General features: G+C 36.9%; 6 protein-coding genes across 12 annotated transcripts; 3 read left to right on the forward strand and 3 right to left on the reverse strand.

The window, feature by feature from the left end:
• Window positions 1–41,579: 41,579 nt before the first annotated feature.
• Window positions 41,580–63,197, reverse strand: LOC109062884 (mothers against decapentaplegic homolog 2). Of its 3 annotated transcripts, XM_042732175.1 has the most exons (12): window positions 63,034–63,196; window positions 62,712–62,790; window positions 59,914–60,337; window positions 46,851–46,940; window positions 45,420–45,613; window positions 45,163–45,297; window positions 44,986–45,060; window positions 43,134–43,187; window positions 42,756–42,968; window positions 42,394–42,531; window positions 42,155–42,299; window positions 41,580–41,920 (listed from the first exon to the last, which is right to left on the reverse strand). In XM_042732175.1, exons 3-12 carry the CDS (start codon window positions 60,135–60,137, stop codon window positions 41,797–41,799), a joined length of 1,392 nt encoding a protein of 463 aa, XP_042588109.1. In that variant the 5' UTR covers window positions 60,138–60,337; window positions 62,712–62,790; window positions 63,034–63,196; the 3' UTR covers window positions 41,580–41,796. The 3 variants fall into 3 exon arrangements, with proteins under 3 accessions (XP_042588109.1, XP_042588110.1, XP_018935560.2); XM_042732176.1 differs by lacking the exon at window positions 46,851–46,940 and having other exon boundaries at window positions 63,034–63,197; XM_019080015.2 differs by lacking the exon at window positions 62,712–62,790 and having other exon boundaries at window positions 63,034–63,195.
• A 2,313-nt stretch (window positions 63,198–65,510) lies between these two features.
• si:dkey-88l16.3 (low-density lipoprotein receptor-related protein 2) lies at window positions 65,511–102,166 on the forward strand. 5 transcript variants are annotated; one of them, XM_042732177.1, is made up of 55 exons: window positions 65,511–65,652; window positions 66,485–66,604; window positions 66,722–66,952; window positions 67,480–67,593; window positions 67,859–67,978; window positions 68,656–68,781; window positions 68,863–69,066; window positions 69,160–69,328; window positions 69,405–69,573; window positions 69,651–69,879; window positions 69,961–70,080; window positions 70,169–70,387; window positions 71,533–71,853; window positions 71,926–72,144; window positions 72,218–72,385; window positions 72,695–72,958; window positions 73,033–73,248; window positions 74,792–75,001; window positions 75,108–75,371; window positions 77,076–77,291; window positions 77,687–77,899; window positions 77,984–78,247; window positions 78,322–78,537; window positions 79,951–80,163; window positions 80,258–80,521; window positions 80,617–80,832; window positions 81,912–82,067; window positions 83,159–83,425; window positions 83,794–84,009; window positions 84,319–84,471; window positions 84,570–84,836; window positions 85,410–85,625; window positions 85,713–85,865; window positions 85,953–86,216; window positions 86,291–86,506; window positions 87,143–87,310; window positions 87,398–87,601; window positions 87,749–87,916; window positions 88,000–88,215; window positions 90,350–90,579; window positions 91,230–91,359; window positions 91,445–91,638; window positions 91,794–91,980; window positions 92,366–92,581; window positions 92,988–93,171; window positions 93,248–93,449; window positions 93,558–93,722; window positions 93,823–94,029; window positions 95,085–95,633; window positions 96,681–96,807; window positions 97,139–97,246; window positions 98,510–98,743; window positions 100,913–101,189; window positions 101,291–101,405; window positions 102,085–102,166. In XM_042732177.1, the coding sequence occupies exons 1-55, from the start codon at window positions 65,601–65,603 to the stop codon at window positions 102,124–102,126; spliced, it is 10,968 nt and encodes a 3,655-aa protein (XP_042588111.1). In that variant the 5' UTR covers window positions 65,511–65,600; the 3' UTR covers window positions 102,127–102,166. The 5 variants fall into 5 exon arrangements, with proteins under 5 accessions (XP_042588111.1, XP_042588112.1, XP_042588113.1 ...); XM_042732178.1 differs by lacking the exons at window positions 74,792–75,001; window positions 75,108–75,371; window positions 77,076–77,291; XM_042732179.1 differs by lacking the exons at window positions 72,695–72,958; window positions 73,033–73,248; window positions 74,792–75,001.
• Window positions 102,167–107,662: 5,496 nt separating this feature from the next.
• On the forward strand, window positions 107,663–110,835 carry LOC109063392 (meprin A subunit beta-like). Its single transcript, XM_042732189.1, has 4 exons — window positions 107,663–107,800; window positions 108,878–109,155; window positions 110,105–110,176; window positions 110,271–110,835. Exons 1-3 carry the CDS (start codon window positions 107,798–107,800, stop codon window positions 110,151–110,153), a joined length of 330 nt encoding a protein of 109 aa, XP_042588123.1. The 5' UTR covers window positions 107,663–107,797; the 3' UTR covers window positions 110,154–110,176; window positions 110,271–110,835.
• A 281-nt stretch (window positions 110,836–111,116) lies between these two features.
• LOC109063102 (claudin-23) lies at window positions 111,117–113,126 on the reverse strand. Its single transcript, XM_042732188.1, has one exon. It carries the CDS (start codon window positions 113,059–113,061, stop codon window positions 112,252–112,254), a length of 810 nt encoding a protein of 269 aa, XP_042588122.1. The 5' UTR covers window positions 113,062–113,126; the 3' UTR covers window positions 111,117–112,251.
• Window positions 113,127–113,742: 616 nt separating this feature from the next.
• cldn23.2 (claudin 23.2) lies at window positions 113,743–116,228 on the reverse strand. The gene has a single exon (XM_019080293.2). The coding sequence runs from the start codon at window positions 116,074–116,076 to the stop codon at window positions 115,351–115,353; it is 726 nt and encodes a 241-aa protein (XP_018935838.1). The 5' UTR covers window positions 116,077–116,228; the 3' UTR covers window positions 113,743–115,350.
• An 8,753-nt stretch (window positions 116,229–124,981) lies between these two features.
• On the forward strand, window positions 124,982–129,233 carry parm1 (prostate androgen-regulated mucin-like protein 1). The gene is made up of 4 exons (XM_042732187.1): window positions 124,982–125,168; window positions 125,664–126,305; window positions 127,486–127,564; window positions 128,180–129,233. Exons 1-4 carry the CDS (start codon window positions 125,132–125,134, stop codon window positions 128,259–128,261), a joined length of 840 nt encoding a protein of 279 aa, XP_042588121.1. The 5' UTR covers window positions 124,982–125,131; the 3' UTR covers window positions 128,262–129,233.
• Window positions 129,234–144,179: the final 14,946 nt, after the last annotated feature.

The following is a 144,179-nucleotide window of genomic DNA, read 5'->3' on the forward strand; positions in this document are numbered from 1 at the left end:
CTCTGGGTATGTACTCAGTTCAGGACATGTTTAACATATCGCCCCGCTCCAGGCTGAGCTAAGCCCTCTGTAATGCTCAGCTCAACCACTATTGAAAGTCCAGCTTCCCAAAGCTCCGTCCAAATTCCAGCAGCAACTCCCAAACAGTAAAGTTTGCCTATCCACTCCCTCTAGTGCCAGCCTCGTTAGAGGAACTCCATGGAGCCCAGTGCTTCACTAAACTTGATCTACACAGTGTCTACAATCTGATTCTAATTCGAAGAGGAGACTAATGGAAGACTGCCTTTGTGACACTATACACTACGAGTACCTGGTTATGCTGTATGGCCTTTCAAACTCACCTTCCATCTTCCAGAACTTCATGAACAAAGTCTTCCATGACATGCTCAACCAGTTTGTAATCATTTACATCGATTGACATTCCCATTTACTTGCCCAATCTCAAAGAGCATCAACAGCATGTCTCCCAAGTACTCCAACGTCTTTGCCAGCATCACCTATACCTCAAACTATAGGAATGTGAATTCCATCAAACCACCATTCAATTCCTGGGCTACATCATAACACCAGAGGAAGTGCAAATGGACCAGAACAAGGTGGAAGCTATGAGGAATTGGTCGCAAACCACCATGGTCAAAGAGCTACAGAGATTCCTGGGGTTTGTGAACTTCTATCAGCGCTTCATAGCCCATTACAGTCAACTGTCAGCTCCAGTTACCTCTCTCCTCCATCATAACCCAAAGACCCTCTCCTGGATGCCTGAAGCCACACAGGCATTTCAGCAGCTAAAATCCTCTTTCTGCACCTCTCCTACCCTGACTCATCCTGATCCTAACCGTCGTTTCGTGGTGGAAGCCACTCTAGGAGTGGGTACTGTATTATCTCAATGGAAGGGTGAACCCCCAATACTCCATCCATTTGCGTACTTCTCCAGAAATATGTCTCCAGCGGAGCAATATTATGACATCGGGAACCGTGAGTTACACCGTTCCAGTTCATGCTCGGATTTCAACAGCCTCTTTTCCCCTGGACTGGTGAGCCTTCCGAAGTCCCTGCGGTTGACTACTGGTTCCGTGAGAGGGTATGGGACTCGGCACATATCCTTCTCCAGTGGGCAGTGTGAAGACATGATGACTATGCTGATGCCTGTCGCACCACAACACCAGCATACCAACCAGGTGACCGAGTCTGGTTCTCCACTCAGGGTATACATCTTATGATTATGTTATGTCGGTCCTTTCCCTATCACGAGGCAAATCAATGAGGTCACATACGAACTCCAACTCCCAGATACCTACAGCATCTTGCCGACCTTCCTTGTGTCCTTATTAAAGCCTCACATAAATCCACTTCTCCCTCCTTCCACAGAACATGAGATACCTCCTCATCCCGAGGTCGACCCCAACTACACCATCTACAGAGTCAAAGAGATCCTAGACCCCCGACGGCGTGGGTGGCTGGCTCCAGTATTTCATGGATTGGGAGGGGTACGGTCTCAAGGAAAGGTCATGGGTGGACCGAGATTATGTTCTGGATCCGTAACTCCTCTCCAACTTCCATCAATCGCACCCAGATCGTCCTGCTCCTAGGGAGCGCCATTGTCTTCAACGTTGGTCACAGTCCAGGAGACGCCCATGGGGGAGGGTTACTGTCACAGATTCACCAGCCACACCAGACACCTACACCCGTTCACAATCACCAGATTATTGATTACAAACACCTGATTCCACTTACCTTGGCACTATATCAGTCTACTCACCTCAGTCCCTCGTCGGCTGGTCTCAAGGTTGCATACCTTTCCTCACGCTTCTACTCACCTCTCTGGATCTCCGTGACTCTGTGTCTTCTGCCATCTTGCTGGAACTCCCTAAAAGTATTAAGATAAGAACTGTTACTCTTCATTATGATGAGCCAAATTTACGTTTCAGTTTGAACTTATCGTTTGAAGTCCTCCTTCATTTTGTATAAATAAAAGAAGCTCTGAATCGTTCTTCCTCTGTATGCCTCTCAATCCAGCCATGACAGTAAGTCAATTAGTTTATTAAGTAAGTTATTTTTTTTTTCCTGTTTGATTTAATGTTTAATTACACAATAAACACAATACACACCACTGTAGGTGTAACTCACATCTGTGAAACATAAGACCTGTTAATACTCTTGCAATAGTTATTCCAGGCATGGAGTGTCTGTGTCAATACCGTCTGGATCATATCTTTATCATAAAAATGGGGCAAACAACAGGGTCGATGGGATGTGTTTCTATCTCTCATAGCCTTGCAACATAAAACTTCCCAGCCACTAGAAAATAGCTTCTCATCCAGATAGAGAGGGACTGCTCACTCAATAAAAACATAATACCAACAATGCTTCACTCTCAGTCTCACTTACACCCAATGCCCACACGCATTAGCTCGTAAAAGTTACTTATAGCCTCTTTTAATTCGGCCCAGAAAAGACGCCCCTGCCAATTCAGTTAACTAACAAAATAAAGCAACAGTTCAGAGATTAAATGGACAGAGGAGCCACAATAAAGCAAAAAGAGTTCAAGGATTACGATATATGATATTAAAACATGCTTATCATGTATTAATAAAAGAAAACAAATGGGGAAAAGTCACAATATTTTATATAAGAATATATATATGAAAAAATAATAAAAGAACTTACTTCTTTTAGTTTTTTTATGGTATTTGTGAATTATTAAATCAAGATGCATTTACTTCGAAAGCAAGATCTTTGTCTTTGTCAAAAGTCTTTTTTTCTAAGAAATGTGTTAAAATTGTGTTAGATTTGCTTAAAACGAGAACAATATCTGCCAATGGGGCAAGAAAAATTACCTTGTTTTGCCTTTTAATTAAGATTATTTTTTCTTGTTCTAAGCAAAAACTAACAACATTTTTATTACATTTTTCAGAAAACAAGACTTGACATCTTAAGAAATTTTGTTTCGCAGACTTAACTCTCTCTCTCTCTCTGTGTTTTTTTTTTTTTTTTTTGCCGTGAAGACATTATGTGCACTTAATAGGACCTCGACAATCACTTTTATGAGGTATTTATTTGGAATATTTGTTTGTTTGTTGTCATTCTCTTGTGCGTTTGAAGGTTTGTGTGTGTGTGTGTGTGTGTGTGTGTGTGTGTGTGTGTGTGTGTGTGTGTGTGTGTGTGTGTGTGTGTGTGTGTGTGTATTAATGCTCCATTATGTCTGTGGTGTGGGTGAATAGAGCTCGCTGCCTGTGTTCAGAACTTTGTTTCTCAGCACATTGAATCTGTCTGCGACTCCACAGGGGGCTCATCACCTTCAGTCAGTGTGTGTGTGTGTGTGTGTTTGTGTGATTTTTCTGAGATGATATTGGTAATGCTTCAGGGTTTTAATATACGTCCCTGCTAGTCTTACCAACATATGGAACACATTTTCAGACATTTGTCAAGGTTTTAAATGATTGTCTTTGCATTTCCGCAACACAAATTATGATTTCATAGTTAATGGTGTGTATATTGAAAATAAATTGTTAATGATGTCCGTTAAATGTTGAAGTTAATTCCACAGGTTAATACAGCTCATTCAGTTGTTGTTATTGATTGACAGCCCTGCTGATTGAAATTCCACAAATGTTAATTTAAATGCGACAGATTATTGGGATTATTGTTTTTCTGTGCACTGATTTTATATATGATGTTTTTTTTTTTTTTTTGTTTTTTTTTTTTTTTTGGTCCAGATCCATTTATTTATAACTATCTGTATATTTGTAAGTTATCCTAAAATGCATAAAAATTTAGTTTACTTAGATCAATGACTGTGTCTAAGTCAGTATGTTTCTTAAGATCTCTCTAAGAAATATACCTGCAACACTGCAGTGCTGTAAAAAGTTTTTAATATTTTAAAGTGGGGTTATTTAAAAAAAATGAAAAAAAAAATGTTATAAATAGATTGGATTATCAGTTAAATACTATAAATCACAAATCACTGGTATGACCACTCTTTGACTTTGCCTTTTTGACCGAGCTACACTTGAACAGTTTTTAGGTAGCTGTCATGTATTTCTTCCATCGTCTTTGAGATGTTGCCAAATTTCTTATGGATTTAGTCTGTCTCAGTTTTTTGTCTCTTCATATAATCCCAGACAGACTCGATGATGGTGAGATCAGATCTCTTTGAAGATACTGTCTGTTGTTGGACTCATGCATATAAAAATCTCACTGGAATCACAAACTCTTCATTGACACAGAGTAAATTTCTAAGCTAAGTGAGAAGGTGTTTGTGGCATCATGCCACCATCATAAGTCTGGTTTCAAAAAACACTAAAGGTGTGTTCCCATTTACCATTCTTTGTCAAATTTTCATGGGCGAAATCCAGTAATTTCAATAAAAATCCACACAATCAAAAATGTTGTGTGAATCACACAGATTTTGAAGTAGGTTTAAATAGTAATGTGGATTTGACACAGTGACCACCAGAAAACTTTGTTTAAAAGTGACTTCTGTGTGAAGGCCCCAATGTACTTGAACTTGAATGAACTGGTAAGATGTAATTTCAATCAAAATCAGGCCAAAACAAAGTTTGTTTAGAATTCATTTGGCAGTCTGACAAGTTGTCTGACTTTTCCAGAAAAGTTTGCTCCGGCTGGTAAACAGCTTTGAACTGCCATTGGTGCATGGTGATGGAATATGTAAATTGATAAGTCTAAATAGTTTGATGCTACTTAGTGCAAAACAAAGTGGCAGATATTTGCACCTCAGTGTTGTAGTACACTATAAAACAGTAGGCAATAATAACATTGAGTGTAAATGATCACATTTATTAAAATTATTAAATGGATGTTGCCCTATACCTACTCCTAACTCTTCCCAAAAAACACTTTGTCATAAAACATCCGTGAGGCACTTAATTTATACTTATATACATATAAAGCTCTTTCAAATCTGATATGTTATAAGAAAAGAGAGAAGAATGATTTTGGCAAAAGGCGGATTTCGAACTCGGACAATCGCGTAAAAAATTGCTGAAACGTGCATTACTCTGTATGCAATCATTGCTGTTCATTGACTGGCATCTTCTGTAATAATGTCTAGCCCAACCAGCCATTTGTGGGCAGAGTTAATGTAAATACACTTTGCCAACAAGATGGACTTGCACATAGTGTAAATAGATTCTCTGTATAAATAAATGTGATGTGACTTGACTGGAGTTTATAACTGCAAACATATCAACGTCGCTATGATCAGATGCTTCCTTAACTGCTTTTTTCTCAGAAGTGTGTTCATTTTGTTGGAGAAATTTTACACTCTTAGCACATGGACGGCATGTTTGTTCGCTAGCAGTAAACCATTGCAAAAGTATTTCAAACATACTTTTACCCCTAAGCAAATAACTAAAAAGAACATTGCTGAGTATATCAGGTCCTAAAGCTGTGCTTTATAGATCATGACGTTAAAGGACATTTAATTTGCCCCATTCCTAACTACAATAAAATCTAAAATAAGTGTTTATGTATAATTTCGGGTAAAAATAAAGCAGTAATTATTCAACGTACATCCACTTTTTTGTGAAATCTCTATCACATGTGCTTCGGGCTCTTTCTGTCAGGCCAGGCTATGAAACCACTATTGATTTATGTTGATGTGACACCACTGTGGCCCAACAAAAAGTTTTGCACCTTTGAGCGATAGCTTACTGCCAACCACCTGCAGTCCCTTCCCGACGTAGGTCTTTCCTGTCTTCGCCGCTTGTTAAGATGCATGGAGAGAGAGGTCCTGTCAAAACGCTGCCACAGTATTTCTTTTCCAGTAAGAAGAGTGAATTCATTTTTTTCCCCTTTCGCCTCTGCTCTTGTACACAGGCCAAGTAATGCTGGTCACTCCATCAAACATTCAGTGCAGGTAGGTTGATTGTTCCCTGGTAGATACAGTGGGTGTATAACTTGCAGCTCTTTTTGTCATGTTAACTGCAGTCGATCAATGACTGGAGGTCAGGGGCTCCTGATGTAGGTGCAAGCTTAAGAGCGAAAGAGGCAGAGAGAGAAAAAAGTGTCCGAGATCCATTTTTTTTCATCTCATAACACACACGGGTCAGTTATTTTTCTCCGTTTAGCACTCACAGCTCTAAGTGGATATTGATCAGGTACCTTAATGCAAACCTGTCAAATTAATTTTGTTGGTAGAAAGCTATGACTGCTCTAAAATTGCCTCAGCAATCGCTGTTAGCCGCTAGCCTATGAATTTTAATCATTATCTGAATGGGAAGCTGGCATTGAAATCTCTCGCTCCCTCTCTCTCTCCCATTCTACAAAAGCAATCTAGTCAGAAAGTGAAAAGAAAGAATGCTTAAAGCTGCATTTACATAGTCTGAGCCTAGACTATCTGATCCGTAGCCGTGCCGGTCATTTGTTCTGTAAAAGTAGTAATTATGAACTTTATGGATTTGGTTTTATTCATTGTAGTTTTATTTTGCAACAAGAGTTTCAGTTGATTGATGCATGATTTCAATTGTAAAAGACATTTTCTTTCAGTTTGACCCCATCACATCTTCAAGGGCATAGAAACCCATGAAAACCATGAAAAATGAAAGACACTACAACAATTGTTTTGAAAATATGGATGGACATGAAAAGGTAATTAGTAGTGTAAGATCATATTTGGGGTCACTAATTAAAACCAACCTGCTGCGGATGTGAATGATATCTCACATTGTGCTTGTATCTAAGCATTTATTTCACCTGACAGGCAAATTTACATTAAAAGTGGGACCTAAGCCATGTTTAGTGACCAGGGTAGGGTTGCACCAGCTTTTTATAAGTTTTTACTTAAATTGGAGCATAAGATCCACACTAGAGGCTTAGTAACTAGTACCAACTAACTCTGTACTTATTTGGTTGCACCATTTGTTCTTATAGATGAATGTAGCTAATAGGTTGTGAACGCTTCGTTAAAGTAATACATATGCCATTTATACATATTGATCTATTAGCAGGCTTCAAATACATGAGCAGAAGTTGTGTTGAAATGCAGTGAATTTTTGTTTATTCTTGATTGAACTTATAATGGTAAATATATGTTTCCATTGAAATATGACAATACTTAATCATTAATAATATAATAGGTATTTTTATATGTAAATAACATTTGAAATTGTATTTTAAATTAATAAGGATTGCACTGTTTAGATCGGGTTAAAGTTATTTGCTCACAAGATATTCTCTCTTTTTGAAATGTCAATATTATCACAGGCCTATATATTTAAAGGATTGAAGCCTAAAACAAGGACTTAATCATACAGATCAATCTGGTGTTTAATTCCAACTATTAGTCCTAGTTGGAGGCTTCCATAAATGTTTAACTAAGTTTAATGCTACAATGCAAAAATGTTAGTAGTGCATATGTTTTAACAACTAAGAAGAACTTAAAGGCTGATGTTGCGCTGTCGTTTAGCATCTGTCTGCCTAGTGTTTGCTTGTGTTCTGTACTGTTGGCGCAAGTCAGATCCCATCTGCATCTTTCATCTGTTTGAACGTGTTCAATCGGTGACTGAGCTCGTCAGTGAGAGCGATGACTCTGATTGGCTGTTCAGCTTCGCAAACTAGTGCACACCAGGAAAAACTAACGTGATGAAAGCAAGCGAAGAAGTTGAGTGAGATTGGTGTGAAATGGTAAGAAGGCAGTTAATTTTTATGGTTTGTATATCCACAGTTCTAGCTCTTCCTTATTCTTTCCTTTTTGAATATAGACTACTGACATCTGCTGGCGTGGAGAGCTTTTCCTCTCGTGCAGATGCAGAATGTATGTGCTAGTTAGTCGTCAGGTGAAGACACAGTCCACTTTCTTTGCCACTAATTCTTTGATGGTGGTTTGGCGTGTCTGGGCAAGGATATAGCAACACCATTTTTCGTAAATTGCCTGGCAACCATACATTACACCCTAACCACATAGCGACCACTCAGTACACCCTAGCAACAAAATTCTTGGTGGTTGTTGTTGTTGTTTAAGTCTATCCATTGCGTTACCTATGCATGCATCTTGCTGTTACACCCAAAGATTGTTCTCACTCAAGACACATTACTTATTCATCCTCCGTTCAGTTCCGTTTCCCTCTCATTCCAAACACATTTTCTATTTATTCAAAAGCCATTTTCTCCTCGATTCGGGATCTGAAGGATTGGATCGGGTTAATGTGAGCAGGTCTGGTCCATTCATCTCTGCCTCACCTGAGGGCCTGTTGTATCTGTGTTAATGCACTGAGCGCTATCTCACTCCAACCTTGACTCCCATCCAAGAACAAAGAGCCAGAATGAACTTCAGAAAACAGGAGAGAAAACTGACAAAGCTACTACAACTTTTGACAAAAAACTGAGGATTCAGAACTACAGAAACAAAGTCTCTCTGGATGCTATACTGATAAATCTTTTGTACATAAATAAAATCTATTTTGTTTTTAGAAGTCTATATTCAAAGTGTTTCAGGTTTGTTGAAATGTTGAAATGTTTTGTACTAAAACCATACTATTAATTGTTTGAGAATTTGTATTTTGTGGGGGTTTTACATTGAATATATTGTTGTGTCTTATATTGTAAAGCCTAAAATTAACATAATAAGAATAAACTTTTTACAACATTACAGTATTTACTCATATTTTCAACTAGATTTTATTTTTATATTTTCATTTTAATGTAAATAATTTGATGTGCTCTTATTTTATATTTTTATATATCTATTTGGCTTGAATTTTTTCAGTTTTAATTTGAGTCATTTCAGTTTTCAGTTTTAATTTGAGTCATACTTCAACTAAAACACCACCGTTTGAACTAAAAATTTTTTTTTTTTTTTTTTTTAGTTGTTTCAGTGTTTTGTGGGTTTGAATTTTTGAAATTTTGAATTTTTGCATTATGGGTTTCAAAGAGCAAGTCTTTGAAAAGGATACCATTATCATCTCTGTATAATCAACAAATCATGAATTTGTGAAAACATTAATGCACATGCTTATTACGTGTTCAGTTTATGGGCATTTGCATAGTATTTGTTTACATAGTGACATTGCCAACTACTGGACTGGCATGAATTATACAGCATGTTACATTGTTTTTGTGGATCTGTGTGGAAGAGGATAATTTTGACAACAATGCCACCAGTACATTAAACTTTTCAAAAATGGAAAAGGAAAGGTCTCCTGTAGCGAATCCATGTGTATTTGTCAGAAAAATATACTTGTTTAAAATGTTATAAATACTTTTTTCTCACTTCTGCTGAATGTCATGTGTGCAAGCCGTTCCGAGCGGATGACATAGGATGTATGCGTTGTGCACGCGCCTGTGAGATATGCTAGTCTCACAGTTTTCTTACTTTACCAAAGGAAAGGAAGTATCCTGTTGGCTTATATCGAAATCCTCCTGCATTTTTCTTTACAAATCCTCGTTTTGTGCTTCTAATTCGTGACTGGTGTTTTGTTTTGTTCTTTCTCCTCTGCGCTTCTATGTTCGTCACTAATAACCGGCGCTTACGTCCTGCGTCATCCACCGGAACGACTTCTGCCTACGACAGTCCGCAGAAGTGAGAAAAAGTATTTATAAAATTTTAAATATGGATATTTTTCTTACAAAAATGCATGGATTCACTACAGGAGACCGTTATTCATCCCCGGAGCCATGTGAGGCACATTTTATTATGGATGGATGCGCTTTATTTGACTACTTTTGGACTGTTGAACAAAAACACCCACCTACTACCATTTTAAGGCTTGGAAAAGCAAGGAAAAATGTTCAATATAACTCCGATTGGATTTGTCTGATAGAATAAAGTCATACACACCTATAAGGGTGTGTGTAACATGGTCTAATTTAAATTTTTGGGTGAACTAACCCTTTAATTGACATAATTGACATATTTCAACCACTGGAATCCAACGGGACTGTCAGCTAATTCCTGGAAGATGATTTTGGTGGTGGATTGTGACCAGGACATATAAAGCATGAAAATCCATTGCTTGTGTGAACAACAATTGTTGTAAAACGACTGCTATACCATTCTTTACTTTTTTCACCTTCTAACAGAGTTTTATACGTATTTCTCCTTTCTTTGGGGACTAAACAAACCAGCAAGTAACATTTGTGCCTCAATGCAATTTTCCCGTGGCTGGCCTATCACCCATCCACATCCCTTCCCACAGAGTCCATTACAGCAGCGGCTGAACGGATGCTCACGGCAAACAGGTTCCTCGAGGTAGAATGTAGATTGAAGCAGACATCAATAAATAATTACGAGTCTTGAGACTTTTAAATAGGAATCTATGCAGTGTGAAGCGGCGTTTAATCGAGTAACTTCTGACACTGTATCCATCATTGGAAAAGCAGCAGACATCAGCAGAAAACGAACAAGCCTGCTTCTGAGATTTGCCTTCATTTGCTTTGTCTCTGGAAAGGGGGCACTTGGTGATATTTAAATTCATCAATTGACTAGAATTTGCACTGGTCTCTGGGTGCATTGCAGAGCTAAGAGTGAAAATCAAACCGAGACTATAATCATAGCAAAGTAATAAAGAGAAGATGCAAAAAAAACAACAACATAAAATTGGTACCTTCTACTCTAATTTAATGAGTCTAGCTATACCGAGAAGTTTGGCTGCCCTATTTGCATTTAGCTGTAATCATATCAGCACTGATATGTATTATTTGCAGAAGTGTACCCAAAATGCAAATTCATGGATTTGATTTTCTTCGCTCCGTGTTATGAGTGCATATCAATGAAATGAAAAGGATTTCATATGCTGTTGCATCATCAAGAGTCAACAACCAAAGCTCACACTCCCTATTATCAGGACAGATATGATTATGTTGTACAATAAAATGCTTTCTCCATTAGAAAATAAGCAATAATTTACATTTTAAAATGCCTGCTGAAAGAGTGTAAATTATACTGGTGTAGTTAGATTCGGCTGTCACTCGCAGGGCCAAATTTGCTAACTTACTACCTTTGATTACTCATTTTGCATCACTAAGGAACCAAACTCGAGAGACTTGATACCCGTTCGGTCATTTAACAAAATATACATCAATTCTCATGCTGCAGCCTGATTTAAATGGAATTTTTTGATGTGCTTGTGCCTGGCTTTATTGATTTTTACATTTCTCTGAACTGCAAGTTGGCGAGTAGGTTTATGGAGACAGTGTAAAAATGTCCCCTGAATAGAGAAGCTCAGCTCCTGCTGGTTATGAATAAACTATCTTTATAAGATGTCATTTGGCCGGTAATAGACAGTAAATAAACCCCAATGGCTAGTTGAAGTTAAATCAAACTTGGTGGGGATTTTCCAGAGATTTACAAATGACCTCAGGGATTTGACTGCAACAAATGCGGCTACACACTGAGGTGCATGAGAACGTATGGATGAAGGACTACAGTTCACTTTCATTCATTATAAATAATGTCCTCTGCATTTTTGCAGTTCTGCAGTTTCATTGTGGGTTTTTTTTTTTTTTTTCAGCATGGTGAGAGTATAATCGAGTCATTAAATGATAAACCACTGGACGTTTGGTGTAACGTTTGTGGGATGCTGAATATTAACAACCAGATGGTCATTGTCAAGTGATTAAGTAAAGATGGCTGTTAAACTGAAATAAAGTAATGAAAGAATCAGATATATTTAAAATGGATCAGGACATTCCATCATAAGGCATGGAAATATCTTGGGAAATGGTTAAAAATGTTTGAGAAATGTAAAAAAAAAAAAAAAAAAAATATATTTAATCAATTGTGTCAGTTGTATTTGGAATAATTTGAATTTGATTAAATTTGATTAAGATTAAGGGTTTTACATGCTTAAACTATTTCAAAAGAAATAAAATATTTATTAAATTATTTTTTACAATAAATATTTAAAACAATGAAATGAATCTGTAAAGTTAGCCATACAAATTATACTTTAAATATTTATATTACAAAAATCCAGAAGCACCAATTAGTAAGGTTTTTTTATGTTTTTTAAAGAATGTTTTATGCTCATCAAGGCAGCATTTATTTGATCGGAAATACAACAGTAAAACAATAATGTTGTGAAATATTATTACAATTTAAAACAATGGTTTTCTGTTTTAATATATTTTAAAATGCAATTTATTTCTGTGATGCAAAGCTGAATTTTCAGCATCATTACTCCATTCTTCACTGTCACATGATCCTTCATAAATCATTCTAAAATGCTGATTCATTATCAATGTTATAAAAAGTTGTGCTGCCTTAATATATTTTGAAACCTATAGATTAATAAAATTACAAATCTAGATAGATAAAATTACCATAAATAAATAAATAAATAAATAAATAAAGAATAATAATAATAAAACTAAATAAATAAAAAACATCAATAATTCAGATCATCCAGGGCCCCACCCACCAATCAAAGAGTATCCCCAATTATAAAAAAAAAAAAAAAAAAAAAAAAAGTAATTTAGTTTGAGATGTAATTTAAAGATATTCTTTGTCTGAATATTTTTTGAATGTTTAAAATATTTCCAAAAATAAATGGAAAAGGCACCCAGTTTCATAGACTGACATGAATATTGAAAGTCCTGTCAATGTAGAAGCTCATTACCATATGCTATGCTTTTGCTTAATACTCACCTTAAACCGAGATCATGCATCAATGGCAATTAGATTATTATGCTGTATTTGACTGATATAATAAGTCTAAAATAATTATAACTCACTGAGATTGCTTATAGATTGGCCCAGTATGCACCTCCCTGGCTTCAGCTGCCCAAAAGCGAGGTGCTCTAGAAATCATTTTAGACTGAATCAAAAGTATTGGCAGCTTTCACATTACAGCTCTTCAAATGCATTGTTGTTGGAGCGGGTGGGGGTTTGCTTTGCGTCTACAAACCAATCAATCTAGGTGAGAATCACATTGGCCTTCTAAGCAAAAGCGCTTGGAGAGATTTCTAGGCCATGGTGTCACCAATCCGATTTCCACCAGTGACCTCTGATCTGCGGTGTCATGGGCCCAGCTGACACACAGGAGTCAAAAGGAATCAATAGCCACTGCTGGGGTCACTTCACCTTGTATAAAAAAAGACATTATATATTTATTTGTATTAAAGCTTGACACATTCAACTTCCACTCGGAATGTACTCCTGTGCTAATGAAATGTCAATCTAAAGGAAAATATGAAGAGGGGGTGAAAGGAGTTGTTTTTGGATGAAAAAAGGGAAGAGGAGGGGGTTAAACGTAAAAGTTTGCATTCAGGAATGAATGCATAATCAATATGAGTTTATAGCAATATTTATAAATGATAGAAATGTCATACAAAAGGGAAAACTAAAATAATCTGATAACACATTTGATTGCAATGCAGATTATAAATACAACAATCTTTTCATTTTAATAGATTTTTAAATAAACCAAGCATATATTTACAAAATCATGAACTAGCTCACCATTTTTATGTGACTTTTGCAACACTTTCAGCCAGTGATTCTTCTGGGTGGTTGCCAGGGTGTTGCTATGCAGTTAGTAATGTATTCTGAGTGTTTGTTAGCACATTGCAATGTTTTGAATAGATTCTAGGGAGTTTCTATGTGGTTGCTAGGGTGTTCTGAATGTTTGTTCGCACATTGCTACGCTTTGAGTAGTTTCTGGCATTGCTATGTGGTTGCCAGGTGTTCAAAATTGTTGAAGGTGTCCTGGGTGGGTGCTAAAGTCTTTGGTATTGTTGCTTGGTGTCTGGTTGGTTGTCAGGGTGTTGCTAAGGAAGAGTGTTTTTTAGCAAATTTCTATGTATCATTAGGGTGTTCTGGGAGATTTCTAGGATGTTGCTGTGTGGTTGCTAATTTGTTGTAGGTTGTTTCTAGGGTGTTGACATGTAGTTGTTATGTGTTTGTGGTTGTTGCTTGTGCATTGTTGTTAAAGGTGTTTTGGGTGGTTGCTAAAGTTCTTGGTATTGTTGCTTGGTGTTTATAAAGGTGTTTTGGGTGGTTGTCAGGGTGTTGCTATGCAGTTTCTAAGGTTTTCTGAGTGTTTGTTAGGGCATTTTCTACGTTCTGGGTAGTTTCTATGTTGTTGCTATGTGGTTTCTACGGTGTTGCTATGTGGTTCCCAGGTGTTCAGAGTTGTTGAAGGTTTTCTGGGTGGTTGCTAAAGTTTTTGGTATTGTTGCTTGGTGTCTGCAAAGGTGTTCTGGGTGGTTGTCAGGGTGTTTTTAAAGAATTCTGAGTGTTTTAGCACATTTTTATGTATCATTAGTGTGTTTTGTGTGGTTGCTAGGGTGTTTTAGGTTGTTTCTAGAGCATTGATATGCAGTTGCTATGTGTTTGTGGTTGTTGTTTGTGCACGGTTGTTGAAGGTGTTCTAGGTTGTTATTAAGTGGTTGCTGTAGCTTTTGGTATTGTTGCTTAGATGTTGCCAAAATGTTCTGGCTGGTAGAGATGGTGTTTAGGACTGTTGCTAGGGTGTTGTTATGCAGTTGCTAGGGTGTACAGGTTGTACAGTTGTTAAAGTGTTCTATGTGGTTGCCAGGGCATTATTTTGCTATTCTAAATGGTTGTTAGCACATACATAGTGATCATCTTACTGGTTGCTAAGGTGGATGGAGGTTGTAGCTTGGGTGTTGCTGAGTTGTTCTGTGTGGTTGCCAGGGTACTGCTCTGCAGTTGCTAAGGAATTTAGTGTGTGTCTGTTAGCACATTGCTATGTGTTGCTAGCGTGTTCTGTGAGGTTTCTAATATGTTGCTATGTGGTCACTAGGGTGTTGCTATGTGCTTTCCAGGCATTTAGAGTTGTTGTTTGTGCAGGGTTGTTGAAGGTGTTCTTGGTGGTTGCTAAAATTTTATGGTATTGTTGCTTGGTGTTTAGAAAGGTGTTCTGGGCAGTTGCCAGGGTGTTGCTATGCAGTTACTAAGGTGTTCTGAGTGTTTGTTAGAGCACTGCTATGTTCTGAGTAGTTTGTAAGGTGTTACTATGTGGTAACTAAGGTGTTCTGATTATTTGTTCATGCATTGCTACTTTCTGAGTTGTTTCTAGGGTGTTGATATGCGGTTATTTGGGTTTGCTATGTGGTTGCCAGGGTACTGCTCTGCAGTTGCTAAGGAATTTAGTGTGTGTCTGTTAGCACATTGCTATGTGTTGCTAGCATGTTCTGTGAGGTTTCTAATATGTTCCTATGTGGTCGCTAGGGTGTTGCTATTTGCTTTCCAGGTGTTCAGAGTTGTTGTTTGTGCAGGGTTGTTGAAGGTATTCTTAGTGGTTGCTAAAGTTTTATGCATGTTGTGTGAGGTTTTTTACAAAGGTGTTCTGGGCAGTTGCCAGGGTGTTGCTAGGCAGTTACTAAGGTGTCCTGAGTGTTTTTTAATGCACTGATACATTCTGAATAGTTTCTAGAGTGTTACTATGCGGTTACTAAGGTGTTCTGATTGATTGTTTGTTCATGCATTGCTACTTTCTGAGTTGTTTCTAGGGTGTTGCTATGTGGTTGCCAGGTGTTCAGAGTTGTTGCTTGTTCGGGGTTGTTATAGGTGTTCTTGGTGGTTGCTAAATATTTATGGTATTGTTGTTTGCAAAGGTGTTTCTGGGCAGTTGCCAGGGTGTTGCTAGGCAGTTACTAAGGTGTCCTGAGTGTTTTTTTTTGATGTGATGATTTATTATTAGTTTTTTGTGTGTTGTTATTATGTTGTTACTAAGGTGTTCTGATTGTTTGTTCGCATTGCTACATTCTGAGTTGTTTCTAGGGTGTTGCTATGCGGTTGTCATGCATTGCTACTTTCTGAGTTGTTTCTAGGGTGTTGCTGTTTGTTTGGGGTTTTTTTAGGTTTTTTTGTTGTTTGGTGTTTTTTTATGGTATTGTTGCTTGGTGTTTGCAAAAGTGTTTTTTTTTTTTTATCATAATGTACTATGTGCAAGTAATACTGATGTCTGATACTGCCTACAGCATATGGCGCTCTTATGTAAAGCCAGTCGGTTGATGACAGTGGATGTGTACAGCTCATATATCCATGATGGCTGACTGATAAATCCGCTGCATTCATTAAAGTGGAACATATTTGTCTCATCATTTCTGTTATTACACACATTTGCATCCACCTTAATTAAATCCACACTAATGTATGCGCACTCGCTTCACAGGCCCATAAACGAGTCTGTCCTAAAGCACGTTTCTGGCGTTCTGTGGCTGCTTTATGGTATCTCAGTGGTCTCTAGGGAGCTCGGACCCCGCAGTGTGTTGTTTGTGCTGTCAGGGGCCGTTGTTTTGGTAAATGGGGAGTTAAACAGATATATCCAAGCGTAAAATCTGAAAGTGTCCCTGGTGGGAGCCCGAGGGCTGGTGTTTGAAATCAACTACATATCAATTGAGCGGCGTAGAGCAGATCGTATGATAAATTCTATTCCTCAGACGCCTATAAATTACTTTTTCTCTCACTACATCTCCTTCCTTTTCCCGCACCGGCTCAAATCCCTCGTTTTCCTCGTATCTCTCTGCAAACTACACCTTTAATAGCGTCCCCCGGGGCTACAAGTACAATTGTGTGAGATGTTCAGATGGATATTTTCATAGCTTGAGTGACAATATTAACAGAACATGTGTGTGTGTGTGTGTGTGTGTGTGTGTGTGTGTGTGTGTGTGTGTGTGTGTGTGTGTGTGTGCTGTCTATTCTCCAATGGATATTTCCCCCAAATTCTTGGCCTCTCATCCCAGTTCAGTCGTGGTGTGTTATCTAGCAGTTCATTATCTCAGTGTTTTCTGTAAGTAAGTAAGCTTAGATTGAATTACTAGGGGCTCTATTGTCTATTTGGAATTCTCCTTCCATGTCGCCCTGCTAATGAATGGGCAATTTGCTGCGTCTTTGTGAAGGCTGCTTGTGTGTATCAGTCACTTAATTACTCTCAGACTGTTGGCGGAGATTTTATTGGCGATACAGGGCAGTAAAGGCTCAGAGACGAGCAAACAGGGGTCGGAGAACACAAGGGCTAATTCTCAACGGACAGCGAAGCTAGTGGAGCGCACAGCAATGCTGAAGACAGCTAGTCTTCATACAAAGTTTTAGTTTGGGAGTGCGAAATAAGGCCTGATTCAAGAAACCCGAATGTGAATCTCTTCTATGTGATGTTAAAGCAGTTCAATGTCGGTTTTTAATCAATGGATGAATCAGATGAATTAGGAGGCGGTCTGAGTGTTTTGATTGAATTGAATGTGTGCATTAGCATGGATAAGCAAGCATTTGTGTAAGTTTCATATTTTGCTGGGTATAAGGTTCAAGCTTGTTGATTAGAATATATATATTATATTATTATTTATTGTCATTACGAAAAAAAAAATATTATTATTATGTTGGATTAACCTCAACACTTAGAAAAATTGCCCTTTTCAAAAATGTTACAAAATTGCAAAATTTTATAGTAAATTACAAAAAAGGCAAGTACTACACTGAATTATTATTATTATTATTATTATTTTTATTATTTTTATTATTATTTAAGTATTTAGATTGAACTTTATTTTTTTGATTGTTATTTACGTATGAAGACTGAACTAGCATTTTTTGTAAAACACTCTTATCTCATTCTTTAAACCTCGTACTGTATTGATTTATTAAAAATATTTTCTTACAAAATAATCCACCTACATTTGCTGTTACTATAGTAAACGTTTGATTTTCTGAGGCCTAACCAAGTATTATGTTTCACATTAGCTGAGAACATTGACTAGCTATTTGACCCATTAACTGATAATTACTATAAAATCAACCTACGGTAACATGCTTTAATTACTATTGTACTCATTTTCATGTATTGTTTTGTTACACCATCTAAAGTGACAATGTCAGAAAGTGTGCTGCTAACGAGACTGAAAGTGCAGCAAAGCAAAGACACCAATGAGACGAATGCTAATTCAAGCAAGCCATGGTTCACAAGCCTGTCCTCTTCCCCAGAGCAGAGACAATGCCACTCCACAGTCTCTCCCCATTTAGTACTCAGAGCGCAGCCTGATGGGGCTCAGCGGGACGGCCTGCAGACGGGGGGTGGAGAGAAAGAGAGAGAGAGAGCCGCGGGCCACACACTGCTTAACCCCCTCAGAGCTGCCCTGTGCTTCCAGCGGCTGAACCTGAATGAGGAGCAGGACATGGGCCTGCTTCCTCCTCTGTGCTCCCACAGCCAGGGGATTCGGAAATCTGGCAGGTTAACTGGAAAATCTCCATATGATCCAAATGTGATTCAAGACCCCCATCCAGATAGTCCTCAACAGCCCCCGCAATCATCTCCACAGGGGGTTCAGTGGCCACTAAATGAGAGCGAGATTCTTATTAAATTGTTGTTTTTTACATGCTTAAAAAATTATTTAAGGACGAATCGCACAAAAACATTCTGGATTACATTGAAAAAATAATTGTAACATTACTTTCTTGACTGATGCAGCTTGGTGTTTTCATTATGAGTTTTCAAGCCATTCTTATTGTGCTAGATTTTTATTATAATTTTTTCATAAATTAAAAGTAGTACAATAAAATACCCAAATGCACAAACATACTATATTTTAATTAAAACCATAGCAATATTATTATTGTATTTTGTTTAGTTATTTCTTTATTGAATTGCAGTAAAGAGTTCTTTTCATAGGTAAGGAGAACTGGAACAAAGGTTAAATATAAAAAAGAGGCTTTTGTGTATAAAATAAAATAAAATAAAATAATTACATTTTATATTAGGGTGAAATGAGAATATTATTGCATTTGTCCTTCTCTGTTACAAAAAGTACCATGATTACTACAATTCCTGCCAAAATACCAAAGTTGATACAGTTAATGTTACTACAGTTAAACTTGATATTAACCATGTTATCATCAAAACAAGACATTAAAATTATAGAAAGATCCTGATCCTGAATGCTTCTTGAAAAATCCCATATTAATGTATTTTTATTTCACAGTTACAATAATTGCAGTGACTGTAGTTTTTGCTGGTACTCTGGTAATTTTAAATTTAAATTTAAATTAATTTTTTTTTGTAAAAACAAGTCCAAATCAGTAAACTGCTAGATAAGCTTTGTTAACAATATATTTGAGCTACTATTTCTGACCTCTTCAAGCAAATAAAACACTGAGTTGGTGTTTCACAGCTTGAGCAGCTGAGCCGTGGTGAGTCAGCTAAAGTTGCTAAGTAGCAATTAGTGAGCGTTAAATACCGGTTTAGCGATCATCGGTTTCCACTGCGCGGAGATTAGCGCTGACAGCTAGCAGTACAGAAGACTGATGATGCATTGTCAAGACAAAGAGCAGCGTAATGACATCAGCTACAGAGAAACATTGTCTTTATAAGCTGAAAAGGTACTTGTTTTAACTGAATATATAAGGCTGTGTGAGAGAGCGGGGTGACTGAAAGCTGCATATAAGAAAAGTTATAGGTCTAAGTATAGAGCCCTGCAACTGACATAAGGAGAAACATTGATTTTGTGGCCACAAGGTAAGAATTTGTTCCCAGGACTTATTAGTGCAACATGGCTACAACTGAACTAAAACAAGGTGCAACGGTTTGCCGCTAAATAGTTAAACAGTTGGAAAATAAACCTTGACATGTTCATATCATTTTTTTGTCTTTGATGATTGCCGCTAAATAGTTAATGGAGGTGATGATAGTTAAAAATTAAATAAAACTGTCAACAGGAAGTTAGTGTCCCAACTCACCCCTTTCTATCTCCATAACGCTCAGGTATAGACCTACTCACCTCAACCCATGTGACAAACTGGAAATGACAAAATTTCAAAATAAAAGACAACAGACGTTTCCTATATTTACATGAAGTCATAGGAAAAATTTATGCATTATATACAAACCATGAAGCATTTTTCTCACATTGATGGGAAAAAGTGTGAGGTAAAATGCACAAGATGCTTAAGTTTTGCCAGTGGCTGAATAATGAAAATAAATAATAATAACCAACAATATCATAGCATATAGTTTTATGAGCCAATCAAATCCAGCAGAGAAGCTCAAGTGCCAACTTACATTATTTACACATAAATAATTATAATTAAAAAAAGAGAGCTTAAACCTAATTTATATTTGTTGTTAGAACTGGGAGTTAATAGTATACTTTAACATTTTGAATTTATTATGAATTATTATGTATTATTTATTCAAAACAGAAACTATGAAGCATGGTATTATACTTGCATAGGGTCAAAGTTAATTTTGCATGCTTAAAATTTTAATATGTGCTAGTGGCTGAGCATTAAAACTGAATAATATTATTATTAATAATATAGCAGCATAGTTTTATGTTTTTATCTAATCCAAAATAGAAACTCAAGTGCCAGCCTACATTATTTAACTATAAATATAATGAATTAAATATAATTAAAATATAATGAAATGATAATAAAAACAGATCAAATGTTATTTATAGTGTTGTGAGAATTTTAATATTTATCATTTATTATTAATTGCTATACATTATTTATTCAAACCAGAAGCCATGAAGTCATGGGATCATATTTGTTTTAATTGCATGTTTATAGTTTCATGTGACCTTTTACAGTTTTTGTTCATAAAAAATAAATATAGATATAATATAATAATGCCACCATATTATAATGTAATAATGACAATAATATAAGCTGTGCCAGTGACTAAATATTTAAAATGAATAATATTAACCAACAATATCATAGCATATGGTTTTTATGATCCAACCACAGTTGATGGAGAAACTCAAGTCTCAGCCTACACTGCATTCAGACTGATTATTATATTTAAATCAGAAAATCAGCAAGTTGACTATTAGTCCACATACAGTAGGGAGTACACTAACATCCTTTTATTAAAAACCATGAGCGTCTCTGTTATTATTGCTAGACTCTCCCGATTTAAACTAATTTCGATAAAGGAATAATATATTTTTTCACCTGCCCTAAAAAAATCATTATTGCAGGCTCATAATAAATGTCCCCAATTGAACGTCTCTCGTCATTTCTGTCCAGGTTGGAGTCATGTTTAAAATGGAGTGATCTGGGGGTAAATTGTAAGTTGGCAGGACTCATCATTTGTAAAAGCAAGGCTCTTAAGGGACGTATGTGATGTTCGTGTGCCGCCTGGATTCCTACAAAGCAGAGCGTGGCCCTTAAACCCAGCCTGAGACTCCAGCAAATTGTCTAAGCCAAGCTGCCAATTAACCTGCTGTCCTTCACCGCTGGAGAGGCGCTGCTGGGTTAATTGCTTTATGCTGAAACATCGGGACGTGAGCGCAGCACCCAAGTCAGGGGACTCCAGTTAGACGAACCACAGATTCAGGACTTGTGTTTGTGTGTCTTAATTGTAACAAACATGCTTGCATAAATTGAATGAATGACAAACTTGGACATAATGAGACTGATAGCGAATGTACTAAAATAAAATAAATTAAAATATAGGAAAAATAATAAAGAGTTTAAACTTGTATAATAAATTGCAACTTTGCGACTCAAAATTGCGACTTTGTCTCACAATTGAAACTTTATTTCTTGAAATTGCAATCTTTTGTCATAATTTTTTTTTTTTTTTTAAAACTATATCTCACAATGTAACTGTATTTCTCATAACTATTATTTTATTTTTTAATTGCAACTGTATTTCTTACAATTCCTGCTTTTTTTAATCTCACAATAATGTTTACATTTCTCTTAGAGATTTAATTTCTCGTAAATGCGGCTATATCTTAACAACTTTGTATAATTATGACTTAATATCTCACAATGCAAATGCATAACGAGCAATGTGACTATTTCTCATAAATGTAGTCTTGTTTCTCATAAATGCGACTATATCTCATTGTAGCTACTTCTCGCAGTTGCAGCTTTGTCGTACTTAATTATGACTCTAACTAAAACAAATAAAACTATCAATGCTATTTTTATTCATTACTGTGCTGTTATTTCTTACGTCAGACTTTACTCTCACAACATCAGCTACAACTTTAACTCACAATGACCTTCAAAAATGTAAAGAAAATTATGTATGAATAAACCCCTCCATAAAAACAACCAGAATATAGATATGAATAAAAGTTTAGAAATTAAAGTTGTGTCATAATTTACTCACCTTGAATGAGTTTCTTTCTTCTGTTGAACATAAAAGAATGTTATTTATTTTATTATTTATTTTGAAGACTGTTGGTAACCAAACAATTGTTGGTAGCCATTGACTTCTACAGTATGGGAAAAAATACAGTGTTAATACAACATGTTAAAGGATAAATACCTCATAAAAATTGAATAAATATTGCATATGTCATAAAATCCCCTTAAAAATCTAAATAATAATCAGTATAATTAAAGAACTTTACTTTTTACTTTTGACCACTAAAGTACCAAGTTTGACCCAAAAATTAAGAGACTAAAGAAAAGTAAAAAAAAATGGAATTGCAGTGGAGGTCCATAATGTTACTCCTCAAACACAGACGTGTTCGTGTCACTTCCACTCAGACTGAGCATGTAATCGTGAGTACACAGGCGTATGTAAAGCAATCCAGCGCAGCAGAACGGGTGACCGTGAACATCGCCCGTGTGTGTCAGGGTCACAAACAGAGTAATTAATTTCCATGCATCTCATTGCCAGAATTGCTTACTGATCCAGGGAGCAAGATCAGAGATGTCAGTGGGTAAATTGAGTCAGAGGCCCTGGCCTTACATCAGACACTCGCCCAATTTCCACCGCGCTCTCCCTGACAGTGTGAGGGGACGGGGTCCCACGCCGTGATGGACAGGGGGAATTGGTCCAATAAATTGCACCCTGTAAAAGCTGTGTCTTCTTCATTAAAACACAGTGAATCTCCATTGCTATTCATTAACATGCTGCCGGACTAGACAAGATGTTTAATCTAGCGACGGCCCGGGACGCCGAGAGCGCCCTCTGAAAAAGAGATTCTTATTTATTAACAGGAGGTGACAGGTACTGAATAAGTTGTTGTTGTTCCCATTTTGGCCCACGCTGCTCTTCTCCGGCACAAAATTGCAGGGTTTGCTTATGAAGGCCTCTAATTTGGGAGAAGGTGTCTGTGTAAAGCAGAGCTGACAGCGCTGTGTTGGGTCAAGTTAGCTGTCCCTAAACATTAGCACTTACACAACTTTAAAATACAAACCATTTTGTCCAAAGATGGACTGGAAATCTACCTACACTGTAAAAAGTGCATAAGTGCAGTTGAAGCTATTGATTTTAGCCATATGAAAAATACTGTGTGGTACAACGGGAAACACGTTTTTATAGTGTTGGCAAAAAATAGTGAATTCATTGAATGAAAATAAAGTGATTTGTAAAAATAAAGATTTAGACACAACTATTTGTCAACAGAAAAAAATATATAGTGCTTATTTATAAAGAAAAAAAAATTATAAAGAAAAGTCAAAATTTTCATACATTTTCTTAACTGGCAGATACTAGATATTTTGCAAAAATAACACCTTTGTCTTAAGGATTAGCACATTTTTACACCGTATTATAATTTTGCACAAAATATATAATAAAAAATAAATAGAAAAGAAAAATGCTGTTATACATAAGAATGAATTGCAAATATTAACAATCTTAATATATTTATTAGTACAAGTATGTGACTTCTAAGTACATGTGCTAATTATTTATTTTCAATAATACAGTGGGCAAAATATTTATGGATTGGCCCTGTTTCTCCTAAAAAATAATGTATAGGATATTAGTGGACACCAGTCATCACTGAACCATTGATGAAGAGGACAGGACTAATAATGTACATTCATAATATTTCTCTGACACATGAGAGAGGATTTGTGCTCACACTGCATCTTATGTCAAATTTACAGTCTAATCTAATACAAAACTATAAAGAGACTCAAATCAGATCAGTCATTTATCATATGGTTCATAGAATTTTGCTCGCTATTAAAAGGAACAGATAAAATGTAGCAAATATTACATGTACATCTTATTAAATACCAGGCACCTCAGTTTATCAGTGATATGAATATCCCCAGAGGATATAACGCTTGTAATGCAGCATGAAGAATGAAATCAACACGCTCTCCTGCTTAACACAGTGACAAGCTGGAAATGTCACAAGTAGAAAAGAGAGACATGATATGAAATGCGGAAAAAAAGGTTTGAAAGAAAAAACACATATCAAGAGCAATTTGTGAAGCATTAATGCCGTTGTGTGTGGTCTGGGGCTAGTCAGAGAAATCGACTTGATTCCCTGGGCCTGGACTCCATCCATTTTCTGCCTCCAATCAATATTTATGAATCCCTGAGGATTTAGCAGAATGAAGCACATAAACAATCAGTGTGTGCGCGGCTGAAGAAGCCCTAACCACTGCATTCAGAGCGAGAGGCCTGCATTAGGGCCAGCACAAGCACAATGCATTGTGGGAGGGAAGAGGTCAGTCCACACAGAGCACAGCGATACGAGATGAAGGCCTGGAGTTTGGAGGCACTCTTACTGTGAGGAAACATGTGCATATATAGATGGAAATTCATATTTTTGTAACTGAAGAAGTTAATGACGCAGGGAAAGGTCTTGGAAGATCTTTGGGGGATTTGTATTACTCTGGCTGATTTTATTCGCTCCGTAGCGCGTTTGTAATGCTCTTTAAAAATAATGGAACACTTAGACTATATTGAAAATACTCTGCATTGAGATGAAATGCTGTTTTTATTAGTTTTGGGGCCTCTTATTGAATTGTAATAATTGAGCACATGCATTATTTGATCTTTTTCTTGTCTTTCACTTCTGACACAAGATTTATTTCATTTGAATATTTGTAAAACTTTAATAAAAAATTAAATAAAAATCAAATTCAGTAAAAACATTTTATTCAAATAAAATACGATAATAATATAAAAGTAAGTTTATTGCATTTGATTTATTAAATGTAAAATTAGTATATTAAATTTTAATTCGTTTTAATAAAATTATTTTATTAATAGAAATATAATAAATCATATAAATGTAAAATATTTTAGGATCTTTAGGATATTTTCTTTGTATTTCACTTGTATTTTCAAGTATAATTGCATTTGATTTATGTTTCTTTGCCAGTTATATGTATTTTATTTTTGTTTTTTATTTTTATTTCATTTGATTTATGTTTTTTTTCTTTGAGAGTTTAATTATGTTTATATATGTTTATTAATATATAAAATAATTGTAAAATATAGGAACACAGTTCGCCACCAGTGTATTACAGTTTTTGTTAATGTTTTGAATTTATTTGAATATTTTTTCATTTTCATTTTAATTAAAGTTTAAACTTTAAAAAGAAAAATGTTTTGTCTATTTTAATTCTTTTTTTATGTTTTTTTATTGTATTTTTTTTTTATATTTTTTTATTTATTTTATTTGTTTTTTTTTTAGTTTTTTCATTTTTTAATGTTTGAATATGTGAAAATGAGAAATGATGCCTTAGCATTACCTAAAATACAAACAAAACAAACAATAAATAAATTCCAAGTTGTAAAATTATTGTACATTTTAATGTTTTACTTGCCATTTCTTCGCAAGTAACTAAATAGTTACATTGTTAGGCCTTGATCCCTCCATCAGAGCACCTCCGGTGTGACAGATCCCCCACAATTAATTGATTAATTAACAATTAATTGTGTTTTTATCTCCAAAACTGATATTTGTCTGGCTGTGGCTCCTTTTTGTTTTAGAGTGCACCTATCAGTTGTGCAGGTGCAAACATGGCGTGTAATTAACATGTCATAATCAAAATGACTGAGTTTGACCACATTGTAATCACTGCATGGAGATTAGCCTGTAGCCAGAGGCCATCCATGCGGCCTGTTTTAATATCATTTGCATAATGAAAGCCCAGCGCCAGTAATAGCTTTGCTTTCTCTTATTATCATAATTTCACCCTGGGCAGAGAAGACTGCCACCACGTCTCCTCATTACCTCGGACAAACTAAGAGACAAAGTCGTACCATCACACAGAACAAGTCACCTTCAGGTACGGGCCAAATGACATTACATTTACACATGTACAAGAACCTGGAAATCTGACATAAAAGGCCTTTATGAGCAAATGACACACAGTCATATATGAATGTAAAAGTTTGAAATGAATGCTTAGTAACTGTCATTAATGTCATGACTTATTGTTTTGCGAATAGGTCAGTAAGTGGCCCCATAATGAACATTTGACGTTGAAGCCATTCTAAAAAATGTCTGAATGTTTATTGTATTTATTATAATATTGAAATAGTTCAGTGCACCCTAATGTTCATAGCTTGTTACAACAATAAGAAGAAATATTTTACATGAAGATCATCAAATGTGTGAACATCTTTTTATTGGTAAATTAAAGAACATAAAACATGATTTTAACAATATTTTAATTTAAACCATGTCATTTTTTAAAGTAAAATGAATACCTTTTGAAGCTATTAAACATTAAAATGTATACTATATATATAAGGTTCATATACTATATATATATATATAGAGAGAGAGAGATAGAGAGAGAGAGAGAGAGAGAGAGAGAGAGAGAGAGAGATTAGTTTCTTATATAAAATGTATTATATATTTAATATTTTCACAATATTTGATATTCAGATTTCTCCTTCTGAATGTCACTGCATTATTACAAAATATCAAACCAATTGTTATTCATTTTGAAGACAGACTTTTGACAAAAAGGAAGTTTGTTAGGCATTGTGAATGTTTATATATATATATATATATATATATATATATATATATATATATATATATATATAAAATGTATTTTTTAAGATAATTATATTGCTAAAAAAAAACACTGTCCCATTGTCAAATGTTAGTGGATTCTGTTTCAAAAAATTGGTGTAAAATTGCTAAAAAATAAATATACTGTTTAAAACAAATATAAAAAGCATTGGGAAACTTTCTGGTTGACAAATGTTAGTGGATTGTGTTCATACACTAAAAAAAAAAAAAAAAAATAAATAAATAGATAGATAGATAGATAGATAGATAGATAGATAGATAGATAGATAGATAGATGATAGATAGATAGATAGATAGATAAATAAATAAATAAAGTATTTACTTTGCAACAATTTCAATTTAGAAACTGCTAGTAAATTGCACAAATAATTGCACCAAAAAAATGGCAAGTAACGCATCAAATTAGACATGAAATGCTGAACCGAAATAGTATTTTCTTGATTTATTTTTTTGTTATTTTTACTAATCATTATTGTAGTGTAGAACTAGTGCAGACTTCATAATAATTTTTCCTAAAATATTTATATTTATATTATATTTTATATTAATATTTTTATTTGTTGATTTTTATATATATATATATATATATATATATATATATATATATATATATATATATACTGTATATATAGCATTGTTAACACGAAGATTTAACAATGCTACTTTTGATTATTTTACATTTTTCCCCCTTTTCCACATCCGACCCCTGAATTTAAAAAAATAATAATATTACTTTTTATTTTAATTTTAATTTTAATTAAAACTAACAGCATTTTCTTGTAAAACATACTCCAAAAACCTTTGAAATGTCATTTTTACAGTGTAGTAAATGTGAACTATCTGCTGAAAAAAACTGAATTCAACAACACCTTCAGACAAGATGGTTAAATCATTTCAAAATTAATTTAAAGAGAACTGAAGGAATATGCAAGGAATAATGTCATAGCTCTAGTTTTACCTTCAGTCTACATGCTTTTAGAAATTCCTCTGATGCAGATCGAGACGAGACGTTTATGTGTTACTGGAAAATCAGCAGACAGGGATAATTGCACAGCACACAATCCTCAGCTATATTAAAACACTCAACACCGGCTGTTATATCGCTATATTTCTCTATCTAATCTTTGTTTCATACACACAGAGCGTCTTGTTGGGGGTGGGGGGGGGGGTTATATGATAAAGGAAAACTGAAAAAAAAAAATCATTCAGAGTGAAAATGTTCCTATACCATTTTTTTAAAGACATTAAAATGTTATTTAAAAGCAACCGAAAGATCTATCTAACACACTAGTGCATCTATTAATATAGAGAATTAAAAACAAATACTCAAAATCTTGTTTAAATAATTTAAACCACAAGCAAGACACTTAAAATGAGAGCTGGAGGTGAAATGTGAAGCTTGATAAGCTGCTTCACTTACTGACTGTCCCTGGTGTCTGAAGCTGAATGCACAGAAAGCTGCTGGGACCCTGATCTGACGCTGACGCCTGTCATACTGCAAACTCAGATTTATGGACAGGAAGACAATGATCTGCAATCAGTCCAAGCATTTCACTGATACTAAAAAGTCAAGTTAGAGCATAATAACCTGAGGAAACCCAGTCTATGAGAGTTTCTCTGTCACACTTCTTTTTTTATTACATATCTTTTCCATTTAAATCACTAAAATGTTTTCCAGAAAAACTCTCTGGAACTTTTGACTTGGAGCTTCTTTGACACATTTGCCACTTGAAAATGGACCCTACTAAATAGGGTAATATGTCACCTTTTTATATCAGTCCCCCAAAAAAGGGTGACACAAAGAGCAAAAATCATACAGCGTTTTGAAGTTCCAATTTAAAATCAAAGACAGAGACTAAGTGTGTGGAAGAAAACGTGCAAAGAAAGACTGAGCGAACAGAAAAGCACAAAGATGAAAAAGAAGAGATAGGTGATTGTTAAAACTAATCCAGTATTAAATAGACTGTATTCATGAAGTCTAATCTAACACCTGAGGCTGCTGGGAGTATCTGATTTAACAACAGAAGAAAGACTGCCTTACAATAGTGAGTGTGGTCTTTTAATTAAAATCTAATATAAGATGCTATTCTTTTCATTGAACCTAAAGTTATTGTTTTGTTTAAGAAAAAACAATATTAAGGTCTAAAGATCTCTTTATTATCTCATATATTAATTTCTCCATTGTAGACAGATCACCAGAAATCAAATTAATGTGGCATTACGTCTCTGGATCACATTGATTCCCAACTAAAATGAACTATCAGCAAACGTGGCCCTATAAAAGCAGGATCGTGTTTTGCGCCGACGGGACGCGGAGGATACCTCGCGCTGATGTAATTCATCGTAACCGGACTGCTCCCTCATCTATGAAGTCATAAAGCCCTGATCCAGGCAGTAGAGTGGAGGGCCGGGCAGAGTGGGATAGGGTGGGCATCCAAAGCCAACAGTATTGACAAAGGCATGCATTTGCTAAAATGATGATGAATATTTCATGTGGACAAGGGTTTCAGAGCTCCTCGAGCGGATGTAAATAAGTCAAGAGCATATGATATTTACCCCGGGATGAAACATTGATGAGAGCTCTGGCTATTTAAGAGGGCTAAACATGACATGGTGTTTACACTAGGGTCAGACAGTAGGGTCAGCCAAAGGCATATGCTTCCAGCTTTAAAGAGACGGATAACGTTACAGGGCAAAAAGGCACACATTGCCTCAGAAGTATAGTGAGAGCCGTCAGGCTAATATACCTCTTTAGAGACTTCATGTGTCACAGTGTGTTATAGCATTGTATGCAGTTGTTTCTTGTCCTTTATTTAAAGAGATAGTTCACACAAAAAAATATGATTTCTGTGATCGATTAATCAGCTTCATCGCTCCAAACCTGTTTGACTTTTGCTTTCTTCTTTGGAACTCTAAAGAAAATATTTTCAAGATGCATTCTTCTTTAGACTGTTTTTGTCCAATGTTTTGTCCAATTTCTCCAGTGTTCTGTTGGGCCCTGTTGACTTTCATGATAAGGACAAAGAAAAATACAATGGAAGTCAATGGCTACCGGCAATTGTTTGGTTACCAACATTCTTCAAAATCTCTTTGTTTGTGTTCAACAGAAGAAAGAAACTCTTACAGATTTAGAACAACTTGAAGGTGAGAAAATGACCTTTTTTTTTTTTTTTAATGAACTATGCCTTTAAAGTCAAGAAGAGGAATGCACATGCATGCATCATGGGAATGTCGTGAACGCGAAACGAAGTCAACACGAAAGAGAAGAAAACGTTGAAAAAAGTTGTTATTTTTGTTTTCTTTGAGCACAAAAAAGTATTCTCGTAGCTTCATTAAATTACGGTGGAAGCATTGATGTCACATCCCTGACTATTTTAACAATTTCCTTACTATCTTTCTAGGCCTTGAACATGCTAGTTGTGTTGCTGTCTGTGCGGGGTCTATACATGAGGGTGAGTAGTTAATGACAGAATTTTCATTTTTGGCTGAACTATCCCTTTAAGTGAAAAAATGGCATTCCTTACCAAGAAGAATTGAGATTTGAGGTAACAAACATAAGCACAACTATATTTTTACATTTCCATAAGACAAGTCACCTCCACAATGTTGTCGGTGGTTGCCAGGTTTTCTGAGTGGTTGTTTACTGTGTTGCTACTGTAAAATATTCTTGGTGAATCCTTACTGGCCCGAGTCAAAAGAGCGTCTGGTCCCTAGATATGACTCATAATTATGCTTATGCAGTCATAATTAGAGCTTTATGTTTATGTTTTTCATAATATTCACAAAGCTCATTCATTAATGGCAGTTTAATCACTGCCTCTTCCCTCTTAGACACTAATGCATTGCTATCAGTAGATTTAATGATGTTATATGAGAAGTTCAGTTCATTCTGTTCTCAGTCAATAGACTGACGCACTGGTTCTCAACCCTATTCCTGGAGCCCTGCACATTTTGAAGGTTTTCTTTGTCTGACACAACCATTTCAGGTCTTTGAGTCTCTACTAATGAACTGATGACCTGAATAAAGTGTGTTTAGTTAAACCACAATGTTAGAGAAGGACAAAATGGATATTTTTGCTAATATTTTTCTTCAAATTCTCTATACACGAAACAATCCTTTTGTTGTGGAAAAAAACTCTTGCCATGGTATGATTTGACATTCTTTCTGATGATTTGACATTCTTTTGACATCATTCATATGCTCTTAACGTAGCAAGGCACTTATCGTTGCATGTTTATAGCTAAACACTTTTGTTGTGGCATGTTCCTTCCGAAATATTCTTACTCTGGCATAGCATGTCATGGCAAAACATAACATGCCACCTTCTTGCTGTGTCTCCCAATGAACTGACCTTGGACAATGGATTGACGTGCTGCTCATGTGGGGAAGTCGTGGCCTAGTGGTTAGAGAGTTTGACTCCTAACCCTAAGGCTGTGGGTTAATTGTGTGAAAATTCTTACTGTGGCCATGCTTTCTTTTTGTGGCAAGACTCTTGCAGCTGCATGGCATTCTTGGCACTGGTAAACAGTCTTACTGTGGCGTGATGTTCCTACCATGTCAAAATATCCTTGCCATGTCATGACACGCTCACCGTGCCTTGACTTTCTTGCCATGGCAAGCACTCGTTGCGTGAAATTTTTGTCATGGCAGTGTTTTTTTCATAGTGCTCTTACTGTGGCCATCGATGGATGATGTACTTGCAGTAAACCCTGATGTTCCTGCCATGGCATGACGCTCTCAACATGGTTTGACCTTTTTTTGTCATGACATGCCGCTTGTGTGCTCTTTCCTTGCCAAGACTCCCTTTTCGATGGACGACATACTTGTAGTTGCATGACATTCTTGTCTTAGAAAAATGCTCTTATAGTGGCATGATGTTCCTGCCATGTTGTGATGCTTGTATCATGTTGTGATGTTGGTGTTTTTGCATTTTCAAAAAATTTCTACTTATGGCCATTTTTTCCCTGTGGCAAGACTCTCATATCGGTGGATGACATACTTGTAGTTGCATAACATTCTTATTACTGGCAAACGCTTGCTGTAGCATGATGTTCTGTGCCATGGCAAAATGTTCTTTCTATATCATGGAGCTCTTGTCACTCGTGTCATGGTGTGAAATTCTTGTTGTGGCATAGTGTCTTTGCCCTTGCTCTTGTTGTGGCCATGCACTCTTTCTGTGGCAAGACTCTTGTCAAATCATGACTTACTTATAGTTGCATGAAATTGTTTTCTCAGGGAAATGCTCTTGCTGTTACATGATGTTCCTGCCATGGCAAAATGCTCTTACCATGCCATGATGCATTTGTCATGGCTTGACCTTCATGCCGTGACGTGATGCTCTTCTCGTGGTGTAATATTCCTGCTGTGGTGTAGTGTAGGGGTAGCTCCAACCTTAATCAAACACACCTGAACTAGCTAATCAAGGTGTTCAGAAATAATTGAAAATAACAGGCAGATGTGTTGGAGTAGGTTTGGACCTAATGTCTGCAGGCAGTTAACCAGCCAGTAGTAGGGTTGACTAGAGTAGGTTTGGACCTAATGTCTGTGCAAAAAGCTCCTTCCATGGCAGTAGGTTTGGACCTAATGTGTGAATGGAGTTAACAATCCGGTAGTAGGGTTGACTACTTCTGTGAAAAAATACACTTCCAAATTTACAGAATGACACAGTACACAATGCCAGTGGGAGGGAATCTCTGACAGACAGAGGTATTGTAAGAGTGATCAACTGTTTCCTCAAAAAGCGATAATGTTCTTGCAAGATACATTCAGTTGTTAGACTACATCTGTCCTGTTGTTTAACTGCAATCCCTCAGCCCATGTTTATTCAGGATACTTAAGTCAGAGAGAGCTTCTTAATGTAATGTGAATGGAGAAGCGTAAATACTTTGGCAGTGGTCAGCACTGCTGCATTATGTATTTTGCGGGAACTAAACAGAGGCGCTGCGGTCAGGCCACAGAATAGCCCGAGCACTTCACTCTGATCTGATGCATTATCTATTCACCACAGTGAGACTCCCTGTTTGTGTGCATTAGGTCTTCAGTAGCCACAGTTATATGATATTACATGAAGAGGGTGCCGTAGAGCGTATGGATCTCTCGCACACACACACAGAATTCTGTCTTGACTTGCCTCACTACCGCTCCACTCCAACAACTAGAAGTCAAACTAAAGACAAACAAAAGAAAAAGAAAGGACTCATGCGTAAAAACGATAGAGCGGATACGTCAGACTTGATCAACAGATGACTGATCATACTGAGTGCCGCCCATCCTTCACAAGCCCATTGTTTGATGACAGAACGGTGAGCTGCCCCTGTGCATCCATTTCCCACAAGCCCCTTTCACTCCCCTTTCCCACCCTCCTCCTTTCCTCCCCCGGGGCAGGAGCATCAATAACACACACGCCCGGCCGGTCGAGGGTAGAGAGTAGGGCCGCCGTGAACCCCCGAGGCCTCTACTACATGCCCCGAACATTACAGCCCGGCCATCCGTCATCACCCCGACCCCGCCTGGGGTCAACACCACCCTCTGACCAGCAATAGGATGGGACTGTCTAGTGGTCTAGCTACTGGTTCATATCACTCATATATCATGAGATATGTGAGATTTGTTGTACTCAGTATGTCCATATGATGCATGTCAGATATGGCGCAAATGACAGCTGAGCTATGAATAGCAAAAATTTATCAGTATGACAGAGCCAGGGAGGCAAAAAAGCCATTTGAATGGAAGCTAAATGCAAAGGAACGTTAATGCGCCCCTCATGCCATAGTTCTTCATTATGATCTGGGTGTCAATGTCAGGCTTGACGAGCTCGCTGAGTGCTGCACTGCTAATTGAACGTAATGACCTTTGGTTGCTTGCCAAAGGCTGCCAACTCCTGGTGGAAAAAAAACAGGTCCTTACCTCAGTTCAGAGGACGGACTTTAGAGGATGTACAATCTGGGATCGAGCCACATCATAAGCTAGTTTAGACTTGATAAAGAAAGTTATTTGCATGGGAAGTTGCAGAATCTCCTGCAGTTTCAGTAACATGGTGATACGTAGACATTGAAATCTTCCTCTACAAGGGAATCCAGGGTAATCAATACGTTTCTAGTTTGTTTGTTTGTTTACGGTGTCCCAAAATTACCCAACCAGTCCTCTGCCAATTTAGGTCAAGATCACTTTCACTGATGTCCAGTTTAACAAAATGAGACTGCTCACTTATTTTGCAAATGCAATTGTATATTTGTGCACTAAAGAACACCATTTTTTCCAAGGCTGACAGCATGCAAACATATATAGACACCTATAGAGTCCACTGTGTCAAGAATGTTTGCAATTAACAAGAACATGTTGTCTTAAATGAAAGTGTTTTAGGCTTTAATGAACTTGAACAAAAGCCCTTGATAGTGATTCTATTAGCATGCATTACTGCTGTCTTCTCTAAGAAAATTAACTTAGCCACAGTCGGTACATATATTGTCAAGAGTATCTTCTTTATTATGAATAAAAGACAGAGAATGAAATTGATCAGCAGAAAACAGAAGAGTACACTCAAGACAAAAGTACAAGGGCCAGCGCTGTCACTCAGCACGTGGCTATTGTTCAAATCGGATAATAAGCTATCCGTACAAAAGTGGTATTTCCAAAGACGCGGTAGAGCGGGCGTCCGGCTGACAGCAGCCCCTGCCTCTAACTGCTCCAAGTGTAATGGGAGGCTCCTTCAACACCTGAGACCATCGCACATTTTCAAGGCTTCCATTCCTGCCACCAAACCTCTCCACACACTCGCTTTTCTTTCATCTTTGACAAAGCCCTCCCTTTGCCTCCTTTTCGCTATTTGGTGAGGAGACATCTCCTCCACAAACCGACAGAGAGAGGAGCACACAGAATTAAACAAACAAACACAAAGCTCAGTGAAGCAATGCTTAATAGAGTCGCACATGGCTCCCTTTTCATCTTCTCAATAGCTGTTCAGGAAGGATCAACACTCGAGAGCAAGTCCTCTCCCGCTTCCTCTCTCAGGGGCCTTGTATCAGTCGCCACTTCACAAGGGAACTTTCTTTCTTGTTCTGACACACTTTTTAATTAGATTGTCCACTGCACGATCATTTCCACCAGCCCTAGCAAGGTTAGGTGCCTGAGCTACGCTCTACATGAAGGTTCTACATAAAAATGCATGCTATAAATAACACTATTAAACAATTTATGTTTTTTTCTATAAATAAAAAGGACAAAAAATGAGACATCATTGACCCTTAAATTTCATTCTTCTTCATTCTTCAATTTTTCATACATGTCAATTTTTTTAGATGACTGACTGTGTTTACTGCAGAAAACTTCTCAATGTCCATGTTGCTCATTAACTAAACGGCACTTTGACAAAACTGACCTTGAAATATTCAAAGGAAATCAATTTGAAGTCAATGCTGGAGCAAAAACAAGCCTAAAGATTCAGTCAAGCTGACTTTTTGCCTGAGTCACGCATGGATTTTGGAGGGAGGAGGCGCCTCTGTATATTTAAGGATTAGCAACTCCCCCTTCCCTTAACTGAGCTCCTTAGTTATTAATTTTAAAGTTAAATACCCAAAGAAAAGCACTTTTAAGCAGCTCTCATTAATACGCCTCTCCTCCATATAGCCCAGCTAGGTGAGAATCGTCGCTGTGGCTAATTATTACCTTCATATGCAAATGCCGTTAGTCATGCTTAAAGTGTACTTTTTCTTATTTAATTAATTAAAACAATCATCTATGAACTTTAAATTAGTCTGGTGTAAAATAATCTCTTTTTATCGTTTAATAATTAGCAGGCAGTAAAGCGGCTGTATTAATTGCATTTAGGCTTCCACCCCAGGAGACGCACGGAGAGGAACGGATCTATGCTTCCTGAAATAGCGAATTCCCATGAACTGAGCTGCTAGGAAGGAAAAGAGAGTGAGAAAGAGGATGAGAGAGAGGAAAGAATGAGAATAAACTCTTTTCTGCGTTCTTTCTTTAAATTACCCCAGGGAATCAGAGACAACCCTTAATTAGCCTAGCACCGTGGTAAAATTGATTGAAATGCAGCACATCAATTATTAAGCGTAACAGTTTTTTATAACTCTCCCCTGCTTCTCTTTGGGTGGGAGTGGGGTACGGTAAATCGCTTGGGTGTTACCTCCGAAAACAGACTGCAAATGAGAGGACGTTTGTTCAGATCTTCATGACCTCTCAGTATCTCTTACATGCAGTGCCGTGCATCGAAGCGAAGTATCACTGATACGCATGGCTCTTGTCTCCTTTGTTCTGCTGCGATGTTTACATAGTAGGTTAGGAAACTATGACGCATACTTTTTAACTCAGCCTTTTAATGCACAGAAATAAATGAGGGGTTCAGCAAGGCTATATATTAGGCCCTTTTCAAAACTACTCTATCTTCTTCTTAGTGCTTGCAAAGTGAACAGAGTGTAATTGCAATCATCTATATCACCTTTGAAAAAAGGTTTTCATGTCAAAATCATCCTCGTCCAAGACTCCAGTTGCTCACATGCAGCTTGACCCCTAAGGTCAAACCGTCACTGTCAGTTAAATAACCTCCCTCCTATCTGGAGTGTCACATCGTTCAGGTCAAAACAAGGTCATGTAATTTGCAATCTCTTTGTAACATTAACATGGGTTTATTTGTCTCCACTCAAAGCCACCCAAACAGCAAGTACTTGGGTAATAAGCAGCTGGCACTTCAAATGACTTCTGTGATTACCAAAACAGAGCTGTTAGTTAAAGCCATCTCACTGGCAAATAAAAGTGTTCATTACTGAAACAGTATTAATCGGTTAAAACAGCAATAATCTGTATAATTGCTTTAATTACCCTGCCAATAAAGAGCAACACAAATTCGCAGCTCATTTTTTGGCTGTTGGCCCACCAAGTGATTTTCTTTATAACTGCTGCCTGCTGTTGGTAACAATGTGCATAACAGTGTTCAGTGCACAAGAGGTACAGGGTAGGTGCTTTCCAGCAATAATGCTAAAAGTATGTCGTTTTAGATTTATTTTCATGTTCCAACAACCATCCGCCACTAAATATGACCTCTCGAAAAGAATGAAACAAAGAATTGCCAGCTGGACAATCACTGAAATTTTATTTCAGGACTTCCACAAGATGTTGCCATGAAATAGCACCTTATCTACTTTTAAGTAAAGTTGGTCATGACAGAATTCTCATTTCTGGGCAAACCTCATTAACTACTCCTGCCTTCTAAGGTCTCTTGGGGGTCATGGGCTGGGAGACTACATGACCCCTCTGATGTCCTGTATATCCTGGTCATTGTAAGTGCTTACCATGGTTGGAAAAACTCATTTGAGCCTAATTAATTTTTTGCAGGGCTCTTGTGCTCCAGTTACCGCTGCAGACCTTTGCCAAAGTAGCAGGAAAAAGACTTCAGAAGACATCCAACACTTCACACTGGACAAGTCAGAGGGCAGTGCACAAAAGAATCCGTAGAGGCCATTGTAAAGGAGTCAGGGTCAAGTATAGGTTAGGATGATGTTTTAATTAGTTGGCCATAACTTATACATGATTGCTCTTTCCCTATGGCCAAAATTCCACAATGGGGCTACTCTTGAATGATCCGCGAAGAATAACACAAGATGGTGGAGGCATTGTGAAAGTCGGTAAGGGTATTATATGTAAAAAAAAAAAAAATCTCACAGTTAACCAATCATGTGAATGAAGAGACCCAAGACGGCAAGCTCAGAATGGAAAACAGTATCATACTTACATTATGGATAGTCGGACATAACAGTTTGACCCCAAATACTTACCGGGACCAACGGACCACAGTAGTATCGAGAACAGCGTCCTCTGATCGTATGCCCATTCAAGATGCAAACCCAATAGGCCTATTTAGAATACATTTCCAGTAAGTCAGTTTGTAAGTAAATATACGTTTTTGGGAAATGTTTTCTGGCGCACATTAACGAGCCACTTGGGTTTACACTGTGAAATGCTGCCAAACCAGATGCAACTTCGAGACTAAATGCCACATAAATTATAAACTATTACAGTGTAACTTGGAGAAACCACTTAGTGCCTATCCCGACCACAGAGAGGAGTTTTAACGGGAGAGGAATGATTAACGAACGCTACAATACATGCCTCCAAGCTTTTAGCAACCGATCTGTGTGGTCTTGCCTAACATCAGGACCCCTACGGACCTAACCAACGGTGAGACCTCGATTCAGAGTGATGTGGCATAAACACTTCTTCTTCTGATAATAGTGACATCTACTAACAAACAAACTAGTGAATGGCACATACATTAGTTTTTATAAGTCGTCTCTGGTGCACAGTCACCAAACGTTAAAGGACTCAAGGGCTTTGTTATAATGAAAATGAAACGATTATAACAATATTTACATTAATTAAGCCTCATAAAGTGACAAAATGAAATCTTAAACATCTTAAGACTTAAATGAACTATGCTATTAGGCAGGCATTTGATGGGCAGCTGAACTGATCTCAGAAATGATCGTATGTTACTGAAGCTCTTGCTCCCCCTGGTGGTCAAAGCAAGGAAACACAGACGCATAGTTATTTCTTTTAATAAAACTGCTGCACTTGAGGTTTATCCACCTAGTTCTGTCTAAGCCAGTTACAGAAGATCAGACCTTTTGGCCCTTTCTTATCAATGGTATTCTAGTGCTATTTTTCAATTACAATTACAATTATTTTTCAATTATTTCAATTACAGAACAAGTATCGTATTTTAATTTCCATTCTACATTAGTTCAGACTTCAGGTGTTATTTTAATAAAATCATGTAGATCATTGGTCTCAAACTCAATTCTTGGAGGGCCACAGCTCTGCACAGTTAAGGCCTAAATCACACCTGCTTGGAAGTCCTAATCCCAGCTAAACACCTCTGGTGTGACTTTAAATACAGACCTTGAGCCAAAAACTCATCACCAAACACCTATGACACTTCCAAAACTGTTGCAACAGAGATGGAAATACAATTTAAACACATGAATTGTCTCAATCTTTGTTGCCAGTTTTGGAAGAGCCTTTTTCTGTTCAAAAGAAGGGGGTGCTCCAATACCTTTGTCTATACAGTGCATGTAGAAGTCATTGGTGTTTGGTGATTTTTGGCTCAAACTCTGCATTTCAAGTCACACCAGAGGTGTTCCGCTGGGATAAGGACTTGGCTTTCAGCAGATCACAGCAGTTCTTCCTCTGGCTGAATCAATAATTTCTTTTTGAACCTTGCCTTGTCCAAACTGTTTCTATACAGCCTCTGGCTGAATCAATAATTTCTTTTTGAACTATGCTTAAACATTAAGATTTGTACTCACTGAAATTACTGAAGTAGTCAAACCTGTTCATTAGAAGGGGGTTTCCCAATACCTTTGTCCTTACTAGTGTATAAACAGTATATCTTGGAGCATTATGTTTGATTCAGTTTGGAATGGTACAGTATCTGGTCTTAATGCAAACAATAAACTCCTGCCACACTAATGAGAGCTAACAAATTGTTGCAGGGTACTCAGTGACACTTCTGCTTATTGACCTTTTGTGGCAAATTCCTCCAGGAATGCATGTAACTAGACACATTAAGTTCATATTTGTGTCCAAGACATAATATTGTAGACACAAGAGGATCTCTTTTGCATTCAAAACGGCATTCTCACTCAAGTGTAGGATATACAAATTATTTGCTGCATAACTTACACCACAGCCAGCAAGTTCATCTCTAATAAAGCTCTGAAATGTTAGTGTACAGTGGGGAAAGTATTTGACCCCTTGCTGATTTTGTAAGTTTGCCCACTTACAAAGAACGGAAGGGTATGTCATTTTTATGGTAGGTTTATTTTAACATATAGAGACAGAATACCAAAGAATAAATCCAGGCCAAAAAATAAAGGAAATGTTAAAAATTTTTTTTCTTTTATTTTATTAAATATTAATATTTATTATTATTAAATATTTTCCCCACTGTACTTATTTACCCAGTACTGTTGGCAAAGAGCTTGAGATAACACACAAGTGGCATCAACTAAAAAATTTTGATGGCAGTAGTGCACCAAGAAAATACTCCAGACAGGTGTTAACATGAGAATTAAAACTTTTTATTAGTGTATTTATGAAGTCTGCATATGCAACACGCCTGAAAAGCTTATCGCTTGAAGTTCACGTCCTACCAATACATCTCTCTAATGGTAAAACAAGCTCACCAACTGTTAAATGCTTTGCAAAATAGGAGAAAAAAATATAACAGAAAAAAAAAAAAAAAAAAAAAAAAAAAAAAAGCAAAATAAAATTATATATACACATTTATATGCATATATGTCTGGTCCACTTTCAGTTCTATTTGGTTTTCGTTCCACACCCAGTCAAAAATGGCAAACAGATTGTTCCCAGTGTCTTAATGGCCGCTCATCGGCTTTAAAAACGGGCCACCACATCTTCGTCAGCTTTTTACTAGATGCACTTAAAGTACAATCGCAAGAGTAGTAAAGATCAGTGAAGGAAAGTATGGAGACAGAGGTGGGAAGATGGGAATGGATATTTGCAACGCCTGGTCACTGCCACAACAAGTAAAGAATAACAGACAGCTATATCACAGTCATTAGAAAAAGTTGTACAACGAGCACGCACACTAAAGTTGCACAGTTCTCCCTGTAAAAGCAACCTGTTTAGTCTTTTTTTTATTCCCCAATTGCAAACAAATAGAACACCGCCATGGTTTCGGTAGCCATACTTCGAGGGGCGGGGTTGTACAGTATTGTGTTGTGAACATGGGAGGAAAGCAACTTAAAGAAAAATAAAGTCAGATGGGGTTCGAGATCAGGGCGAAACATTAACCGGGACAACAGCTTGAATTAGAAAGCGGAGAAAGAGGAGAAAAGATATCTGCGCTTATAAAAATGTCATGCTAAATAACGTTTTCGTATGATAGGACATTTCATTATGAAGCCATGTTCCTTTAAAAAGAGGGCATGATCTAAAAAAATATTCAATTCTAATAAAAAGGAAGAGAGCTTTAAAGATCTTAAATATATTTATATATAAAAATACATGAAAATACAAAAAGTAGCTAAAAGAAAGATAAAGGGGGGAAAAAAAAAATCTCATAATTGTGTGAAGGATAACCTAGTTTATAAACACTTAAAGCTTAAATACTTGGATTTGTTTTTTATTCTTTTGTCGTTTTTATTTTAAAGATCAGGACTGCGCAAGACGCTTTAATAACCTTCGTAAGTCCCTAAAAGAAGCCACTTTCTGAAGAAACCAGACTCCAAAACCACTCCACAGCTAACTAGTGAATATTTCACCCAGTGAATAAAAAGTTAATTCTGAGGGCCGGCGTAAAGTTCGAATTGAACGTGGGCTCTTTTTTGTTTTTTTGCGTTAAACATTCTATACGTTTGAAGAAAAGAAGCATGACTTACAGCAGCATACCTCAAATCAAAGGCAACATTTTTATATAGTGGTTTGGGGAATGAAATCGTAAAAAAAAAAAGTAAAACAAAAAAAAAAAAATGTATCTTTTGGCATTACTGAAGAAAATCAAAACCCATGATTAAGTCTTACCGTGTCAATCTGCACAATAATAACAACATGTATAAAAACAAAGAACGTGACTTTTTGCCAGAAAAAGTAACCTCCTTGAACGACGGGATTGGGATCGGCATCCAGGAAAATTAATGGTTAAAAGAGTATCAGAGTATTTACTTCATCAGGGGGGAAAAGCCTTGCCGCTACAAGTGTGTGAAGTTATTTACTGCCTTCTTGAACTTCCACACAACATACACACCTTCCCTCCTTCTTCGAAAACCATAAAAATAAAATAATAAAAAATATATATTTATTTTTATTTTTATTATTAATGTATTTTTTATTGGTTTTTTATGGAAGAAAAGAGGGGATTATTGGTGGTTGATGATGATGAGACAGCAAGTGCTGCGTTCAGGTCCGAACGGAGAGAACATCAGTGTCGGGAGGACAGAGATAGAGAAAGGCTCACGATTACTATGAAAGAGAAAGAGGGGCGGGGTTCGAGTAAGTCTGTTGTTCTTGGAGTTGTCGGTTGATGTGATTGTAGAATCAGTCGTTTTGGGGGCAGAGGACAGAGAGCTTGGTCACTGCGATTAGGACATACTGGAACAGCGTACGGAGGGCGAGCCCATCTGGGTCAGGACCTTGTCCAGCCACTGCAGGGGGCCGTTCAGGTGAAGCTCGATCCAGCAGGGGGTGCTCGTCACCGTCTGACGTCTACACAACAGACAACAGTCACAGGATGTATCATATATCAACTAGATTTGCAAGTAAATAATTGAATGAATTGAGAAATAATGAATCAAACATTTCACTACAAGTGTAAGCTTTTTACACATTTTTACTATTACGTAAAAAGGTAAAAACCGTATGCATTAAATATTTACAGCTACATTATATCAGGTTTTTACCATTTATTGTTTACTAAAAAGGCCATTTGATTGTCCGTACCTGTACTCGGCTCCCCAGCCTTTGACGAAACTCATGCGTATGGTGCACATCCTGGTCAGCTGATACACAGCCTCAAAGCCCTGGTTCACCGACTGAGCCAGCAGTGCCGCAAACTCCTGGTTATTGAAGATCTTCAGGTTACAGCCTAAGACAGAGAGTATTGTTACGTCATAATGGTTTACATAAAAAAATTAAACTGGATGGTGCAGGGGACAATAAAAAGTGAGCGATTCTCTTACCTGGAGGGATTTTACAGACTGTGGCAGGGTGCCAGCCATACCTCTGATTACAGTTAGGGCTCTGAACAAAGATGGCGCTATCGCTAAGACATTCTGCAAACACTTCCCCACCAATATAATACAGCCTGACCCCTCGTCCTAATCAAAAAACATCAACACAAAAATTTATTTTGGACCCTATTGACTTTCATTGTACAGACAAAGACATTCATCAAAATATCTTCTGCTGAAGAAAGCAAGTCATACACAGGTTTGGAATGACAAGATCAAATCAAATATGCCAATTGTCACTTTTGGGTGAACTGTTCACTAAAATTCAATTGAAACACTTGATAGCAGAGCAGCTGAAGGTGTCCTGATACCTATGTGTCTCCGGGTCATCTCCACGGTGGCGTTGCGGTTGACGTTGGACAGCAGGCCCAGGCAGAAGCGCTCGGAGTTGGAGGGGTCTGTGAAGCCGTCCACGGTGAGGGAAGGCTGAGAGGCGTGGAATGTTTCTCCGACCCGCTGGTTGAGTTCATAGTAAGCTATGGAGCACCAAAACGCGGGCTCTGAGTAAGTCACTGGCTGAAGGTCTGAAAGAAAGATGAAAAAGACCAGATGTCAGAACAACTTGACAAGCTCAGATGTACTGTGCATAGCCAATGTCTGACTATGGTAGTAAATCTCCTCATTTATTAAGACTGTAAGGACTTTGAAGATGTGTTAAGAATGAGTTTAAGCAGTTAACAAGGTCTTACCCATGCCATGATTGACGGGCGAGAGTATGCTTGGTGACAGCTCCGCAGGAGAACCTGACAAAAAAAGAAGAAAAAAAAAAAGGTTCTTACACAAGCCTTCTTGCACAACACAACAACACACAAGAAGAATTTTTTTTGGTGCTTGCCCATGTAAAACTTTACATTCTATGACATGGATCAGTTCCATCCATCCTTTTTTGCCTGTTTTATCCTCTTTCACTCAAAATAGGCATGTGATTTGAAAAATTATTCCTGTCCGTAGCATAAGTGAAGTTTAATGGTAAAGGCTCCGAACAGAATCTTAAATTCTAAGTAAGAATGGCAGCAAAAAGCAGTAAAATGGAAATTCTTGGTAGAAACAAAATTTTGGACACAACAGGCTGAAAAACAAAAAGTCGCAGCGTAATAATTAGCGACAGATCTTCTCTTCTGTAATGAGACAAAAATTTAAAAACAACAACGCAGGGCGTGGACTTGGTACTATCCATCAGTTTTTGATTGGATAAGGCAGATCGGAATGCAAACTTGCTATTATGACATCATCAGAGAGAAATCTGTCACTTCACTGGAAGATGATGTTACAGTACTTTATTAAATGAAAAAAAAAGCAAGATGAATTAATAAATCAATCACACTCGTTTAGAAAACTGGGAATTTTGATTTAATGCCGACTTGATTTCTTCAGTTATTTCAAAGTCTAAATTTAAAATGTTACACAAAATCATAGCTTGAAGCCTAAAAAATTATTTTAATAATTATCAATCCAGTCAGAAGAGATCAAACAAATTTGATATTTTAAGCGGATTTTAGAACATGTTTTCATTTGTCATGCAACCAACCATGAAGCGCATGAGTTAGTTGTGATCGGAAGGACATGAAAGTCTGAAAGTCCTCAGTCGTTAATCTTTCCCCTCTAACCAACTTAAGTACAAAGACCTGCAGAGGGCGCCAACGGCCTGGTGATGTTTAACTTTACAGCGTGATTAAACGATGTTTAAATCCATTAAATTTTCATATTTGGCCACAGGCAGAAACTTTTATTATGAAATTGCGATGTAAAATACATGGCATATTTAGACACAGGTTTATGTATTCTCCTGTGTTGACAAAGGCTTATAAATGATTTACATAAAAAATCCAGTGAGATAATGCACACTGTTTTTCCAGATTAATTCACATTCACAGCATATACAGAAGAAGAGTTTAGCCTTTCACACATGCAGTCTGCTTTATAATTCGCTTTTCTATGTAAATATGTGTTAGATGGACATCTTTGACCATTGCTCCTCACAGCTTTTTGTCACGCTTCTCCATTCATCAGGGCTGCGACGCTGCAATTGGATATTATTATGCGCGTCTCGTGTTTTTTTAAGAGCAAAACATTCTGATTGGCTATTGATGTTAGTTTGGTTGAGAGTGAAAGCCTTGCTCCTCTCATACCATTGGTAGGCGAACTCATGGACTTGAAAGTGATATCAACAAGATTAAAAAAAAAAAAAAAAAAAAAAAAAGTAAGATTTTTTTTCAAAACATTCTGATTGGCTATTGATGTTAGTTTGGTTGAGAGTGAAAGCAAACTTTAAGCCCTGATGCATGTGGTGTTGCTGAGGCAGGAGCCGGCGATGAACAAAGGTCTTACGGGTTTGGGACGACATGATGGTGAGTCATTACAGAATTTATATTTTTGGGTGAACTATCCCTTTAAGTATTCAATCAGAAGATAATTTGGGGAAAGTCTGACTGGAGCTCAGAAAGCAAACTACTGCAGTAAAAGCAGATTGTACTTTACTGTCTAAAGTGCAAACACACGTGGCTATCATTCCCATGTAGTGATGTCACTGTGGGAATGTACCTGTGTCCATACTTTGATTCATCTGCTGGTCGCTGGCCTCCCCATCCTCACTAATGTATCCCGGTGGAGGAGTTTCTGAACACACAGAAATCACAAACAACTTGTTATCACTCTTTAACTACACAATAACACATACAGTCTTTGGCCTTAAATTTCTGGACCAGTGTGTGTTCCTACCTGGTATATAATTGTTAGGAGGCTCGATCCCTGTAGGGAAGTTGGTGTTTTCAGGTATGGAGTTGGTGTAGTCGTCCAGAGGAGGCAGCTCAGTCAGGATCTCCGTGTGTCTTGGCACGAGAACAGGAGGAAGAACTACAGGAGCCAATGTTCAGATGATTGAATGAACGCTCAATAGGAAGAGCAAAGCTGTTTCCGTTCAAATAATACATACTGCCAAAATCTTTTTTTGGCAATGCAGCTGCCAATTTCCATACCTGGCGTCTCCACCCGCTGGTAGTGGTAGGGGTTGACGCAGACTTCATCCTTCTTGAGGTTGAAGGCGTACTCGCAGGTCTCGATGGCGCGCAGCTCGTGGTGGCTGTGCAGGTCGGGCCATCGCCACAGGCGGCAGTAGATGACATGAGGCAGACCTTTGCGGTGAGACACCTGCAGACGCCCGTCCAGAGATCTGACCCGAGCGTCCACAGAGAGAGGGCGAGAGAAATGGAAGAGAGGAGTGTGCCAAATGAACAGAGAAAGACATGCATGGATGGAGGGAAGAGGGGAGATGGTGAGATTAGACAGCACGTCATAACAACAACAGAGATGTAAAATTCATCTATTACTATTAAAACATCTGAAAGCTACGATAACAAAATACTAATATTTTAAATCACTGGTTCTCAACTAATGGTTGGTGACTCCAAAAATGAGTGCTATACATCATGGGACAAAGAAAAATAATCCATTTAACCATTTAACAATGAAAAGTTTTAAAATGTGGAAAATGTTTCATGTTTATTTTAATATACATACAATCAAATTGCATTACTTTAAGTTACATATAAGACATTAGTCAAAAGTTTGGAGTCTGCAGTTTTTTTGTTTATGAAAGTTTCTTATGCTCACTAATTCTGCATTTATTTGATCATCAAAAAACAAAAAATAAATTAATACATAGTTAATAATACTTTATATACATATTAATATACACATACGATATATAAATATACAATACATATATAACATTAAATTAAAAACAAATCTTTAAAATTAAAACCTTTAATACCAGTCTTCTATTTTATTCATATATTTTAGTCTTTAAATATTGCTTAATATTTTACATTTTTTTTGTAGTGATTTTTTAAGATATTTTGATTAAGTTCAAAAGAACAGCATTTATAAGAAATAGACATCCTTTTTAACATTATAAATGTGTTTACGATGACTTTTGATCAATTTGATGTATTCTTGCTGAATAACAGCATTAGTTAAAAAAAAAAAACTTTACTGACCCCAAACTTTGACTCAGCATATGCATATTATATATATATATATATAAATTGTGTATATATGATTGTAAATATAAACAGTTCACCTCTGCATAAATTCAGCAAATTTTGTCATAAGTTTAAAAAAAATACAATAAAATCAGTTGAGAACCACTGTTTTAAACTTCTTGCTTTAGTGAAGGGAATGTATGTAATTATGAAAACGTGTCCATCTGCTTTAAATCTACTGTAACATTTAGAATTAAAACTCTACAACAAAATAAGTGTTTCCATCTTCAAGATATTAACTCTACATCAACTATAAATAAGCGCGTTAAAGTGTTTCTTCACGGCCCCCGGAGCCCCCTGTGCTCGTTCAGCCCCACCTGTGTCCCGTGGGGTGAGTGTGGCACAATGTCAGGAGAGGATATTCACCTGGTTTGGTCAGGGTAGCTGTAAAGGCCTGAGGTATCCCACTGTTCTATCGTATTTGGTGTACTCAGTCCCCAAATTTCAGAGCAATTGCTGTGCACAGAAAGTAAAGAAACAAAAACAAAAAGAAAGAAAAAAACACAAAGAAACAAAAAATGATAAACATGGGGCATGATTCATTCAAAAATACCAAGATGAAGTACCATGGCGGGATAATCGAAGGGCATCGTTTCTTTTATTTGAGATGTTTCACGCCGGTCACCTGAAGCGGGCGAACAACACGGCCCACCTCGAATAAAAGAAGCCACTCTAATGGAAAATTCACATATAACAGTGAGATGAGAAAACCGAAGAGAAACTGACAAATGTATTTAAAGTTACAGATAGGGCTGGGCGATATATTGAACATTCACAATATATTCGCAATGGAAAACAGACAGTATGTGATTCATTTCCATGAATCAGCTCAGATTAACTGATTCCAAACTCAAGTAGCTAGTTAAACGTTTCCATATTTACTGAAACACTGTAATAAATTTAGACAAATAGTCATTTATTAATTGTTTTTTAACTGTACAAAATAGTTTTCTCATTTATTTGGTGAAAAAGCAATGCCTTATTTATTTTAACTGGACTATTTTAGTTGTTACATTAAAAAAAAAGTTGATTAATAATCATGTTTCCTGTAATTTTTAACATTTCTACGTTGATATCTAATACCTGCTAATATTTTCTGCTACATCGCCCAGCTCTAGTTACAGTGCATAATCTCTTCCCTGGTCATCATGCGGTGTGTTATGAGATGAACAGGGCAGTTAACGTTATAAAGACGTTTCATTCAGGGGTTGGATTTCACATCAGATATCAACATTTAAACATGCAGCACAGGACAGGAGCCTATGACCTACTGTCGTTCGACTACATCACACTCAAGATAAAGAAGGCTATCAGTCGATCAGACAAGCACACAGACCTTCAGTAGTTCTGAAAAAAGAAACATGGGATGAGAAACAGACACGGTGACGTGACAGGAACAGGACTCGCACAGACTTGATATGTGATGAATGAAGCTTTGGCCCCCTGTGGTTTAACCGTCTCTGAAAAGGGACTCAGAAACACGTGCCAGACTCCACCAGCGTCCTGTTCTTATCACAAGTACACTTGAAAATCTTTCCAAATACTGAGATTGGATGATTTCGCTTGTTAAACTGTTCACTTACATTTTTCCTCCAGCAGCGGCCCTATGGGCAACAGAAGTATTTTTCCTATTAGTTATTAGGCAATAACCAAATCAATATAAACGCAGCTTTGCTGTACAGGAATCCAATGCAAGTCTAAGAATATTGCCTATAGGGCTCCAGAAAAGAAAAAAGAAAAAAAAAAATCAACTTAGGAGGCTTTGGTTCCTATAAGAAACAAAACTAGGCACCAAATTATGTTAGGAGCCAAAAAATAGTGTTTTTTTTTTTTTTTTTTTTAACACTTACATTTCAATCATACTGTCATGTATTTATGTCTCATCTGTTTTATGTCTTATCAGCATTTTAATCCATCTTGTAGATGTCCTGGGAAATAAGGTTCACTTAAAGTGGGGACTAATCGTCTTTTCCAACTTGAGAACTATATACAGGCACAGAGAATTGTTTATTACACCGAATCTGTGCCAATGTCATGGAACATAATGTCAGCATCACTTTGAGTGCTGTTTGGTTCCTCAAACGTTATGTCATGTCTTTCACACATCCAGTCTGTTTTTCTTCTTTAGTAACATACAATTACATAGGTGGTGCTGAATTTTATCTTTAGCTCCTTGCATTCTCTTATCGTGTGGACAACAGGTTAAGTAAAAATATGAATATGCAATATAGCACATAAACTTAGCAAAAATCTCCACTTTATAGTTATTTTTCTAGCTGACTGATGAGCTTATGAACGCAGGATGGTTATTCTGAGAGAAATGTTATGTGGCGTGGTTTACAAGCTTTACACGTTTTACGCAGTTTGAAACACTGAATGAACGATTACATGAGACATTTCAGTAAGTTATACTGTAGGATCTCCTATAAAACACCTTTTGATGTTCATTCATGTTTTATTATACTATAGTAGTATAGAGAAAGATATGATAAGTTCACGTAGGGCTGCATGATTAATCGAATACGATTGTCTTGCACATCTTGTCAGTAAAGCTGGTTCTGTGATTAGTAGTAAATCTCCATCACTTGCTTTCAGATGGAGCAGCATTTACTACACAGAGCCGTAGTTCACTGACAAGCTACACAAAAAAAAAAAAAAAAAAAAAACCTTTGCAGCCGATAAAATCATACGATTATGAAATCGAAGAAATCATTCTGTGATTATGAAAGCTATTTGCGTAGCTTGTCAGTGAACTACGGCTCTGTGTAGTAAATGCTGCTCCATCTGAAAGCATGTGAAAATAACATTTAATAACATGTTTTCACTCCAAACTCACTTCATAACATCAGCTGAGTGTTTGAAATTTGTGTTTGAAATTTAGCATTTGATTAGCATTGCATTATAGTTATACTTTATTATAATGAAAATTATAATAAGATGAACTCAGATAAACCATATATTGTCATAGTCGTGTGTTTATTAGTCACACTGAATCAATGAAAGCAGTTAAATCTTCTGTTTATTCAGCTGCAGCTATAGAGATTTCCTGAGTTTCTTCTGCGGGGTGTATTTGAAGTTCATGCGAGTTTATTAAAAGGTAACAAAGCACAAAACTTATTGCGATTATTGGACGGCAAGTGCACTACAAATAATGAATTTCATGCATTAACAGAACTCAGCATATAGACTATAGAGTTTGATAACAAGAAGCCATAGTATCGATTATAGCTGACAGCTTTACCCGTTGTAGTTTGTTCAAGTTGTGCACAAAACAGACACTGCTTTTCTGCACTTGTACTTCGCACGTCTCTCTCGTGCTGCACAACTGAGCTGTGTTTAGCAGGTGTGCTGTCAGTGCTGGCGTTTGGCAGAGATGAGGACTGTCTGAAGTCTTTTTTCCACTAAAACTTTGATGTGCATCATCTCGGTTTATTACGTCAACTTAACAAAAGATCTGATTGCAAAACAATCAGAAAAAAGACAGCAAATTTATAAGTCATAACATCTAAATTTATAGTAGCCAGTGGAGACCTTAGCAAAAACTCCACTCGCAAATTAATATTTTTGGTCCCAAATGAGACCATTTTAGTCGCAGTCTGGAGAACTGTACTACATAAAAATCTAAGATACTAAAAATTGGTTTCATACCCTACCAAAGTATAAATATCTACCAAAGTATAAATATACTACATACTAATATACTTTATACTTTTTTTTTGTCTGGCCTGTATGTTAATGTGGTTTTAACCATTTCAGATTTAATCATTCCTAAATAAAACCAAACAACTAAATGAACTGTAGTTGGTCGCTTTAAAAGCAGATCAGGCTGTATCATCGCGATACGATAACTATAAAGATAACGATAAAGATAACGATAAAGATATAGCTCTAAAAATCGTTCTCAAACTTAAAGAATAGCAGAGTCCACACCACAGCCATAACGATAAAGGCACAGAGAAACAATATAGTTGGAATCGCTTTCAGAACGTTTTTTTCCCAGCTGACAAATGACAAAAACATCGACACCCAATCAGATTCAATCCTGCTATAATGAGCTTGAGAATTTAAAGCAGCAGATGAGAGTGCGCTTAGAACAAACAGACGATATCGTCCATGGTGTGGACGCTAATATCATTATCTTTATAGTTGGTGTGAATGGGGCTTAAGTCAAAATAAATGACAACTTTAAGTCAACTGAATGAGCAAACACAACCTTTTAGTAAGTCACTATTGTTTGCTACAATAGTTCATTTTAATCAAAGACTATAGAATTCCCAAGACATGTCACTCGCATAGTTTTGAATGGGGAAAAATGCAACGCTCAATATGGCCGCTCAATCACAGGAAGCGCCACCTTCTGAATGAAAGAGCCAATCGCTAAAGTCACCGCATCACCGCAGCTGCCGTTAGAAGTCCCAGCTGCTATAGAAACAGTGAGCGCTCTGAGACATCTGATTAGTATTTTTCATGTGGTTTTTATTATTTTGTCTGTATAATTGGCTTTTAATAACGTTATTTGAGCAAAAGTAATAGAATTTATGACACAGTTGTTGTCAGATTTCTTTGGTGATTTCAAATATGAAATTTAATTGTAAGCTTAGTGAGCAGTTTTGGAGAATTTGATGTTTCCCCATTCAAAGAGATAGTAGTTACACTTGCACGCCTGAGAGGCGTTTCAAAGATGGCCGCCGAGTGACTTGCCTTAAAAGGACTTTTAATTTAAATATTTTTAAATCAATAGTGATTATTAAGGGTTCCCAGAAGCTTGTTTTAAAGCAAAATAAATATTTTGTTAAACTGCTGCTCACCACCGTTTCTGACACAGTTTTATTAGTTTATTAAAAATGTGTTAATACAGTATATTGGCTCTTAAAAATCTTTTAATGCAGTTACCTGAAGTCATTTAGACCAGATGTCATTTACTGAACGTCATAATCGCCCCAAACGTCATATTCCAAACCCATACGATCTTTGAAACACATTTGAAGACATTAATAAACCAATGTATTTCCATTTAAATTCCATTCCACTAAAAAGTTGATCAACACGCATATAAAGAGCATATCAAATATGGCAAACACAGAAGCTCAAACTTGCTTAAACTACTCAATTCATATGGATTACTCTTATAAAGTCTTACTCAACTTTTAGTTTTGGTTGCATGGACATTCAAAGGAGGGAGAGAAAGCTTTCCTTAAAAGTATCTTCATTTGCTTTTAGAGGATGAACAGAGTCTTACTGGCTTAGAAGGACAAGAGTTCGAGTAAATGATGATTTTCATTTAATTTTGGTTCAACTAACCCTTTAACTAATTAACTTTAGAAGAACAATTTGTTGTGTTTGTGTCTTGAAACTTAAAGCAGCCATCCCAACACTTAAGAATGAGCATTTATACAACAAACTAACCAACATTAAAAAACTTAAGGAGACAAAAGGAATAAGAAAGACAACCCTTGAGGAGCACATTAACATTAGAGCAGGTTATGTGAGCTCTGCATGTATCGCTAACCCTCAACCTGTACACTCACTGCTGCCTGATGTCAAAAGTTAATGAGACCGACCCTGATGTAACGAGGTCACCCGAGATATTGTGCGAAGCTTGCTCAGAGTATAGCGTGTCCTTATTCCTTCAGGAAATTAAGATTTCATGACGCCCAGAGAACTTGATCAATAGACACTTTTAGTCAGCGACAAACGGCAATGACATTTTAAAAGGTGATGAGTTCAATTTGCAGAACATTAAAAGCAGATTAAAGAAAAAAAACAGCCATTTATTTCTTATAAAATTCCACATGGTGACACTAGAGAAAGAATTCACTTGAGTATTTACGCACAATTTAACATTTACTTGAACAGTATAATTGCTAGCACTGAACCAATATATATATATTCTGACCAATTCTGATGATTATGTTATTGCTGATAAGCATTAAATGATCACTATATAAATTCTATATATTTTTTCTAAATAGATTTAATAAAACACTAAACCATAAAATTGTTTTAAATGCTACAATTTATGCATTGTAACAATTTCCAGTATCAATTTTCATTTTTATTCAAGAAGACCTTACAGGTTTATTAAATGTGGTGATTAACTTCAAGTAAGCGTTAGTATGCACAATTAAATCTACAATATTAATTTATCAAAAAAAAAAAAAAAAAAAAAAAGAGCTCCAATTTTGGCCATTAATGGATACATTTCTTTTAAGTCTCAGTTTGAGCTTTGCTAAAAGTGAAATGCCAGGCAACGTTAAGAGGGGAAAAAAAAAGAAAGAGAGCAAAGTGAATGTAGATGAGAAACCATTAAAAGAAGTGAAACCACAGTGAGTTTACAAACTCACATGACCCATTTTAGGGGGATGGGGACTTCAGTTTCAACACCAGTAGATGAAGTGTTTCCCAATACTCTTAAAACACACACACACACACACACACACTAGAAACCTGATTCAGTATTAACCCTCAAATTAACAATAGAGCAGATGGCCAATCAGTCGTGCAATCAAGCACGATAATGATAATTCACAAACCTATAATGAACCATTAGCAGGAATCCAATCAATATTAGACATTTTTAGTCAAAATATTAAAGAATATAACAAAATTGCACCCAAAATGCATTGGTTTATTCATGGTATTATTACAACTAACTTCCATTAGTCCATCATATGCACAAGACGGATGCTCATATCAGCGATTTAAAACACCCAAAATCTAGTTGACAGACTTGGATCTCACACCAGCATGACTGGGCATCCACATCCCAGACAGATGACACACTTTTGGAGGGTATTAACCCTTGTATCCTGGTGTGTGAAGACCCCATCCCCACTAAACCACTGAGAGTCCATCTGCTGGCCACAGTCAACCCTCACTCCGGCTACACTTGGCTCGTGATAAAAGCAAAAAGGCTTTTCTTTCAAAGCACCACCTTCTCCGTGCACCAGGTGACTGCTAATGAAGACAATGAGTTAGTCTTAAAATAAAATGAAAAGGTTTAGCAGGCGTATGGGCCAAGTTTCATGAACAATGAACCCCAGGCCAGATTAAAAAAAATAAAAAAAAAGCCTCACAAAAGAAGCCATATGTCTCTCTGTCAAATCTCAGGATGATTCCTGCAAATGAACGGTCAATGAGTGTCCCATTTCAGGCTGAGCCAAATGACCAACATCTTAATTCAATGAAAGACGTCTGAACAAGCAATTTAATTTGATATTTTGAAATGCTTCATTAATTCACATCGTAAAACGATTTGCCTACTCATAACATTATTTATATGGCTAACCTGATAGTCTCTTCCTCTTCATTTCAGTAGTATTGATTTGTATTTTTGTTATTTCCCATAATACAGAGACTAATTCATAGCACTTTACGACTAAAATAGCATTTCAAATAAATTCTGGTCTGAGCTTTTATCAAGAAAACATTGGTAGAAGGACATTTTTACCTCGACTCTAACATCATTTATGAATCCAAATGAAAGCTGGGTCTTAATTATAGTATGGAAAGCCAGACAGACAACAGAGTCTTCAGGTTACAATCAATAAACTTGAAAAAACCCACAGCGCCAGTCGCCCGTCCTCACGAGAAGCCCTCTTCACATTCTTACACTCACTGAAGGCATCTTGCAGACACACTATCAGCACTTCTACACAAAAGAGCTGCGCTGATAGCCCGGCCTGCTGAGATCTTCAACAGGAAGTCAGGTCGAGACAGATACGGGTTTGTTTTCCCTTGAAACAAGACAAACGTAACAAGTAATGAAAAGGACAAGACATCAGCTCAAATTTAACGCTTGCTTGTATCGTTTAATTCTGGATGTTCGTATGCGGGAATCTTCTGATTGTGTTCATTTTGAGAAAATTAGGCACACAGCATACAGCTGGATCTGTCTGGAAGATTTCAAGACTGATTTCCCAGACAGAACAAGTGAACAATGCACCTCCTGATTTTCATTCAAGATTACGCACAACTGATTGAGCCGGCAATGTACTATTACTGGATAAATATCCCTTAGGGAGGGCAACAGGGTGGTTTAATCATGACTCTGGCACAAAAACTGGCCTAAAAGTCTCTACATGCCATTTTAAAAGCACATGATAAATTATTCAATTCTGCTTGTGCAATCATCAACTTCAAAACTCTAGTCACTACAGTTATAATACAGATAGGCTTCTTATCGTATATATAAAAAAACAAAACAAAACAAAAAAAACCTGCAATTTTTGTCCTGAGGTTCTGGGCAATTTCATATTTATCTCTGATTCACTTCCCGACAAAGACAGGAATCCATTTAGCTCTAGTGCAACAAAATGAAAAATTGTGAACTAGCCAATTTATAGCAGCAAGCTTTGTATATATAAACTTTGTACATAATAAAAAAAAAAAAAATTAGGGATACACTGAAAATTCTGGTCCGAAACCAAAAATTCTGGATGCACTTGGATGAAAACAGACATTGAAACTGCTTTAATAACAATAATAATAATAATAATAATAATTATTATTATTATTATTATTATTAATTATAAGGTAATTAAATAATATAAAAAGTAACTGATTATTTAATTACTTTTTTTTTTACCTCAATAATTTTAATGATACTGAACAAGCCAATAAAATAACACATAAAATAACATTAGCATATATTTTCGGCCGTTTTTCTCTTTCAGAAAAGAAAGGAAATACCATTTTTGGCCGATAATTTTTGGTGGCCAAAATTTTGGTGCATCCCTACTACTGGTCAAAAATCTGTGGAATGTATTTAAACGTGTTAATGTTAAAAATACTCCACCCTAATATAAAAATGAATTTCAATCATTAAGAGCTTTTGACCAAACAACACCGGAGCCCACTTACTTCTACTGTATGTTTAAAGATTTTGAAAAGGCATGATAATTTAAAATTTTAAGTGGAATTAGGTCTGGGCGATATATCGAATATTAGTGATAATATCGGAATAATTTTGACGACGATGTAAAATTTGAAAATATTGGGTCATATCGAATATTTTCAAATTCAAGCATTCTTTCCCAAAAGAATTTTAAGTGGAATTTTAAGTGGAATTCCTTTTTTGGACGCTGAACGTCCAAAAAAAAGGAACATGTAACTTCTCTATGCGCCTCTACTACGAGATCCTTTATGAGAGCGGTTGCCAGATAACAAGAGTTTAAATCCCTGAATCAGAACTTTGCCATTACAAGAATACATTTTCTGCCCGGTATTTGCTTATTTTAAGCAATCTGGCAACAATGCGCACGTGCTCACTCCATTGCAGAAGCGCCGCCAACGATGATCTGAAAACACTACCAAGCTGGAGTTTAGCGATCTAATGAAAGCATCGCTCAGCCGGTCTGTGTTCTGTCATGAGATCTCGTTTTCATAATATAGACAGAGAGAGTGCAAAATTCTTTGGTATTCATTTATATATATTTATATATAAGAAACAGTTATGTGCTTCAGCAACTAGCTCCCCTAAAAAAAAAAAAAAAACTAGGTTTTTAGTATCAGTGGGAACATAGTTTCATGCCACAGAGCTTCTCTTAAAACCGCAGACAGTTGACAGACTTGTGTTCTTAGCTAAAAAACTTGTTTAAAAAAAAAAAATTGTTACGATATATATAAATAATAATAATAATAATAATAAAATACTTATCCCTGTTGCATAGTTAAAATTGTGAATTGCATGCATTAAAAAGTTGACAGAATGCACTTTCTGTACTTGTTTTGCACTGCTTCAGTTACATATAGGACTACATGTGTTCATTTAATAAAAAGCAGTAAGTGATCACTTGGTTTAGACTTTTTTAACTTTAACATAACTTTAACTTTGAAATTAAAATTATTGTATTTGTTTTTAGTTTTTTTTAAATGGGCAAAAGAAAATCATTTTTTATTATTATTTAAATGCAAACATATCAAGATATATATATCGAATATCGTAAAAAAATTGACAATATTGAGATATAATTTTTTTATATATATCGCCCAGGCCTAAGTGGAATATCCCTTTAAAAGAAGCTGGCATTAAATAATTTCTACACATCTTCCCTGGCCAATTTATGATGTGCGATGCACTCAAGACTAAAAAAAAAAAAAAAAAAAACACTGGAGAAAATGTTTCATTCTGAAGTCTGACTGAACATGATTTACAGCAAAATGGAACAAATCTGAAATCAATCTCTGTTTAATTTACAAGTTATTAAGCCCTTTCATAAACAACGTCCAGTCAAATTGAAAACACCCAAAAATAGTCTAGCTGAGCCGTTTAGTTCACAGGTATGTGAAGGAGGCTGGAGAGGACAGCCAGGGAGGCTTCTGACATTGCCACTACCAAACATGACAAGCGACGAACACAATGAATGATTGATCCATTCATTCACAAGAGTCTAAGGTTTTAGAGAAGATTTTAGGAGGAGAAAACATGTTTTGGGAGAAGTTTCCCACCCTTTGAATCCACTCTCAAGGGAAGACAAAGCACTCTGGATGACTTGGAAACATTTCTGACCGGAGCTCTGCATCGAAGTCCGTAGTTGGTAGAGAAAACTCATAATTTTAATGTTAACTTCTACAAATTTCAACTGGGGGGAGGTCATTTTAACCTGTATTTATTGTAGGCTATACAGTCCAAGAGGTTTTGCTAAGTGAACCTGATCAAGCATTAAGTTGCACAGCATTTTCACAATAACCATTGCACAATTTTTCAAACAGCGAAGGGAGATGCACATTCAGGCCAGGGTTTGTTAAATTACATACTTGTAATGATTCTGTGGATCTGAGACGTTAAAACGGATTCAAAAAGAACTCAATGGAAATAAATCTCTCTAGGACAAAGGATAATGCCTGTTTGCCAATACAACAAGCTTGCATAGCATTATCCATTTCAACAACACCTCTCAACTGAATTAACCCAGGAAATGCGCTTATGCCCTTTTCAAGCTAGTTTAGAAACCCGCATCAAAATAAAGCTGCAAATTAGATGGCAAATAATGAGAACCTACTAGACCTCTACATTACTGCTAGATGACTTAAATATTAAAAATAGCAGTGGTGTATCTTAGAAATGGATGGTTTATTGAATGTTTACAAATATTGATGTGTTATATCATATATATTTATATAGACAGCACAATGATTCTGCACTTCGACCGAATGTGGTTCTTAAAGACTACTTTGCACTGCAACTAACAATTTTCACAGGAATTTCAAATTCAATCCGATATATATATATATATATATATACATACATACATATATATATAGTGACTACAATTCTTGAAACGGATTAAAATTCTTACATTTATGGACTTTTATTATTTTGCATTGGCATTTAAAATTGTAAGTGCATTTGATGTCTGTTCAGGCCAAAATATGGATGCTCTAAGAAACTTTAAGAAGAAAGGGTAACACAATAAGTTAGTTAATATGTTGAATGAAATTAACTAACCATATTTGTTTAAATATTTATTGATCTTCAATTAAAAAAAAAAACAGCCGTTCATTGTTGTGTAGGTACATCACATTAACAGATGCTTTTTATAGATTTTATGTAAATTTTAAAATCAACATTAACAAATTAAAAATGATTTTTTTATTGTTAGCTCATGTTAACAAATGTAGTTAAATGATGATAATAAATGGGACTTTATTATAAGTGTTACTAAAAATCTATTATAAAATTCAGGTTTAATATACAGTATATTAAGCTCAATCATTATTAGAATAAAAAAGGTATATTTCTATTAAAAGCAAAAATTTAGTTATTTTGTTTTTACAAGCTCCTACTGTACATCTGTACATCAATACTTTTGTAAATTTAAAAATGCTTTAAAGCCATTCCATAGCAAATAAATCTATTTCTCTCAAATATCACCAAACAGCTGACAAACAGATTGAATGTATTAGACATATCACCCAACCCTTGTGTATCTGTACCATACTGGTTTCAAACTATTGATATGTTGTGGCTCGGGCACACGAGCCATCCTCCATCATCCTCTCCTCTTAGCATTTCCCTAAAATAGCAGCACTGATATTCCACCATTTGTCACGGGAAATGGAATAAAAGCAGCCTGATGGTTGATATTGCAGACATTCATACAGCATGAGAAGCCTCTGTGAGCTCTGAATGGAGGTGATGTGGAGCTGTACAGAATGACCTTAACCCAAGTCAAGACAGATGGAGCTGAAATCACTTAAAGAAACAAAGGGAAGTAATGCTGATATTTCTCAACGGTAGACGCAACTCAGCGTAATGACTTCACCTTCACTCACGAAGCAACACACGCAATGATACGGCTAAGGTCACTTCGAAAATCAAATAAAAGCCTTTCTGATTCATTAGAGGACTTGCTTAATAATTAGATTAAAACTTAAATGAACAAAACGTCCATTAGCTTGCAATTCTACACATCTTAAAGTCAATACTTACTCATCCTCATGTTGTTCCAAAACTAAAAACACGTAATTAAAAATAAGTAAATAAAAGCAAAAACGCACGCATAATTGTGGAAATTACATTTATTTACATTACATACTACTTACCAGTGTTGGGGGTAACGCATTGCAGGTTATGCAAGTTACATAATTAGATTACATTTTTCAAGTAACTAGTAAAGTAATGCATTACTTTTAAATTTCCAAGTTACTTTGTCAAATAAGTTACTTTGTTTTTCAATTTATACACTGGTGCAGAGGCACTTCCTTTTGCCTAAAGCTTATTAATTTCACTTTTGGTGTGAAAGTTGCCAAAAATTTAACATTTGGGTTTTTTTGTTAGTAATAACAAATAAGCAGCCGAGCCCATGTAACAAAAAGTAATGCAAAAGTAACGCAACGCAACAAGTTACTCTTTAATGGAGCAACACAATATTATAATGCATTACTTTTAAAAGTAACTTTCCCCAACACTGCTGCTTACTAAATTATATAATTTAAAAATGGAACAAAAACAATTTTACATAGTGTAAAGTTAATTTCAGCAAATATGACATTAACACGACATAGCAGCAAAGTATGCCGTTTACTTTGCTCTGTGTAAGTATAATTTATTAGTCAGAACTGTTAAACCGAGACAGTAAACGAATGAAGACGGAGAACAGGAGCACCATGCATGTTCACAGCAGTGTCAAAATAAAACTCCAGCTTCCGACATATCAGCCAAAAAGAAAATAAATATTGGCCGATGCTGATAATTAAATGTGAAATTGGCAGCCATGGTGACACATCTGTCGACCACTAATTCTTACGCAAACTAACAATACACCTGATTTTCTCTTAGTGCTTATTTCTTGAACCACAAGAGGATGAGTAAACAACAGTTTTCATTCTTTCCCCAAAGTTTTCGATTTCAATGTGTTAGACTGACAAATTTAAGATGACACTGATCTAAAAGCAGGACAGCAGTGAGGTTTTCGTGTTGGCGTACCTGGGAATGGTGACACACTTGGTGTTGCAGTTCTGTGTGGTGATGGCTTTCTCCAGCTCGTCCAGCTGGCCCGTCTTCTTCAGCTTCTTCACCAGGCTTTTGACGGCCTTCTCACACCATTTCTCCTCCTGGCCGTTCTGCTCTCCGCTCGAACCACTGGCTGACTTCTTCCAACCCAGCAGACGCTTCACCACGGGCGGAGTAAAAGGCAAGATGGAGGACATGTTTTTGGGGAGTCCAATTAGCGGTCAGCCCCCTACTGGGCAGGTGGAGTTAGAGAGACAGATGGAGGCTGGGAGAATGGGGAGGAACAGACCCAACGTTCCTAACTGGCCTTTAGGAAGAGGGTCTCTGGGCTGATTATGAGGGGCAGGGGACAGAGGAGCTTAGGAAACAGGAGAGGAATGGGGGGGCGAGGAGTTACCTGAGTGGAGAGAAGCAGAAATCAAGAAGAGCCGATGACAGACTGACTCATTGCTGACTCTTTTTAATTCATATTTGTAGTATTTTTTAATCTGTTCTACAGCTGGACTGGCATTTTTTTTTTTCTTTATTATTAGTAGTAGTATTGTTTTTTTTGTTTGTTTGTTTTTTTGCATATTTGGATGCCTTATTACCTAATAATTACTTGAAAATTCTGAACCATTGTTTGATTATTATTATTTTTTTTATTTTTTATTTTTTTGTTTTGATTTTTTTTTTTATGTTTTTTGGTGGTGTTATTTTTTGTAATAATTTTTTAAAAAATTTTTTGTTGTTGTGATAGATGATGATTATTATGGTCTTCAGTGTCACATGATCCTTCAGAAATCATTCTAAGTGATGTGACATACAGCCAAGTATGGTGACCCATACTCAGACAACTTCCCTAACATTTCAAAAGCTTAAATAAGAAGTTCAAAGTTTAAAATAAAAATATTTTGTACCATTTCTAACCTCTTTACTGTCGCATTTGATTAATTAAATGCATATTTTCTGAATAAAAGTATTAATTTCTTTCAATAATAATAATAATAATAATAATAATAAATCATACTAACCCTAAACTTTTAAACAGTAGGGTAAATACTTACTTTAGTTAAATATGCCGAGATAAAGATGCCATTTCTAGTGATATGACATAGCAAAATTAGTGTAACCAAAGCTGTGAGTTTGAGTCAGGTCAGTCAGATAGATGGGTGAGTCTTTGGCAAACAAGTTTTAAAACATCCTTATTTTTGCAATTTGTTCTGGTGACAATAGTAGAGCAGAAATCAGATTCAGCTTTAACTAAAGGAGAGAGTTCAGTATAAATTGCTTTTCTTGTTTTACCAAGAACTGCTTCTCTGGTATTGATCTCAGCCACTCAGCTTTTGACTAAACCCTATTCACCAAACCAGGGATTTCTCTGAAACTATCATTTCATACAGAAGAAAAGGTAATACCGCAGAAGGCCATCTTTCAATTAAAAGGATTTATGTTTTTATTTAAATAGAGGTTCCACAAAACAACAAAATCTATTCTGTGCAGAGAAACCAGGCGAATATTGCCATGTTGTGAACATAAGAAAAGTGGAAGTAAAACATCTTGATCACTTTGGTCAGGCTTACAACATACTCTTACTCCGAGTGCCATTTCTTACAAAGGAATCGATGGGCCATGAGAAAATATGCTTGCAAATACCTAGAAATGCTACTTCAAGTAATTCACTTAAGATGAGGATATAATGAAGATGTTTGACAGCATGATCATGACAATAATTTCCCCTGAAAACAGACCAAAAGATGCTCTGCAGATGGATGACAAGGAAAGATTTAATGGGCTCAGTTTTCTGAAGCTTTGAGAGTTTCTTGCCAGCCACAGCCGAAAAATAAATAAATAAAAATATAAAAATAAAATGTCTTTTATATACAGAAGTTCTGCTTTATGTGTAGCTTGTTCATGTTTTAAATAAATAAATAAAAATAGTGGCCATTAGATATTGCAATCTCTGATTTTAAGAATGCAGAACTTAAAAAATAAAAAAAAAAAACAGATCCCATTTAACTGTCAAACTTGACAGCAATTTGGACATCACATGCCAGTTTGAACAATTTACATTTTTATTGCATATTAGAAGTAGATTTGAAACACTCAGATTTAATATTAGCAGATTTCAAGAGCATCGCATTTGCATTTGAAAGATTTAAAATAATAATAATAATTTCAAAGCGTTTTAAAGTAAATGGAACATGTGAATCATTTCGGGCCAGATATGCACGTCCTGAACGGTTATTTGAACAGTTTGCTTCAAATCATTTTGGCTGTATTGGAACGTTTAAAGTTTCGTGGCATCATAAACCCTAACAGAACGTTCAAATCCAGATGTGGATTCTGGAACACCCCAAGCGTTTCCGGATATCGTGGAACGTTTGGAACGTTCACAGAATTTAAGCACCACATGTGTTTTTGAAAGGTTTAAAATGAACTATTTTTTACCCATAGCTGCCGTATTGGAATGTTCGACTGTGGCAGCGTTTATTAACGCGACTTCGATGCCCAAGAACGCTGTCTAGGTAGGCAGCTCTCTAAGTTTTGACACACAGCCAGAGACGGAAATGAGAAATACACAGATGCAAATGAGACAGGTGTGAGTTATATCCCAGTATTCTCTCAGCAACACAATTTGATATTTAGCAACCAAAATGAGCAAAAACAACACCATGTTTAACTGCTGGTATCATTCTAATCGTGCATATAAATCAACCGTGCTTACACTAGGCATCATCTGATCTGTACGCTTAAAATGATTGGCAAATGATTAATAAACGCATTGTTACCTTCTCCAGCGGTGTGATGGTGTATCACGGGCTCGTTATGGCTGCATGGGCCGCTAATCGACTCTCTGTCCCGGTCTGCCTACAATATAACAAACCCCAGGATCAACACATTTACATCAATCGCTGCATTATAAACTCTTTCATCTGTGCATGAACGAAAAGCCGAGATCTGGCCGCTTCTGCGCGGTGTGTGAGTTTGTGTGAGCAGTGAATTTGTGTAAACCGCTACGTTAGCAGCCTGCGCTACTTTCTTTGACAGAAAAATAAACAGCTTTCAAACGTGTTTGCGAGCCGTTATCTTCACGTTCGCCCGTCAACTCACCCTTTTAGCGAGCCGCTTTCTCTGTAAGGAAGGAGCAGCGTAAAATCCGAGCGAAACGGATTATTCGCGAGGGGGTAAAAGTCGGTTTTAAACAATATTTTCCTTCCCACTGTAGCCGAATTACAGCAGCAGACGACGGCCTCCAGCGCGCGCAACCTAACCTTAATGCACGTAACGCGATACGGGCTCTGCATAAGCCCCGCCTTCCAGCTTCCTATTGGACAAACCAGAAGCCCGTCATGAATGCGCTTCCCGTCGATTGGCTCATAAAACCGTCGATCTCGATCAAAATTGAATATGCAAACCACAGTCGATTTTTACTGGCGGTGTCTTCTAATCAGTGATGTTTAGGTTCTGCTAGGAGGCAGTGGTTTGTCAACGTTGCTGTCCATCTATTGACTTCATAATAGACTCTAAGTGAACGGGGAGGGAAGTAGCGTGCGAGTTACTGCCTCTAAATAGCATTACTATGAGATTGTGATGTTTGTGTGTGTTCATCCGCCATTCAGCGCGTAAAAATAAGACTATTGCATAACCACCTGTGCTTATTTGCAGCAATAAAACAGCTATAAAAATATTACACACAGAATCAGTGTTTTATGCCTTCAAGAGGACGATGATATTCGCCTTCACATCGAGAACTAGGCAAAAGAGTAAGAAGTGTGCATGAAAGGTTATGGAAAATTATGTCAAGGTTTGTGCTACACCTGTTTTTTTTTCACGATGGTGATATGTAATGTATTTGATGGTGAAACAAAGGCCGGGCCATTATTATTACTCCAGGCGGAGCAGTACCAGCTCACGTCACTAGGTGGCGCCAGTGTCCCTCATTCAATCTCGAGCAGAAGCACTGACGTCACCAGTGGACGAGTACAGTACTTATTCAGTCTCTTCTGTTCTGATGTTTATTAGAAAGACATACAGAGGATGTTAAGCACGATGTTATTATGACATATGTAGGCTACATTTATAAAAAGACATTGGAGAAAGAGGGCAAACTCTGGTAATATTGTTCACAAGGTTAAAAACACATATGTACGACTATAGTTAATTAAATATTAATATGTGAAAATGTTATGGAACTGTCATTTTGCATAATTTGGCAAACCTACATCTTGAACTCTGGTTTGTATCACATAGTAACTCAATGTTTTGTACTATATTTCTAAAACCTTGACTAGACTGATTTTCTCATATTTGGCTGCTGCACATTAAAATGAAATTCTGTTGAAAAGCTTGCATGTACAGTAATCTGCTGAAGATTATTCCAGTTTCATCAACTTGACTGCAAACCAAACCACAGACCAGATGTTTGTAATGTTTTCCATGAATGAATGACTCTTTTTAAGTGGATCGTTTCCTTTTTATCTTGCAGTGATGATGATAATGTAACGATAGAGGATATGCACATATTCTGTATTTATACATTTATTTATTGTCCCAAGAAAAATAATTTTGTCAGATTTTATGTTAATATTGAAATTCTCAATAATGCTCTGATATATATATAATATATATATATATATATATATATAATATATATATATATATATATATATATATATATATATATATGCCTAAATTGTATTTTAAAATCACGATTAATCACATCCAAAATAAATGTTTTGTTTACATAGTATATGCGTGTATGCTGTGTATATTTATTATGTATATATAATTACAAACACATGCATGTATACATTTAAGAAAAAATATGTTATGTTTACATATTAATTATATTTATATATAATATAAAATCTAAGAATATAAATATATAAATGTATATACATGTAAATATTTTCAAAATATTTACTGTAGGTGTATGTATTTATATATACATAATAAATATACACAGTACACATACATATAGTATGTAAACAAAAACTTTTATTTTGGATGTGATTAATCGCGATTAATCATTTGACAGCACTAATATATATTTATTTTTTGTTTATGTATACATAATATATATATATATATATATATATATAATGTATATATATATATATAGTAAAAAATAAAGGCTTTTATTCAGCTATGAAGAAATTATCAGTAAAACATAATGTCACAAAACACAAATAAATGCTGTTCTTTTGAACTTTTTATTCATCAAAGAATCTTAAAAAGAAAAATCTATCACAATTTCCACAAAAATATTACGTTTTCATCAAAAATAATGAGACCATTATTAATAGGCCAATTGAGCACCAATAATGATTGATAATAACAAAGCATCAAATCAGCATATTGAATGATTTCTGAAGCTGAAAATTCATCTTTACAATCACATGAATGAATTACATTTTAAATAGAAAGAAGTTATTTGAAATTGTGATAGCATTTCACAATATTAGACCTACTCTTTTTACTGTAGCTTATGTTTTGATCAAATAAGCGTTTGTAAGTAACATATATATTAATTATTCCAAACTTTTGATCGATGTAGATTTACTTATTTACAGACGCTGGCATGACGTCATGATTGAGCAGGTATCGCGCAGCGGGATCTTATAAAGGGTTGTGATTGGTCCGCAGACGCGCGTGGCTCAAACAGGTGTGTGAGTGTGATGGACCTGAGGCTCTTGATCTGCTGCGCGGCGGTGTTTGTCTTACTGTCAGGTAATTTTCTTTTATACACTTTTATTGGAGCTGGCGGACGGTAATATTTATGCTCCTTAAAGATCCGTCCTATTCTTACAATAAATAAATAAAATAATCGTAATAGTAGGCTACTAATAAATAAAGGAGAAACCGGGGCTAGTTGTCACAAAGCTGCGTCTCAGTTTTGAGCAAGGTCTCCACAAAAATATGAACGGGTTTCAACATTGATAATAATCATAAACGTTTCTTGAGCAGCAAAGCATCATATTAGAATGATTTCTGAAGGATTATGTGACACTGAAGACTGAGAAATGCTGCTGAAAATTCAGCTTTGGTCACAGCAATAAATAACATTTTACAATATATTACAATAAAAAATGTATTTTAAATGGTAGTAATATTTCACAATATTACTGTTTTTACTGTATTACTTTTTTTAATGTTTTGTTGTAACTTTGTTAACTACAATATTATATTTTGTATGTTATGTTTTATATTTTTGCTTAATTCTTTACTGCTTAAATCATTGTTTGTACAAAGTCAGCATGTGTTCAGTTTTTACACATTCATAGAGACCGTGTCTTTCAATGCCTTGGAAATGCCTCCAGTTTTCACTCGATTCAGAAATCAGCAATGAATCGTTAAATATCATAGAGCATGTATGTCTTTCAAAATGGCAGGAAGAAAACTATATAATGGGCCACAAATAATTAAAATCTGTGAAACACAGGTTTTTATATCGTGTTATTTCATTTATATTTTTTCACGTTTTCAACTGACCTATCCAGATTGTATAAAGCATCGAGTCGTCATATAATCCATATGTGTGTGACCGTTGTGAGTCTTTCAGGTGTGGACGGAGGCTGCGGCAGAAATCAGTGGCAGTGTGATGATGGAGTGTGTGTGTCGCACAGATGGCGCTGCGACGGTGTCAGTGACTGCCAGGATGGATCTGATGAGATGGACTGCAGTATGTATCAGACACCATCTGTCTTTCTTTATGCTCACTTGTTGAATTGATCTGATTGCATCTGGTTGATTCAGTGGAAGTAGAACACACATAAACCAGCATGTTTTATGCCATTAGTATGTCAGCCTGGAGATCATGAGTGTGCGGATGGCTCCGGGTGTGTGATTGGGTCGGGTGTTTGTGACGGCCGGCCCCAGTGTCCCGATGCTTCAGATGAGTGGGACTGCAGCAGGCGTTTAGGGTGTCTGGCAGGTGACTGGAAGTGCAAGAACAGCATTTGCATCCCACAAGAGCTTCTCTGCAATGACGTCAACGACTGCGGTGACAACTCTGATGAAGAAACCTGTGGTGAGATGCTCAAACACTCATTAAACAATGTATGACTGGCAGTGCATTAGATCAACCTGGGACTTTTTGTAGGAGTAGTTGTTTAAAATAAGTGCAAGAAGAGGCACAACCTCTAATTATCTGGGCTCTACCGAAAGGGAAAGGGGGCAACCTGTTCATAAATGCAAAATAGGAATGTATTCAGATTTCACATGGTTGCACATTGCATTATGATTGTGCATGTAAATGCACAATTTTATTGTCCTGGTTCCATGTATAGCAAACTCTAGGAAGTCTCCTAGTTGATATTAAAAAACATTTAAATTGTATATATGACCTAAACAAAGTTTAGGGGGTGGCATGTGTCCTGTTGTACTGTCATATTCTGTGTACTGTAAGCATCCATTGCAGAATTCGATTTACACAAAACATTCATCAACACCAAGTTGTACATATACACAGTATTTATGTTGGTATTTAGAATAACACAGCCTTTTTATTGATGATGTCTAAGAGTCATGTCATATTTGCCTGATCATGTTTTCTAGGTTCCTGCGGGAAGATGAACATCCGCTGTCCTAATGGCACGTGTCTAACCCCGAGACAGAGGTGTGATGGAGTTGCTCAGTGCTCCGATAAGAGAGATGAGCCTCTTACATGTGGTACATAAAGACTCTCATTGTTATTATTGCTATTATTTTTTTTATTTACTGTAATTTTCTTTTGAAGTGTGTTTGACTGATCATGTAACACATCTCAGACAACAGGGGCCTGTTTCATAAAACAAGTTTAGCAAATAATCCAGGCAGTTAATACTTGTCAGACTAACTGAAATAAACCTGGCTTATTTAGTAAACTTTATTTTATAAAACCGGCCCGAGGTTACCTTGATTATTTATTAATTTGTTTCATCGTTATGTGACCTAGGTAAAAGTTGTCATAATGGGAATGGCGGCTGTAGTCATACTTGCATTGACCAGCTTTGGGGAGCTTTGTGCACTTGTCCCACTGGAATGATCCTTTCTGCAAATGGACTTGATTGTGAAGGTACAGTAGCTGCACCTTTGCCTCTAAGCAGAATATTTTCTGAACTGTGCACTACCTTACTAGTCATATCATTTCTGCAATATGCAGCATATACTGTTCTCTAGATGTGCACAATACTGGGTAATACTGCTTAGAATTTGTTTTGGACATCTCTTTCTTGACATTTGATTGAGCCAGAGCTCAAGACCGTTTATATAGGCCTCTAACTTGATAAAAAAATGAAACAACCGTACTCGTTTCTAAGGTAGACCAAATCTGCACCATCAACTTGATACAAATAATGAATTTTGCATAGAATAAAAAAAATAAAAATCACTTTGGCATTTGTACAGCAAAATAAAAGGCAGTTTCATTTAGAAAATTATAACACATTTAAAGGGTTACTCCATCCCAAAATGAAAATGTTTCGTTTTGAAAATTTAAAAACCCCATATGCTGTACTACATCTGAATATGCATCATTGCATTTGGTATTTTGCTACATTACAATTTTACACCCTTAAAAGTAATTATTATGTTATGAAAGGATACAAGATATGAGTGTAGTCTGTATACTATTAGTTCCAAATATACTCTTAGTATTAACTGTTAATTTTCCACTTGATATCAGTAGTGGTCCAAACATAGTGCAGTGTTTTCAGTTTGACTTAAGTGTTGTTGCTCCTTTTATTATTCTAGATGTCAATGAGTGTGCCCAGTCTTTCGGACCTTGCATGCACTTGTGCACAAATACACCTGGGTCTTTCCGGTGTCTGTGCCAGAATGGTTTCAAACCTCTTGCCAACGGCTCTTGTGAAGCTCAAGGTAACTTATGGCATGTATTTTCAGATTTTACTATTAATATCAATTATACACAAATCCAGTAACATCAAACTGTTTTCATAGGAGCCGTGACGAAGATATTGACCACCAGGAAGGGGCTGATTGGGTTTGTGAATGTGAAGACCAGAGTCTACGAGCCGCTCTTTGCAATTGAGAGCGAGCCTGTAGCCATGACCTACGATATCCAGAGAAACTTCATCTACTGGGCTGATAAAGATGGGAATATCTACCAGGCTTTGAACCGGAAGAGCACGATTCTCTATTCAGGTCAGTTGAGTGCTACATCCATGCAAAACTGCCTAAATATGTTGGTCTACACCAAAATGTTGGCATATGCATTTTTATTTCTCCCCTTATTAGGGCAGTCTGGTTTGCACAGTCTAGCCATCGACTGGCTTATAGGACAACTGTACTGGACGAGTGTTACCCAGAAAGCCATCTACACCGGTGCAGCTGATGGTAGTGCTGTAGGCATGGTCTTGTCCAAAGAAATGGACCCGAGAGAGATGGTCCTCAGCCCAACTGAGAGGTACAAACTGCTTTTCACTGTATTAGTACAGATTTGAGGAGCACAGTTATATGTTTGTTTGTTTTTCCCCCTGTAGTTTAATATTTTGGATTAATAAAGGAACGAGTGACGAGCTGACCATTGAGAGGGCGGAAATGGATGGTTTGAATCGGACTACACTGGTTTTCATTACTGCACAGCTACCGAGGAGTCTTACAATGGATGTGGCAGCGCGCCGGCTGTATTGGATCAGTGTTTACAAAGCGGTGTGTTTAGTTTGGTCAAAAACCTGAATTTATTGATTGTGTGTTTTATATTGAGTTTTTTTAAATTGGTATTCCAGTCAATTGAGAGCATCAGGACAGACGGCACTGGACGGCATACCTTCTGGGATTTCTTTCAAGGACGTCCTGCTCAGACCCTGGCTGTGTTTAACGGCTGGTTTTATTTGGCCGATGAGAAAAAACTCTGGCAGGCTCCTCAAAATATGTCTTCTGACCCACTAAATGGCTTCATCTTAAAAGCCACGCTTCCTGTCTTGAACATCTACCATGTGCTTCAGCAACCCCGAGGTGAATCTTTTTTTGTATATTTGATCATCGTGGTTACACCACATCATTGGCTCCAAGCTTTATTGTGTTTCTGTGATGTAGGTTTTGCGCCATGTAAAGACTCAGGCTGCCAGCTGTGTTTGCCCTCCAAGAAAAGTGCTGCTGGGTTCACCTGTCTGTGTCCTGAGGGAGCGCTGCCCATGTCTTGGGGATCTTGTGAAAGTGTGTTGTTTGTTTAGCATCCGGTATTTAGCATTTTAGTTGTAAATGAGTTGGCTCCTTGATAATGTTCATCTCTTCTCATTGTCAGATTTTAAGGTCGCTTATGCAACAGCCACGGCCGTATACAGTTTGGAGTTTGCAGGAGAGACTCCTGTGAAAACTGAACTCTTTTCTTCAGATGAAGACATCCAGTCCTTTGACATGTACTGGTGGAGAGGATGTGTGGTTTGGTCTAATGGGACGGGCCACGTAAAGACTAACATAAAGTCTCAGGACTTGTCAGAGTACATCCTGACTTTAAAACCTGGTATGTTGTTACTGTTTCAACTAAAACCTTGAAACATACTCTACACAAGTACATGAGAACTGATGCCTCTGGGTTAAAATGTCACTGTCCACACTTTTTCACTTCAAATTTTTTTTTTGTGTGTGAAAATCAGTACTGATGCCTCTGGGTTAAAATGTCACTGTCCACACTGAATTTTTTTTAATTGCTAGTAAATTTCAATTAATTACAAAGAATCAGCTAGTGAATTAATCATAAAAACAGAAATTGCTAGTAAATTTCAATTAATTAGTGAGTTTATGATGGTGTATTAGTGCATTTTTTTTTTTTTTTTTTTTTTTTTTTTTTTTTTTAAAGTGCATATATGTATTTAGTAATAGGGAAAATGCCTTATTAAAAGAATTAAATTCTTGAGAAGAAAGTAGTTTGGCATAATTTTGTTACTGTTTTTTAAGAAAAAAAATTCTCAAGCACCTGAATTTAATATGATATTATCTATTTGACATTGCATATTATTATATATACCAGACTGTATATATATAAAATATCATGATATATTATAATATATAATAATATATATATTTATTATATATTAAAATAATATATTAAGCGTATTATTATTATTATTATTATTATATTATTATTTTTTTACTCACTTTTCTTTGACATTGCAAGGTTAGCACCAGACTGTAAAAATCATGATATTTGTAATGTAATTTTTTCATTAGAATTTTTTGATTAATGTTGTTTATAATCAGTGTTTTTATTTGATGTTGTTTGTTTAAGCTTTTTTGATTTAAATACATGACATTTTATCAATTCTTTTATTGAAACTTTTTTATTTTTCTAGGGAATTGGCACATTTATTCTCTTATTTATTTAATGTCCTTTTTTTATTATTGATTTTACTGAAGGTTTTTTTTTTATTGTCATGGTCGTCATATGTACTGTGACATGGGTATGACACAAAATCAGTTTCTGGCTTGAAGTTTGATTTGAGTTTACATTTTGATTCAGTGTATTGTGGGTAGATTTGTTTTGAATACTTAATGGAGATGGCCTAGACACAGACTTTAAACATCTCAGCTATATTTATTCCAAAGTAAAAAATTCTGTAAGTATCTCAAAGTAAATAATTCTGACTTCGCTTGTGTCCCTTCCTCTAGCCTGCGTCATCAGAGTTGACCAGAGGACTGGGAATCTGTATTGGCTGGCCTGTGATGAACTTTCCATTGGCGTTTCTACCATTGGCCCTCTGGACCAGAGTATCTCCAGACAGCTATATCAAGCCAGAACTGCAATCCTAGACCTCTTTGTGGACTGGCAGAGAGGAAAGCTGTACTGGCTGGAGGGAGGTCAGGTCATGAGAATGAAACTGGGTCTGATTGGTGGAAATGCCGAAACTATCTCCAGCTTTGAGGAGGGTGGAGTTGACCGCATTGTGTTTGATCGGAAAGCAAATGGCTTCCTTTGGAACATGGAGTCTTGTTAGTGGCTTTCCTTTTGAATTAACTATTAGTGTGTGCGTTACAGGTTTTCATTGATGTTGTTTGCTTTAGACTTGCAGGTTATGAGTCTGCTGAAGATGAGAAAGTACTCGGCTGGTAAAGACTGGGTCGTTCCTGGCTCCATCATGGCTGCTTATGAACCCTACATGGTGACCTTGTTCAATAACATCCTGACAGTGTGGAATCGCAGAGATGGAGCTCGCGTCTCTGGGGTGGCGGTAGAGAATGGAGTTGTTAGCTTATCTGTTGCCCTCAGGGAAGTCCAACAAGGTTTGTAATGTTCTTCTGGGTTTCATTTTGTCTCTTTATGCTTTATTTATTTTTAGTTTTGTATGCATTTTAGATACAACAGCCGAAGATGTGCATCCTACCGACGTGACTTGCAAAAGTCCCCTAGTCATTTGTCAAGGATCAGCTGTGTGTATCAGTCAATCTCAGCGCTGTGATGGGAACAGAGACTGTCCGGATGGATCCGATGAAGCCTCATGTGTGCACATGTGTGAGAAGCCAGGTATACTTTATGACAGGCATAGTTCACTCAAAAGTCCTTTATTAAAAGTCATTTGCTAAGCTTTGTTGTTTGAATCCTGTATGACTTTCCTTTTAATTTTTCTAAATATTTGAGACCTGTTATACACCAAGGAAAAATTATATAAAAAAATTACAAATTTTTAATAGTGTAATTTTCAACCTTAAAATATCAACTTGGAGTATTTTTAGTATAGACCTGTTTTTGATTTGGTTGGATTTTTCACTTGGTTTGTTGTGCGCAGGTCATTAGACTCTAGAAAATCTAGATTGAAAGGCTCTGTTCCTTCAGGTGACTTCCTGTGTGAGGACAGGAGAAAATGTATAGAGGAAGCTCAGGTGTGTGACGGCCGCTCTCACTGCACTGACGGGTCAGATGAGGTGGGATGTCCCACCACTGCTTCTGAAACCAGCTCAGCACCATTCAGGTGTCGTGTGGGGTCTAAACCCTGTAAGGACGGGCGTGAGTGTGTGCTGTACAGTCATGTGTGTGATGGAGAGATGGACTGTAAAGATGGATCTGATGAACACGACTGTGAATATCAGTGTAAAGCAGGTAAAGCTCATGAAATGAATACATGACTGTCTTTTGTAACTCCAGCGAGTGTCACTGACAGTGTTTCCTCGTAGATCAGTTCCAGTGCGCTCATGGGAGGATGTGTATCGACAGAAAGCAGGTGTGTGACGGCACACCTCAGTGTCAGGACCGCTCTGATGAACTGGACTGTTTCAGTCGCTCACACGAATGCAAACATCAGTGTGATGATAAAACTCGCTGCATCCCAGAGAGCTTCCTCTGTGACGGAGAGAGAGACTGTGTGGACGCCACTGATGAAGACAACTGCTGTGAGTTTTGAAGATATGGAGTAAAATAATTAATGCGTTTTAAGGTTTTTGCCTAATTTATGAATATAGATTCTATTTGAATCTATAGTTTTTCCAAATACCTTTTGATGAGTGTGTTTTCCTCTCTTCCTGTGGGATTTGTTATTCCTGATTGCTCTAAGGTAGAGATTTTAAACTTTGTCAGCTGGATCCTTTTCACCTAAAATATTTATTATGTATTTAATATTCTAATTTAAATCAATGCCTTATTTAGTATATTAGACTTGGATCTAGTTCAAAACCGTATAGAACTTCCTAATTTTGATCTAGGGTTAGAAGAGGCAACATTGTGATCATTGTATATGCCGGTGAGGGTAGCAAAAGACAAACGCAGCACAAACCTGCCAATAAACATAGTTTATTGCGTGCAAACAATCGTAAAGATAATAAGGTAACCAAATAACAAAAAGAAAATTATACCATATTTGCATAAACTTAAAAGGGAAAAAAAAAAAAAAAAAACGATATAAATCGGGCAGAAGGACACAAGTGGCACCAAAGGAAAGAAAAGAACAGAACAAAACCAATCTAACTCCAATTCGACATCTAACCTAACTAATAAGAGAAAAATAAAGAAAACAAGTCTTCAGCGTGTTTCACACCCTAACTTACCTATTCTACCTAATAAAACAACACATACAAAAGTGGCGCTCACTTCTAACTGGTGTCTATACATTAGTCACTGGGTGTTGCAACATGTACGTCATGTGACATACTACCTGTCCCGTTTTCATCTGGGGCAAGAAGATCGTCAAAACTATTGAAAATAACAAAATAAGGGCAAACAAAAATAACAAAAAGATACGAAATGTCTACTCAAAACTGTACAAAGTAGGAATGTCACTAAACATAACCAAAGCTAACAAAAGAGCAGATTAACCACAATCACAAAGGAACAGGAAAGCAAAGCTGTGTCTGCATACGTGCTGACGTGCTTTTAAACTCTGGGCAAAGCTGTGTTTGTGTAGGTGATGACGTGATTTTTTGATGTGGGTCCCGCTAATAAAGATTGACAGCTTCCCGAACCAACAACCGTTCCGTGTAGGTGTGCCTAAGAAACTGACAGGAGAAGGGAGAGAGAAAACACCCAAAGACACGCACATATACCGTGATTTTAAAGTCTATGGACGTTATATTTTGTAGATTATATATCTAGACTTGAATGTTCACGGATCTCTGATATCAGTTACATGACATGCAGGTAAACAAAAGATTTCATTATTTCTAGTGAGTTTTATTTTATTACTTTTTTTAATTTTACATGTATAAATACAAAATTATTTTCTGTACAAATGTATTTTTCTAGACCACAATTTCCAGGTTTTCCTTAGCCAGGGAGTGCTGTTTTATGTTGACTTTAAACTGATGGTTTTGTTGCTCTTGTGCTTGACTATAATAACTAGTAATTTATGACAATTTTTTGCACTGTCTGATGCTGACACTGTATTTACTTGTTATATCAACATTTATTGATCAATGCTCTATTTGTATTTTCTCTGCACAGTGAAGACTAACAGAGGGGACGTAAACGTGGTGCCGGTGAACAAAGCAAGCTCAGGTTTTGGGCCGTCTCAGCCTCCAGTCTGTACAAGTCCATCTATTATGTGTCCAGGAGCATCATTGTGCATTTCCCAGACTCAGCTGTGTGACGGGAGGAGAGATTGTCCTGATGGTTCTGATGAGGGCTCATGCATTGTCACTTGTGCAAAACCTGGTAAAGTACTTTAACTTCGGTGTAAATTACCTTGATTTTATTTTTGCTGTTGCAAACACAAAGTAAATAGCTGACATCTTTAGCATCTAAACCTGTGCTTTGCTAGGTGACTTCCTGTGTAAGGACAGGAGAAAATGTATAGAGGGGGCTCAGGTGTGTGACGGCCGCTCTCACTGCACTGACGGGTCAGATGAGGTGGGATGTCCCACCACTGCTTCTGAAACCAGCTCAGCACCATTCAGGTGTCGTGTGGGCTCTAAACCCTGTAAGGACGGGCGTGAGTGTGTGCTGTACAGTCATGTGTGTGATGGAGAGATGGACTGTAAAGATGGATCTGATGAACACGACTGTGAATATCGGTGTAAAGCAGGTAAAGCTCATGAAATTAAAGGGGTCATATGATGCGATTTCAAATTTTCCTTTCTCTTTGGAGTGTTACAAGCTATTCGTGAATAGATAAGATCTGTAAAGTTGCAAAGACTAAAGTCTTAAACCCAAAGAGATATTCTTTATAAAGAATACTTTTGAAGCTCAAAGTGGGTGGAACGGGCCGTCGTCATCTTGGCAGCGCTTCACCGCACGTCACTTCCGGATCATCAAAAATGGGGAGCTGGTTGCTGAAGCCACACCCACCTGGCTCGACGGCAGTGTCAGCAGCGGCAGTCCACCTGTCACTCAAGTGGCCACGCCCTTAATTATGCAGAAATTTAAGGCCTAATATAATTTAAACGGATGAGTTCTAAAAAAATGTACCCTCCTCACAGTTGTCATGAAGGGAAAAATTAGCTATATAGACCAAAATAATTTTTTTTGTACCAGGCTGTAAATGTTTTTTGGGTTTTTTTTTTCTGCTGTAAAGTTGGGCATTTTAACATGGGGAGTCTATGTGATTGACTCCCTTTTGTAGCCAGCCTTTAGCAGCTAGTCAGTGAATTGCCATTTTAGTCACTTCCTTGTTTGCTTCATGAGAGAGAGAGGGAGGTTGCCGCTTTGTTCACATATGTAAAGGATTCCCACTGATGATTCAAACGTGAGTTTTGAACAGTACAGAGCAGTGGTTCTCAATTCCAGTCCTCGTGCCCCCCTGCTCTGCACATTTTGTATGTTTCTCTTATGGCTTCAGACGTTTGTTCTATTCGAACGTAAGTGCCCTCCAAAGTGGACATCACAGGATATTCCACCATGATTCCAGTTCGTTTTGTATTCCAAGATGATTTATGTGTTTTATTAATGGTGTGCTGAAGTGTGCGAGACGTGAATTTACCTTGTATTTATTTAACAAGATATATGATGTCACACTTGTCCGTGTGTGAAATCCGTGAATGAATGTTCGGAAGTGAAGTATACTTCAACAGATTTTCCCTGCTCAGGGAGTAGGGAGCAATGAACACTGTGTAGGGAACATGTCAGTGGGAACACAGTTCATGCACAGAGCTCACTTCTAATAAGCTGATTATCTGAATCAGGTGTGTTAACAAAGAGAAGTTAATATGCAGAGCTGGGGGGTGCGAGGACTGGAATTGAGAACCGCTGGTGAAGAGTAGAACTTGTTTGTAGTTTCTCCGATCACAAATGCAGACATGGTTTTATGTTTATGCAGCGCTATGAAACTCAACACGTAAAAACACAGTATAAGTCATTATAATCCGTAATTATGTCCCCACTGGATGCAGCAAATTGCTCGTTTGTAATGGGTTTTATTGTTTTTGTCTTGTCTCGCCGGTGTTCTGACCAGGACAAACATCACAGTAAGTAAAGGGGCCTAACATTCCGTTACACGCTTGAGGCATTCGGCCAATCACAAAGCACTGGATAGCTGGCCAATCACAGCACACCTCGCTTTTCAGACCGATGAGCTTTGTAAAAATCAATGCGTTTCAGAAGGCGGGGCACAGAGGAGAAACAGTAATGTACAGTATGTGGAAAATAATGTGTGGGTTTTTTTTTTTTTAACCTTAAACCGCATAAACACATTTCACTACACCAAATACACAAAGCAGCATCATATGACCCCTTTAATACATAACTGTCTAATGTAACTCCAGCGAGTGTCACTGACAGTGTTTCCTCGTAGATCAGTTCCAGTGCGCTCATGGGAGGATGTGTATCGACAGAAAGCAGGTGTGTGACGGCACACCTCAGTGTCAGGACCGCTCTGATGAACTGGACTGTTTCAGTCGCTCACACGAATGCAAACATCAGTGTGATGATAAAACTCGCTGCATCCCAGAGAGCTTCCTCTGTGACGGAGAGAGAGACTGTGTGGACGCCACTGATGAAGACAACTGCTGTGAGTTTTTGTTTGTTTGTTTTATATATTTTGGTAATTTTATTTTTTATGGTGCTACAGTGTGTTGTTACTGTGAAAATCATCTTCGAAACACCTTGCATTATTGTTTCCTATGGTATAAATCTGGAATAGGTGAAAGTGTTGTCATCAAAAAATTACAGGTGTACCTTTAAAGTGGCCATGCCCTGTTTTTCACCTGAAGTCCACTACTGTTTTAACAAGGTTTCTTGTGCTCAAAACAAATTGTAAAAGTTCCCCTTTACCATTACCAAGGCTTTTTTTTTGATAGTATATTAAGACCTCCATGCAAATGACCTGTTGTTATTATTGTCCTCTTTGCATGTGGAATGAGTAATAATTTTATTTAAACATGCCTGATCTATTTATGTTCACAGCTGAGATTAAAAGAGGGGATATAAATTTGGTGACACTGAACAAAAGCAAAAAGGAACAAGGTTTGCAACCTCCACCTCCAGTCTGTAGAAGTCCATCCATGATGTGTCCAGGAACATCACTCTGCATTTCCCAGATTCGGCTGTGCGATGGGAAGATAGACTGTCCGGATGGTTCTGATGAAGTTACGTGTGTAGATGCTTGTTCAAAACCTGGTAAGGTTTTGCTTTATCTTCAGTGTGAATGATCTTCTATTCCAAAGAAAAATTAAAGCACGGACATCTGTAATGTTGTGCCAGGTGACTTCCTGTGTAAGGACAGAAGGAAGTGTATTGATGGGAATCTAGTGTGTGACGGCCGCTCTCACTGCCTTGACGGCTCTGATGAAGTAGCTTGTTACATGACGGCTAGAAATTCAAAACCAGCACCATTAAAGTGTCGCGTGGGCTCTAAACCCTGTAAGGACGGACGTGAGTGTGTGCTGTACAGTCATGTGTGTGATGGAGAGATGGACTGTAAAGATGGATCTGATGAACACGACTGTGAATATCAGTGTAAAGCAGGTAAAGCTCAGGAAATGAATACATAACTGTCTTTTGTAACTCAAGCGAGTGTCACTGACAGTGTTTCCTCGTAGATCAGTTCCAGTGCGCTCATGGGAGGATGTGTATCGACAGAAAGCAGGTGTGTGACGGCACACCTCAGTGTCAGGACCGCTCTGATGAACTGGACTGTTTCAGTCGCTCACACGAATGCAAACATCAGTGTGATGATAAAACTCGCTGCATCCCAGAGAGCTTCCTCTGTGACGGAGAGAGAGACTGTGTGGACGCCACTGATGAAGACAACTGCTGTGAGTTAACGAAAAATGCAGGTTTTATCATGTAAAGTGCATTTGTTTATTCCCAGTCAGTGAGTATTTAAAGGAGAACTAATCACTAGCATCACCAGCGGAATTGCAAACAGATCTCCTAAGACTGTGTCCCAATAGGTTTCCCAAAAATTCCAAATTTCATTGGTTTGACAAACAACTCCAACCCAAACCCAAGTCAAAAAAATTTTTTTTTTTTTTGTTTAATTTTCAATCTGTTCACTCATGTGGACAATTAACCTGCAAATGTTTCGATATAAAGCTGGGATGGGTAAAAGTATTCTAATTACAGGCATACCTTTTAAAGGGGCTGGATTCTGTTAATTTATTCCTTTGTGCCCCCTATATATACGGTTTTATTTGTTTCTTTTCAAAATAATTGACCTATCGGTAAGCCCCACCCCCTTAATTACTGTTGCTAACTTGGACAAACAAACCGAGTTGGCAACTGTCTTACAATGACAGCTGTCGCTGTGAAAACCTTGTCCTGGGATGTTTTTGATACATATTGGACATACGACCACATGTCAATGAAGAGCATTCACGTGGGACTAAAATATGCCAAGGAGGGACATATAAAATTAAATAAAATATTAAAATAAAATGGTGGGTACTGAGGTGGAAGCGAGGGTTTACAGATCACAATGCATGCGGGAGAAACCTCATGTTACGGCTGTCATGATCACAGATGACTTGCATCCAGGATCAACACTGTTCATGTACCGCAGAGTGTGATTAAATTAATTTACACTGAACCAATTTAATATGGCGGCACTGAAATGTAGACCTTTAATTTGTTTTTGACGTACACCGTACATGACGAGGGAACAGTTAGTTATATAGGTTTGTACGTTAGCATGGACTCACTAACTTTAATGTTAGCCAGAGACACCTTGTTGAAGCACAAGATGACGTTAACGTTCAGTTGTAGCAGATGAAAATTGTAACTTAATGAGAGTATGACAACCAAAACATGAACATTGAATAATGAAATAAATTCCATTATTCCATCCAATTCCATTGCCTATCCTCTCAGGATACCTCTCCGTACCCCAGGCACATCGTTTTACCATTTTTGTAGCATAAACGGCATTAAACTGATGAGAGCTTCGGATCTTCCAATGTTTCTCTATGGCACTGAAACTTAAAGACATCAGAGTTCCATTCCTCATGCAACTGCCCCGTGCCACAGGCTAGTCTGCGTTCGAGGGGATGGGCTTACTGAAAGGTCAATTGTAGTTCCTTTTTCGCTGCTATACCTTTAGGACCTTTATGTTCTCTGCTATGATTAGCTAACCAATTGAATGACCTTTACATGTGGAATGATTAACACGGTCTTATTTGTTGTTCTGTGTTTAACCTTTATTAAAACATTCCTGATCTGTTTGTTCACAGCTGAGATTAAAAGAGGGGATATAAATTTGCTGACACTGAACAAAGGCAACAAGGAACAAGGTTTGCAACCTCCACCTCCAGTCTGTAGAAGTCCATCCATGATGTGTCCAGGAACATCACTCTGCATTTCCCAGATTCGGCTGTGCGATGGGAAGATAGACTGTCCGGATGGTTCTGATGAAGTTTCGTGTGTAGATGCTTGTTCAAAACCTGGTAAATGTTCACGTGATCTTGTTCTTCAATCTAAATAAATTATTTTTTACCCCAAAGAAAAAGCAAAGCACGGACATCTGTAATGTTGTGCCAGGTGACTTCCTGTGTAAGGACAGAAGGAAGTGCATTGATGGGAATCTAGTGTGTGACGGCCGCTCTCACTGCCTTGACGGCTCTGATGAAGTAGCTTGTTACATGACGGCTAGAAATTCAAAACCAGCTCCATTCAAGTGTCGCGTGGGCTCTAAACCCTGTAAGGACGGACGTGAGTGTGTGCTGTACAGTCATGTGTGTGATGGAGAGATGGACTGTAAAGATGGATCTGATGAACAGGACTGTGGTCGTCAGTGCCAACCTGGTTAGACAAATCCCAGTACTCTAATCTTCATATCAGCATTTTGGCTATTATATCCAAGTAATTGACCTCACTGTGTCCTTTTTCTTTCACCACAGGGCAGTTCCAGTGTACTTCTGGTGGGAGGTGTATTGAAATGAATCAGGTGTGTGATGGGACTCCTCAGTGTCTGGATAAGTCAGATGAAGCAGGATGCTGGAAACCCTCAAGGAGCTGCGGCATGCGTTGTGACTGGGACACTCACTGTATTCCTGAAGTCTTCATCTGCAATGGGATTAGGGACTGTCTAGATGGCACTGATGAAACCAACTGTGGTGAGCCAACAGTTCTCCTGAACTTGGAGGAAGCTTAGTTTATCATAACTGTGGTAAATTGTTGAAAAACACTACACAAAATTGCCAGAGAGGGTTAAAATTGGCAATATAAAGAAACTGAGGTAGCTTGTGGTCTTTTTAATATTTTGACAAACATCCAACATTGTATGCGTGCACCTACTGAGTCTTCTCGTCACATGTCCAGTTGGCAATCTCTGGGGGTTTCAGGTCTTTCAACATCATACACCTTGCTCAAGGAGACTCCAGTTTGTGTCTAGACGGAGAGCAACATATAAGCCATTGCCATTTTAATTCCCTCGATGCCACTTCATTAGTACCACTTCAGATGGCTCTCGTCCTCCTCTCTTGCGATACCCAAATTCTGAAGGCTCTGACTAACAAATGGGCTGCAATTCCAGTAGGAGACCCTTAGTTCTCCATCAAGCCTGCTGACAATCACTGGCCAGTCCCATGTGTTTGGAGAACTTCCTCTCCAAACAATCTTCCCACAGGACTGTCAGCTTCACCAACACAACCTGCTTGGTAGATTCGGACACACAAACGGTGTCCAATTCCAAGGTAGTGGCTGCAACATCTTGAGAGAACATCAGCTGCTGTTTGAGATCCACCAACAACTACCTGTTCCCTGCAGAAGTCTAGATAGTCAATAAAGAAAGACCGTAGTCTTTGGATGTTTAGGCCAGTTCATGCCTTCTCCTGTTACTTTCATCACCCCCATTGACTCCTTGGCCCACTTTCACCTGCCTCCTATTTCACAGCCTTTCTTCTACCTCCTTAACAGCCTCCTCAGCCCACCTCTAGCCAGTCTTTACTTGGATCCCTGATTTAGCCACCTTTGGATCTTTGGTCTAAACCAAAATGGACTACAGTGGGAGTGGACCAAACTTCAAAAGTGTAACTTCGCTAGTCAATCAGTGGTTGCTTGTTACTTTCCAACATTAACTCAATATCAGTGTTGTGCTCCACTTTCCAAATACATTGTTTGGTGGAAGAATTAATTATTACCCAAAACTGTAAATAACCTTGTAAGATTCCACCTGCTCCGTGTTTTGTGACAGCTATTTCCAGACCAGCTCAGACAAGCTGTAAGAGTCCCTCTGTACTGTGTCCGGGAACGTCAGTGTGTGTGTCTCAGGCTCAGCTGTGTGACGGCAGAAGAGACTGTCCCGATGGATCTGATGAAGCTTCTTGTATAGATGCATGTGCTGCTCCAGGTAAAATAACTGAACTTCTCTCAGCTGAAAACAAACCTGCTTTTGTGGTTTAAGAAGCATTGGATGGTTTAGTCTGGTTTAGTTTATCTTTCACCCTGATTAGCCCAAAACCCTTCTAAAACTATCAAACCAATCTTATGTAAAGACCAGTAAACCACCTTTCTCCTTCTCCTTTTTCTTCTTCTTCTCCTCCTTCACCCTAACCTTATACGTTTTTTTGGCTTTTCTTCAACCCTTGTTGTTCTCCTTTTTCTTCTCTTCCTCCTTGTTCTTTTCCTACTCTTTCTCCTCCTTCTTCTTCCTTGATCTTTGCTCCTCATGTTTGTTCTTCCCTTTCTCCTGCTCCTCCTCCTCCTTTACTACTTTGTCCTTCCCGATCCTCTAGTTCTCCTTCAACCGTTGTTCTTCTCCTACTTGTTCCTCTTCCTGCTTGTTCCCTCCTACTTGTTCTTCTTTCTCCTGCTCCTCCTCCTCTTTACCTTCTCCTTCTAGTTCTTCTGCTTGTCCTTCTGCACCTCCTGCTCCTTATTCTTTTCCTCCTTGTTGTTCTCATCCTTCACCACCACCTCCTTCTGTGTGCTCCCCGCCCGTTCCTCTCTCTTTGTTCTTGTTGTTCTCCTTCTCCTGCTTCTTATTCTTCTCCTCCTCTTTCTCCTTGCTCTCCTTCTCCTCGTTGTTGTTCTTCTCCTACTTGTTCTTCCCTTTCTCCTGCTCCTACTCCTTTACCTCTTTTAATTCTCCCTTCATCTCCTTGTTCCTCTTTATTCATTGTCGTTGCTCTCCTCTCTCTGCTCTTTCTCCTTGTTCTCTTCCATGTTGTCGTCCTCCTTGTTCTTGTTCTTCCTTTTCCTCTGCTCCTCCCCTTTACCTCTTATGTTCTGCTCCCCTTTCTCCTTGTTTCTTATCTCTTCATCGTTCTACTCTTGGTTCTTCTCCTCATGCTCCTTTTTCTTATCCTCCTTCACGTTCTCCATCTTTTTTTTTTTTTTTTAATTACTTCTATTTCTTGTATTTGTCCTCCTCCAGCAGGTCATTATACTGAAGAGATATGTCATGACTTATGCCTAATATGCCGTGTTGTATTCATACAGGTGACTTCCTGTGTGAGGACAGGAGGAAGTGTATCAAGGAATCTCTAGTCTGTGATGGTCGTTCTCAGTGCCTTGATGGTTCTGATGAGGCGGGATGTTCTACCACAGCAGCTAAAACCACAACCACTGCACCCTTCAAGTGTCGTGTGGGCTCTAAACCCTGTAAGGATGGACGTGAGTGTGTGCTGTACAGTCATGTGTGTGATGGAGAGATGGACTGTAAGGATGGATCTGATGAAGAACATTGTGAACTTCAGTGCAATCCAGGTGAGACGCAATCACGATTTCACAATCTCAACCCTGACCCATTTACGACAATTTTGACTAAAGGCTGGAATACACTACACGACCAGATTTTTACACCAATTTACAATCTGGGCAAGTTGACGCCAGCTGCCAGTCTCCAGATCTGAACTGACAGATTTCATGTAAAGTCTCATAGTTTATGATGGTCACAGATTCAATTTTTTTTTTTTATTCTTTTCAAACTTAAGGTGATTTCATCCTGTTGGAAAATATCCAAATATCAAATATGTTGGAATGTCCTTCAGAATGTTACAGTATTTTAGGAATATCACTATATAATACATATATAATGTTTAAAGAGTCTTGACTTACACTTATCTGTTTCACAGGGATGTTTCAGTGTATTCAGGGGAAGAAGTGCATTGACTTCCGGCAGGTGTGTGATGGGACTCCTCAGTGTCCGGATCACTCGGATGAAGCAGGCTGCTGGAAACCCACTAAGAGCTGCAGCATCCGCTGCGATGGGAACAGCCGCTGTATCCCAGAGGTGTTCATCTGTAACGGTATGAGGGACTGCTGGGATGGCTCTGATGAGGCAGACTGTGGTGAGTTTGCTGTAGAAGCATCAGCAATTATACATTTGCTTCTACAAATGGGATCTAAAAGTGATTAGCAGGTTTTGGACCACTGTTGACACCAAAAGAAGTAAAAATGTAAAGTCTCAGCTTTCTAATGATATGATGTCAGCTCCAGTCTGGGAGATATAATTATTTAAATCCTTTTTCTTTTTTTTTTCTTCACAGCATAATAAAATGTGTTTCTGGGTCAATGCGACTCAAATTGATTCAGCACATCACGCATTACTTCACTAGATGGTTATAAATTCAAGTTTAATTTATAATTTTCTTTTTTTGCTATGCCCACTCCACCATCACCTTGTAAAAGCCCTTACGTGGCTTGTCAAGGGACGTCGCTGTGCATCCTGCAGAAATACCTGTGTGATGGGAGAAAAGACTGTCCTGATGGCTCTGATGAGAGACCGTGTCTTCGCAACTGCCCATATCGCAGTAATGAACACATTTGTTTTTGTTTTTTGCTGGTAACATGCCTTGCTTGGGATAAAGTTCTTGCAGTCTTACAGCTTCACAATTACATTTTCTGCCAGGTGACTTCATGTGTAAAGACAGGACAAAGTGTGTTAAGAGGGATCTGGTGTGTGATGGTCGTCCTCACTGCCTTGACCGTTCGGATGAGATGGGATGTCCCACTACAGCACCTAAAAATTCAACCACAGTGCTGTTAAAGTGTCGTGTGGGCTCTAAACCCTGTAAGGACGGACATGAGTGTGTGCTGTACAGTCATGTGTGTGATGGAGAGATGGACTGTAAAGATGGATCTGATGAAGCTGACTGCGATTTTAACTGTAAAGCAGGTAATTTAGCCAGATCATTTTATACAGACAAACAAACACTTTATAATCATACAATTATTATTAATGCGATTTTAATTGTAATTATGTTTGTTTAGTAATTGATTTGTTTAATTTATTTGTAATTATTTCTGTATTTATATGTATTCATATGTATTTGGTCTTTATTTTATATTGTATTTATATGTATTCATATGTATTTGGTTGTGTATATATATATGTATATATATGTTTTGTGTGTATGTGTGTGGTGTATGTATTATATGTACATATATGTTTGTGTGTATGTTTCTGTATTTATATGTATTCATATGTATTTGGTCTTTATTTTATATACATACTGTGTGTGTGTGTATGTATGTATGTGTATATATATATATATATATTTGTTTTTTTTTGATGTATTTTCTTTATATATGATTTATTTCTTTATTTAAAGTTTTATTACAGTGGCACAGAAGTTATACCTTTCATATGATATTGTTGAGGAGAGCCTTGGTTAAAAGAAAGAAAGAAAAACTGTCCTGTTAATTACTGATTTAACATCTCTGACTTGGTGGTTTTGTTGTTCCTCAGGGGAATTTCAGTGTGCCCATGGGAGAAAATGCATAGACTCAAAACTAGTGTGCGATGGCAAACCACAGTGTCAGGATTTTTCTGATGAGAGGGACTGCTTCATTCGCAGCAAGAGCTGCAGCCATCGCTGTGACAACAAAACCCGCTGCATCCCAGAAAACTTCCTCTGTGACGGAGAGAAAGACTGTGTGGACGGCACTGATGAATCTGACTGCGGTGAGAATTGTTCCTTCTGTGCTACATGTGATTTTGATTTTTACGCATTTAATTACATTTAATAAATTTTATTGGTTTTGTCTTCAGGGTACCCCACAAAGGTGGTGAAGTGTGAGAGTCCTGCTGTGTTGTGTCGTGATGGGTCGCTGTGCATCCCTCACACCATGCTCTGTGATGGCAAGAGAGACTGTCCTGATGGATATGATGAAACATTTTGCTTTGACAGATGTCCAAACGCAGGTACTCAGAGTTTACTTCCTTAATTGACAAAATATGGCTATATTAAAGCATGTGTAGTCGCAATTTTTTTTTTTTTTTCTCTTATAGGTGACTTCCTGTGTAAGGACAGGAGAAAATGTATAGAGGAAGCTCTGGTGTGTGACGGCCGCTCTCACTGCACTGATGGGTCAGATGAGGTGGGATGTCCCACCACTGCTTCTGAAACCAGCTCCGCACCATTCAGGTGTCGTGTGGGCTCTAAACCCTGTAAGGACGGGCGTGAGTGTGTGCTGTACAGTCATGTGTGTGATGGAGAGATGGACTGTAAAGATGGATCTGATGAACACGACTGTGAATATCGGTGTAAAGCAGGTAAAGCTCATGAAATGAATACATAACTGTCTAATGTAACTCCAGCGAGTGTCACTGACAGTGTTTCCTCGTAGATCAGTTCCAGTGCGCTCATGGGAGGATGTGTATCGACAGAAAGCAGGTGTGTGACGGCACACCTCAGTGTCAGGACCGCTCTGATGATCTGGACTGTTTCAGTCGCTCACACGAATGCAAACATCAGTGTGATGATAAAACTCGCTGCATCCCAGAGAGCTTCCTCTGTGACGGAGAGAAAGACTGTGTGGACGCCACTGATGAAGACAACTGTGGTAAGCGTTTTAACTACTTGATTTTGGAAATTAAATACCAAACCTAAGTTTTAAACTTTTTTTTTTTTTTTTTTTTTGTTTCTTTGTTTAAAAAAAATAAGTCATTGTAAATTGTAATTTTTTTTTAAATTATGTAAAATGTATTTATCACCATTTAATTATTCACTATTTGTTTAGATATTTATCATGTGAACTTTTTTGTTTTCACCTTTTAATTATTTATTCGTTACCCCATTCCTCTATCTTTTGGCATGAAAATCTGAGATATAAAAAAAAAAAAAAAAGATTATAGGACACACTCGTCTGAATTTTTGTTTTTTTTTGATAAAGGAGATTTTTTTTTATATCATTTTATTTTATATATATATATAAAAGAAAGGAATATATATGATATAAATATATATATATATATATTTATTTTATATGGTATACTATTTATTTATTTATTTATTTATTTATATATAATATAATATAATATAATATAATATAATTAACATTTATTTAACTTTTTGTTTTTCTTTTTTTGGCATGAAATCATCTGAGGTAAAATAAATTTTAATCTTTATAGGATGATATATCTGATTTTATGATTAAAAAAGCTAAGACATTTACTGTACACATTGATTTGTTTTGTAGCTCCCATTACTAGCCCGTCCGTCACAGACCAGCCAGTCTGCTTGAGCCCTTCTGTATTTTGTCATGAAACCTCAAAATGCATCTCACAGTCCCAGCTGTGTGACGGAAAGACAGACTGTCCCAGTGGAGCCGATGAGCAGTTTTGTATATACTCATGTCCAGATCCAGGTAACAGATGGAATTTGTCCTTTTCTTAAAGTTATATTTAAAAGTCAATTCCGAATTGATGAAATGATGACTCTGTTCTCCAATCAGGCCAGTTTCTGTGCAAGGACAGACGGAAGTGTGTTGAGAGAGCCCTGGTGTGTGACGGTCAGCCACACTGCACTGACGGGTCGGATGAGAAACAGTGCCCCACCTGTGCTTTGCTTTGTGACCAGAAGAGGGTGTGCCTGACTAGCCAGCAGATCTGTGACCGGAAGCAAGACTGTAGAGACGGTTCAGATGAGAAAAACTGCTGTAAGTCCCTGTGCATGCACAAATATCTTTTATTTTTATTTTTTTTATTTTTTTGTGAGTGAAATGAGTTGAGTGGTATGATTTAAATTCTTTTTTTAACTGTTTAATTTCAACTTGCCAATTGATTTATTTTTTTCCCCACTTCAGACACTGGTCGTGTGGTTGCAAGTGCTGCATTACCTCTGAAATGTCCCTTGGGGTCCAAACCTTGTAGTGATGGGAAAGAGTGTGTCCTGTACAGCCATGTGTGTGATGGGGAGAAAGATTGCAAAGATGGGTCTGATGAGAGGAACTGTGAACGTAAATGTAAAAAAGGTACAATAGAAATACAATTTATCCTTATTTGATGAGGAATCAAACTGGACAAATGTATACGTTTTATTAATTCAACCTTCTAGGCCAGTTCCAATGCGCTCACGGCAGGAAGTGTATAGACATGAGGCTTGTGTGTGACGGCACACCGCAGTGTCAGGACCGATCAGATGAAATCAACTGTATGAAGCTCTCAGAGGATTGCAGGCACCCGTGTGACAATAAAGCCCGCTGCGTTCCTGAAACCTTCCTCTGTGACGGAGAGAAAGACTGTGCGGATGGCACTGATGAAGCCAACTGTGGTAGGTCAACAGCATGAAGTGTTTATGGTAGCAAGTTAATGGATAAGGATCTGGGTACAGTCTCAAAGACACAGGAACTGATGAGTATTAGATCGTCTCGATCCATCAGATCCAATAAACAATAATTCAGTTTACTCCAGAAAAACTGACTTGGGTTAGAATACAAAATATCTTATGGAAATGCAGGTTATTGAAATGGCATCATTCATGAAATTAGCAGAGCAGAGTGTTAATTTTATTATTTTATCACCATTTATTTTATTGCAATTTTTTTATGTACATTTAGCGGGCACTTTTAGCTAAAGCAATTTACAAATGAGGACAATGGAAGCAGTCAAAATCAACAAAAGAGCAATAAGCAAGTGCTATGACAAGTCTCAGTTAGCCTAACGCAGTACAGGTAGCAAGAGTTTTTTTTTTTGTTTTGTTTTTTTTTTTTTTTTGTCGTCGTCAGTTATATAATGTAAAAAAAATAAAACCGAAAACAGATTCACTTGCAGAACACAAGCTTCTAGAGGGCACATAACTCTGAAGTAATGAATTTAGGTAAAGTGGTGCAGAGCCAGTGGTGGTTTTGTAGCCAAACCTTAGTGCCTTGAATTTTATGCGAGCAGCTATTGGTAGCCAGTGCAAATTGATGAATAGAGGTGTGACATGCTTTCTTTTTTGGGCTCATAAAATTATTATTATCTGGATTAATTGTAAAGGTTTAATAGAACTGGCTGGAAGACCTGCCAGGAGAGCGTTCTAATAGTCTAGCCTGGACAGAACAAGAGCTTGAACAAGGAGTTGTGAAGCATGTTACGAAAGAAAGGGCCTGATCTTCTTGATGTTGAATAGAGCAAATCTGCAGGACCGGACAGCTTTAGCAATGTGGTGTGAGAAAGTCCGCTGATCATCAATCACAACTCCAAAGTTTCTGGCTGTTTTTGAAGGAGTTATGGTTGATGTGCCTAACTGGATGGTGAAATTGTGATGAAATGATGGATTTGTTGGAACCACAAGCAGTTCTGTTTTAGCCAGGTTGAGTTGAAGATGATGGTCCTTTATCCAGCAAGAAATGTCTGTTAGACAAGCTGAGATGTGAGCAGCTATCGTCGGATCATCAGGATGGAATGAGTGGTAGAGTTGAGTCATCAGCATAGCAGTGGTATGAAAAGCCATGTTTCTGAATGACAGAACCTAATGATGTCGTGTATTTTTGGAAACTAATATTTATGTGATTTGAGCCCTGAGGCACCCCAGTAGTTAGATGTTGCGACTTGGACACCTCACCTCTCCAAGGTACCTTGAAGGATCTGTCTGAGAGGTAGGATTCAAACCATTTAAGTGCAGTTCCTGCAATGCCCTTTGCCAAAAGGGTTGACAGGAGGATCTGGTGGTTAACAGCGTCAAAAGCAAGTGATAGATCCAGCAAAATTTTGGTTTTGATGATTTGCAAGCTGCTCCTGCCAGTCGTAGGGCTTCAACAACTGAGCAAGGCAGTTTAGAATGAATGTCCACTTCTCAAGCCAGACTGGTTGCCATCCAGGAGGTTGTTCTGTGTGAGAAGGGCAGAGACTTGGTTGAACACAGCTCTTTTAAGTGTTTTTGCATTGAAAGGAAGAAGGGAAACTGGTCTGTAGTTCTCTAAAAGAGTTGGGTTAAGAGTGGGTTTCTTAAGTAGTGGGGTTGTATGAATCGGTTTAAATCCTGAGGGAAAAACACCAATGTGAATAAATGTGTTAATGATGTAAGTGAGTGCAGGTACAACTGCAGGAGAAATGGCTTGAAGGAGATTAGATGGAATAGGATCAAGCGGACAAGTAGTAGGATGATTAGAAAGTATGCATTTGGAGATTTCTGTCTCAGAGAATAGAAAAAAACAATGTAGTGTAAGTTTGCTGGTAAGATGTGCTTGACAGTTTGTGGTATATAGAATTATGCACTGATGGTTTTAATTTTATTATTGAAGAACGTGTCAAAGTCGTCAGCTGTTAGAATTAATGAAGGAGGAGGAGGACAAAGGAGGGAGGGAATGTTTTAAAGTGCATGCGAGAGTTAGACAAATTGTTAATTTTGTTTTTAATTTTAATCATCTGGTTCAATACTTTAGACATATCATCTTTTTAACACTTTTCTTTACATCCTGCAGTTGTAGAGCCCTGTTCCAGTGATCGGTTCCAGTGCAGTAACGGTCAGTGTGTGGCCCTGGCCCTCCGCTGTGATGGGTATGCTGACTGCCGTGATCACTCAGATGAGAAGGGCTGTCCTCAGCCTCCACACTGTCCTGTGGAGCAGCGCTGCCCCCACACGCATGAGTGTCTGCTCAAAGAATGGCTCTGTGACGGAGACCAGGACTGCACTGATGGGTCTGATGAGAGGGTGAGGAACTGCACTGATCCAGTGATCTTGTTCTAAGAACCTACTGCTTTTGTTGTGTTTTTTTTGTTTTTTTTTTTTTGGCATTTTGTTTGTTCGTATGTGGTATTTATGGGGTATTTTTGTTTGTATTTTGGTGTTTTGTGGTGATTTTGATGTTTCATTTTTATTTGGTGTTTTTTTTTTTTTTTTTTTTTTTTTTTTTTTTTTTTTTTTTTGGTGTGTTGGTGTTTTGGGGTGTGTTTGTGGTGTTTTTGTTTGGTGCTTGTTTGATGCGTGTGGTGTTTGGTGTTGGTGTTTTTGTTTGTATGTATATTGTTTGTATGCAGTGTGATGGTTTTGCTGTTTGTGGCAGTGTTTTGTTTGGTGTTTTTGATGCTTGTGGTGTTGGAGTTTTGTGGTGTTTTGTTTGCGTGTTTTTTTTTCCTTGTTTTTTTGTGGTTTTAGTTTGTCTGTGGTGGCTTTTGTTTGGTTTTTGGTGTGTTGGTGGTGTTTGTTTGGTGATTGTAGTGTTTGTCAACTTTTTGTGTGTGTAGTGTTTTTGTTTGGTGTTTGTGGTGTTATGCGTGGTGCCTGTGGACGTGTTTTCAGAAGGTTCAACATGATTGCAAGGTATCCATCTGCACCATACAACCTCTTCTCTTCCTGTTTAGAACTGCAAGGTGACTCCACTGAAGTGTGGAGAGTTCCAGTGGTCGTGTGCATCTAAAACTCAATGCATTGCAATGACATGGAGGTGTGATGGCGTAAAGGACTGTAAAGATGAGAGTGATGAATCTGCATGTGAGTGGACATTTGAAATCAATTCTAAACTCCATACCAGAATCTGTTCAATAATTCTAAAGTGTAAAAATTGCTTGTTTTGTAGGTGGTCAAGTGAAATGCCCGACACACTTGTTCCAGTGTGGAAGTGGGGAGTGTGTGGACCCAGATCTGGTGTGCAACAAGGCATCCGACTGTGCAGACGGTTCTGATGAGGGTGTGGGGTGTCTAAAGAACAACTGCTCCAGTCCTAGCCGCCCATCATGCCAGCACTACTGCATCAACACTCCACATGGAGCAGTTAAACATTCATTTATTGCTTTTATAGAAAAGCTTTATAATAACCATTGTATTATGCATTACTTATCCAAAACACAAATCATAAATCAAACCAAATATATATTTTAGATTTTTGCTAGATTTAGTGGAATGCAAACATTCTCTTGTGTTTCCAGAGATGTGGCTGTAAGACTGGCTTCAGGCTTCAGTCTGACGGTTTAACCTGCAACGACATAGATGAATGTAAAGAGATTCAGCCCACTGCCTGCAGTCATAAATGCCTCAATACGCTGGGCTCTTACCTGTGTCGATGCAACCCTGAATTTATACTGGAGCCAGATGGACACAGCTGCAAGACAGCAGGTATCAGTCTATAGCGGCTAGCTAGCCTTGTGTAGCCAAACTTTTGATTATCACTGCAAAATCTGATCCACTTTGCTGATGTTTCTAGTCAAGTTTTTCCAGGAAGTTACTTTTTTGAGTGACCAAACACAATTACACTTTTGCATGCCTTTAAGGGATGGTCTCATGTGAAATGGTACAAAAATAAATTTAAAATTAATTTAAATAATTGCACAAATGGGTGATGCACACAGGATATGCTGACAATAGTGGAAATGTACATAGACTATGTACTTGCAATCCAATAGTATTTTTATTATTATCCAATAATATTATTATTATTATTATTATTATTATTCTCTATTAATATTATTGTTCTTATGATTAAGTCATGTTTTTTGTGCAGAGGAACCCAGTCTTTTGATCTCTGAGCAGTATGAGCTGTTAAATTTGGGTCTGCGAAGCTCCAGTATTCAAGCTCTCATCGCACCAGGACGGAAGGCCATCTTTTCTCTGGACTATGACCGGAGGGAGCAGAGGGTGTACTGGGTCAGTCTGGAGGAAGAGAGTATCAAATACGCCTTCCATGGAATAAAGGACAACATTGGAACTATCGTCAAAGGTAAAAATGGATAAATAAATGCATACATACATACATGCATACATACATACATACATAAATAAAAATAAAGAAATAAAAGTAGATACAATTATTTTATAGTACACTGTATTCTTATTTAAAACTCAATTTACATAAAATAAATATTATTATACTTTACTTTAAAGAATTATTAATATTTTTTTATAGCTAGGTGCAGCGTGAGCACCAAACCAAATCTCCAGGTGCTCTCATGAGAACCAGACTGAAAAACTTGTCCATCCATATAAAAGTTTGCAGCAGCCTATAATGATTCTGTTGGTGATGGAGTGATTGGAACACATCAAAAGTGACACATATGGAAATATGATTCTGCTGGGTCAAAAGTTTGGGAATCCCTACTCTAACCAAAACAATTTTGCACGTTCAGGTGTGAAATCAGACTCCATTGCTATTGACTGGATGGGAAGGAACCTTTACTGGGTGGATGGTGTTGCTGGGCAGATTCTAGCTGTGAGACTCGCCAGCAGTGTTGTAAAGGCGCAAAACTACATAATAGTTGTGGAAGAGGATTTGCATCAGCCCCGTTCGCTTGTGCTGCTGCCTCAGAAGGGGTAAGAAGCCCCTATTACATGAGTTTTGAGTCTCAGTGTATGGATGCAGATGAATGTTTCCAGATACTGTCTGCAGGATAATGTTCTGGTCCGAGACTGGAGGTCAGGCACAGATCGAGCGCTCCGGCATGGACGGCTCGGACAGGAAGGTGGTGGTCAGCCGCGGTCTCGAGCGGCCTGTCAGCGTGACGGTGGACATATTGACTGACAGACTCTACTGGACTGACGATAAGCTCCGGTGTATAGGCTCAGCGACGCTGGATGGAGAAAACATAAGGGTAATATGGAATGCTACGAGAGGGCACAAACAATAAATGGCACAATTTACATTTTTGAATCTCTCTTTTTTTTTTTTTTTTTTTTTTTTTTTTTTGTTTGTTTGTCAGTTTCTGCAGCTGTCGGAGATGCCCAGTCTTTTCTCTGTGGCTGTGTTTAATGACATGGTCTACTGGTCCGACACTCACAGACGATCCATTCAAGGTGCCAATAAACTGACTGGCAAGAACCGCAAAGTTCTTCTCAAGAGACCCGGACAGCCCTTCGACCTCAAAGTGAGTATACATGCTGTACACGTTACTAAATGTCATCAGTCGTCTTCTACATCAATATATCTTGTGTTACTGAGTGTTTCCTCTTCCTGTTCTGTTCTAGGTTGTCCACCCTCTTTTGCAGCCCAATGTGTCCGGCCCGTGTGAGAAGCTGAGGTGCTCTCATGTGTGTTTGCTGGCTCCGGGGCTCAAAGGTGTCTGTCGCTGCCCAGCGGGGCTTCTCTTAGCTGCGGACGGATTCACCTGTGCCACACCTGTGGATTCCTCCTCCTCTTTCCTTATGCTGCTGTCTCCTACCATGATTACACAGGTGCTCCACTCCAGAACAATGATTTAATAGCTTTCCGTGATTGTAGAGTAAAACCTTTAAACACTGTATATTCTTATTACATATTTGCTGGTTTTAAATTCAACATGAAATCAAAACTGGCCTTATTTACTTGTATGCACTTTCCTAGTCTTGCTGTGCATAATTTATCAGTGCAATAATATGTAATATTTCATTAATTTGTTATTCCATCCTTTTTGGCTGACATCAGCTAGTTAACCAACAGCCAAATTTGTTTGTTTATAAATTGCTAACTAACAAATGAATTTTTTTGTATTTCAGTTTATTATATTTAATTTATAGATTGTTTTGTTTGTTTATATTTTGTAATTAAATTGTTACATTGTGTAATTAAATTGTATTATTTTCAATTAATATATATATATATATATATTTATAAAAGTATAATATATATATTATTTTGTTTTATAATGTTATATATATTAATATGTATATATATTAAATTAAATTATAAACCACTTCTAAATTGTTTTTATAATTAATATAATTATTAAATGATAATTAGATCAATTAAATATATATTTAAACAATTTAATTCATATTTTTCCTTCATTTAATAATTTAATATTCTTTTACTAAAAATATACCAAATTCCTAAAATAAAATGATAAAATAGATTTAAAAATGTTTAAAATGATTTTTATATTTTTTTTTATTTTTAAGTGGAGTTCTATTTTTTGAGTTATTATTTTTTTTTGATTATTTTTTTTTAATAATACTATTTATTATTATTATTATTATTATTATTATTATTATTATTATTATTATTATCATTTTTGTAATTATATTTTGTTTATTTATTTTGCAAAAAATAAGAAAAATTAAATGGGTTACATTTAACCTGGAGTGGAAGTAAGTGTGACCAAGCTTTAAAAATGTATATGTATAATGTGTGAATTATTCAATAGCATTTTATTTTACTTTATGATAAATGAAGGATTTTTTTTCCCAGAATGCCATCGATTAAGCTTCACCTCTACTAATCCCTTAATAATAAGCCATTGTCCCCTGTTCAGATCTTCACTAAGAGCCTTCAGGCAGGATTCGGGCTGAAGACGTGGCCGGAGCACCGTGCTTTGGCTCTGCCGGCCGTGAAGGAAGCTTCAGACTTCGATCTGCTCCTCAAGGACCGCACCATCTCCGTAGCTGACGCCGGACGCGGGTCTGTAGCTCAGCTCAAACTCAGCAGCTCTGGCTGCACACCCATCGGTCATGTGCTTCAGCTCAAAGGGGACCTGGTGACCGCTCTCGCTGTGGACTGGGTCACCCAAAACCTTTACTGGAGCAGTGTCAAGAACCCCCAGCTGTACGTCACGTCCCCCGGAGGAAAATACACCAGCCTGGTGCTGCCGGCTGAGCTGGAGGGAACCATCTCCATCGCCCTGCACCCTCCCACGGGCCGGCTGTGCTTCACCGCAGTGGGACGGAGGGCAGCCCAATCTCTGCCTCAGGTGGACTGCGCTCACATGGACGGGAGCAATCGCACGCTGCTGTGGAGCAAAGCAAAGATGCCTGCTTCACTTTCCTTTTCTGAGAAAGGAACAACACTGTATTGGGCAGATATTGGTGCGTTAAAAACTAAAATTTAATTACACTTTCCACATTTGGATACAGATTGATGCCCCAATATTAAAACAAAAATATATTTATTTTTTATACATTTAAGAAAACAAGGACACTTTTTTTGTTTTTGACAAAACTATGTTCGCTAAAACTATCTAACATAAAATTAACACGGCATGCAAAGTACAGTAGTTTCTATGAAATTCAGAGGCCTGTCCTGCCTTTTTTTATATATATATACATACATTTTCAGCTATATATTTTGTGCACAACCCTGTGTGTTGTTGTTGTTGTTGTTGTTGTTGTTGTTTTTTTAAGCATTTTTGGAAAGATAATATTTTATTTTCTTAGTTTTTATACTGTCAAGGTCAACCATTCAAGTTTTCTTTTCATTTCTAGTAGCAGTAGTAGTGCACTAATACACTTAATTTATTTTACATTTGTTTATTTTCATTTGTTTGAGAAATACTCTTCTTTAATTGTTGTATTTATTATTTGTATTATTCTTGTTATAAAATACATTTTAGTTTAATTTATTTGAAAAATACTAATTTATCTAAATATTTATTATAAATATAATTATTATAAAAGCACTAATATATTTTGTTATTTTTTACATTTATTTTAATTTGGGAAATACACTTACAGTAATTATAATTTTTATTCTAGGTGTAAAATACATTTTAATTTATTTGAAATTATTATTATTATTATTATCATTATTATTATTATTATTATTTGGAGAACTGTTTTTTTTGGAGGGGGGAGGGGTTAATTTATTGAGAAATACACATTAATGAATTTATTATCATTAATATTAAAAACACTTATAGAGTTTATTTCCATCTGAGAAATACAAGTTTATCTAGGACTACAAACTAATATTGTCTTTAGCTAGCTTTTTTTTAATTAGGCTAACTCTTAGGCACTCTTACTTGTAAACTATGTTTGCTTTTGTTTTGTTAAAGTTTTTGTGTTTTATTTCCTGCTGTGGAAATGATCTCTTCCAATTCAATCAATAATGCTAACTGATTTTTTTTTCTTCATCCGGGAATGAAATGATTAGCTCTATTAATATGGATGGCTCTAATTATAAGGAGTACAGCACCGGATCTGCCTTCATTGTGTCTTTTGCTCGTGTTGAGAACATCTACTTCTGGATCACTCTGGACAACGGTAACAATCGAAGACCTCTAGAAATCTAGGTTTCATTGAATGCAGTTCTGTTTAAAACCACTAGATGACATGAAGCCACCGACTTCCTGTCTTTCAACCTTAAAATATTCTTAGTTATTTCAAGAATACATTTATGACTCTCAAAGGAAACTTGGTCAGTAATTTATTCGTTTAATAATTGGAACTACAATTGTTCAATTGAGAACTCTTGTTAAACAATGAATTTTAATTACATTTTATATGTAGATCAAATTCATATACATTCATATCAATATGCTGAGAAATGTTTCCTAACAGAGTTTTTGAAGTTTGATCTTCATTTTTTAAACAGGTACAGCTAAAGTATGGTACACGGATGGTTTCCAGCCCAAACACATGTGGTTTGAGGTGAAGGCAAACGTCATTGAGCTGAAGGCTTACAGCAGGTCCAGTCAGAAAGGTACTTCTGTGTGATCTGAGGTGTGTGTGTGTGTGTGTGTGTGTGTGTGTGTGTGTGTGCTTGGTTCTCACACCCCTCACTGTAGCTTTGACTGAAGAAGCCGTGCAGCACAGACTCACTCGCCGCTCAGCTTGACTCTGTTACTGCTCTGTTTTTGCACAGTACGTAGTATGCGTGTTGTATTTGGTGCATGAATGTCCTGTATATTTGAAATGCCCATATCACCTAATACATTTGCCAAAATGCACCCTACACAACAAAGTACACTGCGCGTCGTACTGTATCCCACATTGTGTTCATTTTGGCGTTACATTTCCAGTCTGATGAATAAACCATAGTGACTGCAGAATTATTATTATTATTATTATTATTATTATTATTAACAACAAAATTTCATTGGTCTGACAAAAGGTAATTTTATGTAGTTGAATTAATTTTTTTTTAGATGTTAATCTGATCAATTTTTTTTACTTATTTTTCTTTATTGTATCTTGTTTAAATTAAATATAGATTTAATTCTATGTACATTATTTCTCTATTTAATTTTTTTTATTAACTGTTTTTTTTAAATCATCTTTGTCTCTTATTTTATTTTGAGCATTTCTTATTTTATTTTTTTTTTTTGATTTTTTTTTTTTGTATTTTGATTTTTTTATTTTTTTTTTTTTTATTTTTTTTGTTTTTATTTTTTTTTTTTTTATTTTTTTTTACTCATATTTGGTTATACTTTTTTTGTATAAATATTTATAATTTATTTTGCATCTTTATCTCAAATAATCTCTTTTCTTTTGACTTTTTTCTTTTTAATATTTATTTGTTTGTAACTATTTTCTTTATCTTATTTTACTTGTAATTTGATCTAATTTAATTATTTTATGCATGTATTTATTTACTTATTTCTATCATATTATCACTTATATTTTGTATGCATGTTAATTTATCTTTTTTTTAACTTATTTTATGTTCTTTATAAATAAGATAAAAAATAAATGTAAAAAATAACAAACATGAATATTGTTATATCTGTATGTAAATTTCATATATGTGTGTGTGTGTGTGTGTGTGTGTATATGTATATGTATATTAAATATGATATAAATATTACCAAAAAAATCTTTTTTTTTTTTTTCAAAAAAATCTTTTGGGGTTTGTTTTGTTTTACTGTGTAATGTAGTGTTTTATTTTGAAGAGTGGTTTGATCTATGTGGAATAACAGTAGTGTATGTAACCTCTGACTTTGTCTGCTTTTCTCTTCCTGACCAGGAACCAATGTCTGTTCTGAAAACAACGGGGGCTGCAGTCACCTGTGTCTGCCGTATCCAGGGGGACGCTCGTGTCGCTGTGCGCAGGACTACCTCTCTGTGAACAAAACCAAATGTATTTCCAACCTCAAGTGTCCCGTGGGCAGTAAAGCGTGCAGAGACGGCCTCAAGTGCATCGCTGCGGCCAAGTTCTGCGACCAGATCCCAGACTGCCAGGACGGCTCGGATGAGGAGTGTGAGTGATTCTTCATTCTTCTGCATGACTGTTATTCTCCACTTTCTATTTTGCAATACTATAGATTAGTTTATAGACTCACTGCAACAGTGCTGATGTGTCCTGAGTAGCTGCGAGGCAGTTGTTAGTACATTGGCAGTAAGTTGCTTGAGCGTTCTTGTTGGTTGCAGAGGTGTTCTAGATGGTTTCTTGGGCATTGCTATGAGGCTTTTTTTTAGATTATCTGACAACAGATCCTTTTATGTCTTAAAAGAATAGTTCACCAAAAAATGAAAATCCACTGAAAATGTACTCACTTTCAGGTCATCCAAGATGTAGATGAGTTTTTCTTCATCAAATTTGGAGAAATGTACATAGCATTACATCACTTGCTCACCAAAAGATCCTCTGCAGTGAATGGGTGCCGTCAGATTGGGAGTCCAAACAGCTGATAAAAACATCACAATAATCCACACCACTCCAGTCCATCAATGTCTTATGAAGCAAAAAGCTGCTTTATTGTAAAAAACTAAACCATAATTAAAGAGCACCTATTATGCCCCTTTTTACAAGATGTAATATCAGGTCCCCCCAGAATGTGTCTGTAAAGTTTCAGCTTAAAATACCCCATAGATCATTTATTATATCATTTTGAAAATGCTTATTTTGAGTAGAAGCAAAAACAGGTTGTTCTCTTTCATGTCTTATTGCACTTAAACTGTTAAATACACACAAGTTTAAGTTAAAAACATAAAGCGAGTTACAAAAACACAGTCGGTTATGTCTGTGAAGGTAAACAGCTGGGAAAGAAATCGCATTATTATATTAGATCTGTGTATTAAGTGAAAGCAGCGTAATGTGCTGCTGTTAATATGAACCAAACAATAAAATAAAAGCAGAAAATCACTCACTGCTCTGGACTGAATAACTCCTATAGATTTAATAAGACATTTCTTACATGAACGCTGCTTTTATATGCTGTAGTGTGAAGATAAACATGGTGGATTGTCACTCAGGGCAGATCTCTGTTAATACATCAGTGTCTGTCAACAGTCGAGGGCGGGGCTTGTAAAATGTGACTGGCTTGTCACTGCTTATGATTTATTAGGATTGAAAAAAGGAACGAGCAGGTTTGTACATACAAACCTTTGTATGTTCAAACAAAATGTAAAAGTACATTTTGCATAATAGGTGCCTTTTAAAGCGTTTTTAACTGCAAACTGCTGCTTTTGGCTAAAATATGATTCCATAATCAATAACAAGGCTTCGTTCAGTGAAAAACTCCATCCCCTGTTATCCTTCCACGTATTTGTTTAGAGCCGTTAAGGAATCTTTTGGCTTGTAAACTCTGCATATTTCTCATCTGTTTGAGACAAGATGAATTTTTCACTGGAGGAAGTATTAACTCTTTCCCCGCCACTGAGGAGTTATCTCTTCATTTAGAAGACAACGCTTCCCCGCCAATGATGAGTTTTTACGCCTTTCCGTGTTTTCACTGTTATACACTCGGGGGCGCTATTACATAGCTTCTGAACAAGTACAAAACAAAAACACACATGAACGGGATAGAAAATCTAGCGATCTCTTATGTTAACAGATGCATATGATAAATAATGCCATCATCAGCAACAGACCGCCTATAAATGAAAACTGCATAATGTTACGGAGTAAAATGATGATCCAGGAAGTGGTACTGTATATATCTGTGCAAGCTTTGGAGGTGTTGATGGAAGCGATTTACTGAATTTATGCTTTGATAGTCATATTGAATATTATGTAGTTTTTTTATAAATGTGACTTTCTCACCTTTTTGCTCAAAATTATAAATTTTTATGAAACCTACCTGGATTCAAGTGTTGTTAAAAAAGAATGCTTTAAGCTAGAATAAAACAGATTTTGGTCTATTTCATATTCAAATATTCATACAGCAAAATATACCGTAGGCCATCAAATTTTAGTGAAAATCATCAATCGCTGGCGGTGGCTGGCAACTTTTTTCAAAAATGCTGGCGGGGAAAGTGTATTATGGATGGAGATTTGAAGTTAAAAAGGTCTTGATGGATTTGTTTCTTACAAACAGGCAGCTTTTCACTTGTTCACGAGACGTTAACTGATGGACTGGAGTGGTGTGGATTATTGGTGTTTTTATCAGCTGTTTGAACTCCTCAGTAATGTGCTGCTTGTTGACAGGTGGCAGTGTGAAAATCAAACCAGGTGTCAAATCCAAATCTGGACCGGACCGTCTGCCTGCTCTGGGCTCTGCTGTTGACAGCGAGTCGTGTGAGGCGGAGCGCTGCAGCGGTCACGGGACGTGTGTGAGTGTGGAGGGTGAGCCGGTGTGTGAGTGTGAGGAGGGATACAGCGGGGATCTGTGTCAGAACACTGCCTCCAGCAGCACTGCGCTCGCGCTCACACTCACCTTTCTCTTCGGAGGTGCTCTGGTGGCCGCCGTCATCCTCAAGAGGAGGTTCATCATTTATTCATTATAATAGATGTTGATTTTTATTAAGCACATACTTGTATATCATACACCCCCCCCCCCCCCCCCCCCCCAAATTATATTTGCAGAAGGGCACAAGCAGCGAGGGGAGAGGCCACAGAAAAAGAAACACTTGTGACTGAAGTGGAAGAGTGCACAACCTACTCCCAAAACTTTGCTAATGAGTTGTACGATCCTGAAGAGGTACAATGAGGTTTCTGTCATTTTTCAATAGTAGTTACATGTGTACAATTATATGTTTGACATTGTTTACACGGCTGTTTTGCATACAGTACAATGACAGTAAATGGTATGGAATTAAAATAGTTTATAGTTAATAAATTTATTTTAAAGTTATGATCCACAAATAAATGAGAAATTTACCAAAATTAAACATTCACAAATAAATAGGCTAAGATTTGCAAGTTAAATTTGTAAATATTTTTCAAATCTAATTAGATTTTTGTGAAGGTAACTTGTTTTTGGATCTCACTCAATAAAAAAAAATACATTAAATATTTGTAAACGTTTAATTTTTTTGAGTTTCATCTTAATTGTGAGTACATTTTTCGTGAATCTTTTTACTTTTATAATAGCCTAATCTATTTATCCATGTGTGGAATGTTCCAATGTGGAACATTTTTTTTTTTTTTTTTTTTTTTTTTCATTTACATTTTTTCCCGTACAAATGCTGCAGTGTGTGAAAGGAGCAGCCTGGACATTCTGCTAAACCTCTCCTTTTGTATTCCACATAGGAAATATGGTCATAGAGCTTGGGAATAATGATAAAATCATTATTTGTAAAGTTTGTAAAGAATTTAGAATTTTTTTTTTTCCTCTTACATTCAGATTTTAATTTTATGACTCTTTCTCTTTCCTGTAGGCTCCGATTACTCCAGCCATTACCAGCCCTGTTGTCAGCTAATGCGGTTTTGTTTTTGGACTAATAAAATATTTGCAAGAAATATGGTGTGGTTCTTTTTTTTTTTTTTTTTTTTTTTTTTTTAATAAAAATGTTAAAAAAATAATAATAATCTACCATTTCATGTTATTTTAACATTGCAGAGTCTAATGTCGAGAAAAGAGCTTGTTGCACGTAAACTTGCCAAAGATGTCGAAACAGCAGGTACTTTCTCAAGAAATATTTACACAGTATTTTACAAAAGAAACCGCAGGGTTAATGCCAGAACAGAAACCTAATGGGATTGTGAAACCAAAGAGAGTCTAGTTTGTATTGGAAGTCTTCAAGTAATTATAGTTAATTATACCCTGAAACTATGTGTACTTTTACATGCAAGAAGCAGATCTGCAGTCCTGTGTCCTATTTTTTTTTTTTTTTTTTTTTTTGTGCAATGCATGTTGATCTATCACACATTTACAAATGTAATTCTACAGTCTTTCTCATTTTATAGTTGTGTGTTTCAAGGCTTCGAGGTCTTTATTGTTTGGTCATTTGAGTTACTTCTTTAAATAACCTGCTGTTCCTCCCTGGGCTTCAGTCTCCTTCTATGCACAACACAAAGTCTTGTTTGGTTATGCAAACGCAGGCCTACTTTCAATACTTTCTCTCTGTTTTCGTCAACCCATCCCTACAGGTCCTTCTCAAAAAATTAGCATATTGTGATAAAAGTTCATTATTTTCCATAATGTAATGATAAAATTAAACTTTCGTATATTTTAGATTTATTGCACACCAACTGAAATAGTTCAGGTCTTTTATTGTTTTAATACTGAGGATTTTGGCATACAGCTCATGAAAACCCAAAATTCCTATCTCAAAAAATTAGCATATCATGAAAAGGTTCTCTAAACGAGCTATTAACCTAATCATCTGAATCAACTAATTAACTCTAAACACCTGCAAAAGATTCCTGAGGCTTTTAAAAGACTCCCAGCCTGGTTCATTACTCAAAACCGCAATCATGGGTAAGACTGCCGACCTGACTGCTGTCCAGAAGGCCATCATTGACACCCTCAAGCGAGAGGGTAAGACACAGAAAGAAATTTCTGAACGAATAGGCTGTTCCCAGAGTGCTGTATCAAGGCACCTCAGTGGGAAGTCTGTGGGAAGGAAAAAGTGTGGCAAAAAAACGCTGCACAACGAGAAGAGGTGACCGGGACCCTGAGGAAGATTGTGTGGAGAAGGACCGATTCCAGACCTTGGGGGACCTGCGGAAGCAGTGGACTGAGTCTGGAGTAGAAACATCCAGAGCCACCGTGCACAGGCGTGTGCTTTTGAACCAGAAACAGTGGCAGAAGCGCCTGACCTGGTGCTACAGAGAAGCAGCACTGGACTGTTGCTCAGTGGTCCAAAGTACTTTTTTCGGGATGAAAGCAAATTTTGCATGTCATTCGGAAATCAAGGTGCCAGAGTCTGGAGGAAGACTGGGGAGAAGGAAATGCCAAAATGCCTGAAGTCCAGTGTCAAGTACCCACAGTCAGTGATGGTCTGGGGTGCCATGTCAGCTGCTGGTGTTGGTCCACTGTGTTTTATCAAGGGCAGGGTCAATGCAGCTAGCTATCAGGAGATTTTGGAGCACTTCATGCTTCCATCTGCTGAAAAGCTTTATGGAGATGAAGATTTCGTTTTTCAGCATGACCTGGCACCTGCTCACAGTGCCAAAACCACTGGTAAAATGGTTTACTGACCATGGTATTACTGTGCTCAATTGGCCTGCCAACTCTCCTGACCTGAACCCCATAGAGAATCTGTGGGATATTGTGAAGAGAAAGTTGAGAGACGCAAGACCCAACACTCTGGATGAGCTTAAGGCCACTATCGAAGCATCCTGGGCCTCCATAACACTTCAGCAGTGCCACAGGCTGATTGCCTCCATGCCACGCCGCATTGAAGCAGTCATTTCTGCAAAAGGATTCCCGACCAAGTATTGAGTGCATAACTGAACATAATTATTTGAAGGTTGACTTTTTTTTGTATTAAAAACACTTTTCTTTTATTGGTCGGATGAAATATGCTAATTTTTTGAGATAGGAATTTTGGGTTTTTCATGAGCTGTATGCCAAAATCATCAGTATTAAAACAATAAAAGACCTGAAATATTTCGGTTGGTGTGCAATGAATCTAAAATATATGAAAGTTTAATTTTTATCATTACATTATGGAAAATAATGAACTTTTTCACAATATGCTAATTTTTTGAGAAGGACCTGTATATAAAACATGAACCAGTACCTGAAGAAGAGGAAGAGGCTCGCTTTTGTGAATCAGTTTGTGGAACAAAATTCAAATGTGACACATTTGGTTTGAACCGCTCGTTTGCGTCTACAGATATCAGAAGGATGCCAGTGTAAAAAAACAAGTGGATAGTTTATTTTTAATGGCATCCCAGATCGTGTCAGAGGATTGATCGAGCATTTTGTTTTTTGTAAACAAGGCACAGTGTCAAGGAGAGTTCACAGAGTACTCAAAAACCGTAAGGTAAAGATTTCATAATGCTTTGTCTGGAAAAGGCAGTTTTGTTTTTGATCATGTTGTGGAAACGCTCACATGCAGTATGGAGGGGACGTTGATACTGTTTCCCATGCAATGACGTTAGCCAGTCATAACAGTGGCTAATTACTGACAAGCCTTAAAGGACACGCCCCTTAAAGCAGGATGTGTTAGAAAGAGGCCAGTATGAGGGTTTATTTGTTTTTGTTTTGTGGAAAATAAATTAAATAATTAATTTAATTAAGTTAAGTTAAAGGAACATATTAAAATAATTAAAAAACCCATGTCATGATCACTTTAAAAATAATTAAAATAAGAAGGAAATGCTAACATTTACCAGAGGCGTGTCTACGGGGTGGCACCCCCCCCCCCTGGAATCTGGCAGTGGCGGAACCTGGCATGTGGAGCTGCCTAGGGCCGCTTTCTCCTCTTTATACTTAATTTAATTTTATACTTAAAGGCGGTTTCTATTGCGTGATATTTGACAGATATCGAGAGCGCATAATGTTACTTGATCCCTGTAATGCGCGAGCACGAATCTCCACACACAAGTGGATTTCCTTCACTCACACAAAACTGGATGTGTGCTTTTAAATATACATTGTTCTTTTATGAATTGGCTCTGCTTTTGCTCAGAGATTACGTGTATGCTCAAACGTTCTTGCAAGACTGAAGACTAGAAGCGCTTTTTTTTTCTAATTCAGATGAGGAGTAGGCTTATCTCATTAAATGGAAGCAAGCTGATTATAGTCACCCTTCTCTAGTTATTTATTTTATTAATAGCCTACTTATTTTAGTTAAGTGCTTAAATTATAAATATGCAATTTATTCAATTGTTTTATTAAGTGCATTTGTATTTTGTTGTTTTTGTATGTAGTTTTGCAATAAAAGCGTATTAACCAGGTTCCAGAATAATCACTGAGGGTGCTTCTAAAATTAGTGAGGGTGCTCTAGTCTTAATGCCCATTTTCACATATTTTCTCCCGTCTATTGCTTTGGTCATCATTGTGTCAATCACTGCTACTTCGAGAGTGAATACCACATAAATATGCAGATGTCATTCCTGAAACTTTGAAACGTGTGTGTAGCTGAAAAACAAAATTCTACATTTTAAATGGATCATAGACTAGAAAGCTTGCAAAGAGTGCTCATTACCACTAAAATTACCACTCTTTGTTTAGTGAGAGTATACACAATGTATTTTAACATACATCGTGCCGCAAACCATAACAAAGTGTACAAGCAATAGGGATAACCGCACCCTGGAGAGGATTGTGAAACAAAACCCATTCAAAAATGTGGGGGAGATTCACAAAGAGTGGACTGCAGCTGGAGTCAGTGCTTCAAGAACCACTACGCACAGACGTATGCAAGACATGGGGTTTCAGCTGTCGCAGCTGTGTCGCATTCCTTGTGTCAAGTCTCCACTCTTGGACTCCACTGCTTTTTGAGTGGTCCAAAGATGTTCTCTGATGAAAGTAAATTTTGCATTTCCTTTGGAAATCAGGGTCCCAGAGTCTGGAGGAAGAGAAGAGAGGCACACAATCCAGGTTGCTTGAGGTCCAGTGTAAAGTTTCCACAGTCAGTGATGGTTTGGGGTGCCATGTCATCTGCTGGTGTTGTTACACTGTGTTTTCCAAGGTCCAAGGTCAACGCAGCCGTATACCAGGAAGTTTTAGAGCACGTCATGCTTCCTGCTGCTGACCAACTTTATGGAGATGCAGATTTCATTTTCCAACAGGACTTGGTACCTGTACACAGCGCCAAAGCTACCAGTACCTGGTTTAAGGACCATGGTATCCCTGTTCTTAATTGGCCAGCAAACCTGCCTGACCTTAACCCCATAGAAAATCTGTGGGGTATTGTGAAGAGGAAGATGCGATATGCCAGACCCAAGAATGCAGAGGAGCTGAAGGCCACTATCAGAGCAACCTGGGCTCTCATAACACCTGAGCAGTGCCACAGACTGATCGACTCCATGCCACGCCACATTGCTGCAGTAATTCATGCAAAAGGAGCCCCAACTAAGTATTGAGTGCTGTACATGCTCATACTTTTTCATGTTCATGCTTTTCAGTTGGCCAATATTTCTAAAAATCATTTCTTTTTATTGGTTTTAAGTAATATTCTAATTTTCTGAGATACTGAATTTGGGATTTTTCTTAGTTGTCATTTATAATCATCAAAATTAAAAGAAATAAACATTTGAAATATATCAGTCTGTGTGTAATGAATGAATATAATATACAAGTTTCACTTTTTGAATGGAAGTAGTGAAATAATCAACTTTTTGATGATATTCTAATTATATGACCAGCACCTGTATATAGGAACATTTTACATTAGCTGCTCCTCAAAAAATACTGTAACTTTAAACACGTTTTATAGTTGTTAACATCAGCTCACCTGCTGTTGTTAAAATCGGTTAACCCATGTCTGTACAGTCTACTCCATGTAAAAATACATTTTTAAACACGTTTTTAGATGACTGTGCCAAATTATTGCAGCAGTATTATAGACTCGGCATATAAATCGAGTTTACTAACGTTAGCTCTTTCTTTTCAGTTTCGAACTGTCTCTGACAAACACTGACTGAATGATTCATGAGTGATTCAGTCGCAGTCGTAAGATTATGAGAGGATTACAACTTAATTATTGCTGTCTCTTTCTCAAATGTAGACTTCATTTTAACTATAAAACATACCATTAAAATACAAATGTTTTAAGGATATATATAAAGTAACCGTAGCCTACACATGTGGCTTTATAAGCCGTTTAATGAGGGTGGAGAACGGGTTTCGGGACGCTCGCGGAACTGTGTGATTGTTTATCGGGCGTCACGGCACACGTTTGGCACATCCTTCACTGATTTAATTATCATAATACTGTTACTCCGGTGCTATATTCATCTGGCCCTTATTTTTCCTGTAAGCTGAGAGTTCACTCCTCCTTCGCCATGTGTTACCTGACAGGAGTTCGGTTTCACTGAGTGTTGTGCTGATGGGTGGGTCTCTTTTCTTCTTGGGAACTTTATGCATTCATCTGTTCTAAAGCCGTCTCTGTCACCATATTTTCCTGGAAGACCCTACAGTTTTGCATTCCAGTCATAGTTCTGAATGTATGTTTGTCAGTTTTCACGTGGAAAATGGTGAGTAGCCTAGATTTAAACGTGTACTACGCTATTTCAGTTGTTCTTTTGCCTTAGGGAGGTATTTGGTTTATTATTTTAAGGGTGCGACTAAAGGCTGTAAGCTGGCATCAGATTCACAGTCTGTCTGAACGCTCTCATTGCCAGTTAGGCTAGCCGTTTTGTTGGGGCTTGTTTATTTCAGTTGTCTTCATGTGTTAGTTTGAACCGTGCTTTCATTTGCTTGGAGAACTTGCTTAAAAAAAACTATACGTTTGCCTGTGTTAAGTGATACAGTTTATGTCCATTAAGTATTTCTAAAGAATTCGTTTGTATTTCATAGTTTTTGTTTTTTTTAAATAATTTGTTCCATCTCATTTTCTCACAGATATATAGTTTTTTTGTATATTATGTTTTTTTTTCATAGTTTTTGTTTTTTATTGTTCGCATTTAATGTATGTTTTATATCATTTTAAAAAATTCCCACACACACCACATTTGGTAACACACACTGTGCTGTCCATTGATTGAAAACATAGGCTATATTTAGGGTCCATCACATGCAACTTTGAATGTGACATACATATGAGAAAAGTGTCACATTTTTATGCAAAAAATGTTGAAGTAAGATTTTTAGAATTTATTTACATCTAAAATTGTTTAAACTATATACTCTATGCACATACATACAGTACATACTTTTAGGGTCAGAAAGATTTGTTTCGAAATGTTTTTTCTAAAATAAAAATTTAAAAATATATCTCAGATAATTATTTCGAATTTAAATTTGTTTTAAAAATATGCCAATTATTTTAATATTTATAAGAAATCTATATTTTATAACTTTTTATCGTTTATTTAAATATGTTAATGGTTTGTTTATTTTATTGTTTATTTCATATAAATATTTATTTCAAAAGATAAATATTTGTATTCAGCAAGGATGCATTAAATTGATCAAAATACATTTATAATATTTCAGATTTTTTTTACATCACAGAAATGTACTACATTTTAAAAATATATTAAAGTTTGTGTTAAACTGTAACAGTAATTCACAATATTTCTGTTTGCGTGTGTTTCCTTTTTGTTCTTCAGAACTTCAGCATGTCTGTTCCTGCCAGTGACGATGATGTTGTGTCTCGTCATCTGACTGCATGTGCTGATATAATATGCAAATATGGTAGATGTGTGCTGGTGGACGGCAAGGCCAGCTGTGAGTGTAAGCTGGGCTACGTTGGAGACACCTGTGACGAAACAATCAATGACGCTCTGTCTGTACCGCTCACCCTCGGCATCCTGGCGTTCATCATTGGCTTTATCATCCTGTTCTTTGGGATGGCTTTTTTCCGGCAAAGGCAAAAGGCAAAAATGAGGTGAGACTGAGATCTTTTTTTTTATCATTTAATTCAGAATGTCATTAAAAATGCTGTTCATGCATACTATAAAATGAACAAACCTGTTGTTTTTTATGAATACATTAAAGAAAACGCATAAAAAATAAAGTTATCATGATGAGGAGTATATCATCTAGATAGATATCATATTAACAGTTTGTTTCTTCATCAGATTTGGAGAAATGTAGCATTCCATCACTTGCTCACCAATGGATGCTCTGCAGTGAATGGGTGCCGTCAGAATAAGAGTCCAAACAGCTGATAAAAACATCACAAGTAATCCACACCACTCCAGTCCATCAGTTAATGTCTTGTGATGTGAAAAGCTGTGAGTTTTTAAGAAACAAATCCATCGTTAAAGCATTTTTTACTTCAAACCATTGCTTCTGGCTTCCTCCAGTGAAAAAAAAAAAAAAAGTTATTTTATCTGCATCAGGTGAGAAATATGCACAGATGAACAAAAACAGTCCAAAACAGCTCTAAACAAATAAATTGATGGATTTTGAGAACAACTGGAGGAAGCGTTATTATGGATTATGAACTCATATTTTGGCCAGAAGCAATGGTTTGAAGTTAAAATGTCTTTAATGATGGATTTGTTTTAATCCAAACATGCAGCTTTTCTTTTCACAGGCCATTGATTGCAGGACTGGAGTGCTGTGGATCACTTGTGGATTATTGTGATGTTTTTATCAGCTGTTTGGACTCTCAGTCTGACGGCACCCATTCACTGCAGAGCAAGTGATGCAATGCTACATTTCTCCAAATCTGATGAAGAAACAAACTCATCATCTCGGATGGCCAGAGGATGAGTGTATTTTCAACAAATTTTTGTTTTCGGGTGAACTACTTAATAGCATGATTTCAGTGTTGCGTGATTTGAAGTGATGAAAATGTCTGTAAACCAAATTTGTCATTTTGTCAACAGAAAAAAGGCAGCTGAAGAAGCCCTGTTAAGAAATGGAGCACATCTTTAACATGTTTTAATGCCAAAAAATAGGTTTGTGGTTCTACATCACAATGTCTCAAATGAACTCTATTGTGATGGTAACTCACTCTTTTCTCTCTCTCTCTTTGTGTCCCTCTTCAAACAGTGTCTTCAACACATGAAGCACTTCATGTACACTCCAATTAAATACACTTTCCACCATGACACTTAATGTGCATGAATAGATCTATTCATCTCATGTTATACTGGTGTACATATGTAGTGGCGTAGCACTGAATGCACTCAACATTAACTGACAACTCTTGTATATGAAATCCGTGAAGTCCGCAGCACATTTGATTGATTCTAGAACATGACTTGAGTTGGTGTACCTGCTGGGAGATGCATGTAAATCACGTTAAACATGCATTGACTGGTTCCTGAAACATGCCAGGTATTTCAGTGCTGTTTTTCTGCTGTTATATTTAGCTCAGTCCTGATTAGTGAGTTTGAATAACTGAAAGCTGACTAGTTTCATAGACTGATAAGCCACAGATAAGTATCTTTTATAGAGAACAGTCACGCCATTTTTTATAATGGGTTTTGGTTGTGTTTACTTTCACTTTTGGAGTTTCATAACAACCTTTTTTTATTTTGTTTAGTAGAACCCTCATTCAACTGTTAACATGACTGTCTGTATACAGTATTTTGGAATAAAGATATTTGTTTTTTGTCTGCTTCTATTTCTCATATTTCCGACTGAATGTCTGATTCAGTGCACTTCAACAATATTTGCTATATTTTAACGATATGTTTCCAAGTGAAAAGGACATTTCTTAATTAAGGCATCTTTATGCATGTAAATTAATTAATTTCACATTAAGTTTGCTATATACTTTTGTTTTAATGCCCATAGTTTCTGATATCAATATGTATACAACTGCATATTTGCAATAATAAACATCGTTCACGTTGAAATATTCCATTATAATCGATGCACAATACAACAGTGTTTGCTTTTAATAAATAGTACTTTATTACACAAACCTTGACCCCAATGGGAAATTACAGTCAAATAAAGTCATTATAATCTTATTTACCCTCTTCTTCTTTTATCTGTAAGAGCATTTGACCTCATTTGCACTGCTGCCCTTATATGTATCTGTTTTATAGTTAATGATTAACTTTATTCATTTATTGTTGTAATACATTTTTTATTTTGTTGTGTAACAGGCAAGTTTGTTTTGTACTTCCAGACTGAAGGTATACGCTGTCTGCATACTGTCATACAAGAAGCAGCTGATCATTTATTATGCAATGGCAGGAAGTATTTATATGTGATATTAATGTATAGCCACAGGTTTAAATGTAAAAATAAAATAACAACACAAAATCTAGGTATTTAATACAGCAAACTTAATGTTGTGGAGCAATATACTTCATATCTATCACTTCATTGTTCACATGACTCACAGATCAGCTGACAATTCAAACATGACCCACATGCTGCAGAGCATGCAATGGAGATAAAACTGACACGACCGGTATTACTAGTTACACTGCATCAGAGACCTCTTTTGACTAACTTCAGGCTGTTTTTCCACAGCAAAGGAAAATATTGCACAATTCATTTTTCAAATGAGCTTGTTTTTATACAATCTTACAGTATGTATAGTGATATATCATTAGCTTATATCTTCCATTAAGATGCATGAGTTGATTTTAGTCAATCTTTCGGCAGGAAGTTACATTTTGTCTATTTACAACCTTCATGTTGCTTAGCATAAGAGTGCAACTGGCAAGCACAATCAGTAACTGGTGTAAACATGTAAAATACTTGTAAAAGAAAAAGTGTATAATCATCTTAAAAATAAAGCTTTTTTTTCTTCTTTTTTTTTGTGCAGTGGTTCCATATAAGAACCTTTTTGGCAGCCTTTCAGTAAAAATAAAACATTTCTTCTAAAGTACCCTAAAATCTAAATATAAAGAACTTTTGTGCAATCGAAAGGATGTTAAAGGTTCTAAATGAAACATCAGTGTCAACAAAGAACCTTAATTTAGTGCAGCTGTTCTAACATCTCTCAGGTCTTTAACAGTTGTTACATCTCACAAAATATTCACAGTATGTACTGACTAGGTTAGTCATTTCACAGATCAGCATCGTAAGGTCTTCCAGTGTAGGATGTGTTGACGGATCCTCTGTCTCGGGGTTTGGCTCTTGGGAAGTCCAGGTCATCGTCTAGTGACTTCTGCGAGTACGGCACGCTGCTTTCAGTGTTCCTGCTGAAGCTTCTCGGTACGTTGACCCTCGGCAGAGGCGTCGGTCTGTCTGTTGCTGGCCGTTGTGTTGTGTAGGTTCGAGACTTTTCTCCGCGGATGCGTCCACCGCAGCAGGAGAAAATCCCGAGGAACATCACAAAACCCCCGAGGACCTCCATGATGCCTCCGATGTAGCCCAAAATGATGCAGTAGCCGACACGAATGTCATCTGCTCTGTTTGGATCTCTTTTGACGGAGGTGGAATTGATGCTGGTGAGGATATGAGTGTACCACGCAATGGGAATGATGGTCAGGGCTCCGGAGCAGAAGATAAGGAGGCCACCCAAAGAAGCCAGTACCCATCTGGGTCTGTCCTTCCAGCATCTGACTCCAGGTGTTGCCAACGCCAGGCCGAGCAATGTCACAATCAACGACGCGACCATCATTCCTTTAGCGATCGGAATGATCTGGCTGTTAAAATAAATTTGGTCGTTGCCTTGCTGGTTGCACAGCTGGGATCTAGACGTTGTGGAGGTTCTGCAGATGTCCCAGATTCCCTGTTCCACCACCAGATCCAAAGGCTCGTTTGCCAGGTTGTTGATGGTGCGCCAGTTTGGCGCGACTGTGCTGGTCAGGTTCAGGATCCATCCGCAGGGGGCCAGGACCATGCCGAATATCAGGATCCCCGGAGTCCGCATGGTTGAGGGTCGAGCTGCTGTCCGCTTCTGAAGCGAGTCAAGTGTGTCTGCTGCTTAAGAAGAAACATACTGAAACTCGGAGGAGGTGGATCCATATGATTAGCATCTGAAGGGTGTGGTGTTGAATGTCTGGTTCAAACACAGACAAAACTGGTTTTCGATGCATGCCGTGTTTCAGCTGAACTTGGAACACCAGTATGCAGGGCTAGGGGATCAATAAAAGAGACTGGGGCAAGTTGTCTCAAAGAAAAATTGTTTATACAAGAGAAACTATGAGGTTTCAGGTCAAAAGTTAATCTGCATAAAGTTTTGTTTAATAGCAAGTTGTCTATGTTGGTTTCAATCACCTAGTCCAAAATCGTCTTAAAATAAAATGTTTCAAACACATGTGCCTTTTCATCTCAGTTTATTCATTTAGTTGATAATTGGGCCAAATAATGTTACAATATACATTTTTGCTGTTTCATTTGTTCATGTTTTTGGTTTGTTTGATTGTTTTCGCAACTTTTTTACAGTTTACATTACGCTGAAAGCCAACACATGGTCAGTAATTATAGATTTAATAATAATAATACATTTTAAAATGCTGACAAGTTATAGTACATTCAAATATTATAGAATATAGGTTCATAAATAAAGAAAACTTTTAAAATATAACGTAAAATCACATTTAAAACAGCAAAAGGAGGACAACATTTATTATTGGAACGCATAAAATTGTACACATATTTTTTATTATATTAATACAGGTAAACATATGCGGATATTGTTCATCTATCACAATCATAAACATACAGAAAAATAAACAGCCTTCAATCATTTGCCCTAGATTTGATGGGTGGACGTCAATTACGACATTACCGCTCACAAAAACTTCCACAGAGATATTCTGAATATCGTTCTGTCTATCGTAAACACCAGTGACAGACATTTCTGCAAACATTCCAAGCCTATGTGAGCAGTGGCTGTGCAAAGATTAGCTTCCTTCAGAATTTATTTTTCTTGGTATAACTGTACAAACTCTAGAGCTTCCTGATAAGTTAAATATTTATACATTAGTATGCTACTACAAAAAGAGATGGAGGGTAGGCCTACTGCCTCTGCAATGATGAGGGCCTCGCAATATAAAGTGCAATGTACAGAACCAAACTAATGGTGTTAGTGCTCTTCAATAGAACTTCAAAACCTTATCAGGTACAATATTTATGATGGCAGATCCATCGTTTCCGCTAAAATACTATAGCTGACATGACCGATAACATCCACGATAATACAGGTGGTAAACAATAGGTCACATGATGAATTACAGTTAATCAAAATAACCTTTCCGTGAACCACGGCTAATAAAAACATACAGACAGCAGGCCTACACACACACACACTAAAATAATGTTTAACATGAACTAAACATCCTAAAATGTAACTTAAAACACATGACTTGCAATAAAAAAAATATGTGTAAACAACTATATAAAATTTAGGCCACTTCCTTTTACAACTGTACAACAAGATTTACTAAAATATAAGGAACTTTCATTGTAAATTTCAATGTTAACATTAGTCTACCTGAAAAAAAATCTTGCTTATTGTCTCAGTTGCTCAAAAACCCACTTTATGAAAACTTTAATATACTAAATATTATCTAATATATATTTCTGAGGCAACAAGTCTTTCTAGGTTAACAAATTAAGATTTAGAGTGTACAAAATACATATTTTTCCAAAATATTTGACATTAACCTCTAAACTGTCACCACCATTTTTGAATACAGATTGAATACAGTGCACTATTCAAACTAATTCATGAATGAATACATTTTAATATGACTTTTCTTGGTAAAGCAATGTCAGATTTTAAATGTTTTTCACATGATGAAATTTGAGGTTTTGATATATAATTTATGATGATACTTTTTGTGACAAAGGTCAACACTCCTATCATGATGTAGATTTTTGAGGAGCACTCTTGTCTTAAATTAATCTATGTTCCTACATAATTTGTAACAAAATAACACCGGTAAAATATCTATTTCGGAGACTTTTCCAACGATATATAGGCTAGTTTTTCATGATTACGATTTAATTGTAATATAGTGAAGTAAACCGGCTTCCTCTGAGGGTTAAATATCTTAAATCTAATATTTATTGAAGGGATAACCCTAAACAGAACTGTTATTAAAAAGAATCTGATTTCATCTGACCGTCAATCGCGATTTTTACGCGGTAAGCGATGGTTATCATGATGAGTTTCTTGCGTGCAGTTTGTTCACGAGATCAAAAGTTAGTTCTTTCACAAATCTGTGTCGTAAGGTCGTGCTCTGTAAGCAGTGCTAGTCGCTGGTCTGCTGTCCTGCTGTGTCTTGGCCCGTGAGAAGTCCATCTCGCTTTGTTTGGAGTAATAGGGGACGCTGCTGCCGCTGCTGACGCTGGGCACCGTGTCTCTGCGCGCCGGAGAGGGAACGCGCTTCTGACCGCTGCAGCGCAGGCACAGACCGATGGACATCACCAGCCCACCGAGGACCTCCATGATCCCGCCGATGAAGCCCAGCACCAGGCAGTATCCCACACGGACATCGGTGGATGCGGAGAAGATGGAGGTCATGATGTGAGTGTACCACGCCACTGGGATGATGGTGAGGACCCCTGAGATGAAGATGAGGAGACCTCCGACCCCAGCGACCGTCCAGTTTGGTTTCTCAGTCCAGCATCGGACTCCAGCTGAGGCCACGCCGATGGCAATGATATTGAGGATGAGCGACGACAGCATCAGACCTCGCGCGATCTGGATGATCTGGGCGCCGAAGTACCGCGTGTCCTGCTGGCTGCACTGAATATCCCGGGACGATGTGAAAGTCCTGCAGATGTCCCATAATCCCTGCTGGATGACCAGGTCGCTGGGTTCCCCCGGGATGTTGTTGATCGTGCGCCAGGCTGGTGCCACGGTGCTGGTCAGCTCCAGGATCCAGCCGCAAGGCGCGAGCACCATCCCGAAAATAAAAATCCCTGGAGTTCGCATGATGATGGGTTCAGGTAGCCTTGCTGGCAATGGATGGATTTGTTTCCGGTTTGTTTAAAAAGTAGCTGGGCGGCAGAAACTTCTCGCGGGTGGACCTCGTAAAGTCTGGCTATTGTTGAACGTCACGTGATTGCGCGTGTCAACATCAAAACCGCTCCAGGTTTCGACAACCTGTCCTAGGCGCACCTGTGGAGCCCCGCCCACTGAGTGTTACATCAAGATTCAAGAGTTTTTATTTGTCACATACACAATTATATAGAGCATATATAACCAGCAGTGAAATGTGAGTCAGGTCCGCTCCATGGACAGTGCAATTATTAAAGAATACAACACAGATGAAAATATACATAAATATAGCTTTGAAACAATGAAAAATAAAAGTAAACAATAAAAATATAAGAATAAAATATAAAATATATAAAAGAGATGTATACTGTAGAATTAAATATATAGTGGAAAATAATGTGCATGAAAGTAAACTGTAGTCTTAAATATTAAGATACACAGGAATGTACAAGAGGCAAATGTGCAAACAGGTTGACACTTTCAGTATGTCAATGTGAGGTAGTGAATGATGAATATCTTACTGATAAAGTGAATATTAAGTGGAGTCATGAAGATGTTAAGAGGCTGGTTTTGAGTTTAGGAGCCTGATGGCCTGGGGGAAGAAACTCCTCCAAAGTATCTCAGTTTTTGACATCAGGCTACGGAAACGCTTACCAGATGGCAGCAAAGTGAAAAGATGGTTACTGGGGTGAATGGAGTCCTTGATGATTTTAACAGCTCTGCTTTTGCAGCGTTTGAGGTAGATGTCCTGCAGAGAGGGGAGAGCAGACCCTGAGATGCGCTCAGCTAAGCGCACAACTCTCTGCAGGGCTTTGCAGTCATGACTGGAGCTGTTCCCATACCACACTGATATACACTGAGTCAATACGCTTTCTATGGCCCCTGAATAGAAAGTTTTCAGGATTTGCAGGTGAAACCCTTAATTTTCTCAGCTGTCTCAGATGGTACAGTCTTTGCCTGGCTTTATTAACCTGAGGTTGAATGTGTGTACTCCAAGTCAGGTCCTCTGAGATGTTTACACCGAGGTACTTGAAGCTGCTCACCCTCTCCACAGGGGTCCCGCTGATCATAAGAGGAGTATAGGGCTGCTGCTGTCTCTTCCTGAAGTCAACAATCAGCTCTTTGGTTTTGCTCACATTCAGAGAGAGAGGGACAACTTGTCCTGCACCATGATGTTAATTTCTCTACCTCATCCAAGTATGCGGTCTCATTATTGTTGGAAATGAGGCCCAGAACCACAGTATCATCAGCAAATTTAATAATAGATGTGGAGCTGTGGGAAGACACGCAGTCATGTGTGTAGAGAGAGTAGAGCAGGGGACTCAGGACACAGCCCTGTGGAGCTCCTACGTTCAGGGTGATGGAGTTAGAGGTGAACTGGCCTACTTTCACCACTTGAGGTCTGCCGGTGAGGAAATCAAGAAACCAGTTGCATAGTGAAGAATTCAGGCCGAGGTCCATGAGTTTAGAAGCTAGCGTGATGGGGACTATAGTATTGAAAGCTGAGCTGTAATCGATGAAAAGCAGCCTTACATAGTTCCCATTTTTGCTGTCGATGTGGGTGAGGGAGGAGTGTAGAACGTGAGAGATGGCATCCTCACAGGATCTGTTTGGCTGATAGGCAAACTGAAGAGGGTCCAGTGTATCAGGTATGAAGGAGCAGATGAAGTTTTTAACCAGACCCTCAAAGACCTTCATGACTATTGATGTGAGGGCAACTGGACGGTAGTCATTCAGGCAAGAGGGGTTATTGTTCTTAGGCACAGGGATGATGACAGATTTTTTTGAAGGAGGTGGGAACCACCGATGTAGCAAGAGACTCATTAAAAATGGATGTAAACAAACCAGCGAGCTGATCAGCACAGGACCGCAGAATACGGCCAGAAATCCCATCAGGTTCGGCTGCTTTCCTGACATTCACTCGCTTTAGAGCCCTCCGAACCTCATCCTCTGACACGGTGATTACATGATTATCTCTGCTCTGACTGCTGCTTTCTGACGCACTGATCGGCAGACTCGCGGTGCTCAGATTGCTTTCATAGCGACCGTAGAAAGTGTTTAGCTCGTCAGCCAGCGACGGATCTGCTCTCACCTCTGCAGAGGATTTATTTCCAAAGGCACAGATGGTTCTTAGTCCTTGCCACATGCATTGGGAGTCATTTAGCTGGAAATGGTACTCTATTCGTTCCCTGTATCGGAGTTTGGCGGCTCTTACTGCGCGTCGGAGAGCATAGCGCGATGCTTTGTACTCACTCATGTTTCCCGACAAAAGGACCGCGTTGTAAGCAGCAGTGCGTTTGTTTACTGCTGCACGGATTGTACTGTCCACCCAGGTTTCTGATTAGAGAAGGTCCTATAGATATTGTATCCGTAGCTTGTTCGGCTAGCGTGTTTTACAAAGCTTAATGCTACATCCGTGAATTCGCTGACGTCAGATGAACTTGCCCGAAACATGTCCCAGCCTACCTCATCAAGAGCCGCCTGTAGCATGGCTTCTGAGTGGGCTGGACCAGCGCGTCACCACCCTCTGCACCGGGGGTTCTTGAACGAGCCTTTGTTTTATATTCCGGTGTGAGGAAAATGGCGGCATGGTCGATTTGCCGAAAGCCGGTAGTGAGCGAGCTTTGTAGGCATGCTTAAACTGAGTGTAGCAATGATCCAGTGTATTCGGTTCTCTGGTTGGACAGGATACATGTTGATTAAAATAGGCATAAACCTGCATGAGGTTGGCTTTGTTGAAGTCCCCAGCGATGATAACAGCAGCGTCAGGATGTTTGTTGATGTTGCCGCTGAGCGCATCGTGAAGCTCGGACAAAGCCAAACCGGTTGTCAGTTGTGTGGTGGGATGTAGACAGCAGTAACGATGATCGATGAAAACTCCCGGGAAAGATAGAATGGGCGGCAAATAATAGATAAATGTTCCAGATGAGGCGAGCAGGAGCGCGACAGAGTGGAGATATTCCTGGGGTCACACCATTTCTTGTTAATCATGAAACACACTCCTCCACCTTTGGATTTTTACCGGCCTCGGCTGTCCTGTCCATCCGTAAAACAGAGAAGTTTTCAGACGGCGTTACAGCAGTGTCCGGGACCGAGGGCGTGAGCCATGTTTCAGACAAACAAAGGATGTTACAGTCCCTAATGTCCCGTTGGAAACTTATCCTGGCTCTAAGATCGTCCATCTTATTCTCCAGAGACTGGACATTGGCGAGCAGAATGCTCGGTAGAGGAGGACTGTGAGCTCTTTTTCTCAGTCTGTTGCGGACCCCAGCACGTTTCCCGCGGTGTTTCTTGATCCGTCGCCTCGGGTGGTTATTCAGGTGGCCATTGTTCTTCTCGGTGTTCCGGAGAATCTCAGATGGCCACGATGGGTTGGAGGATAAAGTGTCCTGAAAAAGGTTAGTGAAGCGGTATCCAATGTCCAAAAGTGTTCCTTTGGTCGTAAGTGATCAGTGCAGAGGTTAATGTGTGTGCAAAAAGAGCAAAGCAAAAGTAGGTAAAAGAGGAAATAAAAACACAATCTAAGCGGAGCGACCTGGACGGCGACCGAACTCGGCGGCGCCATCTTGGAATTTTTTTTTTTTTTTCCATGTGGGGGACCGCCCACTGAGTGTTACATCACGCGCCATAATTTGTTTTTGGGGTGGTATTTGGTGGTTTTGTTGGTATTTTGTTTATGTTTTGTTTTTTGTAGGTTTATTTTTTTTATCATTTGTTCATGAAGTGCTAGTTGAAAGTTTAATTGGAATATACTTTCAATTTCATTTTATATCCATCAGAGCATATACTACAATTGCGCCCCTATCGGCACAAGGTCGTGGTTCATATTAATGTTTTGTACTCTTTTATTGCACCGTGATTTGCGTTTCGTGTAGCTCAGTTGGTAGATTATTGCGTTATACCTTGATATGCAATCATGCTATCATGGGTTCGATCCCCGAGAATGGACGTGCACGTAAAATGTATGTTATGCTCAATAAATCATATTTAGCATGATTTCTGTGAGGGTTAGGTTTAGGGGGTGGGGGTTAGGTGTGGTCATTCGAACGAATAAGCCTGAACCTAGTAAAAACTATGTATGAATTACTGTGAGATCGGTGTAAAAAGTCCACACATTGCATTTAAATAAACGTGCGTTTTGATTGGTAATGACGTTATACGTCATTTCATGACGGACAGATGCAACGCGATACTGTCATTATTTTTACGCCCGCTAGGGGCCGCTAAAAAACGTTAAAAACGTAAAATAGGTCGTAATAAGGTGCTTGCACAAACGACCTATATTGGTCGTTTTTTTGTTGGGAGGACAGGGCTCGTTTAATTGGAATATACTTTCAATTTCATTTTATATAGCCTACTGTTTTTATATGGTAATTATTTTTTTTTTTTTGTATGGACGGCCAAATTACTCAAAATTAAATCATTAAAAAAATTCTGAAATATATAAATAAATCGTTAAATACATAATTAAATAACTAAATACATAAATGCATAAATAAATAAATATCCATTCATCCATTTATTGATTCTTTAAATTGTTTATTTATTTGTTTAAATAATTCATTTTCAGAGTTACATGCTGACAACCATAATCCTGAAAATGAAATGTGAAGGAAATAAATGAATGAATAAATAAATGAATTAATTAATTAATGATTTATGTATTTATTTAAATATGTATTTAATTATTTAATTATATATTCATCAATTTATTTAGATATTTCAATATTTATTTAATGATTTAATTTTGAGTAATTTGGCCCTCAATATATTTTTTTCTTTTATTGTTGATGTCACTTTCTCATTTATGTCATTTATTTTAACACACAGAACCTTTATTTTTAATTTGAGGAAAATCGTAGTTTTAATTGTTATAATATGTTACTGTTTTGAACATTTTGTACATTTTTAAGAATAAAAAGGAAATAAAAGAAAAGGTAAAGGGAAAAATAATTTATTATATTAGTTAAGTTTAACAACAAGTTAAATAACTGTTAGGTTGGGTTCTTTGGGTTATTTTTAAATCTCTTTTATCTTTTTTTTTAAATATCTATTCTTTTAGTCTTCTGAATTTCTGTTATCTAAAAAGTTTAGTGATATGACTGCCATTGTCAACCAGTGCTTGTCAAGCTTGTCTGCTTTGCTCTGTAATCAACTGAACATTGAAGTGCTTGCGAAGCTGATGACGCAAAGCAATAAATAACAGAATCATCTGCATAAAGATGATATTTAATGTTTGGGATGTTATCACAAATATTATTTATGTATAACGAAAAATAAAGGGGGTCCCAAAACTGATCCCTGAGGTACGCCCTTTGAAACTGACAGGACAGATGACATACAGTCTTTCGAGACCACAGACTGTGTTCTACCTGATAAATAGTCAGCAAACCAATTTATAGCAGATTCAGAAAGACCAACAGTGGCAAGTCTTTTTAATAAGATGCTATGATCAACTGTGTCAAAAGCCTTTGATAAATCAAGAAAAAGAGCTGAACAAATCTGTTTACCATCTAAAGCAGTAGTTATATCGCTAAGCAATTTCATTGCAGCTGTAATGGTACTATGTTGTTTTCTAAAACCGGACTGGAAGGGAGAGTGAAGTTTATTTAATTCCAGATAAGTTTTTAATTGTTCGTTTACTAGTTTCTCTAAAAGTTAAGATAAGACACACAATTTAGATATTGGCCTGTAATATTTAAATGCAATGGGTCACCCCCTTTAAATAGAGGAGAAACGAAGGCAGTCTTCCAGATCCTTGGAAGTTCACACGAAGAGATAGAAAGATTAAATAAATATGGTTCAGCAATAAAATCTGCTGCTACCTTTAGATAAAAAGGTTCCAGCTTATAAGGGCCTGCGGGTCTGTCATATTTTGAGTGCACTGTTTTCTAAAAATTTATGCTGCATTAAAACCAATCCAAACGTTAAAACGAAATAAACATTAAAATGGAATCAAATAAAATAGAATAAATAAACTTTTTTGGTAACACTTTATAATAAATGCACACTATTAATCATTAATTAAGCATTAGTAAACAGATAATTCATAATTTATAAAGCATTAATAGACATTAAAAGCAGTTTATAATACAGATATAAATGCTTTATTCTTGATTTAAAAGCATATCTATAATGTGGTTAATAATTTTATTGTCATACTTTATTCATGATCAAGTATCATTTCTCAATGAAGTAATAGCATTATTTACAAACCAGTTATTTAGGAGTTGCCAGTGATCATAAGATCACAAGAAATTGTAAGTAAATGTAGTAAATTCAGGTATTTATAAAGCATTTAGTAGTGGTCAGTTAACTATGTATGTGAGCTCATCTAAAGTGAGGACTAGTTATGCCTTGTAAAGCATTTATAAAGGATATTTAAAGGCTCGGTTCTCTTCTAAACAGGGAAAAATGAAACAAACACAACACAGTGATACAGAACATAGAAATATTAACAGCCTTTAAATCTCATTTGTAAAAGCTTTACAAGGCATAAATAGTCCTCACTTTAGATGAGCTCACAATAATAGTTAACTAACAACTACTATGTTTTATAATTACCTGAATTAACCCTGAATTACAGTAGAAATACATGTTAATAAACCATTTATTAACACTCTAAGTAACTATTACTATATGTCTGAAAAATAAGATGTATGAATGCACATTTAAATAGTTTATTAATCATTTACTTACAATTTCTAAGTGATCTTATGAACCACTGACAACTCCTTAATAACTGGTGTGTAATATAATGCTATACTTCATTTAGAAATGATAAATTGATCATTAATAAAGTATGAAAAAACAATTATTAAATACATAATAGATATGCTTTTAAATCAAGTATAAAAGTTTTTATATCTGTATTTATGAAACTGCTTATTAATGTCTATTAATGCTTTATAAATGATGAATTAACTGTTTCCTAATGCTTAACTAATGATTAATAGCGTGCAGTTATTATAAAGTGTTACCACTTTTTTTTTAATTTCAGGTAGTTGCAAAGGCAACATTTCTCATTATCATTTATTTAAATCATTGTCTCTTTACCATTTAGTTAAACTTGATGTAGTATAAAAATCAAAGTGGCAAATAAAACTATTATTAAAAGATTATTGCATTATGTTTGACAAGAAAATACTATTTCAGTCTTTATTTCTCACATTTAATTCAATGTGTTAATTAATAATTAGTGCTGTCGAACGATTAATTGTGATTAATCGCATTCAAAATAAAAGTTTTTGTTTACAGAATTTATGTGTGTGTTGTGTATATTTATTATGTATATATAAATACACACACATGCATGTATATATTTAAGAAAAAGATGTTATGTTTATATTTTAAATATATTTATAAATAATATTAATCATATGAATATACATACAGTATATGCATGTAAATACATATTTTCAAAATATATACATGCATGTGTGTGCATTTATATATACATAATAAATATGCACAGTACACACACATATATTATGTAAACAAAAACTTATTTTGAATTCGATTAATCGCGATTAATCGTTCGACAGCACTGTTAATCAATTATATAAAAACTAAATAGGCATATTTAAGGGGGAAGGGGGGACAAAAACGCACAACAAACTAAAACTAATTCCAAATATTAATACAAAAAATGATTAGAGTAATGATACTAAAATAAGAGTGCTCTGCTTTAAGTGCTGCATTCTGAATGTGCTGGCACGTTGTCATTTTCTGTAAAGGTTGTTGCATCATTTTGGAGCCAGAAATGCGGATGCACACTCGAAACCACGAAAGCATGTTTGAAATGACATCCTGGCATACAGTAAAGTCACTCTGAAACTACAGCCGTTCCCTGAACACGCCTCTAAATCATGAATGAAGGCAATGCTTTATGTTTAGACTGTTCTATTATTCCTGTTTCACCATAGTTAACAGCTTATCTGCTGACAGAATAGCCTAAATGCATTACTTTCCCTGCCCAAAATACTGGCTTAAACCGGTCTACGTTGCTTTGTTGTTCCTGGCTTGTCTAAGATAGTTTATCTGGCCTACCCACTCGGCATTAAACTGATAAAACTGAAAGCCAAGAGCAGAGGAAACATATGTTCCAACTCAGACCAGCAAACCACCTCATGCTGGTCTTTTCAGCAGGTTACTTTCTTGCTTTCTGACCGACTTGTTCTGTTTTGTACAATTATGTTCATGCATTTATGAGTTGCAAAACAAAGTCAACACGGCCTTTGTTTCTACTGTGCTCCACCTATATGACTCTCTACACATATTGTGACATATTTTGACAGATCATCACAGAATGTGGTTTGGAATGACGATAAACCTGACTAAATAGTCTCAGCAAATGTAATGATGATACGACAAGAAGACGGCATGTCGTTTTAGTCTGTACTCTTGCTATGTCTATGTCAATGAACTATAATCACAATGTTATAATTAGGCTATACCCAGTGATTGATATTAATATCCGACACCTTTAACATTCTTATGACAGTTTCAATGATGTAGTCTAGTCTAATGTTAGGCTTTATTGAGAAAAAAAATCCATTTAAGACCTATGATAATTTTCTCTGAAATTAGCCTGATTTTGTTTCCCACCTGTCATTTCAGATCTTAGTATTAATAAATTTCGTCGTATTTAACAGAATGTTTCTCTGAATTCTCACTTCGGTGAATTACCTTAGATTTGCTTCCACCTAGTGGTTAGTTTTAGTCATAACACTGTCACACGTTTACATATACTTCGTTAAAGTTTATATATGGTCCCCTGCCAACATTTGTGTATTTTAATAACACCATCTGCCTAGAAAGCGCATTTGCCGTCTCTTTATTTGCTCATCTTATAAGACCCATTATAGGAGGTCACAGTGGACCGGAGGCGTGCTCTCGACCTGCGCGTGAGAATTTCCTTCTCGTCACTCACATGTGTTTCATGCGATAAAGAAACTGTTCAACAGTACACGCACAAAGAGGAAGGAAAATGAAGATACACTTTTCAGCGCTGGTGATATTAGCAGGTACGTTTAAAATGTTTTTTTAGACACAAATTCAAGTGCTCTTTTTTATATTATAGCCTATGTATTTTTTGTTATAGCTGCTTATTATTATTTATAGGTTATGAACAACTAACATAGCCTGCTCGTATCCATCCAAATTATTTAACAGGCCTTTAAATTCTGCTTTTGTGGTTATATTTATGTGACGTACAATAATATGTAGGCTACTATTAAAAAGTAGCCTACACTAACATCATTCAAAATCATTTGACGACACTGAACGTGTAACACGTGTTACTTTAGTTTTTGTAAAGCGTAATACAGGAACAGCTATAAATGAATGAACTAACATGTAACTACTACTAAACATTTACAAAAGCGTTTCCTGTTTTAAGAAACAGTTTCAGTTTTATGCTGCAGGTGTGTTTTGTTGACACTAGTTCACTAGCCTATCAATATATTGTGCGTGAGTTAACATAGACTTCTTGTGGCTTGTTGTGTGTGTGTGTGTGACAGGCTGGATGATGTCTGGAGGCAGCACAGAGAGCAATGCAACAACAGGAACTACAGTTGCGACTACATTTACCTCAGATGTAGCGACTTCACTAACACACACACCATCAGCAGATTCCTCTCAGACGCAATCAACTAATGAATCTGTCTCCACGATCCACAACACAAATCAAACCACGACTGAGTCCCCGCACAATGTGAGCATGAGCACTACGAACAGCTCCACACCTGCCCAGACAACATCAAATACAACCTCTGACTATAACGCTACCTCTGCAGCGACTGTGCTCACCAGCGCGGCCCACAACGCGACCAACGCGTCGACCAGCGCGTCGACCAACGCGTCGACCCCAGTCACATCGGGTTTGGTGAATGAAACTCTGACAACACCCTCCTCAGAGAACCATACCTCAGAGAACACAACTCTGGGAAGCACAAAACCGGTGGTTACTGCTGCCAAAAGCACAACTACACCAATCATTTCTACGACTAAAACGGTGCCCACTACTTCTGTGTTAACATCACCAACAAAAAAATCAACAGCAGCAACAAGAACAACAAAAACAACAACAACCACCACAAAACCAGTAACAACCAAACCCCCGGGCTCTGCTGACCACGAAAAGAAGGATCATCTGAGCTCAGGTATAGGTGCTTTTTAAATATTTCATTTTATTTCAAAGAATATAAATATTTTAATATAGACTATATTTCATGCCACTGTTGGCCTGTTTGCATGTAGGTTAGATAAGCATAACCTTTTGATTGTTATTTGACATTCTGCTCCAGATCTTAAGCAGGTCAAGGTGTATATATTACATTTCCTTATGAGGCTTTATGTATTGTTGCCTGTATGGTTATATAAACGGGGTCAGTTCTGGTAAATTTGGCCACTTTATACAACCTATTTTATTGAGGTTTACCACTTCAGTATTTTCCAAAGCGTAGCTTTAAGCTGAAATGTCTAGCATGAAATACACTAGCTGAAAATCATAAAATTACAACCTAAAAGCCTGTAATAAAACTATGCAAAGGTATAGTTGGGTATCAATCAAGGTCAGAGAAGGGTGACAACAGGTTAGTGTTTTCAGCAACTGGATTTGTTATTTTGTACACATCCAAAGCACTGACTCCCAAACACTTCAGGAGTGTTAATATTTAATACAGTAACTGAGTGATTGAACCATTAACATTTCACTAGCCTTTTCCTGTAAAGGTTAAATTGTTCCTCACCCTTTTCATAAGCATCTATGATGTTTGCACGTTGTACTGTCTTGATGAATTATGTTCAGTGACTGCTAAGTCTCACTGTCTGGGATGTATTGGAATTTGAATGAGAATAGCTGTGGCTGAATGTGATAAGTGCCATCTGGACACTTGAGCCACGCTTAAAACTGTCTGAATGTCTTAGCACTGAATAACAAGTGTCATCTGCAAACAATATGTTAGAGCTTTTCTCAGAACTAATTTTTGCTCAGTGGAGTTTAGTTAAATGGTGTTGTTTCATTGGATGTGTGAAGTTATTTCTCCTCAAGTTCACTATATAATTCACTAGCATGTGACAACCACAAAGTGGTACAATCATTTTTAACTGAAAGATTTATGATATATTTTCTTCAAAATTAACTACACCTTGTTTGATATTTTGTTAATGCAGTGACATTGACATCTTTAAGCATGTCTTATTTATTTTTTGGGCCACTGTATGTGAAAAGAACAGCTTTTTCACTCGGCTGCAGTTTGATTTGCCTTTTTAGTATACTGTGACTTCTGTATATGTCATGTATGATTCATTGAACTATATATTTTCCTTATTCCTTTCTAGGAAGTGTCGTTGCCATCGTAATTGGCTTTATTGCTATTGTACTAATTTTACTTGTTGGTGCGTACTACTTCAAAATGCGGTGAGTCAAGTAGTTTCCTTCCTTTATTTACTTCCAAAGCATCTTATGGTGAATCCCACAAAGTTGATCATATAAATTACAAAAAAGATCTGTTTAGGGCTATTGCATTTTTTAAAAATTCTAAAAATGTATGACTTTAAAATTAGTGCTGTCAAACGATTCATCGCGATTAATTGCATCCAAAATAAAGGTTTTGTTTACATAATATATGTATGTGTGCTGTGTATATTTATTATGTATATATAAATACACACACACAGCAAATATTTAAAAAATATTTGCATGTATATATTTTTATCATATATAAATATATTAAATATATAAACAACATTTTTCTTAAATATATACATATGTGTGTGTATTTATACAGTTTATACAGTACATAATAAATATACACAATACACACACATATATTTTGTAAATGAAAACTTTTATTTTGGATGCGATTAATCGTGATTAATAGTACTATTTGAAATTTGTCTTTAATTTTGGGGTAAAAATTATAATGAGTTTGTGACCCCTTAATGTTAAATACTAGGGTATAACAGAGAGAGTGTTAATTTTCGTGATTATTGCTAATTGTCAGTGACCTTATGATTTGTTTGTTTGTTGCAGACGCTCTTCTTATGGACGTCTTTTGGATAATAGTGATCACAGCTCTGTGGGGAATTTTCTTAACCCAGTGTTTGATGGCTAAATGGGGAAGTGTACATGAAGAAATTTTTTCTAAAGAAAACAACCTACACGTCTTTTGCAATTTATGGTAACATCAGATTCAGGATTTAGGACCTAAAATAAGATGCACTGATGAGAATCATCAAGTCGTTTTAGAGTGTAGGCAAGACTTCCTGTGAGTATTAGCATGAAGGCAGGTTGCGGGGCATTTTGGTCCCATTCAAAGGAAATTTTAAGTGATGTCCTAGAAATTTCTTTTTTGTTTGCTTGTGTAATGTTTAGTCTTGGGTATATTTTTTGACTTCTTCATGTTGCTTGCTCTGTTTGTGTCATGATCATTTTTTTAAGAGTAAATAAACCACAACATTAGCTGTATTTTTTCTTAATCGAAGCCTCACATCTCAAACAGGCCACTTGCGATCATTCTTGGTCTTCAAGAGTGACCTTATCATGTACCATAATTACAGCTCTGGCCTCAGCTGTGGCCTCCCACTATTCATCCAAAGACAGTCTCTTTTTTAAACGTGAAAACCGTTTAACATTTCTGTATCCTCAACAATGACAGATTTTTCCCCTTGTCATTGTAATGGCAGGGATTCACAAGCAACATGCAATTAAGCATTTAAACAGTCAAGACTGTTATTAGAGACTTAAAAATAAGCCATCAAGCAAATGGAGGCACATTAACAAAACATCTGGTGTTCTGGCCTGTTTGAGATGGGGTTTAATTAGTTGTGCTACAGCAGTTTACCACATCTAGAAATGTATTTTTGAATGTTTAAAACCGTTTATGTAGTTTCCTCGCCTAGTTTTTTGCTACCTGTTTAACAGCAACCACTGTTTCCTGTTTTTGCAAATGCTCTAGTTTCAAGAATGGTATAAACCACATGAACATGGTCTAAATCACTGGTCTACAGCAGCAGCAAGTGATTGTAAAACTGTCAATGTCTATGTAAAATTATTGTATTAAAAATCACTAATATATTATATCATATAATAGATTTTTTTCTTATTTCATGAGTACTTTATTGGACAGAACATTTGTTTAAATCAAAGGAGTTCCTGTGCGTTATACTTTTTCCTGTGTGATTAATGTTTCATGCCACTTTCCATGAAGATGTTTTAGACAAACTATATTTAGATGCTGTCCCAAAAATGGCAAAACACATATGAATAAATGAGTGGAGAATAAAACAGCTCATATAAAATGTAGTTCGACCTTCTGAGGTTGACTTATCATTTTTTGAACATGATGCACCTGATCTCTCAGGCCATTTCATTTTCATTTTGTCACCCAAAAGTGAAAATCTGCTGAAAATATACTCTCAGGCCATTTAAGATGTAGATGAGTTTTTTTCTTCATCAGATTTGGAGAAATGTAGCATTCTATCACTTGCTCAACAGTGGATGCTCTGTAGTGAATGGGTGCCGTCAGAATGAGAGTCCAAACAGCTGATAAAAACATCACAATAATCCACAAGTGATCCACACCACTCCAGTCCATCAGTTAATGTCTTTGTGATGGACTATTCCTTTAACGATTCCCTATTTTGTTCTGAGAATTTCAAATTGAACATTTTATGCAAAGATTATGCAGTTTGTAACCTCTCAAATATAGCTGTGACCTTGATTATCATAAACCTGACCATTTTAACTGAGGACAAACAATCCTTGTCTACTGAATTCAGATTCACATATTAAGCATTCAACGTTCACATAACTAAATCTAAATCTCAAGAAATGACGCTAAGATCTGACAGACCTATACACACTGTTTGTTCTTGACTGCTTCTTGTATATAATGCATAAAACAGTGATTCCAGCAGATTAATAGAAGTGAAATTGAATGCTTTCCATTTTCAGATCAATGATCTAGCATTTTTAATATTATAAGCTAAATCAAATTTATACCTAATTTCTTCTCCATTTGAGCAGTTTCATTATCTGATTATCTGTTGGTGTGAAACAGCAGGGGTGAGCAGACAGGTTGTGCTCATGCTGTTCTCATTCAGCTGCACAGTGTTTGAGATGGTATTGTCACAAGCGCTGAGTGTTTTTTAGTGTGCTCTTGTAATAGGCTGATAATGAGTGGGCCTGTCATTAACACACAGCTGAGAGCTCATTGCTGTCATGATCGAGCATCAAACTGTGCTAGCAAAGCCCCAGCATTCACTCCACTTCAACACCTTATAACCCTGAGTTTATTTAAGCTTTTATAATGCCTCATAATATCTAATCTATATCTAATATCTAATCTTTTAAACATTTATTTTCACAATCACAGGCATCCAAATATAACAGGTTTCTGTCTCTATGGTCTGTACTGTATCAACTGTATGTAATTTTCTGTATTTTTATTTTGGAGCCCCCTGCAGTTATGTGAGTGTAATTCACTGTCGTAAATATGCCAATCTCGAAATTACAGCAGATAGCTGGATAAAAACGTGCAATTCTGATAAAAAAAATCTGAATTGTGAGCAGATAGCTGGATAAAAACGTGCAATTCTGATAAAAAAAAAGTAGCAATTATCTTCCATCGATAGCTGTATGTGTGCATTTGTTGCTGTTGTAAAGTAATCCTCTGTTTTCTTGGAATTTTACAGAAGTTCTCTTAGAACTTCCGTACCACCTGAATGAAGAAAGAGAACATTGTTCAGAATTATTCTATTTCATGAAAGTTTAATATATTTTACCATATATATATATATTTTTTTTACTGGAACTTACTGGAGCACTGAGACACAGACCAAGACTGTCTTCATCTTCAAGTTTTACCCTAAAATGCACAGACCACTTGCAATTATCATAAAGCACATCATAAATAATAATAATAATAATAATAATAATAAATAATAATATCTTTGCAAAGTAATTCACAAAGCATAAAATAAATAAAGAAATTTGTCATAGGCCTATGTTCTTTACTTCAAAGACTATATTCCTAACTCAGAGCGAAAGCTGTCTGATATGGTGTTACATTTGTCAAAACAGACACATTAACATCAATCATATTCACTTGATTTTACATCAAGTTACAGACATTTTACATCAAGGTATAGACATTTAACTTGTATCGCTTTGAAGCGCACCTTGTGTTTGTTGCAAAAATATTCAAAGCAAAGCAAAGAATTTTGTATAAAAGGTCATATAGGAGGTTTTCCCAGGAAGCTTTCTTGAGGGATATTGGTAAGGATAGTGTTAAGTAAGATCCTTGATAAGGCAGTATTTGATCAAATACAAGATTATGTATCACAGAATAATCTGACATCAAATTATCAGCATGCATTTAGAAAAGGACACTCCACATGTACAGCTGATTGGATCGAGGGCTGGATAAAAAAAGGATATGTGGAGCAGTCTTATTAGATTTTACAGCTGCATTTGACCTCATTGATCATAAGTTTCTTATGGAAAAATTGGAGAGTTATAGATTTAGACCATCATTAATTGCTTGGACGTAAAGTTATTTGAATAATAAACCACAGAGAGTTTTTTTTAAAGGAAGTTATTCAGAAAGAAGGCGAATTGAATGTGGAGTTCAACAAGGGAGCTGTTTAGGACCACTTTTGTATTTTGGTATTAAGAAGTGCTAAATTAACAATGTATGCGGACAATACAACAGTTTATGCATCTGCACAAACATCGGTTTATTTTTAATGAGGAGCTGGAGAGTATAGAAAAGTGGATTTTAGAAAACAAGTTGATACTAAATACTTCTAAAACAAAGAGTATAGTATCTGGGTCTAAATATTCTCTACGGTCCAAACCGGAGCTGAAATTATATATAAATAAAACACTTATTCAGCAAGTTAAGGAAGCAAAACTATTGGGTATCACCCTGGATAATAAATTGTCATGTTCAAAGCATATTGAGAACACAGTGAAGAGAATGGGAAGGTTGGTGGCTGTAGTAAGGAGATGTAGACAATATTTTACGCTTGATATAGGCCTGATGAAAATAATATTGGACACTCTCTTCTTCTCACAGCTGGACTATTGTCAGATAATATGATTCAATGCTACAAAAAGGGATTTGAGGAAACTCCAGCTGGTATAAAATAAGGCAACAAGATAAATCCTCCAGTGTCCGTATGGTACAAATATTAAAAGTATGCACTTTGATCTTAAATGGAAGAGTGGAAGATAAGATGATTGCTTCAATACTGGTATCAGCATGGAACCATATCAGCATTTTTATTTTTCATTTAAACTCCAATGGATGAGTATAATCAATTTCAATCTAATGTTCAGTCACATGAATATGCTACTAGGCGAGCAACAGAGGGTAGATTTCTACTCTCTAACGCTAAAGCTAATTTTCTAGCCCGCAGGATGGTCCCCACAATGTCAAAAAATTCAGGTTTTACTATCCTTGTACTGACATTTGGTCCCCTCAATGTAGCATAAACAAGTACACACACAGGATTTTTAAAGTAATTTATGTATTTCATGTGAATTACATACAGTATCTATAAAAATATATATAAAATATATTCATATGGTAACATTAGGTAAATATGGTAGAAACCGTTAATTAAGGTACTTTTTGTGAATACAGCAAGTTCATGTTACAGTGCAGAATTTGTGAAAAAAAAAAAAAAAAATCCTAGTTCAAGAACAGATTTGAACCAGTAGAGGTCAGCATCTCTCTCTCTCTGAGAGTTTATCTTTCTCTATCTATCTATCTATCTATCTATCTATCTATCTATCTATCTATCTATCTATCTATCTATCTATCTATCTATCTATCTATCTATCTATCTATTTTTCATCCTTTTGTTCATTCATTCATTCATTCATTCAGAATTAAACTAAAACAAGAAAGACACTTTAGGATGGCAAGACTTATTGTATGCAGAATCCTCATCAAAGACTGGCTCTTTATCACTTTACCTTTATGAAGAAAGAGATCTTTAGTCAGAATTATTGTATTTTAATTAGCTGAAGTGAACCTAATTATTTTGGTGGCATTGAGACAAAACCCCAGTGATAACACTATAGTGGATGTCTTTATCATTCAGAATTTTTAACCCTAAATATTTTTACTACATACAGTATCAGATTATCACAAGTAATTACAGAAAATATTGTGAATTTATCTTTAAGCAATAAATAATGAGTTCTTAGCATATAAAGCATAAAATTCATTTTCCAATCAGACTGTCATACTGTACATGTGACCACCTTTACTGCAATAATCACACAACTATTTAAATTGCAACATCAGCTCATTAGGACTTCCCAATAAAAAACATAATAATAATAATAATAATAATAATAATAATAATAATAATAATAACTGTGTAATAAACCTCAGATTTTTGGTAAACCCAAATATACCAGGTACACCCAACAAAATATGACATAGGTTTACAGATGACAGCTCAGTTTGCTTTATAATGTGCTACATGCATCAACACTGTGGATCACATTGAGTAACTAACGTGTTGTTCTAAATAATATTAATATGGTGAACATCTGATCTGGTTTAGACACATATCGTCTCATTTATGACTTCATAAACTGCAGGTGTCTGCACCTCTGTAACCAGGACTATAAGTGATCATTGCATGCCTAAGGCATTTTTATTTAACACAATGAAAGCATAATTACAAATTCACCGCTTTAAAGACACCATAACACAAGCCTATTCTGATTGGCAGGCAAACCATTTATATTCAAAAAGATGGTTACTTGTCATTTAACAGATGCTTTTATCCAAAGAAACTAGTACACAGTTTTTCAGTTTAGTTAGAAAGATGAGTTATTTTATTTTAATTTCACTAATACATCTACATTTTTGCATGTACCTTTTATAGATCAGAAATGTTCATGTAAATTTGCTTTCTGTTTTAGGTTTATCTGGGTTTATCGGGTTTATCTGATCATAAGGTCTGTGATTCTCTCTCTTCTACTGTAGATCACTGACAAAATAATTGTTTTGAGTATTGGAATATGATATTTGAGCTATGTTTTTTGGTTATTGTTCATATTTCCAGGAGACGTCCCTATAAATGTTGGCATGAGTATATTTGAATTTTTTATATCAAGGCAAATGTGTATTTATGTTTATAAAGTTGTATTAAATTAGCATGATATATGGTCTGTGCAGATTGCACATGAATTGTTGCACTACTATTAGTGTTGTGGCTAATGAAAGCTTGTATTAAAAGCTCAAAATGATGCTTGATGAAGTGTAAATTTGCTTTTTTAAACAAAATACCTCAATACGAGTGTAATATAAAGATGATTTCTGTAGATGACAGAGTTTCAGATTCATCCGGTGTCCTTTGGCTCAGCAGTCCATTAACACCATGACCAGTACATACTATTACCCCTCTCCAAGACTGGAGTACTCCTCTGGACAGCTCCCGCTACGCTTCAAACCTCTATATGAACTATAACCTTCAGATGTACACACACTGTCCTCACATTAACCCGCTTATCATCAGTGTGAGAACCACCTAAAATGTTCCTCAACTGCAGACAGTCAAGACAGTGTGTAAGCATAGCTTTTAGAAAGAAGTTTTTATAAAAGGTAATATAAGTAAACACAAAAATATATATATTCTAAAATCTATTATTCCTCCTGTTTAGCTGTGGTTTGGATAATCATTAAATTAATATAAATTGTTATTATAATAGTAATGAAAACATAACAATCAATAGTGGTATATAGCTTAAAAACTTTTACATTTGAATCTCTGTCCTATGAATTTTCCACTTTGACTTTTATGTTAAAATGGACACTTTTGATAGTAATTTATTTTTTTGTTTTTTTTTGTTTTTTTATTTTTAATTGTTTTTTTTGTGTTTAATTTTGTTTTTTTTTTTTGTTTTGTTTGTTATGTTTTTTTGTGTTTATTCTTTACTGGTTCCTACTGTCCATTCTAGTCACTGCATACTTACACTGGTACTGTAGGTAATAATGGGTGGTGGTGCTGTAACTTACCAGGTGTTTCCTGAAGGTAGTTGTTAATTAATGGATTTTTCTAGTATGTAGATTTAACTTTGCCCTGAAACTTGTATATAGACATTCAAAAAATTGAGATTCTACCATATAATCTCCACCTGTAATGAAATCTCATGTAAAACTAGGTATGCTTGTATAGAAAACAGCTGTGTAACATGCTACAGAATTCACTCATGACCTCTCAAGATCATTGAAAATAAATGTTGCTGAACACTTACATGCATTTTTTTAAATACAGTGTTTCTTTTTCAATGTGGGCTGTGGTGATCTGAAACCACAGGCATTTCAGCTTTTTTTTTTTTTTTTTTTTTTTTTTTTTTTTTTTAAATCGTTAAATTTAGGACCTGGAACTGTCACATAAACAAACAGAACAAGTGATGTTCACAGCTATACCTTCAAATTTTGTATAAAATATTCACAAAATCTAGTAATTAAAAGCCCATTTATGATGTTGATATACAGTATGTGTGCTTATATGATGCACTTGTTTCTGCTGATCTGAGCTGGCAATGTGCAACAACATTGAGGCAAACGTTTACCTCACAACTTCACAACAGTGTAAGTGCTAACGGTGAGGAAATCAAGTTAATTATTTTCAGTCTTTGATCCATTTAACCACTTACTTCTATAAAGTGTGCATGTCATGCCAGATGTTGTTTGAGGAAAAAAAAGTTTTTGTGGTTTTTGTGAAGATTTTACATTTGGTAACAAAATATTACATTATCTAAGTTTAGATGCTGCTAGAGGTTGACTTTTCTCAGCCAAGCAGTTACGTTTAACCTGCTGGTCTCTAGTTGTCAAGTTCTCAGTTGGCATCCACAGGTGTAGTTTTCCACTGATGTTTGACATCCAGAAAATGTCACATTCCATTTTGTCTTCATTTTTAACTGTATTTCTATTGTTTCATGACTTAAAACCTGGTGAAATATTTTGCTCTAACACATCTGTCTTTAAAACAAATGGCACTTTGTTTCATGACTTAAAACCTGGTGAAATATTTTGCTCTAACACATCTGTCTTTAAAACAAATGGCACTTGATAGCACTTGGATAAAAATAAAATAATGAGGATGGTACCTTGTTGCATTTTGATCTTTAGATTCAAAGTTAGTAAAACTTGTAGTGTAATATCCACTATCAACACCAATCAGGAAATGTACCAGCCGAGTGAATTAGATGAGCATTTCTAATTTTATTTAAGTGTTGCATTTTCTTGTTAAAGATGTTTCAGTTTTGGAAATGTATGAACTCTTTTAAAGGAACATGCACATCAAAAAATAACTGTATCTGTGACTTTATTTTAAAGCCTTATGCCCCTATAGTATGGTGTTATGAAAGGTTCATATTTTGGTTTAGGGAGTCCCCAAAAACAGTTCTAGGTTGACAAGCATGCGAGGTCAAAAAACACTTTCAATTGTCTTATAATATGCCATTTATTTCTACCTTAACTTGCTCAACAACTTCCAAACGATCCCACTCAACGATTCATCTTTCCAAACCCCTCCTCTGCGTGACACTAAATCTGCAGTGAATTGATCTGACTGGATCATGCTATTGTCATGCCTGATAAAGAGCAGCGTTTGTGAGCGCCAGTGCTGCTTTGTATACAGCGTTCCAGGGAAACCGCTATTTTATACACTCCAAACGTGGCACCTAGTGGCAAAGAATGAATTCGCATTTTTCATTCAGACAAACGCTAAAAAGACCAACAAGTGGGCGGGCAATATTGCTAATGTTTCATGTTGATGTCAACATGAAAGGGCTTGGGGTTCGGTTTTAAAAACGACTCGTTTCATTGATTCAGAGTCGACTCTTTTTCTTTGAGAGACGATAACTTTATATAACCGGTGCACTTTTCAGATTTAAAACTTTGCAGGGAAGTTTTCATTCACTTAGAGCCGTGTTACACACTGCATGACAAGTAATTGTCAAAAAAATCCAATAATAGGGGCACTATTTAAGTCATACAATGCAGTTGTGTAAAGACTGAAATTGTTATTCACTGATGATCAGCTTTCACTGGGCTCCCTGATTGTGAATGAAAACATTTAGACTGGCGTTTGTCGAAGTTGATCAAAATGATTACATTTGGAAATTAAAAAAAAAAATATTACATTATTTTCACAAAACTTTCAAGAGTTATTAAGGAGACATTAAGGTGTATATTAGTTTGACATTTCTGCACTTTCTGTTGCTCCTAACACTGTCGATTGGCTTGAGAAGACTTGGCAATATAGTGCAAAAAGTTGTATTAGCACACTTGTAACACGCTTTAAGCACCAAATTTCACTTTTAACTAGTGCTTTAGCATTGCATATTACTAGCCATATGGCTGTTTATTAGTACGTTATAAAGCACATATTAATGCCTTATTCTGCAGTGACACCATATCTAGATCCCTCATCTCTACGACCAATACCTAATCCTTAACGAACAACTTTACGTTACTAACTATTTAATAAGCGGGGGATAATTGCTGACTAAAACTAAGACTAACCTGCTCATGACTTTTAGTTGACTGAAAAACTTGACTAGACTTTAAAAAAAATGAGAATACGAACGTGACTAAAACTAATAAAAACTAAAAGACAGCTTAACTGTACACAAAGACTAGACTAAAAACTAAAATTAAAACAGGCCACCAAAAACAACACACTACATCCAACCACCATCCATGTTATCAGTACTAAAAGTACATCGAAGAACCGAGATGCTAACACTACTCAAGCAAGGCTACAGACATGCACTTTTGGCCCCCTCTGCACAGACACACTAGCACACATGCCATCCCAGGCCCTACTGAATGCGTAAAACGAGTTTCCTCCAGTGAGGTTTATTGTGCAGATCTGTGCAAAGGCAGGGAAGACATGGAACAGCTCTTGTTTTGTTGTTGGCCCAGCCAGACGTGGTTCTCGCAGCTTGTGCCGTTGGCATCAGCTCCTCCCTGGCAGATTCCCCTAAGGAGGGACCTGTCTCTCCCAGGGAAAAAAAATAAACAAAGGCAAAAAAACACAATCTGGCACCTGCCCATCTGGTTTATCTAGAGGGCCTCCCCTGTTGGTTGCTGGATTTGACAGGAGGAATTCAGAGGTTTTTGACCCGCAGTGGTGTATATCATCATACAGGAGAAGGGCCCCCTCTGTGAGGCAGCTATATATTCTGTAATGGCGCATTTTTGTGAATTGGAGTTCTTCCCAAGGGAAAATTCCTCTGAGATGTGGAATTGGATCTGTGATATCCTTCTTCCAAAAAAGTGCCTGGACAGGCATCTGTCTGCCTCCACACCAAAGGTCTACGTGGCAGCTATGGCGACAGACCGGTAGTTGGTAGTCCGATGGGGAAGCAAACTCTGGTTATTCAGATTCCTAAGAGGCACCAGGAGGATGAACCTCCAAGGCTGCACCTCATCCCGTCTTGGGATATTCTCTGTGGTCTTTCAGGCCTTACAGAGAAATTCATTTGATTGTAGATGAGATCCTTCATGGCCCATCAGGCCAGAGGCTTACATGCCCACTGAGAGTTAGGCGAACACTCAATTAGGGGCATTGCTGGCTTTGTCAGCTTAGGAATTGCACTGACTCATTAGTGGACATTTGTAGAGCTGCAGGTTGGGTACGCCTATACATTTGCCAGATTTTAAAATTGTTTTAAAATCTTGAGTGGTCCCCGTGGCAACAGTTTCCCCTCTGTGCTACAAGCATTCAATAATCACTCCAGCTGCTGTAAGAATTACATTTGTTTAAAACACGTTATGAGAGAGATTGCATGTGAATAAGTGTTGTACCTGTTTAAATCAATGCTTTCAGCTTGAGAATATTCGGTACTGAATGAACTATAACTTGTCTGTTGCCGTCATCATAACCTTCACATTCTTTCTGATTTGAGGCGAAAACTTCTGTATCAAGCTAGCTAAATATGTTGAACATGTGAATTCTTGCTAAATATGTAGTGTTATTATGGGCTGTTATACTCGTGATGGTGTGGTGGTGGAGCCAATCACAGCAAAGCAAATGAAAACCATGTCAGTCTGACTTCTAAAAAAATCCACTCCTTGCTACATTCAAAATCACAATCACTCTGCTCACATACACTGAAGCACTCCCTTTACATAGTGGAGGAAACTTACTACAAGAAATCTATTATGCCGTAAGTAGCCCTCAAATGTTACTCTTTTAATGATAGTCCGCCATAATATGTTGTGGCTCCCCTTGGCAGCCCTATATGTGTATTGGTCCACTGTTCTGCTCTGAATAGGATACAGTGTTTCCCCTAGACAGACAGTCGGTTTGACATTGTACGTTAAACTTGATCGAATGTTGTGGCATTGGCACTGTGATTTGACTGGATTGTCCCACTATGTCGCTGTTAGTGCGAGAGCCCATTTTGAAAGTGAGAAGACTTTTTTAGAATCTCTCTACAAATAGATTTGAGCGCGAAGCCGCATTCCAGAAAAAGGCTATTGTAAAATTTTATAAAAAGGCAAAAATTATATTTTATTTTTTATTGTTATCACACTTGTGATTGCAATGATCAATATTGGTTCGTTTTTATTTATCTTCTGTTATTGATTGTATATATATTTTTTGAATTTATTTGTATTTTTATAGGCAAAAATTTTTTACTTAAAAAGCGAAGAGGAGAGGGCGAGATTCGACGATTGCACTGAACACGTTTTTTAAGTGCAGGCATACTCTCTGAGCGAGATTAAACCCAGAGAAAACAAATATTTTCTCTACAAGAGCAGTTAAAATTTATGTCCTCTATGGCTGTGTATCTGAGAGAGCGAGTGCGAGCATAGAGATTGGCGCTCGCACGCACATTAAAAAATATTCCGCGCTCGAGGAGAGAGATTCACGATCGGTGCACATTATTACCTGAGCGCGCGCGAGCAGAGAGAGATTTGCGCTCGCGCGAGATTGCACTTATATTAAGTGTACTTTCACGCTACAATAATGCGCTCTCCGCACACACATTTGACAGGCACGTATTAAATACTTTCACGAGTAATAATCGCTCTCGACATGGCCAGGGAAATATTAATGCGCTCTTGACATTTGACAGGGAAATAACGCCATATCCACCTGGTCATTGTGTTGCTCACACTATGAGATCATGTGGCAATAATATCAAACTTGTTTTGGATATTTTTTATGGTTTGCATATACTTAACAAGCTTTAGTGACCTCAACAAGCAGCGTTTTGGCCGCAATCTGTAGGTTTTGTTGCAGACCTTGGAAATCTACCTGTGACAGCAAAATTCAGCCAAAAGTTCCATAGTATGAGCTTGGCGTAAGGAGTTCTGCCCTTGATCAAGATACTGGTCACTCCAGGATAAAGGCTTTGGATAAAAGTGACTTGTTAAATGACAATATACAATCTGTAACATACTGAACAATCAAGAATATGTTATTGTAGCAGTTCAGATAGTGTGCAACTTATTAGAGAAAGAAAGAGACAGGGAGAGATGTATTATTAGGTGTTTTGTTTATTCATGTTCACAGTACATATAAATCTTTAAAGATTAAAGACTTGATGCATCTTTGTTTATATTTTAGCAATTATTTCTGTTTGTAGAGGACATCATCAACAGAGCTTATAGTTCATTGTTATGTATTTATAACTTCTGCCATTCATGCAGGGGGCTGGTACCTGTATATAGGATGATGTCAGATTATATCAACCCTTTGGAAAATTACAATTCTAACTTTGACATCCTCAGTCATCACTGATGTCTTTGGGGTTGAAGTATCCGTCCTGAGCAGCCAAACTTGTTTGAGCTGTTTGTGTGATACCAAAAACAGGAAATCTCACAGAAAAATCTGTGTATCCATCATCATGTTTGCAGCCAGAATGACCTTACAACAATAAAATTCTGTTCACAGTTGTTTCTATTTAAGTGAATGATACAGGCCGACAACAAAAAACATCTCACATCAACTCTGGGATGCGGTACTAGAAATCTTGCTTACTCCACTTTCCAGTGAACCTCAGATAAGCGTTCCCTCCTCGAGTTCAGAGAGCATGTTAATAAATGTTGCACTATCATGGCCATGCAAGCAGCCGAGGGCAATAGGTTCCAAAAACACAAAAAGACTCAAAAGACATGAGAAGCGCTCCCCTAGTCTCACCCCTGGGGGAACACTCACTCCTTCACTGGGAGCCAGCATGACAGCAGTGATGACTACATCACTGTGTGACACCAGCCGGATGGAAGTGTACTTCTCTTGGCTTCTCTCGGCTTGTATACCCAGTTGGTATGCATACACAGTTAATCCGTGGGTTTTAGTAAAAATTCTATGTTCGCTCCTGTGCTCACTAAGGTTTCCTTATGCCCTAACCCTGCTTTTGTGTCCAAGGTAGTGGACTTGGCGTATAGGTGCCCATCTACAAAGCTTGCAGATTTTCACCTTCCTCCATTCTCTTCTCCAGAGGAGCAGAAATTGAATTATGTCATCTTTTTAGATTTTGTTTTTTTTCTATGCTTTTCTTCAAAAGTACGTAAATTGAATTATGTCCGGTTTTGGTTGTTTTTGTGTTAGGTTTTTCCAGGGGTTTTCAGCTATCTAATGGCTTGCCATATACTTTTGTATGGTTTTATAGACCAGATGTGTCTGAGCCATCTTTAGCACATGCAGTGAACCCATTCAATTACTGTGGATGATAGCAGCAATATTGACGCAATCCAGGAGTGGTCCACAAACAGAGATGCTAATGCTAGCTCAACAAGTACTGAATGCGCATTTAATCTGCCATAGTAAGTATCTGTAACACATAGCATATATGTACTACTATGTGCAGGGTTGGTCAAAGGTACATCAAAATGTATTTTAAAATAAAATACCAAATACCTTCACCATTACACTGACTATGTTTTTTAAGTTAAAATTGTTTGATTTGATTAAGTTTTTATTTTTTGGTGTCATGAGATTTTATATATGCGAGTCATGAAACCTGACATATGCCACCTGTTAATGTGTTATACATTATGAAGGTTAGTTTTAAAGTAACCAACAGTTTAATGTTTAACAGTTTGTGAATGACTAATAATTTTATCCCAATTTAGTTACTTGGTGTTTTTTGTAATGAAGGGCCTACTTTGCATCAGCAACACTGATTTAATGACAAGTAATTCATAAGAAGAAAACTGATGGCACCTGAATTCATAGCAACATATTTCTAACTAAATCCTTTGAATGTTAATCATAAATATTACAATATATTATGTGTCAGGTATGGAATTTAATGCAAAATCATGATCCTACTAAACAGCTAATTCAATTAGGGTACAATATTCAGCAATCAAAAATTTATTTATCAGTCAATGGACACCTATTTGGAAGTTGAAATCAAACATTTTAGCTTTTCAACAATTATTAAATGATCAATATTTTTTTGTATTTAAATGTAACCAGAAAGGTAATCAGAAAGTAGCAACAGAACTTGTCAAGGAGTATTAATCCAACTCCAAACACTGAATCTATTGAGAGTCATAGAAGTATAGAGGACACATACACATTAATAGTGTAGTAAGAACATTTACTTATAATCCAAGAGAATACTACAGAGCAGGTATTCCAAAACATTTGAAACATCCTCACAGAAACAGTCAAACTTATGTGTGTGAGAAAGTAAGTTTGGGTAAGAAAGTGTGTGTGTGTGTGTGTGTGTGTGTGTGTGTGTGTGTGTGTGTGTGTGTGTATGTGTGCGTGTGTGTGTGTGCGTGCGTGTGTGTGTGTGTAGGAGTGTATTGAATGAGTGTGTGTAGCCTGCGGACTACATTGCAGAGGTCTCTTTAGCTACTGATGCCTCTAAGCAAAATGTAATGTGGTACAACACTGAAACACTGTATTATATTTTTTTTATTTTTTTTATTTTTTGTGTACAACCAATGAACTTAACATATGCTGAAAGTAGCAAGCTAACATTAATTGGTTTGGTTTCAATAATAGTTTTTAAGAACATCATGTAAATTGGTAAACTATTTAGCCTAGGCTACTAAAATGAACACCAAAACTTAAGATGAACTGTTAAAAATTATAGCTATTGAAAAAAAAAAATAAATAAAATAAATAAATAAAAAAAATTGATGGAAAGCTGGCAGTCTTCATATTTCTTACCTTGACCACCTTCTTCCATATGCATTAATTTTCTGTTCTGATCTCAACCAGTTTGGGCAAACTAGCCTGTTGGGTAGGCACCAATCAGAGGCCGCATTTTTATGATGTCATCACGTAGACTTCTTACAAAGTATTTTACAGTATTTTAAAACAACAAAAATACAAAACACTAGTATTTTGTATTTTGATACAAAATAAGAAGCCATTTTCATCAACCCTATCAAATACAAATTACAAAATACTATTTTGTATTTGAAATACGTATTTGAAATCATAAATCATAAATCATTAATCATAAATACTGCCCATCCATGACTATGTGTATTTAGAAAATTCACCATTATATTTGCCTGTATGTTGCATGTAAAATGTATTATTATGAGTGGCCTTTTTTTTATACTTTTATACTTTGTTTCTATAGAACTTTTCATCATAAATGGAGCTTATAGTTCATTGTTATGCATTAATAACTTCTGCCATTCAAGTAGGGCTAGTATATAGGATGATGTCAGAATAAATCATCCATTTGGAAAATTACAATTCTGACTGTTTCACATACCCAGTCATCATTGACGTCTTTGGGGTTGGTGAAATATATGTCTGAGCAGCTTAACTTGTTTGCTCCGGGCATATGAGCTGTTACCCCATATCAAAAACAGGAAATCTCACAGAAAATCTGCGTATTCATCATTATGTTTGCAGTCAGAATGATCTTACAACAATGAACAATGAAATTCTGTTTACAGTTGTTTCCATTTAAGTATGTGATACACACTGATGGTCATGTAGGCCAGTGGTTTATGCTGATTTGAAATCAAATAGCAAAAAAGTATATGTCTAAAATCTATGAG

This window comes from Cyprinus carpio, chromosome B10, assembly GCF_018340385.1.
Source record: "Cyprinus carpio isolate SPL01 chromosome B10, ASM1834038v1, whole genome shotgun sequence".
Lineage (NCBI taxonomy): Eukaryota > Metazoa > Chordata > Actinopteri > Cypriniformes > Cyprinidae > Cyprinus > Cyprinus carpio.

Coding starts and splice junctions, on each gene's coding strand:
- LOC109062884 (XM_042732175.1), bottom strand. CDS start 60,137: ATGTCCTCCATCTTGCCTTTTACTCCGCCCGTGGTGAAGCGTCTGCTG. Junction 46,941..59,913: donor AAGTGTGTCACCATTCCCAG/GTACGCCAACAC, acceptor TTCTGTGCACAG/CAATTGCTCTGAAATTTGGG. Junction 42,532..42,755: donor GATGACCCGGAGACACATAG/GTATCAGGACAC, acceptor TTTTTTGATTAG/GACGAGGGGTCAGGCTGTAT.
- si:dkey-88l16.3 (XM_042732177.1), top strand. CDS start 65,601: ATGGACCTGAGGCTCTTGATCTGCTGCGCGGCGGTGTTTGTCTTACTG. Junction 80,833..81,911: donor CACTGATGAAACCAACTGTG/GTGAGCCAACAG, acceptor GTTTTGTGACAG/CTATTTCCAGACCAGCTCAG. Junction 97,247..98,509: donor CAGCAGGTCCAGTCAGAAAG/GTACTTCTGTGT, acceptor CTTCCTGACCAG/GAACCAATGTCTGTTCTGAA.
- LOC109063392 (XM_042732189.1), top strand. Junction 109,156..110,104: donor AGGCAAAAGGCAAAAATGAG/GTGAGACTGAGA, acceptor TTTTGTCAACAG/AAAAAAGGCAGCTGAAGAAG.
- LOC109063102 (XM_042732188.1), bottom strand. CDS start 113,061: ATGCGGACTCCGGGGATCCTGATATTCGGCATGGTCCTGGCCCCCTGC.
- cldn23.2 (XM_019080293.2), bottom strand. CDS start 116,076: ATGCGAACTCCAGGGATTTTTATTTTCGGGATGGTGCTCGCGCCTTGC.
- parm1 (XM_042732187.1), top strand. CDS start 125,132: ATGAAGATACACTTTTCAGCGCTGGTGATATTAGCAG. Junction 125,169..125,663: donor AGCGCTGGTGATATTAGCAG/GTACGTTTAAAA, acceptor TGTGTGTGACAG/GCTGGATGATGTCTGGAGGC. Junction 127,565..128,179: donor GCGTACTACTTCAAAATGCG/GTGAGTCAAGTA, acceptor TGTTTGTTGCAG/ACGCTCTTCTTATGGACGTC.